The sequence below is a fragment of the Arachis hypogaea genome, chromosome 16 (genome assembly GCF_003086295.3).
Source record: "Arachis hypogaea cultivar Tifrunner chromosome 16, arahy.Tifrunner.gnm2.J5K5, whole genome shotgun sequence".
Taxonomy (NCBI): Eukaryota; Viridiplantae; Streptophyta; class Magnoliopsida; order Fabales; family Fabaceae; genus Arachis; species Arachis hypogaea.
The window spans coordinates 10650530-10793458 of NC_092051.1; the positions used below are offsets into that span (position 1 = coordinate 10650530).

At 30.9% G+C, this 142929-nt stretch overlaps 9 protein-coding genes and 1 non-coding gene across 16 annotated transcripts in view; 2 read left to right on the forward strand and 8 right to left on the reverse strand.

The window, feature by feature from the left end:
- Positions 1–52365: 52365 nt before the first annotated feature.
- On the reverse strand, positions 52366–57158 carry LOC112756350 (RNA-binding protein BRN1-like). Of its 2 annotated transcripts, XM_025804908.3 has the most exons (10): positions 56602–57158; positions 56316–56398; positions 55013–55064; positions 54779–54904; positions 54601–54680; positions 54169–54252; positions 53393–53572; positions 52979–53315; positions 52711–52854; positions 52366–52628 (listed from the first exon to the last, which is right to left on the reverse strand). In XM_025804908.3, exons 1-10 carry the CDS (start codon positions 56768–56770, stop codon positions 52501–52503), a joined length of 1383 nt encoding a protein of 460 aa, XP_025660693.1. In that variant the 5' UTR covers positions 56771–57158; the 3' UTR covers positions 52366–52500. The 2 variants fall into 2 exon arrangements, with proteins under 2 accessions (XP_025660693.1, XP_025660694.1); XM_025804909.3 differs by lacking the exon at positions 54169–54252.
- Positions 57159–67325: 10167 nt separating this feature from the next.
- LOC112756351 (uncharacterized) lies at positions 67326–71913 on the reverse strand. The gene is made up of 8 exons (XM_025804911.3): positions 71664–71913; positions 70913–71290; positions 68997–70777; positions 68648–68917; positions 68479–68559; positions 68217–68328; positions 68063–68129; positions 67326–67870 (listed from the first exon to the last, which is right to left on the reverse strand). Exons 1-8 carry the CDS (start codon positions 71704–71706, stop codon positions 67765–67767), a joined length of 2838 nt encoding a protein of 945 aa, XP_025660696.1. The 5' UTR covers positions 71707–71913; the 3' UTR covers positions 67326–67764.
- A 124-nt stretch (positions 71914–72037) lies between these two features.
- TRNAP-AGG (transfer RNA proline (anticodon AGG)) lies at positions 72038–72109 on the forward strand. The gene has a single exon. It is a non-coding gene; the product is annotated as a tRNA-Pro (tRNA).
- A 62-nt stretch (positions 72110–72171) lies between these two features.
- Positions 72172–74953, forward strand: LOC112756352 (zerumbone synthase). Of its 2 annotated transcripts, XM_025804913.3 has the most exons (4): positions 72172–72283; positions 72382–72532; positions 72877–72948; positions 74052–74953. In XM_025804913.3, exons 2-4 carry the CDS (start codon positions 72513–72515, stop codon positions 74854–74856), a joined length of 897 nt encoding a protein of 298 aa, XP_025660698.1. In that variant the 5' UTR covers positions 72172–72283; positions 72382–72512; the 3' UTR covers positions 74857–74953. The 2 variants fall into 2 exon arrangements, with proteins under 2 accessions (XP_025660698.1, XP_025660699.1); XM_025804914.3 differs by lacking the exon at positions 72172–72283 and having other exon boundaries at positions 72333–72532.
- Positions 74954–76207: 1254 nt separating this feature from the next.
- LOC112756353 (uncharacterized) lies at positions 76208–77137 on the reverse strand. The gene is made up of 2 exons (XM_025804915.3): positions 76730–77137; positions 76208–76647 (listed from the first exon to the last, which is right to left on the reverse strand). Exons 1-2 carry the CDS (start codon positions 76991–76993, stop codon positions 76387–76389), a joined length of 525 nt encoding a protein of 174 aa, XP_025660700.1. The 5' UTR covers positions 76994–77137; the 3' UTR covers positions 76208–76386.
- Positions 77138–77835: 698 nt separating this feature from the next.
- On the reverse strand, positions 77836–85054 carry LOC112756354 (auxin response factor 11). The gene is made up of 14 exons (XM_025804916.3): positions 84629–85054; positions 84363–84493; positions 82654–82755; positions 82518–82574; positions 82089–82244; positions 81579–81663; positions 81141–81231; positions 80650–80820; positions 80416–80532; positions 80258–80333; positions 79976–80147; positions 79268–79830; positions 78597–78787; positions 77836–78260 (listed from the first exon to the last, which is right to left on the reverse strand). Exons 1-14 carry the CDS (start codon positions 84678–84680, stop codon positions 78164–78166), a joined length of 2061 nt encoding a protein of 686 aa, XP_025660701.1. The 5' UTR covers positions 84681–85054; the 3' UTR covers positions 77836–78163.
- Positions 85055–87097: 2043 nt separating this feature from the next.
- Positions 87098–104128, reverse strand: LOC112756355 (probable indole-3-pyruvate monooxygenase YUCCA10). 2 transcript variants are annotated; one of them, XM_025804917.3, is made up of 4 exons: positions 103453–104128; positions 101858–102091; positions 88806–88931; positions 87098–87681 (listed from the first exon to the last, which is right to left on the reverse strand). In XM_025804917.3, exons 1-4 carry the CDS (start codon positions 104068–104070, stop codon positions 87508–87510), a joined length of 1152 nt encoding a protein of 383 aa, XP_025660702.1. In that variant the 5' UTR covers positions 104071–104128; the 3' UTR covers positions 87098–87507. The 2 variants fall into 2 exon arrangements, with proteins under 2 accessions (XP_025660702.1, XP_072075919.1); XM_072219818.1 differs by lacking the exon at positions 88806–88931 and having other exon boundaries at positions 103453–104119.
- A 9866-nt stretch (positions 104129–113994) lies between these two features.
- LOC112758300 (probable indole-3-pyruvate monooxygenase YUCCA10) lies at positions 113995–116499 on the reverse strand. Its single transcript, XM_025806926.2, has 4 exons — positions 115564–116499; positions 114816–115049; positions 114392–114517; positions 113995–114300 (listed from the first exon to the last, which is right to left on the reverse strand). The coding sequence occupies exons 1-4, from the start codon at positions 116176–116178 to the stop codon at positions 114130–114132; spliced, it is 1146 nt and encodes a 381-aa protein (XP_025662711.1). The 5' UTR covers positions 116179–116499; the 3' UTR covers positions 113995–114129.
- A 17219-nt stretch (positions 116500–133718) lies between these two features.
- LOC112756622 (uncharacterized) lies at positions 133719–134195 on the reverse strand. The gene has a single exon (XM_025805246.1). The coding sequence runs from the start codon at positions 134193–134195 to the stop codon at positions 133719–133721; it is 477 nt and encodes a 158-aa protein (XP_025661031.1).
- Positions 134196–138585: 4390 nt separating this feature from the next.
- The window catches only part of LOC112758160 (uncharacterized), a 4552-nt gene continuing 208 nt past the window's right edge, over positions 138586–142929 (reverse strand). Inside the window, exons 1-3 of one of the 4 annotated variants that reach the window (XM_025806758.3) lie at positions 141134–142929; positions 140462–140598; positions 138586–139610 (exon numbers count right to left, since the gene is read on the reverse strand). The exon at positions 141134–142929 is cut by the window's right edge and continues 208 nt beyond it. In XM_025806758.3, the coding sequence (XP_025662543.1) occupies positions 138781–139610; positions 140462–140558 (927 nt within the window). In that variant the 5' untranslated portion in view covers positions 140559–140598; positions 141134–142929 and the 3' untranslated portion in view covers positions 138586–138780. Of the gene's footprint in view, positions 139611–140461; positions 140861–141015 lie in introns of those variants that run through there. The other 3 variants (XM_025806757.3, XM_072219817.1, XM_025806756.3) reach the window with 3 other exon arrangements.

Here is a 142929-nt window from a genome sequence, read left to right on the forward strand (position 1 = left end):
TGCAAACACATCTACAAATCAGAACAGACTTTATGGGAAGTCTAACAAAAATATCGGTAATTATATCGGCTGGAAGACCGGCAAAATAAGACTTTCGTAGTTGGAGTTTCCTGACAATTAAGTACAGAATAATTTAGAAGAAGAGAAATAAAAAATTCACAGTGTTGTTTTGTGTTACTCCATGAAAAAATAAAATATGACTTACCTCATCCACTGCACAAAGAAGGATTGGAAGAGGAATTTGATCATTTTACCCGTACTCTCGCGGCAATGATTGTTGGGAGAAGTTAGGCACCCAAGTGAAATTGATGCTTTCAAAGGGAAGTTTACTGATTTTTATAACCTAAATGAATGTGAAAATCAGCTACTACTTTTAGAGAAAGTACGTGGAGCTAATGATTTTAATCGGCTTAAAAAGGAATGTATTTCAAAAATTAAAAAAGAGATTTTTAATTAATTATTCAATAATTACTTAAATTCAGATTTTGAAATTTAAAAAATTAAAATTAGTAGTTAAACTCATTCACACTACATATAATTTCTATACTCAAATCTTAACAGAGACGTCATCCTCCGTCTGCTATTTATACTTGCTCTGCATCTCATAGTCCCCCTCAAGATTGCAAAAACCGAACCATTCAATGAACTGATAGAGTAACTGGTTCAATAATTTAAAGGTTTAATCGAGATTTAACTGAAATTTAATTAGTTTAATTAAATATATAATAAAATTATTAAAAATTTAATATATAATTTTAAATATTTAAATTTAATAAATTTTAAGTTAATAAAATTTAAAACTATAATTAAAAATTAACAAATTACTTCGGCCATCAAATTTTATAACTAACAAAAATTAAAATAAACAAAAATGACAAATCAAAATTTAGAAAAATAAACATATTTATCTCAGAATTTTCAAAAATTTCATACTCCACCACAGCACATTAATTCAGAAATGATAAATAGATAAAATATATATTATAGATATTGTGAACTAATATAATATAAAATATTAATTCAATTCTTGTGAAAAAAAATTTCTTAAAATATGAATTGGATAACAAACTAATATTTTTATTAGTTTTGTTATTTTTATTAGTTTTTATTTTGTTATAAAGTGAACAATAAATAAATTTCGAATTCTTTAATCTCTCTTGTACTTTTTTATTTCTAATATGTAATTATATTTTTATCTTTATAGTAATAATAATAATAATAGTAATACAAATACAAATAGAATTATGTTCTGTGAGAATTTTGTACGAGAGTGTGTGTGAAACTGTGAATCCGAGTGCATGAAAAGTCAACTTTGTGAGTGATTACACAATGTCTACGTGAGAAAGAAAGGAAGAGAGAGATTTGAATCCACCTATTAATGTGGAGGAGGACTTGGTGATATTAGAGGAAGAGGATGTTAAAGAAGGGTTTTGGCATTGGAATATTAGAAGGAGTGTTTATCGCAATTTGAAATCATCCTGAAACTTTTCGGATCAAGTCACATGAGGACAAGGTTTTTCAGTTTTTCTTTGTAAAGAGGCTGATCTCAAATAATTAATTTTAAATTTTATTACCTAAAAAATAATTTTAAATTATGAATTTAATTGTGTAAATTTTTTTATATTGCATCAAAATTAAACTCTTATATCTATTGTTTTTAAAATTATTTATATTATGAATGTGTAAAATAATTTTTTCTGATTTAATAATATATAATTAAATGCATATGCATGCAAAATAACTTTAGACTAATAATTTGTGAAAATTAAATACATATTAAAAAATCAAAATAAAATTTAGAATAATGATGATAACTTAAATCTATTATAATGCTTCTAATTTTTTTTTATAACGGCTGCAATATCCCTTTGTTTATGTCCAACACTAATTAGACTTTGTATAATGTTCATTGTATGTATGAATCATCATCTCAAATATTGATGATGATGATGATAACGATAGATGAACTATGTATGAAGGTTATTTTGAAACAATGACATGGATAACATTGGTTCTAGTAGCAAATTAAATTAAAGTAATTACCCTCAAAGCGCAATATCAACAATTTCCTACCAAATTCAGTTGAAATCACCCTCTGTTGAGCTTTATTCTCATCCTCCTCCACCTACAAATTAAACCAACACAAGATAATTTAATCGTAACCAAAAATGTTATTTATCTACTAAAATCAGCTACTAATGTATTGGTATATAAATATATATATTATTTAATTTATTTTTAATATATATTTATATTTTATCATATATTTTATATTAGTAGCTAATTTTAGTGACTAATTTTAATATACACCTAATATAATTCAATAATAACAATATATATACACTAAGAACTAGAAAGTTACATTGTGTGATCCATGCTACAATACTAGCATATAAAATATCCTAAATACTTCAATAAAATTTTATCATTCTTTTTTATATGAAAGTGTTTTTTTTTAATTATTAGATGATAAATTATAGAATTTAATTTTAATATATTATAAAAATATTATTTTTATTTAAAAATATTACTATTTTTTTAAATTGTTACATTTTTTCTTGTAAATCACGTTTTTAAAATGAGGCTAAATAAATATTATCATAAAAAAATATTTTAGATATTTTTATTAGATTAGACACCATAAAATAAATCCTAAATTAATTAAACAGCAATTAATCAACTTTTTTATGCCAACAACCAGCCTTTTTTCTTGCTACCTACATCAAGATTATTAAAACAAAAAAAATTGACTCTAAGCCATATCTTATTTTTTTTTTTGGTTTTCCACGGTATCCCCCAACCCGAAAGGTCAAGGACTAATCCGTCGCAGTACTGAGCTCCATTTAAGGGTTTGCCGCTGGCCAAAGGGTTGCTGCATGCACAAAGCGGGATTCGAACCCCCGACACTTGCTTAAGCGGACTAGTGAGCTAACCACTAGACCAACCCAACTTGGTTCTAAGCCATATCTTATTAGCACTAGTACAATACTAATATTCAATTATCAAGATACATCTTTATTAATTTTCTTTAATTATTTTGAAGCTTGCCGCCACGTTCAGTTCAACCATTATTATTGTTAACTATAATCTTTTTGAAATTGAAGATTTTTTCTTTCTTTCTTTCTTTGACTTAATTAAATTAAGAAACTACATGTAAGACTCGATTTAGCTAACGATTAAGATCAATTTGAACATAATATAATTATATGATTAGTAGTATTAACTTCATCTTTTAGGAATGAAGTAATTACTGCAAATGATATATAACTAGAATGCAAATGCTAATAATATTGATGAATTATTAATTAAGCATACACGATTATATTAAATACAATTATATCTATCTATTCTATTATATAAAAATCGAATTTCTATATTTGATAATGGAACTGATGTGGCATATTTTTTATAGTATTTTTTAATTTATTTTTTTTAACTCATTAAATACAATTTATTACGATAAATTAATTATATCAACTAATTAATTTGATTAGATATTAAAGTATTATACAATTTAAAATTAGGAAAATTTACCAAAATAAAATATTTAGCTTCCAAAATTACGGAAATGCAACTTTTGCAGTTTGGATACGAAAATGCAACTTTATATAAATTTATGTAAACAGTGAAAAAAGTGCTACGGATTTAAAATACACGTAAACCGCTGGAGAGGTTTACAGTAGCATTTGGGAAGAAATCGTGGCAGGAATTTCACGGTTTCTGTAAAGATGCAAAAAAGTAAGTGAGTGGTGTGATAGTAGAATGTCATTTTTATTTTAGTAACAAGTGTAATTATCCGTGCCATGCACGTGATAAGATTGAAATTATAATTTTAAATTATTTTTTTTAAATTAATTTAAATTATAATAATTTTATTAATAAAAAAATAATATGTTATGCATTGTTTGATTTTTTAATCTAGTGTTAATTGGATTAACTCTAAAATAGTTATTAATCGGTTTTAGTAATCAACTTTCTTCAATAAATCAGACATATATACTGAATGTGATCATAAATAATATAGTAATAGTCAAATCCACCAACAAATATATTGGCTATTATCACACTATAAAATAAATTAAATATAAAGGCTATTAACACTTATAAATCTATAAAATTGCACTGTTTTTCATTCGTAGAAGGGTTTACTTATCAAATAAACTAATTAAATAGATGGTATTGAAAAAATAAACTAATTAAATTAATTCATATATTTTGTTATCATATTTATTATTTATTAAATAATTTGATATTTACTCTAATCAAATCAAATAACTAATATAATTAACTAAATTAATTAATTGATATAATTAATTATAATTAATCAATTCATATAAATTATAATAAATGGTAAGATTTGAATGTGTAATCAAACTAATTAATTGATATAATTAATTAATTATAATTAATTTGCTTTAACGAATTAAATGAAATAAATAAGGAAACACCTCAAAAGCATGCCATATCAGTTCCATCATTAAGTGTAAAAATTCGATTTTTATATAATAGAATAAATAGAATAGATAGATAATAAATATATTTTCTTAAATTAGTATAATTATGTATTATTCATTAAATATTAATTGTAATATTGTAATATAATTCTAATAAAGATATTTTTTTAAAATAAATTTATTTAGAAAAATATAAATTAGTTATTAATAATCGGTGCCATTATCATATAATTATCATATTATTATTATTATTATTATTATTATTATTATTATTATTATTAAAATGATTAAAAATATTTTCGATTGATAATTGATAAGTAGTTTAATAATGCATTAAATATTAATTTTATATAACTATAATAAAGATATTTTTTTTAAATTAGTATAATTATGCATTATTACTTAAATGCTAATTATAGTATAATTATAATAAAGATATTTTTATAAAATAAACTTAAAAAAGAAAATAGTGTATTTATTTTGGTGGGAGAATGAATTCATGAGGAATTGACACCTCACTTCCAGTAGTTGGGGGAAAACACAGTTTTAGTATATTAAGTAGATTTGTCCTTTTATTTGTTTTACGCTTAAAAAATTGAAAAGATTCTAAAATAATAGTCCAAAATAGGGAGTACATTTGAACTTAGTTAAAAGAAAAAATTGAGTACACTAGGTGCATGTTTGGGCGCCATTATTTTGTTGAAAAAAAAATCTTTTTTTTTATTTTTTAACGTGTTTGGCAAATTTCTAGTAGTAAAAATAAAAGCACTAGTAAAATAAAAAAAAAAAAAGATCTTTTTTGAGAAGGTGTAATTTACATTTTTTTTAAAATATCTTTTTTCCTTAAAAAAAAAAGATGTTTTTCATGTAATAAATAAACAAAAAAGTACTTTTATATTGTTATACCGAAACATAATTGATAAAAAGACCTTTTTACATAAGATATCCAAAAATAAAATTACTTTTACTCTCTATAAGATCTTTTAAAAAAAGATAACTCAAAAAAAGATTTTTTTTAAAAGCTCGTCCAAACAAGTCCTAAGTGCACGTTTGGCACCATTATTTTGATAAAAAAAAGATATTTTTTCAATAAAAAAAAATCTTTTTATTTTCTAATGTGTTTGGCAAATTTCTAATTGTAAAAGTAAAAGCACTAGAAAAATTAAAAAAAAAAAACATCTTTTTTGAGAAGTTGTAATTTACATTTTTTTAAAAAAAAAATTCCTTAAAAAAAATATTTTTCATGCAATAAATAAATAAAAAATTACTTTTATATTGTTATACCCAAACATAATTGATAAATAAAAAGATCTTTTTCCATGAGATACTAAAACATAAAATTACTTTTACTTTCCCATAAAATCTTTTAAAAAAAAAATAACTCAAAAAAATATTTTTTTTTAGAAATTCACCCAAACAAACCCTAAATAGTTATTAACATGGCCAAACCTTCGAAATGCTCGTCCCTAGTGATGTTGTTCTCTTGAGGCTTATTTTTTTTTTTTTAAATTTATCCTTATGAAGTCACCAAAAAAATTATTAGCAAATATATGAAATTATATATCATCCAAATTATAAGATTTAAAATTTTAAAAATTTAAATTATATTTATTTAAATTTTAAATATTTTAGAGTAAAATATGTTATTATTAATAAAAATTTGAGAATATTATTTAAATAAATATATAAATATACGTATTAAAAATTTAAAATATTATTTAAATATATATACTAAAAATTTGAATGAGTTACTTAAATTAAAAAATTTAAATTTAAATAGAATATAATTCTATTTAATTCAAATGATATTAAATTAAATCAAAATAGTTTGAAAAATAAATTTAAATTAGCACGGTACAAATCAATTATTTGTATAAAATTGAATTAGATTGAAAAGTATAAATCAAATCAATATTATCCAAATCGTTTAAAATTATATCATTTTTACAATTGGAATAAATTTAAAATGTACTACAAAATATAGTCTTATTTCATTGACAATACAAATGATAGATGTAAATATATCCCACTCACTCTAGGTTGGCATATATAGTGAAACTCGTGTATAAACTGTTGGACTCTTTCAACGGTTTATACATGTTTTGCATCCTCACAGAAATCATGGAATCTCTACCACGGTTTCTTCCCAAATGCTTCATTAACATAAACTGTGGAATTCTCCACCGATTTACGTGTATTTCAAATCCGTGACACCCCATAGATTTGTAGAAAGTTGTATTTTCGTATCCAAATTGTAAAAATGGCATTTCTGTAATTTTAAAAGCTAAATATTTTATTTTCGTAAATTGTCCTTAAAATTATGTATATCAATTAATTAATTTGATTTTTATGATATGTAAATTTATGAACTAAATAAAATAAGATAATTTATTACTTATTTAAATTGAATACAATAAATATAAATTAATTTAGTTAAAAATTTATTATTTTTCAGTTTTTTTATATATATAAATGACAGAACAAAATTGTAAACATCATTTTTTTTGTTATTTCAATCTTTTTATATTTTTTTCTCACTTTGTTTATATATTAGTCTATTTTTTTCTATGTATTTTAATTTGTATAATTATTACTTATCTCGTTATTTTTATTTTTTTAATTATTTTTTATTTGTTTATAATTTGACAATTTAAAAAAAAAAGCAAAAAAAAAATATATATGATCGCCATAGGCAGAGGCTAAAGCAATAACGTTATTCTTCACTATTATTATTATTCCTTTAATTTCTTCGTTTGATATATTTTATATTATAATTCGGTTTTACATTTTTATATACTTTTGATTCAGTAGTTTATGCACAAAATTGTCATGTTAATGAATAAATATTAAATTTACATGTTCCCTTACTCTCTTATAGACTTATGGCTATGACGAAAATAATTAGAGTATGAGATATGCTATGGTGCTGAATAAAAAATTTTTTGTGATATATTTTAATATTTATTTATAAATACAAATTTAAAATATAAATTAATTTTAACAAAATACTTGAATATAGGTTGAATATAATTATTTTTATTTAAATATAAAATTTTACATACAAATTATTAAAATAATCTAATCAAATTTAATATTAAACAAAAAAAATTAAAATAAAATTCATGAATTTTTCTATATTTATTAAAATATAGGAAAAATTATACAATCATGCTATAAATATACTAAAAATCAATCCTTAATTAACTATCTTATATAGAAATACAAATTTTATATTTTATAAAATAAATTTATTATAATGTCCGTAAATAAATTTGATTATTTGGATAACTGATTATTTAATAAAAAAAAATACATCTACATATACAAATATATAAGAATTAATTTTTAGTGTAGAGAGTACACTGTTATAAAAAATATTTTGTAAAAACATTAAACTGCTTTTTCAAAAAAAATTAGTTTGTGAATTTAAATTAGTTCTTTATTTTTTAATATTCAAAATTTAAAATTTTGTTTCGTCAAAGGTGATTAAACCAATAAAATTACAACAGGGATTATAAATTGAATTAATTTAAATTATATTTCAAATTATAATAGTTTAAAAAAAGAAATTTTGCAAACACAATTGAATAACTAGAAACAATAATTAAACAATCAAATAAGATGTGAGCATTATAATGTGAATCTAAAACAATTAAGTAGAAATTTGCTATTAATAAAAAATATCAAATGAAATGATTTCCTAAAACTAATAGAACCTCAATTTTGGATAATTCAGTGAGTAAATATTATGCACCTCCATATTATCTCCAATAATAATATCCTTTAGTGGGATAAGAGTAGGAACAAGACGAAGAATGTGAATGTTGTCATTATAGTGAATCCGAAAAATGCTATATTCTTTGTTTTCACGATCATGGAAGGCAAGGTAATCATGAGACGTGGTTATGGAAGAATTAATATTTCTGTCAGAACTTACGAAAATGGGAGTCCAAGATTCTCCAACTCCATATCTTTTCATCATCCATATTGTGATCGGCTCATTAAAATATATCATGCAAAGAAAACCCCTGAATTCATATATGCCGACTCTTGGACCCTCATTGCTCGGTATAGAAAAGGATTGGAACCTCTCCGTGTCGAAATTAAAAGCCCATATAGACACATTGCCATCAACATCCTTACCAATCCAATGAAGTGTCCCATTTAAATAAACAGAAAATCTCGATATAGATATCAAATTCTTGGGATAATCCACCTCAATATTTATCCATGTTGTCGATATTCCAACTCTGAGCATTTCAACAACCATAGGATGATCATATTTAAAGATAAGGATTCTCATTACCTTGTATTGGTTTGTTTTTGGGTGAAAACCAAAACCTCGAGATATTTCGCACTCGCAGGAATTTAGGATTGGAGGGTGTTCTGGAAGTCTTATGAACTCACCTGTTATTGGGTTACAAACAAGTGAAATGCCTCTATCATTTGACCAACTCAAGTAAAAAAGGCCATTACAAACACGCACATGCACATTAGCATGAACTTTTGTACCAAGGAGAGGAATTTTAAATTTAGGATCAAGTTTTATACTGCTATTATTGGGTTTTAGGACCTCAAACACACCGCTGAAGAATGGATTGTTTTTCCTTTCATGCCATTCAATTCGGTCATATTCAACAAGGTGAAAGAATCTTGAATGCTTGCGTCGGATTATCACGGCAGGAAGTGTATAAGTAAGGAGTAACTTGCCAAAGTTTGGATTAGAAATCAATGTGTTCCAATGCTTGCAAACACATCTACAAATCAGAACAGATTTTATGGGAAGTCTAACAAAAATATCAGTAATTATATCAGCTGGAAGACCGGCAAAATAAGACTTTCGTATTTGGAGTTTCCTAACAATTAAGTACAGAATAATTTAGAAGAAGAGAAATAAAAAATTCACGGTGTTGTTTTATGTTACTCCATGAAAAAATAAAATATGACTTACCTCATCCACCGCACAAAGAAGGATTGGAAGAGGAATTTGATCATTTTACCCGTACTCGCGCGTGGCAATGATTGTTGGGAGAAGTTAGGCATCCAAGTGAAATTGATGCTTTCAAAGGGAAGTTTACTGATTTTTATAACCTAGATGAATGTAAAAATCAGCTACTACTTTAAGAGAAAGTATGTGGAACTAATGATTTTAATCGGCTTAAAAAGGAATGTATTTCAAAAATTAAAAAAGAGATTTTTAATTAATTATTCAATAATTACTTAAATTCAGAATTTTAAATTTAAAAAATTAAGATTAGTTAAATTCATTCACACTACATATAATCTCTATACCTAAATCTTAACAGAGTCGTTATCCTCCATGTGCTACTTATACTTGCTCAGTGCCTCATAGTCCCCCTCAAAATTATAAAAATCGAACCGTTTAATGAACTGACAGAATAACTAGTTCAATAATTTAAAGGTTTAATCGAGATTTAACTGAAATTTAATTAGTTTAATTAAATATATAATTTTAAATATTTAAATTTAATAAATTTTAGGTTAATAAAATTTAAAACTATAGTTAAAAATTAACAAATTATTTCAGCCATCAAATTTTATAATTAACAAAAATTAAAATAAACAAAAATGACAAATCAAAATTTAAAAAAATAAACATATTTATCTCAGAATTTTCAAAAGTTTCATACTCCATATATTATAGATATTGTGAACTAATATAATATAAAATATTAATTCAATTCTTGTGAAAAAAATTCTTAAAATATGAATTGGATAACAAACTAATATTTTTATTAGTTTTGTTATTTTTATTAGTTTTTATTTTGTTATAAAGTGAACAATAAATAAATTTAGAATTCTTTAATCTCTCTTGTACTTTTTTATTTCTAATATTTAATTATATTTTTATCTTTATAGTAATAATAATAATAATAGTAATACAAATACAAATAGAATTATGTTTTGTGAGAATTTTGTACGAGAGTGTGTGTGAAACTGTGAATCCGAGTGCATGAAAAGTCAACTTTGTGAGTGATTACACAATGTCTACGTGAGAAAGAAAGGAAGAGAGAGATTTGAATCCACCTATTAATGTGGAGGAGGACTTGGTGATATTAGAGGAAGAGGATGTTAAAGAAGGGTTTTGGCATTGGAATATTAGAAGGAGTGTTTATCGCAATTTGAAATCATCTTGAAACTTTTCGGATCAAGTCACATGAGGACAAGGTTTTTTAGTTGAGCAATGCTAGGGGACAGCAACTTTTATTATTGGTAGCCATCAATGATGATCTAATGGTGTGAGATTGGTGTGAGATTTCATCCAATGACTCATATTTCTCTGCTGGTTACATGCTGGCCAAAATTCAATCAAATTGCTAGCCCCCTAGACTTTTCCTTTTTAGTTTTTCTTTGTAAAGAGACTGATCTCAAATAATTAATTTTAAATTTTATTATCTAAAACATAATCTTAAATTATGAATTTAATTGTGTAAATTTTTTTATATTGTATCAAAATTAAACTCTTATATCTATTGTTTTTAAAATTATTTATATTATGAATGTGTAAAATAATTTTTTCTGATTTAATAATATATAATTAAATGCATATGCATGCAAAATAACTTTAGACTAATAATTTGTGAAAATTAAATACATATTAAAAAATCAAAATAAAATTTAGAATAATGATGATAACTTAAATCTATTATAATGCTTCTAATTTTTTTTATAACGGCTGCAATATCCCTTTGTTTATGTCCAACACTAATTAGACTTTGTATAATGTTCATTGTATGTATGAATCATCATCTCAAATATTGATGATGATGATGATAATGATAGATGAACTATGTATGAAGGTTATTTTGAAACAATGACATGGATAACATTAGTTCTAGTAGCAAATGAAATTAAAGTAATTACCCTCAAAGCGCAATATCAACAATTTCCTACCAAATTCAGTTGGAATCACCCTCTGTTGAGCTTTATGTTGGAATAAATTAATTTTAATATCCCAGATCATCCATATTAAATTATAAAAAATATCTCATAATGCGGAAGCGTACCTTTACTCATAAGAGTTAGAAATTAATAGAAGAATTTGGATCTTATGGTTCTTTCGATCTTCCTCAATCAAAGCCTTCTGTATTCCTAGGAGGCTGAATTGCAACTCTTTTGATGGGGAAAGAGTAACAAAGGCGGCTTTGGCATATTGGAGACCGAAATCCTGTAGGCCTATTTATATTTGAGCATGGCACCCATTAAACCCTTAAGCCCAAATAAAATAGTATCTAAAACCTAAAAGATAATATATCTAAAATCTAAAAAGATAATTATCTAAGGAACAAAAGATAATATCCAGTTTTATTCTCATTTAATTCCAAATCAAAAGTAATAATGACCTATTCATTAGTAATAAATGAGATCATCATTATATAAGTCATTTAATTTGAAATAGGGGAGTGCTAGGGGAACAATGAAATTTTTGAACAACATGAACAACCACCAATCAAATGAAAATACATTACACCTTAATTTAATGCTAATAATCAAATTTACTCTTTTAACCTTATTAATTCACATTATTTACACATTGTTCAAAAATCTTGTTAGTTACCTATACTTTTCCTTTGAAATAACATAATTTGTGATTATAATTAATATATGTATTGCCCACAAATAAGTTAGAAAATTAAATAATTTCCTAACAATCTCCCACTTGGGCTATACATATATTCTTTCTTGACATAATCACATCTTATAAACTTTATGCGCGCATCTGAATGCTATTTCTCTCATTACTTTAACAATTTGGTCCGTCTCATACATTAGATATGGAACTACCGCAGCTTTTATCACATTAATTGCCGTGACTAAACCACGTCAATCACCATCCTAATATACTTAACGACATAGATCAAATTTGGATGAGTAATATGAAAATTACATGCCAAGTGATCTCATGCATGTCTATTTCCAGCTGGTCCAACTTTATTGAGATCAAACACAATACAAATATTGCAAAATGAACATTTCACATAACATGAAATAAACCATCAACTTAATTCTGCAGAAAAATAACTCAATATCTGTCATAGGACATATAGCATAAAATAAACTCCCACTAAACCAAGGCATCACAAATATTGACACCCATCCGAGCAGTGTGCTCATGAAAAACTTTAGGGATCAATCCCTTGGTTAATGAGTCTGCTAGCATATACTCTGTTCCTATATATTCTATGGAAATCTGTTTTTCTTAACCTTTCTCCTTGACAACTAAGAGCTTGATGTCTATATGCTTCGATTCTGTCAAGCTCTTATTGTTATTGGAGTATAGTACTGCTGACTTATTGTCACAAAATATCTTTAATGGCCTTTCAATGTCATCTACTATATGAAGCTCAGTGACAAAGTTTCGCAACCATATGCCATGAAATCGGAATCAGAGTACCTAATGATCTCCAAATTTTCTGATCTCCGATAAACAAGCATGTAATCCTTTGTTCTCTTTAAACAACGCATTACGCGTTTAACAGCTATCCAATGATCCATATCCGGATTGTTCAAGTATCTACCCAACACTCCCACTATAAATGATATATCGAGATGTATGTAGACTTGAGCATACATTAAATTCCCTAGTGCTGATGCATAAGGTTTATCATGCATTGTTGTCTTCTTAAGATCATTTTGGGGCATTACTTGAGACTAAACTTGTCTCCTTTAACTACGGGTGTGTCCATTGGTCTATAACTTTCTATGACATATCTACTTAAAATCTTTTCGATATAGTTCTTTTGTGACAATCTAAGAATACCTTGAGAGTAATCTCTTAGTATCTCAATTCCTAATACAAAAGAGGCATCACCAAGATCTTTCATTTCGAATTTGTTCGATAGAAATTTCTTAGTTTCATGCAACAAGCCTATATCGTTGCTGGCAAGTAGAATGTCATCAACATATAAGACCCAAAAAAAGTATTTACTCCCACTGAACTTGCGGTATACACATTCATCTATAATATTTACCTCAAAACCATGAGGTAATGACTTGATGAAACTTGTGATACCATTGACGGAAAGCTTGTTTGAGATCATAGATGAATTTTCTCCTTTCTCTATTGGATCTCCTTAATGACACTTCTTGAGGTTGTTGAGCTTGCTGTATGGGTTGGGGTTGAGGAGGATTCTCATTATTTTCCTGTACTGTAGCAGTATCTTGAGCAACAACAATATTCTCATTATTCTCTTGTACTATAGCTGGATTTACAGCAGGATTCTCATTGTGCTCTTGTACTATAACTGTATCTTAAACAATAATAGGCACAAGGTCCTAATCATTGTCAGTTATAGAATCCTCATCAAAAGCAACATTCCTAATATTTTCTTCCCCCCAAACTCAACATCCTCAAGAAATCTCGCATTTTCTGTCTCAAAATAGACCTTGATGCAGGATTGTAAAACTTGTACCCCCATGAACACTCAGCGTAACCAACAAAGTAGCAACTAATTGTCCTTGAGTCCAATTTTCTTTCATGCGGCCTATAAGGTTGCGCCTCAGCTGGACATCCCCAAATATGCAGATGCTTTATACTGGGCCTTTTTTCAGTCCAAATTTCATATGGGATTTTGTTAACTGCTTTGCTTGGCACCCTATTAAGGATGTACACTGCGGTCTTTAAGGCTTCTCCCCAGAGTGATTCAGGCAAGGAAGAATGACTAATCATACTTCTCACCATGTCCTTAAGAGTTCAGTTCCTTCGCTCTGCAACACCATTCATGCTAGGTTTGCCTGACATGGTGTATTGCGGAACAATACCACAGTCCTCTAGGAAAAGAGCAAAAGGCCAGGACGTTGCTCACCTGAACCGTCATATCTTCCGTAGTATTCACCACCACGATCAGATTTGACAGTTTTAATTTTCTTTTTAAGTTGAAGTTCAACTTCAGCTTTGAAAGACTTGAAAACATCCAAGACTTGACACTTTTCATGAATTAAATATAGATATCCATAACGAGAGTAATCATCTATGAACGTAATAAAGTACCGTTGTCCATTCCAAGAGACAGTAGGGAATGGACCACATATATCGGTATGTATCGGTTCTAAGACATCTTTAGCTCTCTCGGCACCTAATTTCCTTTCGTTTGTCCTTTTTTCCTTTATGCACTCAATGCAGACTTCAAAGTCCGCCAAATTTAGGTGTCCAAGAATTCTATCCGACACGAGCCTCTGAATTCTCTGTTTAGAGATGTGACCTAGGCGTTTGTGCCATAATGATGCCGAATTCTCATTTAGTTTTCGTTTTGTACCTATTTGTAGTATTTCATTATTATAGGAATTTAAGTCAAGCCTATATAGATTATCCACCAAATGACCAGAGCAAATATTATTCGAATTATAGAAGAGATTGACTTTATTTTCTCCGAACGAACAAAAATAACCTGATTTGTCCAAACGAGAAATAGAAACCAAATTCCGTCTAAATGACGGTACATAAAATGTCTCTAATAAATCCAAGTAAAATCCACTCGTGGAACATAATCTAAAGATTCCTATAGCTTCGACTGCAACTATATTGCCGTCTGCCACATAGATGTATCTTTCAGCATCACTTGGCGGTCGGCTTCACAGGCAACCCTGCATAATAACACTTACATGAGTAGTAGTAACAGAATCTACCCACCAAGTATCAACAGGTGCATAACTTAAACTAGCCTCAGAACAAACGAAAGTAAGAATTATACCTTTCTTTACACGCCATGTGGCATATTTGGTACAATCCTTCTTCATGTGTCCCACCTTCTTACAGAAGAAACAGGTTGAAACTTGATCTTATTTCTTAGCCTTTTTCTGCTGAGAAGGCACATCCGCAGTGGTATTACGCTTTCTTTTATACTGAGAAGATGAAGCTATGTGAGCACTTTCAGTCTTATCTTGCTGTAGCATCTCTTCTTCTTGCACACAGTGAGATATAAGCTCATTTAAGGACCAAATGTCTTTTAGAGTGTTATAACTCACTTTAAATTGCCCAAAGTGTGCAGGAAAGGAAATCAAAATGAAATGCACGAGTAAATCTTCAGATAACTCTAACTTTAGTGCTTTCAATTTTGAAGCAAGATGAGACATTTCCATAATGTACTCCCTTATGTTCCCTTTATCTTTATACCTCATGGAGACAAGTTTGCTCAAAAGGCTACTTGCCTCCGCCTTTTTATTCTTAGTAAAGAATTTTTCAACATCTTTCAGGAACTGTTTGGCATCTTTATCCTCAGTAATTGAGCCCCGAAACGCCTCAGGAATTGAGCGTTTCATGATCATAATGCTCATTCGATTAGATCTCTCCCACTTCTCTATTTTAACCTCATTGAGGTTTTCCGGAGTGGAAGTTTCTGGATTAGAACAAAAGGAACATGCAGTAAATATTAGTTATTAATGGGTAAAAATCCATATTGAGATATCTAGCACAACATTAATTTTCAATCTTTGGATAGAAAAATTAACTGTAAGTGATACTCTCATTGCAGTAATCAAATATTGTCAAAATTCCTGTCACACATTAAGCCTTTCTTTGGACCGACTTAATGCGCACATGGAAACTTAAACTTCGCAACCTATTTATTACCGCATATATTTTCTATTAATTGGCCAAACAATAACCTTCCTTTGGGCCGATTATTGATCGCATAATTAATAGAAAATAAACAGAAGTATGCAATACTTATTATTTGGCCAAACAATAAACTTCCTTTGGGCCGATTATTGTTTGCATAAAAAATAAACATTACTTTATTCTTAATTAGTTACCTAAATATTTATTTACCATCAATATGTGTATGTAATTCGGCCAAATATAGGCCTTCCTTTGGGCCGACTAATATTCGCATGAATTACATATCACCATATTCCTAATATTTTAAATAAATCAATTTTCACAAAAGAGGCTACTTTGGCAGCATAATGTTCAATCAATTTATTTCAAAACCAAATCTTTATAAAATAGATGGGTATACTGATCCAAATTGTTACTAGTTTATTTATGTAACAATAAAAAAATACTTTATGTAACAAAATTAAAATGCTTAAATAGCATAAAATTAATAGACACAATATAAAATAATCATATAATATTGTGTGACCTCCTTAGTTATACACATATTTAAATACAAAAATTGTTAATATTATTGTGAAACAAAATTAAATTCACAATATATCATAAAAAAATTAAATTTTTTATAAAATAAATATGTATAACACCAAAACAATAACAATAATAAAAAAAAAAGTTAATCCTTAATGTTCTTTAATTTTATACTTAGGCGTACCGAAATTATATATGTATAAAAGTTAAATCCACATTAAATTCAAAGAGGTTAGTTTTCGATCCAAAACCAAATTCCATATATTTAACAATTTATTATCAATTGTTTTTTTTGTTTCTTTATTAAAAAAAAACCGAATCCATGAACAAACAATAAAAAAATATCTATATCTGCATGATTATTATCCATATATATATATATATATTACTTGATCATGTGTTAGGACGCAGTGCATTCATATATATAAACACATTACTTTAATGAACAAATAAACCAATGTAAAATGAAAACACTCAGAGTCCATGTATGCACATAAAAAATAAATAATAAACTCATCAGATCCATAAAATTAAGTTGATCCAAAAAAAAAGCAACGACGCAAATATATATTGATCCAATGAGATTAAAATTTAATATTTTTAATGATTCAATTATAAATGGCTCTGATACCACTTGTTGGAATAAATTAATTTTAATATCCCAGATCATCCATATTGAATCACTAAAAATATCTCATAATGCGGAAGCGTACCTTTACTCATAAGAGTTAGAAATTGATGGAAGAATTTGGATCTTGTGGTTCTTTCGATCTTCCTCAACCAAAGCCTTCTGTATTCCTAGGAGGCTGAACTGCAACTCTTTTGATGGGGAAAGAGTAACAAAGGCGGCTTTGGCATATTGGGGACCGAAACCCTGTAGGCCTATTTATATTTGAGCATGGCACCCATTAAATCCTTAAGCCCAAATAAAATAGTATCTAAAACCCAAAAGATAATATATTTAAAATCCAAAAAGATAATTATCTAAGGAACAAAAGATAATATCCGGTTTTATTCTCATTTAATTCCAAATCAAAAGTAATAATGACCTATTCATTAGTAATAAATGAGATCATCATTATATAAGTCATTTAATTTGAAATAGCATAATTTGTGATTATAATTAATATATGTATTGCCCACAAATAAGTTAGGAAATTAAATAATTTCCTAACAATCTCCCACTTGGGCTATACATATATTCTTTCTTGACATAATCACATCTTATAAACTTTATGCGCACATCTGAATGCTATTTCTCTCATTACTTTAACAATCTGGTCCGTCTCATACATTAGATATGGAACTACCGCAGCTTTTATCACATTAATTGCCGTGACTAAACCACGCCAATCACCATCCTAATATACTTAACGACATAGATCAAATTAAGAAACTATCTTTCTTTCTTTGACTTAATTAAATTAAGAAACTACACGTCAGACTCGACTTAGCTAACGATTAGGATCAATTTGAAGATGATATGATTATATGATTAGTAGTATTAGCTTCATCTTTTAGGAATGAAGTAATTAATGCAAATGATATATTACTAATGATTATATCTCTAATACTCTCTAAACTAGCATTGTACACATTGTATAAATATTTCATTGGCTCCTCATTGTTTCCCTAAAACAAATTATAAATAACGAGATTAACTTATATGAATGGCTGCATTGTGCACTCACAAACTAATTTTTAGTGTATTATTATTTATTTATTTATTTTCAGAGAAAGAGATAGATTGAGGATGGCTCTGTGCATATTGTCAATTGATATGATGGGGGTTCTAATGGCGTTGGTTATTGCTCTAACTCTCATGCTCATATGTTCCTCTCCTCCTAGCAGGGTTGTCGTTCATCATTACCCTTATTACTAATAATTAATTAGCTTCACTTACAATTAATTGAGTCTATGTACATCAGCTAAGACCTAAGATCATGTAATTGTTTTCGGTATGTTAACTTATATTCCAAATTATGTTAGATTATGTATGTATTTTAAACTTGTCTCCTCTGTATATCTCTTTCATGCTGATAACTAATGATTGGTGATGAGTAATTCATTCACGTTACCACTGAAATTTGTCTTGGTCAGGTCAACTTTACGTGACACATATGTTCAAGCTATAGTCCATAATTCCATATATTATGGTGTTAACTCCTCAAATGAGGTGAAATTTTCTATGGATGCATTTGATTATTTGATTGGGTTATAAGCTAAAGTAATATATCTTCAATAAATTGTGAGTGAGGAGTGTTGTTAACAAGAAATGTATTATGTATGTATCGTATAACAAATTAACAAGGTTCAAGACTCTTTTATAGTCCTTAATTACCGGTTGGCAAGAGATGAAGGTATCATTTAAACTTAATGGGATCTTTAGCAATAAATAGAGATGTGAAGGAAAACCTATATAAACAATTAAGCTAATTAAATGAGTTTGATTTAAAATAGCCAATAATTGAACCCTTAGTTACATTACTGTAGTCTTGTACTATTTTTTCTTATACTTTACTTTAGTCTTATGTTATGTTATTTTTTTAATTAAGGCAAGAGACTAGGTTGTTAATATGACAAGAAGTATATATGTATTTTATATTAGTGTCTAATTTTAGTATATATCTATCATAATTGTTTTTATTTTGTGTATTGCTTTTGGATCAAAGGTCACTAGATATTATTTTAGATGATATTTAATAATCCTAACTTAATCTATTAATTATTTAGTTATCTTTTGCTTTTTAACCTAAAATTATTTTATGATGTTCTTTTTTTATAATTGAACTAAATGGCATATTCACTATTACTGAAGAGATAAAACTTAGTTATATTTCAGTTCGATAAAAATATAGGGGTTCAGATAAGTAGAATCTTGTTATAAATCTTTTTAAGCTTTTGTTTGAGAAATAAGCTTGCCAATAGTAATTACGTTTGAAAACAAATTAATTTAAAAGATTTCAAGCTCATAAGCCACTCAAACTATCAATTAAGTAAAAAAAGAAACAATTTTGCTGGTATATATCTTTTATAATAAACATCATGTTGATATTAATATTTTTTTAATAGTTATATATGTATTTTTTATTTTATTAATTAAAAATTAATTTACATAAATATATAATTAATTGATAATTATTATATTTTTATACAAATATCAATAATATTTGGTGTATGAATAATATTTTTTTTAAAAAAAAAATTAGCTATAATTATTTAAAGTCAACTCGAACCACTTACTTAGTTCAGTTAGTTAGCAAACATGACAGTTTATTTCAGATAAGAAGGACAAATTATTTCTTTTATAAGTGTAGTTTTTTGTTGTTTTTATTGGTGTAATTTTTATTTGAATATTTGTCTATTATTATACGAGGAGAGGGACTATTATCACACCTTAATTAATAAAATATTGCTTAATTATCTTAAATTACCTTTCTTTCTTTACACCTAAATTAACAATTTATTAAGTATAAATTTAATATTATTCAAATTTATTATCACTAATACTGTTAAATTAAATAAATATTATTTTCTTTTTTTTTTCTTTTAAGAGTACAATAGTAAAAATCGGTAATAGATAACATAAGTATATGGTACGTCATAATAAAAAAAATGGGTTAAATATGGTTTTGATCTTATGGTTTAGTTTGAAAATGGAAATCGTTTTTAATCTTTTTTTATTTAAAATGAGCCCCAACGTGGAATTTAATATTAAAATCACCTTTTTGAAAACAATAATTTTTAAATGACAAAAATATATTCGCCACTATACTGTCTTTTTCTCTATGGGCAGCACCACCACCACCACCTCAGAATTGCTTCTTTTTTTCTTTCTTTCAAGTTCAACAACATCAAATTCTAACAACAACAATAACAATAAAAAAGCATTCGGATTCTTTTGAAAAAAAAAAAAGAAAAAAATCCATCAATTAGGGAGAGAGAGAGACGAGCAATATACAGAGAGTAGTCACCAATCTGCTCCATCACTAGTTCACTACTGTCTGCACTGCTGTTTCGGAGAAGGCAACAGTGGCACCCACATCTTGTTCTTGGTGTTTTGGATTGGCACTTGGAACATCAAATTCAGCACTCTAAAGACCCAAAACCAAATTCCTCGCAAAGCTTCCAACTACCACCGAAGCGAAACCGGTTCCATCCTTAGAGAAAAACTTCTCCAACATTCTATTGGTGACGCAATTAGGGTTTATGATGGATTTGAAAATTTTATTGGTAGAGGTCCCGAGACATGGTGGCAAAGCATGAGGAAGAAGGAGACGACAGAGACTGGCTAAGGTGGATCTCGTAGAGAGCTAGTAGTGACAGATCTTGCAGAGAGTAGCACAACAACAGCGAAGGACGAAGGGGAAGAACGACGACAATGGAAGATTGCGAAGTATGTGATACACGGTGGAGAGCAACACAACTTAGAGTAGACAGAGGCATTGTGACATGGCAACATGCTAAATGGCATAAATCGAACAGCGCACTGCAACTCGACGGACAATGGCATTTATGAGAGATTGTGGCTACTAATTGCTAAAGGAGGCAGAGACCAGAGGAAGTGAGTGGCGGGGTGAAGGCTGTGTTAAGTGTGAAGCACTGAATGGGGGTGATGAGAGCAATTAAGATTGTTGGAGAAGGGTTATTAGAGAAGGTTGGTATTTTGGTTCAAAGTAGGGGTGTGCATGGCCCAGTCCGGCCCGAAGACCCGAACACTTTAGAGTCTATTTTGGTGTGATTTCACCAGGTCTAAGGCCGGGTAAGGGTCTTAAAAATAGACTCGGTCATTATTTCGGGTCGGATCCGGGTCATGGCTCGGGTCAGGTGGCCCGGTCATCGTACACAATTAATATTTTGTGTTATTAGTGATGGATGATGGCTATTCTTATGTGGAATTTAAGTATTATAAACCTTAATATTTTGTGTTATTAGTTATTATAAGACTATAAGTTAATGTTTTATGTTTAAAATACATAAGATTTTAGACTAATGCATAATATTGTGTTATTTGTATTGATTTAAATATTTGGTGTTATTAAACAATATTAGTATTGATTATGGTTATGCTTTAATTTTAGAGAAGAGTTGGTTCTTATTATATTTTTCTAAGTGAATTTTACCATGTCAAATAATGGTTGGAGCCTTGAAAATTTTGATATTTTCATATGCTAACTTATAAGAAGGTATCAAGGTAATATAATGTTAACGGCCCGATTTTCACCCGGTTTTTACCCGGTATAATCGTGGTCCGAAAGTGTATAAGTTTCATCGGGTTTAGGGTTGGATTCGGATCTAATAAATAGGCCCGGTATATATTTCGGATCAGGTCTGGATCACATCAAACCCGATTTCACCCGACTCATGCACACCCCTAGTTCAAAGAATGTTTTTAAGACTTAATTGAACATTTGGAGATGAATTTAAATACAAAAAAATCTTGGGAACGATTTTAGTTTTCAAACTAATCCATAGAAACTTGTGAATTAATTCACAAAAACGCAGCACCTAGGACCTAGGAACCTCCTGTAAAAGCCTCTGTACCCATGCCACTAAGCCAGACAGTCTTCTTTGAAAACTATAGGCTAATAATAAAATATATAATAACAAAGTTCACATGAGAATGCTTAAATTTACAATCATACACTAGTTCATATGTGTAAGATTAATTTTATTTATATGTAATTTTTTTTTAGATTAAACTCATTAAATTAAAGGCTAATAATTTATATATATATATATATTAAAGTATTAAGTTAATGAAATTTATATATAATTTATTTAAATTTAAATAATATTTTATTTTTTAATAAATATTGTATTATAATTTTATATATTTATTTAATTATTACCGAGTTAAACGGTTCGACCACTGATCCATCGGTTGAACCACTAGCCCAGTGACACAATAACTTTATCGGGTCAATTATCGGTTCGATTTTGATAACTATACCTAAAAATAACAGTTAACAAAAGAATTATAATATACAATATATATCTTCATCTAGCATTTTTTATTGTGCTTATGTAATTTAAACTAGTAGCCAGTTAGTCAAAATTATAAGAATTTTGCATGCTAATTTCACAAATTTTATGCAAAATTAATTATTTTATTTTATAATTATATACTTTTTAGGAAAGATTTTATTCTAGCACTTAAATAAAAAAATTAACTATGATGTACGAACACAGGACACGACATGACACGAGACACGCTGACATACCATATTAAAAATCTTATGTGACGTGGGAATACGACATATATATAAAATATAAAGTATTTTTTAGATAAATTATAATGATATTTTGATATTTTATTGATATCAAAATATATATAAATTAATTTTTTAACTATTTTTAATATGTTTTTTCAATTGTATAAAGTATTTAAATAATTTTGTTTTAATAAATAATAATATATAATGTTTTTAAACTCATTTCAAGAATACATATTAAAAATAAGGCTGGACACGCTGACATGTGATAATATTTAGGTGTGTTCAAATATGTTTGGAAAATATTTTTTTATTTTTTATTAATACATGGTTGGACACGACAGACACGTATGTCGGACGAGTATCGATGAGTGTCGTGTTCGAAATGTGTCTGACACGAGAACTCAGCAACTCAACGAAATGTCTGCTTCGTAAATTTTTAAATAAAGAAAAAATATATTTACATTGACTTTAATTTAAAATTAAAAATTATTATTAAAAGATTTTCTATTTAACTCAAATTTTGAGTAAACACCAAACCCAATCCCTGTCCATTTCTAATTAGGACAACGCGATCCCTCACCAAAAAACTAACCCACGCCGGTCCCTGTCTATGCAAAAAATCACTCATCGCGCCTCCCCCCGTTTATCCCCCGTCCATAGTTGACGGAAAAAGCTGATGTGTTACTTACTGGCGCTGATCTGGCAGTTAGGCCAAAGTTAAGTGCCAAGGTGGATAAGTGGAAATGGACAGGGGTCGATTTGTCCCCCTGTCACATTAAAAAATGATGTCGTTGCTAGGTTAATAAGAAGCAAACGTTTCATTCATCATTTCATTCCCCAACCTTTGCACAAAGTATTCATAGTCTAAACAAGAAACCCTAGGGGACCATGGTTGGAAGTGGAGAACGTTGTGCATCCTCCAACCTGCGAGCTGGTGATAGTTGGAGTTATAGCATGAACTCTAATGAAAGTATTGTAGGTAGAAGGAAGAAGAGATGGGTCTTCCCAAAATACTGTTGCGGGTCTGATGCTGTTCTGTTCATGTCTGGGACCAAAAGTAATCCGAATAAGTTATTCTTACGGTGCCCTAAATTCAAGGTATGTTTATGTAAAATTTTGTGTTGAATGTACAAAAATTCTATATTTAGTTCCAGGTCTGTTCATGGTTTTAACCTTTTTGTATCTGTCTATATGTAGGCTGCAGAAGGATGTTGCTCATTTTTTGTATGGCTAGATGATTATGTCTCTTCCTTTAATGAGCATTTTTCGAAGACAACATCAAAAGGGGTATTGCAAAAGAACCAGCAGCGATTTGAAGGCCTTAGTGATGCGGTGGATGACAAAGTGGAAGAGTTAGAAATGAGGTTGATTGGATTAGAAAATCAATTGAAAAAGAGCAGGAAAAAATGGGTGAAAGTAGATGCTTGGGGTTAAGTTGTAGTATTTTTGCAATTTTGATTGGGGTTATGGTTGCCTGTTTATTTAGGACAACTATGTATGCAACCTAATGAATAACTTTAGGGTATCTAAGAACTGTGTGGCAAGATGAGATTGGAAATGTAAACATTTTGGATGTAAGTTATATGAAGATGAATTATTATGATGAGTGTTTAAAGTTTGTTACCTGAACTTAATGCAAATTAGAGCAGCAAATATTTGTGCATGTAACATAGATTGAAGTAAACCTTGTAAAGCATAGAAAAAAGTACTATTATATTCATATTGTCAAGAAAGATGTAACTCATATGTTCACAGTGATAATATCATTGCAGAGGCAACATGGCCCTAATCAAAACTTAGACATTTGTAAATACCAAAATACCAAAATAACAGCAAAATATTTGCTGACATAATTGTATCCTTCAAACTAAAGTCTCAAAATACCAAAATAACAGTATCACATATCTCAGTATCACATATCTAAATTCCTATTATAAGTGTCACCCCCTGCTTAGGAGGCCTAAGTCCTGGAGGCCGGTAGCCGGGTGTTGGCACAAATTTCAAAAGTCGTGATGCTGTAGTTGAATTTGCAGCTGCTATCGTCTCTTCAGAAATCACATCATGACTGGTTCCTGGAGTAGTATTCCCAGCTATTGAGTCATTTGATTGGAGCTGTGAGCTGCGAGGCATCAGGTTTAGGGCTTGGGAAGGTTGAGATTTGACCATAAGGTTGGCCCCGGTGCTGGTATGGGTGGAGGCACAAAAGATGGAGCTAGAGGCCTAACAATCTGCTGCTTCTCCCTAACTGTTAGAGGGTTGTCATTGGAATTTTTTCCTGCAGCCTGTAACAATGTAGGTTTAGCAGCTATATGAATGAAAACTTTAAGGGATTGAGATGTAATAATTTTTTGGATGAAACAGGCTTTGTTTTTTTAAATAATAGAAAAAAAAGTACCTCCTCAGCTGGTGGTGCAGATTGCGAAACTAAAATTTCTTCTCTCTGATTTTTGGGTAGTTTCTTCTTAGCTTTTCTGGCTTTGCTCTGTGACAAAATTCAATATATTATAGAAAGCAAGCAACAAAAGACAATTCTCAAACATAGCCATTATACATAACACAGCCATTCTCAATCAAGCAACATATAAACCTAATCAGTACATAACACAGCCTTTCTCAAGCAAGCAACATATAAACCTAATCAGTACATAACATAGCCATACTCAACCAAGCAACATATAAACCTAATCAATACATAACACAGCCATTGTACCTCAATTCTCAAACATAGAGTAAAGAAGTTATTGTTTAGGACAAGTCAATTCTTAAAGCTAACACATTATACCTGATCAGTGTTTGGGGCTGGAGCAGTGTTTGAAGCTGGATCAGTGCTTGTTGCTAGATCAGTTGATGATTTGTGGGTTGTTGTCTTCTTCTGTGCTCGTCTCTCCTTTTTAGTCATAGGCTTCCAGTTGGGATCTTGTGCTGCATTCGGACATGTCTTGTAGTAATGGCCCTTTTGGCCACACTTAGAGCAAGTAACAACGAATATCTTCTTCGCCTTGGTGGTGCTCATCTCTCTCTCAACTGGATCGGCTCTTCTCTTCATCTTAGGTCTATGAGCAGCTCTCTTGATAGTGGGAGGCAGTGGCCTTGGTGCATTAGTAGGTGTCCAGTACTCTTCACTGTTGACTGGTTTAATGCAATGTGAATAAGTTGCTCTGATGGCTTCCATAGTTAGCCACTTATGCACGAAATCCTCAGCTTTAAAACCCATTTTAGCTAGTGCTGCAACGGCATGTCTACAAGGCATTCCTATGTACAATAACAAATTGATGTAGAATAAAAAAAAGACAATGGACATATAGTGATAAACCAAAAATTATAACAACTAAATAATTATCAATAACTATATAGCCAGACTTACCAGGCAACTGCCATACATTGCATGTACATGTCCTCTTGTGTAGATTCACACCCACTTTATGGTTTTGAGAATGAACCTCAAAGAGGACTCTTTCCGAATCACCAGCCCATATAGCTCTCCATTTATGACTCTTAGGCTTGATAAATTGATCCAACTTCTTATGTTGGACTGGTGCAAGTGGTCCAATGTGAGCCTCCAACTTCTTCTTGTGCGTTGCCATTTTTCTCATTATGTAGCACCACAGCCCTTCACACATGGTTAGAATAGGCTTTTTCCTATGCTCCACAATCTTTGCATTCCATACTTCACACATATTATTAGTTATGTTGTCCACTTTCGGTCCATGACTAAAGTACGCCTTACACCACACAGCCAGATCAAATTTTTGCATATACTCCCATGCTGGTGCACTTACTCGCTTTAACTTCTCCATCGCAGTAGCTAATTCAGTGTGTGTGGTGTACCTTGCACATTCCCAAACCAATTGCTTCGTCTCTTCATCTTTGAAGTACTTGATGAAGTTCTTCCAGATATATAGTACACAATTTCTGTGGTGAGCTCTCGAAAATATCTCCTTCAAGGCCAATGTCAACCCCTGTATCAGTCCAAGGACATGATATGATTAGAAAATTCTAATTAGCAATGATGGAAAATATTAAATGCTGTGATTCAAATTAAAGTAACTCAAATTATATACAATATCTAATTAAGGAGCTGCAATACAACATATTTAATTAAAACTCCTATGGTAACTCCTATTTTTTTTAATGCTATGAAAAAACATAAGAAAGACTTAAAAAAATTGTAACTCTTTTTTGGCATAGTCACTAATGCTTCATTCATTTCATAAGAAATCTAAAAATTATCATATCAATCTGTTTCATAAAATGATATATATATATATATATATATATATATATATATATATATATATATATATATATATATATATATCACTTTGGACTATTGTATTGCTTAAGCGCTAAAAACGCAGATCATTTTTTCTTTTACTTATTTGAAGTCACTCAAAAGGCAATGGTATATGCTACTTAATGAGTCATGACTCTACTTTGAAAGAGACCAACTAAAGTAGCTTCAAAGTACATAAGAATCAATTCATCAACTAATCAATTAAAATGGCTTCAAATGCTAAGACTCAAGTTAAAGTAACTCAAATTAAATACAATATATAATCAGGGAGCTGCAATACAACAAATTTAATTATCAATTGATGGTGAATGAACCAAATTCTTCTCCCTAACATAAGAATTAATTCATCAACTAATAAACTAAAAAATAAAAAAGTTTTATGTCAATGGAACAGAGATTATCAACCAAATCAGAGCGTAGAATTATATATATTTATGATCAAATCCATAGCAGAGTAGTACAAGTCTATGATCAAATCCAAAACAGAGTATATCATACACAAGTTGTCAACACAAGTAACTAAGTACCAGGGTTTAGAGTTGACCTTTTGTTGATCGGAAATAAAATTCAGCCCCAACTCAGTGCAATCCCCCAGATCCTGCTTTAGTACTGACAAAAACCAGCCCCAAGTGTCTTTACATTCGTTCGAAACCACAGCATACGCAATGACAAAAAAATGGTTGTTAGAATCTTGCCCACTGTAGATAATAGCTGTCCACCATAGTAACCTTTGAGGAAGCACCCGTCCAACCCGATTAGAGGCCTGCACCCATCTCTAAAACCCCTTTTACATGCATCCAAACTTATATACAACTTATCGAACAGTGGCAGCGACTCTGTCTGAGGTATGACATCAATCATAGCTGTGCTCCCTGGATTACTCCTGTGAAGTTCCATCAGATAGTCACGGAGCTTTCCATACTGAGCTTGTTCGTTGCCTATGACTATTTCTCTGGCAACCTTCAGTCCTCTGCTTATCATTTTCTCACTAAGATGTACATTGTACTCCTCAATCATATACTCCTTTGCCTGTTTAGGCTTTAACTCAGGCTGAGTCAGTAGCCTCTTGACCAACTTTGATGTCACACATTCTCTGCTAGCTAGATTACTGCCAAAATCTCTAGCACAGTTGTGCTCATTAACCAGTGTCTTTACCTGATAACACCCTCCAGCACTGTTCCAAGAGGTCAGAATCAACCAAGGACAGTTCTCTCCTGCACATGCAGCCCTCACCCTCTTCTTTTCATTCTTTAGATACATCACATCCTTTCCTTCATACACAAAGTAATCCTTTAGTGCATTCTTAAAACTTTCCATTGTGATTAATGTTTGCCCCACCTTAAATTCAACTTTCCCATATTCTGTCTCCTCATTGAAAGCATCAAATGCAGTCCTGTTTTCATCATCATTAGACACCAGACTGTTAAATGCTTTACTCTCATATTCATAAGGCTTGTCATAATCTGAGTCTAGTTCTTCCCCAACAATATCAGAACTTGATGCCATTGTATTCCCAGCCAATCCATGTCTAGCATCTACACCACCACCTACTTCAGGCCCATCAACTACTGCACCTTCTGCCACAATTTTTCCATCCCTCAGAATATGTTTTCTCCTCCTACCTGAATACCTCTTGGAAGCCCATTTTTTGGCTATCTTTGGAGAATAAGATGGACCACCTTTACTTGGTCCAGGCTTATCCCCTATTTTTTGGGCCATCCTTGCTTAAATCCCTATTTGGGCCAAACTTCACCCCACCATCTGGTCCATCCTTCACCTCACCAGCTGGACCACTCTTCCCCTCCCCAGCTGGACCCTGACTAGCTCTCTTCCTTGGTGACACCATTTTCTTCTTCTTTTTCTTCAATCTCTCCTTCTTTTTCTGTACCTCACTATCATCACTGTTATGAGTCTCTTCATATTCCGGAGGAGGTGGCTTATATGGCTCGTCCTTAGTTGTTTCATACCCATCACCTGAGGAAGATGAGGCACTCATAATAACCTCCTCAACTTGCATCTCCCCATCCACAACTTTTGGCACACTAACCGGGTGATCAAAGTAGACATAAATATCGTTTGTCCCCTTGTTTTTTTTAATCTTGTTATTCCTCATGTCATTTATCTCAGTATCACCCATCATTACATGTAAGCCAGATTCCAAGTCAGGTGTCATGCTATCAAACCAAAACATCGTCTTGTACTCCCTATAACCTAGCTCCTTCAACAACGTTTCAAAATCAAAGAAGTTCACCAAATCAATGTCTAAAGCTGGCCACTTCTTGACTTTTCCATCAACATATTCTAATTTGTCCTGTGCATTCCTCTTAAAATTCCTCCATGATGGAAAATAGGAACTACTTCAAACTCATCCATCTGAAAATTATTTTTACTAATCAAAATCCATTTCATGAGAGTTTAACATCACTGTGCTAATCATCTAAACTACTGAAATTAACATGAATAATTTAACAAATTAACTAAAAAACTTCAAAATCCATTCAGTATCACAACATTTATAATAATAAACAACCAGGCAACCCATTTCAACCTACTGAACATTAAGACACCAACATGCAATTTAGGAACAAATATTGGATTAGAATGATGTTTTTGATGCCCAGATTCATTACTAACCTGAATGCCGACTCAAGCTGCCTCCACTGCACGATGTCAATCACTCCGTCAACTGCGGCGTTAGAGGAGTCCTCCGAGTCCTTCCTGGCGGACTTGTCAGCACCCTTGTCAGCACCAACAATTGCCACTTCCACCACTCTCTGTCCTATCACGCAAAGAAGGTTGAGGGATTTTGGTTATTCTGTAAATTTGAGTTAGGGCTTGGGGGTTATGAAATGATGAAGAAAACGTTTGCTTCTTATTAACTTAGCAACGACGTCATTTTTTTATGTGACAAGCAACAAATCGACCCCTGTCCATTTCCACTTATCCACCTTGGCACTAAACTTTGGCCTAACTGCCAGATCAGCGGCAGTAAGTGACACATCAGCTTTTTCTGTCTTTGGACGTGGGATAAACGGGAGGGGGCGCGATGAGTAATTTTTTGCATAGACAGAGATCGGCGTGGATTAGTTTTTTTGTGAGGGATCGCGTTGTCCTAATTAGAAATGGACAGGGACCAGGTTGGGTGTTTACTCCTCAAATTTTTATGTGTAGAACAGTAGAAGGAATTTATATAATTTTTATTTTATTTTTGTCTTTGAAGGATTGTATTCATCCTTTTATTGGTGGCTACAAGATAAAAAGTAATAGTACATATAAAATATTAGAATTCCATAAACGTAGAACGTGCCCTTGCTTCCTCATTCTCCCTCCCCTTTTTCTCCCCTTTTGTACGTCTATTTTGTTATTTCAGAATTTTAAATGGCACGACATAAAGTTTGCTATGTTATAAAGTAACAAGAATAACATAAATTATAAGAATTTTGCATGCATTGAAGATTATCCTTACAACCGTGGTACGTCATTACCACTTCCTACAACACCACCACTATCTCAATTCTCAAATACAGTCACACTCACACTCACTACTCGTACAATATATCCCCAAAAATTCTCCTATAAAATTTTGATCCCTTCTGTTTTTTACTTATTTTCTCAGCTACTCTCTTCTTTATTTTTCTCATCACTAGTGACTGAACTTTGCCACTAAGCCAGACAGTCTTCCTTGTAAATTATAGGCTAATAATTAAATATATAATAACAAAGTTCACATGAGAATGCTTAAACCTACAACCATACACTAGTCCATATGTGTAAGATTAATTTTATTTATATGTAACTTTTTTTTATATTAAACCCATTAAATTAAAGGCTAATAATTTATATATATATATATATATATATATATATATATATATATATCATATTAAAGTAATAAGCTAATGAAATTTATATATAATTTATTTAAATTTAAATAATATTTTATTTTTTAATAAATATTGTATTATAATTTTATATATTTATTTAATTATTATCGAGTTAAACGGTTTGACTACTGACTCATCGGTTGAACCACTAACCCAGTGACTCAATAACTTCACCGGGTCGATTACCGATTCGATTTTGATAACTATGCCTAAAAATAACAGTTAACAAAAGAATTATAATATACAATATATATGTTCATCTAGCATTTTTTATTGTGCTTATGTAATTTAAACTAGTAGCCAGTAAGTCAAAATTATAAGAATTTTGCATGCTAATTTCACAAATTTTATGCAAAATTAATTATTTTAATTATATAGTCTTTTAGGAAAGATTTTATTCTAGCACTTAAATAAAAAAATTAACTATAATGCATGAACACAGGACACGACATGACACGAGGCACGCTGACATACCATATTAAAAATCTTATGTGACATGGGGATACGACATATAAATAAAATATAAAGTATTTTTTAGATAAATTATAATGATATTTTGATATTTTATTGATATCAATATATATATAAATTAATTTTTTTAACTATTTTTAATATGTTTTTTCAATTGTATAAAGTATTTAAATAATTTTGTTTTAATAAATAATAATATATAATATTTTTAAACTCATTTCAAGAATACATATTAAAAATAAAGCTGGACACGCTGACATGTGATAATATTTAGCTGTGTTCAAGTATGTTTGGAGAATATTTTTTATATTTTATTAATATATGGTTGGACACGACAAACACGTGTGTCGGATGAGTATCGATGAGTGTCGTGTTTGAAATGTGTCTGACACGAGAACTCAGGAACTCAATGAAATGTCTGCTTCATAAATTTTTAAATAAAGAAAAAATATATTTACATTGACTTTAATTTAAAATTAAAAATTATTATTAAAAGATTTTCTATTTAACTCAAATTTTTATGTGTAGAACAGTAGAAGGAATTTATATAATTTTTATTTTATTTTTGTCTTTGAAGGATTGTATTCATCCTTTTATTGGCGGCTACAAGATAAAAAGTAATAGTACATATAAAACATTGGAATTCCATAAACATAGAACGTGCCCTTGCTTCCTCATTCCCCACCTCCCCCCCCCCCCCTTTTCTCCCATTTTGTACGTCTATTCTGTTATTTCAGGATTTTAAATGGCACGACATAAAGTTTGCTATGTTATAAAGTAATAAGAATAACAGAAATTATAAGAATTTTGCATGCATTGAGGATTGTCCTTACCATCATGGTACGTCATTACCATTGAGAATTGTCCTTATCACCGTGGTACGTCATTACCACTTCTTACAACACCACCACTATCTCAAATACTACTCACACTCACTACTCGTACAATACATCCCCAAAAATTCTCGTATAAAATTTTGATTCCTTCTGTTTTTTACTTATTTCCTCAGCTACTCTCTTCTTTATTTTTCTCACCACTGTGTTACTACATATTGAATACAAAAACCTACAAAAATCTTGGGAACGATTTTGGTTTTCACAAAAATTAATTTAAAATTAAAAATTATTATTAAAAAATTTTCTATTTAACTCAAATTTTTAGTAGAAGGAATTTATATAATTTTTATTTTATTTTTGTCTTTGAAGGATTGTATTCATCCTTTTATTGGCGGCTACAAGATAAAAAGTAATAGTACATATAAAACATTGAAATTCCATAAACGTAGAACATGCCCTTGCTTCCTCATTCCCTCCTTCTCTTTTTCTCCACTTTTGTACGTCTATTCTGTTATTTCAGGATTTTAAATGGCACGACATAAAGTTTGCTATGTTATAAAGTAATAAGAATAACAGAAATTATAAGAATTTTGCATGTATTGAAGATTGTCCTTACCACCGTGGTACGTCGTTACCATTGAGGATTGTCCTTACCACCGTGGTACGTCATTACCACTTCCTACAACACTACCACTATCTCAAATACAGCCACACTAACATACTCGTACAATTCATCCCCAAAAATTCCCTGATAAAATTTTGATCCCTTCTGTACGTATAAAACATTAGAATTTCATAAACGTAGAACGTGCCCTTGCTTCCTCATTCCCCCTCCCCTTTTTCTCCCCTTTTATACGTCTATTCTATTATTTCAGAATTTTAAATGGCACGATATAAAGTTTGCTATGTTATAAATTAATAAGACTAACAGAAATTATAAGAATTTTGCATGCATTGAGGATTGTCCATACCATCGTGGTACGTCATTACCATTGAGAATTGTCCTTACCACCGTGGTACATCATTATCACTTCCTACAACACCACCACTATCTCAAATACAGCCACTCTCACACTCACTACTCGTACAATACATCTCCAAAAATTCCCCTACAAAATTTTGATCCCTTCTATTTTTTATTTATTTTCTCAGCTACTCTCTTCTTTATTTTTCTCATCACTGTGTTACTACATATTGAATACAAAAACCTACAAAAAAATCTTGGGAATGATTTTGATTTTCACAAAAATTAATTTAAAATTTAAAATTATTATTAAAAGATTTTCTATTTAACTCAAATTTTTATGTGTAGAACAGTAGAAGGAATTTATATAATTTTTATATTATTTTTGTCTTTGAAGGATTGTATTTATCCTTTTATTGGCGGCTACAAGATAAAAAGTAATAGTACATATAAAACATTGAAATTTTATAAACGTAGAACGTGGCCTTGCTTCCTCATTCCCCCTCCCCTTTTTCTCCCCTTTTGTTCGTCTATTCTGTTATTTCAGGATTTTAAATGACACGACATAAAGTTTGCTATGTTATAAAGTAATAAGAATAACAGAAATTAGAAGAATTTTGCATGCCTTGAGGATTGTCCTTACCACCGTGGTACGTTATTACCACTTCCTACAACACCACCACTATCTCAAATATAGTCACACTCACACTCACTACTCGTACAATACATCCCCAAAAATTTTCCGATAAAATTTTGATCCCTTTTGCACATAAAAAATATTGGAATTCTATAAACGTAGAACGTGCCCTTGCTTCCTCATTTCCCCTCCCCTTTTTCTCTCCTTTTGTATGTCTATTCTGTTATTTCAAGATTTTAAAAAGCACGACATAAAGTTTGCTATGTTATAAAGTAATAAGAATAACAAAAATTATAAGAATTTTACATGCATTGAGGATTGTCCTTACCACCATGGTACGTCATTACCATTGAGGATTGGCCTTACCACCGTGGTACGTCATTACCACTTCCTACAACACCACCACTATCTCAAATACAGCCACACTCACATACTCGTACAATACATCCCCAAAAATTCTTCTATAAAATTTTGATCCCTTCTGAACATATAAAATATTGGAATTCTGTAAACGTAGAACGTGCCCTTGCTTCCTCATTAGCCCTCCCCTTTTTCTCCCCTTTTGTACATCTATTCTGTTATTTCAGGATTTTAAATGGCACGACATAAAGTTTGCTATGTTATAAAGTAATAAGAATAACAGAAATTATAAGAATTTTGCATGTATTGAGAATTGTCCTTATCACCGTGGTACGTCATTACCACTTCCTAAAACACCACCACTATCTCAAATACAACCACTCTCACACTTACTAATCGTACAATACATTCCCAAAAATTTCCCTATAAAATTTTGATCCTTTCTATTTTTTACTTATTTCCTCAGCTACTCTCTTCTTTATTTTTCTCTTCACTGTGTTACTACATATTGAATACAAAAACCTACAAAAAAATCTTGGGAATGATTTTGATTTTCACAAAAATTAATTTAAAATTAAAAATTACTATTAAAAGATTTTCTACTTAACTCAAATTTTTATGTGTAGAACAGTATAAGAAATTTATATAATTTTTATTTTATTTTTATCTTTGAAGGATTGTATTTATCCTTTTATTGGCGGCTACAAGATAAAAATTATTAGTACATATAAAAGATTGGAATTCCATAAACGTAGAACGTGCCCTTACTTCCTCATTCCCCCTCCCCTTTTTCTCCCCTTTTGTACGTCTATTCTGTTATTTCAGGATTTTAAATGGCACGACATAAAGTTTGTTATGTTATAAAGCAATAAGAATAACAGAAATTATAAGAATTTTGCATGCATTGAAGATTGTCCTTACCACCGTGGTACGTCATTACCATTGAGGATTGTCCTTACCACCGTAGTACGTTATTACCACTTCCTACAACACCACCACTATCTCAAATACAGCCACACTCACATACTCGTACAATACATTCCCAAAAATTCCCCTATAAAAATTTGATCCCTTTTGTACATATAAAACATTGGAATTCCATAAACGTAGAACGTGCCCTTGCTTCCTCATTAGCCCTCCCATTTTTCTCCCCTTTTGTACGTCTATTCTGTTATTTCAGGATTTTAAATGGCACGACATAAAGTTTGCTATGTTATAAAGTAATAAGAATAACAGAAATTATAAGAATTTTGCATGCATTGAAGATTGTCCTTACCATCGTGGTACGTCATTACCATTCAGAATTGTCCTTATCACCGTGGTACGTCATTACCACTTCCTACAACACCACCACTATCTCAAATACAACCACTCTCACATTCACTAATCGTACAATACATTCCCAAAAATTTCCCTATAAAATTTTGATCCTTTCTGTTTTTTACTTATTTCCTCAGCTACTCTCTTCTTTATTTTTCTCTTCACCGTGTTACTACATATTAATTACAAAAACCTACAAAAAATCTTGGGAATGATTTTGATTTTCACAAAAATTAATTTAAAATTAAAAATTACTATTAAAAGATTTTCTACTTAACTCAAATTTTTATGTGTAGAACAACAGTATAAGAAATTTATATAATTTTTATTTTATTTTTATCTTTGAAGGATTGTATTTATCCTTTTATTGGCGGCTACAAGATAAAAAGTAATAGTACATATAAAAAATTGGAATTCCATAAACATAAAACGTGCCCTTACTTCCTCATTTCCCCTCCCCTTTTTCTCCCCTTTTGTACGTCTATTCTGTTATTTCAAGATTTTAAATGGCACGACATAAAGCTTGTTATGTTATAAAGCAATAAGAATAACAGAAATTATAAGAATTTTGCATGCATTGAAGATTGTCTTTACCACTGTGGTACGTCATCACCATTGAGGATTGTCTATACCACTGTAGTACGTCATTACCACTTCCTACAACACAACCACCATCTCAAATACAGCCACACTCACATACTCGTACAATACATCCCCAAAAATTCTCCTATAAAATTTTGATCCCTTCTGTACATATAAAATATTGAAATTCCATAAACGTAGAACGTGCCCTAACTTCCTCATTTTCCCTCCACTTTTTCTCCCCTTTTTTACGTCTATTCTATTATTTCAGGATTTTAAATGGCATGACATAAAGTTTGCTATGTTATAAATTAATAAGAATAACAGAAATTATAAGAATTTTGCATGCATTGAGGATTGTCCTTACCATCGTGGTACGTCATTACCATTGAGAACTGTCCTTAATATCATGGTACGTCATTACCACTTCCTACAACACCACCACTATCTCAAATACAGCCACTCTCACACTCACTACTCGTACAATACATCCCCAAAAATTCCCCTATAAAGTTTTGATCCCTTCTATTTTTTACTTATTTCCTCAGCTACTCTCTTCTTTATTTTTCTCATCACTGTGTTACTACATATTGAATATAAAAACCTACAAAAAAATCTTGGGAACAATTTTGATTTTCAGAAAAATTAATTTAAAATTAAAAATTATTATTAAAAGATTTTCTATTTAACTCAAATTTTTATGTGTTGAACATTAGAAGGAATTTATATAATTTTTATTTTATTATTGTCTTTGAAGGATTGTATTTATCCTTTTATTGGCGGCTACAAGATAAAAAGTAATAATACATATAAAAGATTAGAATTCCATAAACGTAGAACGTGCCCTTACTTCCTCGTTCCCCCTCCACTTTTTCTCCCCTTTTGTACGTCTATTCTGTTATTTCAGGATTTTAAATAGTACGACATAAAGTTTGCTATGTTATAAAGTAATAAGAATAATAAAAATTATAAGAATTTTGTATGTATTGAAGATTGTCCTTACCACCGTGGTACGTCATTACCATTGAGGATTGTCCTTACCATCGTAGTACATCATTACCACTTTCTACAACACCACCACTATCTCAAATACAGCCACACTCACATACTCGTACAATACATCCCCAAAAATTCTCCTATAAAATTTTGATCCCTTCTGTACATATAAAATATTTGAATTCCATAAACGTAGAACGTGCCTTTGCTTCCTCATTTTCCCTCCCCTTTTTTACGTCCATTCTGTTATTTCATGATTTTAAATGGCACGACATAAAGTTTGCTATGTTATAAATTAATAAGAATAACAGAAATTATAAGAATTTTGCATGCATTTAGGATTGTCCTTACTCTCGTGATACGTCGTTACCATTGAGAATTGTCCTTACCATCATGGTACGTTATTACCACATCCTACAACACCTCCACTATCTCAAATACAGCCACTCTCACACTCACTACTCGTACAATACATCCCCAAAATTTTTCCTATAAAATTTTGATCCCTTCTGTCTTTTACTTATTTCCTCAGCTTCTCTCTTCTTTATTTTTTTCATCACTGTATTACTACATATTGAATACAAAAACCTACAAAAAAATCTTGGGAACGTTTTTTATTTTCATAAAATTAATTTAAAATTTAAAATTATTAATAAAAGATTTTTATTTAACTCAAATTTTTATGTGTAGAACAGTAGAAGGAATTTATATAATTTTTATTTTATTATTGTCTTTGAAGGATTGTATTTATCCTTTTATTGGCAGCTACAAGATAAAAAGTAATAGTAAATATAAAAGATTGGAATTCCATAAACGTAGAGCATGCCCTTACTTCCTCATCCACCCTCGCCTTTTTCTCCCGTTTTGTACGTCTATTCTGTTATTTCAGGATTTTAAATGGCACGACATAAAGTTTGCTATATTATAAAGTAATAAGAATAACAGAAATTATAAGAATTTTGCATGCATTGAAGATTGTCCTTACCACCGTGGTACGTCATTACCATTGAGGATTGTCCTTACCACCGTAATACGTCATTACCACTTCCTACAACACCACCACTATCTCAAATACAGCCACACTCATATACTCGTACAATACATCCCCAAAAATTCTCCTATAAAATTTTGATCCCTTCTGTACATATAAAATATTTGAATTCCATAAACGTAGAACGTGCCTTTGCTTCCTCGTTTTCCCTCCCCTTTTTTACGTCTATTCTGTTATTTCAGGATTTTAAATGGCACGACATAAAGTTTGCTATGTTATAAATTAATAAGAATAACAGAAATTATAAGAATTTTGCATGCATTGAGGATTGTCCTTACCATCGTGGTACGTCATTACAATTGAGAATTGTCCTTATCACCGTGGTACGTCATTACCACTTCCTACAACACCACCACTATCTCAAATACAACCACTTTCACACTCACTACTCGTACAATACATTCCAAAAAATTCCCCTATAAAATTTTGATCCCTTCTATTTTTTACTTATTTCCTCAGCTACTCTCTTCTTTATTTTTCTCATCATTGTGTTACTACATATTGAATACAAAAACCTACAAAAAAATCTTGGGAACGATTTTGATTTTCATAAAATTAATTTAAAATTAAAAATTATTATTAACAGATTTTTATTTAATTCAAATTTTTATGTGTAAAACAGTAGAAGGAATTTATATAATTTTTATTTTATTATTTTCTTTGATGGATTGTATTTATCCTTTTATTGGCGGCTACAAGATAAAAAGTAATAGTACATATAAAAGATTGGAATTTCATAAACGTAGAGCGTGCCCTTACTTCCTCATTCCTCCTCCCCTTTTTCTCCCGTTTTGTACGTCTATTCTGTTATTTCAGGATTTTAAATGGCACGACATAAAGTTTGCTATGTTATAAAGTAATAAGAATAACAGAAATTATAAGAATTTTGCATGCATTGAAGATTGTCCTTACCACCGTGGTACGTCATTACCATTGAGGATTGTCCTTACCACCGTAGTACGTCATTACCACTTCCTACAAAACCACCACTATCTCAAATACAGCCACACTCGCATACTCGTACAATACATTCCCAAAAATTCTCCTATAAAATTTTGATCCCTTCTGTACATATAAAACATTGGAATTCCATAAACGTAGAACGTGCCCTTGCTTTCTCATTCTCCCTCCCCTTTTTCTCTCATTTTGTACGTCTATTTTGTTATTTCAAGATTTTAAATGGCACGACATAAAGTTTGCATTGTTATAAAGTAATAAGAATAACAGAAATTATAAGAATTTTGCATGCATTTAGGATTGTGCTTACCATCGTGGTATGTCATTACCATTGAGAATTGTCCTTATCACCGTGGTACGTCATTACCACTTCCTACAACACCACCACTATCTCAAATACAACCACTCTCACACTCACTACTCGTACAATACATTTCCAAAAATTCTCCTATAAAATTTTGATCCTTTCTGTTTTTTACTTATTTCCTCAGCTACTATCTTCTTTATTTTTCTCTTAACTGTGTTACTACATATTGAATACAAAAACCTACAAAAAAAATCTTGGGAAGGATTTTGATTTTCACAAAATTTAATTTAAAATTAAAAACTATTATTAAAAGATTTTCTATTTAACTCAATTTTTGATGTGTAGAACAGTAGAAGGAATTTATATAATTTTTAATTTATTATTGTCTTCGAAGGATTGTATTTATCCTTTTATTGGGGGTTACAAGATAAAAAGTAATAGTACATATAAAAGATTGGATTTCCATAAACGTAGAACGTGCCCTTACTTCCTCATTCTCCCTCCGCTTTTTCACCCATTTTGTACGTCTATTCTGTTATTTCAGGATTTTAAATGGCACAATATAAAGTTTGCTATGTTATAAAGTAATAAGAATAACAGAAATTATAAGAATTTTGCATGCATTGAAGATTGTCCTTATCACCGTGGTACGTCATTACTATTGAGGATTGTCCTTACCACCGTAGTACGTCATTACCACTTCCTACAACACCACCACTATCTCAAATACAGCCACACTCACATACTCGTACAATACATTCCCAAAAATTTTCCTATAAAATTTTGATCCCGTCTGTACATATAAAATATTGGAATTCCATAAACGTAGAACGTGCCCTTGCTTCCTCATTACCCCTCCCCTTTTTCTCCCCTTTTGTACGTCTATTCTGTTATTTCAGGATTTTAAATGGCACGACATAAAGTTTGCTATGTTATAACGTAATAAGAATAACAGAAATTATAAGAATTTTGCATGCATTGAGGATTGTCCTTACCATCGTGGTACGTCATTACCATTGAGAATTGTCCTTATCACCGTGGTACGTCATTACCACTTCCTACAACACCACCACTATCTCAAATACAACCACTCTCACACTCACTAATCGTACAATACATTTCCAAAAATTCCCCTATAAAATTTTGATCATTTCTGTTTTTTACTTATTTCCTCAGCTACTCTATCTTTATTTTTCTCTTCACTGTGTTACTACATATTGAATACAAAAACCTACAAAAAAAAATTTTGGGAATGATTTTGATTTTCACAAAAATTAATTTAAAATTAAAAATTATTATTAAAAGATTTTCTATTTAACTCAAATTTTTGTGTAGAACAGTATAAGGAATTTATATAATTTTTATTTTATTTTTATCTTTGAAGGATTGTATTTATCCTTTTATTAGCGGTTACAAGATAAAAATTATTAGTACATATAAAAGATTGAAATTCCATAAACGTAGAACGTGCCCTTACTTCCTCATTCTCCCTCCCCTTTTTCTCCCTTTTTGTACGTCTATTCTGTTATTTCAGGATTTTAAATGGCACGACATAAAGTTTGTTATGTTATAAAGCAATAAGAATAACAGAAATTATAAGAATTTTGTATGCATTGAAGATTGTTCTTACCACCGTGGTACGTCATTACCATTGAGGATTGTCCTTACCACCGTAGTACGTCATTACCACTTCCTACAACACCACCACTGTCTCAAATACAGCCACACTCACATACTCGTACAATACATTCCTAAAAATTTTCCTATAAAATTTTGATCTCTTCTGTACATATAAAACATTGGAATTCCATAAACGTAGAACGTGCCCTTGCTTCCTCATTTCCCCTCCCCTTTTTCTCCCATTTTGTACGTCTATTCTGTTATTTCAGGATTTTAAATGGCACGACATAAAGTTTGCTATGTTATAAAATAATAAGAATAACAGAAATTATAAGAATTTTGCATGCATTTAGGATTGTGCTTACCATCGTGGTACGTCATTATCATTGAGAATTGTCCTTATCACCGTGGTACGTCATTACCACTTCCTACAACACCACCACTATCTCAAATACAACCACTCTCACACTCACTACTCGTACAATACATTTCTAAAAATTCTCCTATAAAATTTTGATCCTTTCTTTTTTTACTTATTTCCTCAACTTCTCTCTTCTTTATTTTTCTCTTCACTATGTTACTACATATTGAATACAAAAACCTACAAAAAAATCTTGGAAAGGATTTTGATTTTCACAAAATTTAATTTAAAATTAAAAACTATTATTAAAAGATTTTCTATTTGACTCAATTTTTTATGTGTAGAACAGTAGAAGGAATTTATATAATTTTTAATTTATTATTGTCTTTGAAGGATTGTATTTATCCTTTTATTGGCGGCTACAAGATAAAAATTAATAGTACATATAAAAGATTGGAATTCCATAAACGTAGAACGTGCCCTTACTTCCTCATTCCCCTCCACTTTTTCTCCCGTTTTGTACGTCTATTCTATTATTTCAGGATTTTAAATGGCACGACATAAAGTTTGCTATGTTATAAAGTAATAAGAATAACAGAAATTATAAGAATTTTGCATGCATTGAAGATTGTCCTTACCACCGTGGTACGTCATTACCATTGAGGATTGTCCTTACCACCGTAGTACGTCATTACCACTTCCTATAACACCACCACTATCTCAAATACAGCCACACTCACATACTCGTACAATACATTCCCAAAAATTTTCCTATAAAATTTTGATCCCTTCTGTACATATAAAATATTGGAATTCCATAAACGTAGAACGTGCCCTTGCTTCCTCATTACCCCTCCCCTTTTTCTCCCCTTTTGTACGTCTATTCTGTTATTTCAGAATTTTAAATGGCACGACATAAAGTTTGCTATGTTATAAAGTAATAAGAATAACAGAAATTATAAGAATTTTGCATGCATTGAGGATGGTCCTTACCATCGTGGTACGTCATTACCATTGAGAATTTTCCTTATCACCGTGGTACGTCATTACCACTTCCTACAACACCACCACTATCTCAAATACAACCACTCTCACATTCACTAATCGTACAATACATTCCCAAAAATTCCCCTATAAAATTTTGATCCTTTCTGTTTTTTACTTATTTCCTCAGCTACTCTCTTCTTTATTTTTCTCTTCACTGTGTTACTACATATTGAATACAAAAACCTACAAAAAAATCTTGGGAATGATTTTGATTTTCACAAAAATTAATTTAAAATTAAAAATTATTATTAAAAGATTTTCTATTTAACTCAAATTTTTATGTGTAGAACAGTATAAGAAATTTATATAATTTTTATTTTATTTTTATCTTTGAAGGATTGTATTTATCCTTTTATTGGCGGCTACAAGATAAAAATTATTAGAACATATAAAAGATTGGAATTCCATAAACGTAGAACGTGCCCTTACTTCCTCATTCTCCTTCCCTTTTTTCTCCCCTTTTGTACGTCTATTCTGTTATTTCAGGATTTTAAATGGCACAACATAAAGTTTGTTATGTTATAAAGCAATAAGAATAACAGAAATTATAAGAATTTTGCATGCATTGAAGATTGTACTTACCACCGTGGTACGTCATTACCATTGAGGATTGTCCTTACCACTGTAGTACGTCATTACCACTTCCTACAACACCACCACTATCTCAAATACAGCCACACTCACATACTTGTACAATACATTCCCAAAAATTTTCGTATAAAATTTTGATCCCTTCTATACATATAAAACATTGGAATTCCATGAACGTAGAACGTGTCCTTACTTCCTCATTTTTCCTCCTCTTTTTCTCCTTTTTTTTATGTCTCTTCTGTTATTTCAGGATTTTAAATGGCATGACATAAAGTTTGCTATGTTATAAATTAATAAGAATAACAGAAATTATAAGAATTTTGCATGCATTGAGGATTGTCCTTACCATCGTGGTACGTCATTACCATTGAGAATTGTCCTTACCATCATGGTACGTCATTACCACTTCCTACAACACCACCACTATCTCAAATACAGCCACTCTCACACTCACTACTCGTACAATACATCCCCAAAAATTCCCCTATAAAATTTTGATCCCTTCTATTTTTTACTTATTTACTCAGCTACTATCTTCTTTATTTTTCTCATCTCTGTGTTACTACATATTGAATACAAAAACCTACAAAAAAATCTTGGAAACAACTTTGATTTTCAGAAAAATTAATTTAAAATTAAAAATTATTATTAAAAGATTTTTTATTTAACTCAAATTTTTATGTGTAGAACAGTAGAAGGAATTTATATAATTTTTATTTTATTTTTGCCTTTGAAGGATTGTATTTATCCTTTTATTGGCGGCTACAATATAAAAAGTAATAGTACAAATAAAATATTGAAATTCCATAAACGTAGAACGTGCCCTTACTTCCTCATTCTCCCTCCCCTTTTTCTCCCCTTTTGTACGTCTATTCTGTTATTTCATGATTTTAAATGGCACGACATAAAGTTTGCTATGTTATAAAGTAATAAGAATAATAGAAATTATAAGAATTTTACATGCATTGAAAATTGTCCTTACCACTGTGGTACGTCATTAACATTGAGGATTGTCTTTACCACCGTAGTACGTCATTACCACTTCTTACAACACCACCACTATCTCAAATACAGCCACACTCACATACTCGTACAATACATCGCCAAAAATTCTCCTATAAAATTTTGATCCGTTCTTTACATATAAAATATTGGAATTCTATAAACGTAGAACGTTCTCTTGCTTTCTCATTTTCTCTCGCCTTTTTCTCCCATTTTTTACGTCTATTCTGTTATTTCAGGATTTTAAATGGCACGACATAAAGTTTTCTATGTTATAAATTAATGAGAATAAATGAAATTATAAGAATTTTGCATGCATTGAGGATTGTCCTTACCATTGTGGTACGTCATTACCATTGAGAATTGTCCTTACCATCATGGTACGTCATTACCACTTCCTACAACACCACCACTATCTCAAATACAGCCATTCTCACACTCACTACTCGTATAATACATCCCCAAAAATTCTCCTATAAAATTTTGATCCCTTCTGTTTTTTACTTATTTCCTCAGCTACTCTCTTCTTCTTTTTTTCATCACTGTGTTACTATATATTGAATACAAAAACCTACAAAAAATATTGGGAACGATTTTGATTTTCACAAAAGTTAATTTAAAATTAAAAATTATTATTAAAAAATTTTCTATTTAACTCAAATTTTTATGTGTAGAACAGCAGAAGAAATTTATATAATTTTTATTTTATTTTTGTCTTTGAAGGATTGTATTTATCCTTTTATTGGCGGCTACAAGATAAAAAGTGATAATACATATAAAAGATTGGAATTGCATAAACGTAGAACGTGCCCTTACTTCCTCGTTCCCCCTCCACTTTTTCTCCCCTTTTGTACGTCTATTCTGTTATTTCAGGATTTTAAATGGTACGACATAAAGTTTGCTATGTTATAAAGTAATAAGAATAATAAAAATTATAAGAATTTTGCATGTATTGAAGATTGTCCTTACCACCGTAGTACGTCATTACCATTGAGGATTGTCCTTACCACCGTAGTATGTCATTACCACTTCCTACAACAGCACCACTATCTCAAATACAGCCACACTCACATACTCATACAATACATCCCCAAAAATTTTCCTATAAAATTTTGATCCCTTCTATATATTTAAAACGTTGGAATTCCATAAACGTAGAACGTGCCCTTGCTTCCTCATTTCCTTCCCCTTTTTCTCCCCTTTTTTACGTCTATTCTGTTTTTTCAGGATTTTAAATGGCACGACATAAAGTTTGCTATGTTATAAATTAATAAGAATAAATGTAATTATAAGAATTTTGCATGCATTAAGGATTGTCCTTACCATCGTGGTACGTCATTACCATTGAGAATTGTCCTTACAATCATGGTACGTCATTATCACTTCCTACAACACCACCACTATCTCAAATACAGCCACTCTCACACTCACTACTCGTACAATACATCCCCAAAAATTCCCCTATAAAATTTTGATCCCTTCTATTTTTTACTTATTTCCTCAGCTACTCTCTTCTTTATTTTTCTCATCACTGTGTTACTACATATTGAATATAAAAACCTACAAAAAATCTTGGGAACAATTTTGATTTTTAGAAAAATCAATTTAAAATTAAAAATTAATATTAATAGATTTTCTATTTAACTCAAATTTTTATGTGTTGAACAGTAGAAAGAATTTATATAATTTTTATTTTATTTTTGTCTTTGAAGGATTGTATTTATCCTTTTATTGGCGGCTACAAGATAAAAAGTAATAGTACATCTAAAACATTAGAATTCCATAAACGTGGAACGTGCCCTTACTTCCTCATTCTCTCTCCCCTTTTTATTCCCTTTTGTACGTCTATTCTGTTATTTCAGAATTTTAAATGGCACGACATAAAGTTTGCTATGTTATAAAGTAATAAGAATAACAGAAATTATAAGAATTTTGCATGCGTTGAGGATTGTCCTTACCACCGTGGTACGACACTACCATTGAGAATTATCCTTACCACTGTGGTACGTCATTACCACTTCCTACAACACCACCACTATCTCAAATACAGCCACTCTCACACTCACTACTCGTACAATACATCCCCAAAAATTCCCCTATAAAATTTTGATCTCTTTTATTTTTTACTTATTTCCTCAGCTACTCTCTTCTTTATTTTTCTCATCACTGTGTTACTATATATTGAATACAAAAACCTACAAAAAAAATCTTGGAAACGATTTTGATTTTCACAAAAATTCATTTAAAATTAAAAATTATTATTAAAAGATTTTCTTTTTAACTCAAATTTTTATGTGTAGAACAGTAGAAGGAATTTATATAATTTTTATTTTATTTTTGTCTTTCAGAGATTGTATTTATCCTTTTATTGGCGGCTACAAGATAAAAAGTAATAGTACATATAAAACATTGGAATTCCATAAACGTTGAACATGGCCTTGCTTCCTCATTCCCCCTCCTCTTTTTCTCCCCTTTTGTACGTCTATTCTGTTATTTCAGGATTTTAAATGGCAATACATAAAGTTTGCTATGTTATAAAGTAATAAGAATAACAGAAATTATAAGAATTCTGCATGCATTGAGGATTGTCCTTACCACCGTGGTACGTCATTACCACTTCCTACAACACCACCACTATCTCAAATACAGCCACACTCACATACTCGTATAATATATCCCCAAAAATTCTTCTATAAAATTTTGATCCCTTCTGTACATATAAAACATTGGAATTCTGTAAACGTAGAGCGTGCCCTTGCTTTCTCATTCTCCCTCCCCTTTTTCTCCCCCTTTGTACGTCTATTCTGTTATTTCAGGATTTTAAATGGCACGACATAAAGTTTGCTATGTTATAAAGTAATAAGAATAACAGAAATTATAACAATTTTGCATGCATTGAGGATTGTCCTTACCATCGTGGTACGTCATTACCATTGAGAATTGTCCTTATCACCGTGGTACGTCATTACCACTTCCTACAACACCACCATTATTTCAAATACAGTCACTCTCACACTCACTACTAGGGGTGTAAGTTACCGAATCAAACCGAAATTTATCGCAAAACCGAACCGAAATTTACAACAACCGAATAAAAACCGAAAAAAATCGGTTTTTTTGGTTTTTTTCGATGTAAACCGATCGGTTCGGTTCGGTTTTCGGTTGGCTCGGCAAAAACCGAACCGAACCGCATAAGTGGTTTAGTAATACATTGAATGGAAATTTTAGACTTAATAAATGTGTTTGTTTTATGTTTAGTTGTTGGAATGAGTTGAAATTGTGTTGAATTTGAATGTAATATAATATTATTTCAGTTTATTGATTGTTTTGAACATCATTTTACTAAAATTAATTTTTTATTAGTTAGAATTTAAAAACCGAAAAAACCGACCGAACCAAACTGCTTTTGGTTCGGTTCGGTTCGGTTCGGTTGTTGCGCAGATAGCAAACCGATTGGTTGGTATTATGTAAAAACCGAACAGATCGGTTCGGTTGGTTTTTGGTCCAAAACCGAACAAAACCGAACCGATAACACCCCTACTCACTACTCGTACAATATATCCTCAAAAATTCCCCTATAAAATTTTGATCCCTTCTGTTTTTTACTTATTTCCTCAGCTACTCTCTTCTTTATTTTTCTCATCACTGTGTTACTACATATTGAATACAAAAATCTACAAAAAAAATCTTGGGAACAATTTTGATTTTCACAAAAATTAATTTAAAATTAAAAATTATTATTAAAAGATTTTCTATTTAACTCAAATTTTTATGTGTAGAACAGTAGAAGGAATTTATATAATTTTTATTTTAATTTTGTCTTAGAAAGATTGTATTTATCCTTTTATTGGCGGCTACAAGATAAAAAGTAATAGTACATATAAAACATTAGAATTCTATAAACGTAGAACGTGCCCTTACTTTCTCAATCCCCCTTCCCCTTTTTCTCCCTTTTGTACGTCTATTCTGTTATTTCATGATTTTAAATGGCACGACATAAAGTTTGCTATGTTATAAAGTAATAAGAATAACAGAAATTATAAGAATTTTGCTTGTATTGAGAATTATCCTTACCATCGTGGTAAGTCATTACCACTTCCTACAACACCGTCACTATCTCAAATACAGCCACACTCACATACTCGTACAATACATCCCTAAAAATTTTTCGATAAAATTTTGATCCCTTCTGTACGTATAAAACATTGAAATTCCATAAATGTAGAACGTGCCCTTGCTTCCTCGTTTCCCCTTCCCTTTTTCTCCCCTTTTATACGTCTATTCTGTTATTTCAGGATTTTAAATGGCACGACCTAAAGTTTGCTATGTTATAAAGTAATAAGAATAACAGAAGTTATAAGAATTTTGCATGCATTGAGGATTGTCCTTACCATCGTGGTACGTCATTACCATTGAGAATTGTCCTTACCACCGTGGTACGTCATTACCACTTCCTACAACACCACCACTATCTCAAATACAGCCACTCTCACACTCACTACTCGTACAATACATCTCCAAAAATTTTCCTATAAAATTTTGATCCCTTCTGTTTTTTACTTATTTCCTCAGCTACTCTCTTCTTTATTTTTCTCATCATTGTGTTACTACATATTGAATACAAAAATTTACAAAAAAATCTTGGGAACGATTTTGATTTTCACAAAAATTAATTTAAAATTAAAAATTATTATTAAAAATTTTTTTATTTAACTCAAATTTTTATGTGTAGAACAGTAGAAGGAATTTATATAATTTTTATTTTATTTTTGTCTATGAATGATTGTATTTATCCTTTTATTGGCGACTACAAGATAAAAAATAATAGTACATATAAAACATTGGAATTCCATAAACGTAGAACGTATCCTTGCTTCTTCCTTTTTCCTCCCCTTTTTCTCCCCTTTTGTACGTCTATTCTGTTATTTCAGGATTTTAAATGGCACGACATAAAGTTTGCTATATTATAAAGTAATAAGAATAGCAGAAATTATAAGAATTTTGCATGCATTGAGGATTGTCCTTACCACCGTGGTACGTCATTACCACTTCCTACAACACCACCATTATCTCAAATACAGCCACACTCACACTCACTACTCGTACAATACATCCCCAAAAATTTCTCTATAAAATTTTGATCCCTTCTATACATATAAAATATTGGAATTTCATAAACGTAGAACGTGCCCTTGCTTCCTCATTCCTCCCTTTTTTTTCTCCCCTTTTGTACGTCTATTCTGTTATTTCAGGATTTTAAATGGCACGACATAAAATTTGCTATGTTATAAAGTAATAAGAATAACAGAAATTATAAGAATTTTGCATGCATTGAGGATTGTCCTTACCACCGTGGTACGTTATTACCATTGAGGATTGTCCTTACTACCGTGGTACATCATTACCACTTCCTACAACACCACCACTATCTCAAATACAGCCACACTCACACTCACTACTCGTACAATACATTTCCAAAAATTCTCCTATCAAATGCGTCTGAAACTTTGCCACTGAGATAAACAATCTTCTTTGTAAATTATAGGCTAATAATAAAATATATAATAACAAAGTTCACATGAGAATGCTTAAACCTACGACCATACACTAGTTCATATGTGTAAGATTAATTTTATTTATATGTAACTTTTTTTTAGATTAAACCCATTAAATTAAAGACTAATAATTTATATGATATATATATATATATATATATATATATATATATATAAATTTATATATAATTTATTTAAATTTAAATAATATTTTATTTTTTAAAAATATTGTATTATAATTTTATATATTTATTTAATTATTACCGAGTTAAACGGTTTGATCACTGACCTATCGGTTGAACCACTAATCCAGTGACCCAGTAACTTCACCGGGTCAATTACCGATTCGGTTTTGATAACTATGCCTAAAAATAACAATTAACAAAAGAATTATAATATACAATATATATGTTCATCTAGCATTTTTTATTGTGTTTATGTAATTTAAACTAGTAGCCAATAAGTCAAAATTATAAGAATTTTGCATGCTAATTTCACAAATTTTATGCAAAATTAATTATTTTATTTTATAATTATATACTTTTTTAGGAAGGATTTTATTCTAGCACTAAAAAAAATTAACTATGATCCACGAACACAGGACACGACATGACACGAGACACGCTGACACACCATATTAAAAATCTTATGTGACATGGGGATACGATATATATATAAAATATAAAGTATTTTTTAGATAAATTATAATGATATTTTGATATTTTATTGATATTAACATATATATAAATTAATTTTTTAACTATTTTTAATATGTTTTTTCAATTGTATAAAGTATTTAAATAATTTTGTTTTAATAAATAATAATAGATAATATTTTTAAACTCATTTCAAGAAAACATATTAAAAATAAGACTGGATACGCTGACATGTGATAATATTTAGGTGTGTTCAAGTATGTTTGAAAAATATTTTTTTATTTTTTATTAATACATGTTGGACATAACAAACACGTGTGTTGAACGAGTATCGATAAGTGTCGTGTTCGAAATGTGTCTGACACGAGAACTCAGCAACTCAACGAAATGTCTGTTTCATAAATAGGATGTACATAGAATCATAGATAACAAATAAAAAAATGAGACAATTGAATACATAAAAAATACATGTAGAAACGAAAATAATACACAACATACTAGAGTCTAAGAATAGTAACGGTAAAAATAAACAAAAATGTTTGGGAGCATATATTGAAAAATATAAAAAGTTATAACTTGTCTTTTTTAATCTTTTTTTTAATATATTTGATTTTTTATTTTTGTATTACTTAAATATTATTGAAATAAATAGATTATTTTAAATATAATAAATATATAATTATAAATATTAAATATATAAAATTACACATATTAAATTAAATAAGATAATTTTATCCTATTATCTCTCTAGTATTATTCTAAATAAAATCTCTCTTAATCCAACTAAGAATCAAGGTTACGAGAACTGGACCCGTCAATGAACTGATAAGATAATTGGTTTATTGGTTTAATAGTTCGATCGGAGTTTAACCGGTTCAATGGTAAAGGTACCAGACATGTGAAGATACCATACTCAAGATAATGGTGAACAAGGAGCTCAGTGATCAGTGAACAAGAAGGTCAGTGACTACAATAGATTAGGCTAAGCTAATTGAGCAAGGGATAACTAATATCTTAAAATTCAGTTTTGTAGTGCAGGGTATTCACATCATTTATAATTTTACTTAAAGAAACTTAGGTGAATGTTCACCTCATTGATTATTTTGTTATGGTATTGGTGTAGTTTATATGGATTTTTTTTATTTTTGTTCTCTTCGAGTTTGACATAATACCTGAAAATTTTGAGGCCATCTCTAAAGTTGAGAGTCTTGCTTCTAACGGTGTTAATCTCTATTTAGTTTTTATGTTATCTCTTAATGTGATTGCTTCATATATAAGATAGAATTCGAACTTTCTACAGTTATTTAAGTAGATGAGTGATTTAACCATTCGATCAATCTGAGTTGGTTAATTTGTTTCTTTGAAAATTATAATGAGATGAATTTGTTATGGAAAGAATAAATTTAAATATAGTTTTTAATTTGTTAATCATGAGAGAAATATTGGTCAAATTTCAAATTTATCCTATAAAGATGTAGTCATGTAGATGCTGACTTTAAAATTACCTCTTTAGAGTAATTTGTTCTGAATATTATACATATGGTTCAAAATCTATTTATAATTCTTAAGTTTGATATTTGCAATTATTCAATCTGCTTAATTAAGCGATTTGACCCGTAATTTACCGATTGAACCAATGATCCAGTAGATTAACCGATTCAATCACTGATTCAGCTTGTGCCATCCATTACGAATCCTAATTAAAAAATCCGGCGTCCACTTTCCCGCTGCCCACTTTCCAGGAAAGTTAGTGATCTAGCAGTAATAATCCGAACAAAAATACAATCAACCATCTATATGTTATGCTTTGTCACAGTATTATTTTATATTAATTGCTGTGTGTAAAGGGCCATTTTTTAGGTGCCACATAATTTCCATGGTGCTGCTGACAATTGGCCAAAAGGCTAAACAATAGATAGCGGCTGGTGCAAACAATATTCGCCTCACTACCTCAACCTGTGAGAAACAAGAAAAGTAAACGAAAACAGAGGAAAAAAAGAAAACGTTGTTGTTGCCGCAGGACGCAGAGAGCCAAAGGAAAAGAGTCCTCTTATCCTGGATGAAACTACAGAAGACAATACAATCAATAGCCATTCTTGGGGGGAAAAATCAATAAATTAATAATCAATGTCTAAATGAAATTTCATGTTACAGAAATTACAAATTGTATAAACATCAGATGGGTCATGAATTACAACGTGAATTATACAAAATTCCATTGTTAAGCTTCATCAGTAAGGCTTACTCTGCTTGTTGTCCCTCTTAAGCTGGACCTTTAATTTCTTACCTCCTAATTGGCACCCATTCATCATACTAATGGCTGATTGAGCAGCTTCTGGGGAATCATAACTAACAAACCCTGCAGGAAATGGAGCTCATCAGGCACAAGCTCCATAGGAAACTACCTATCAAATTCATCAGTAAATGGGGCAAGGGCTTACCAAAACATTTGCTAACACCGGTTGCTTTATCGACAAAAACTTTAGCACTCAAAACTCTACCAAATGGTTGAAAAGCAGTGGCAAGCTCTTGATCTCCAAATTCTTGAGGTATGTGATAAATAAACAGGTTGGCACCGGGTGGTCCTAATACATTAATTAAAACGATACCAAAATAGTCACCACCTAAACTCTCTATAATGAAGAGACGTAAGAAACCAGCAACATAAATATGCATGTACCAACATTTATAAGATATAGATATAACAACCTTCAACTTGACCCCCAGAACTCTTGCTAGCACTTGAAGATGATGTACCAGAGTTGCCATTACCACCTGCAGGTGAAATAGAACCAGGAGAACTACTCATAGGCCTTGGACTAATCATGCCTCCTGCGTATGCGATTGGATGTTGTAGGCCTGGAACAGCAGGATAAGAGCCAACATAACTTGCAGGAGGCACATGATAATTCCTTGGGTTCATATTGGGGCCAAGTTCGGGCCGTAGTGCATTTGCTTGATTCATGTGCGGCATCATGTTATGGTAACCAGGTTGATTCTGCATCGGTGGCATCCGGTATGGCATGATCCCATAACCTCCAGGAGCCTAAGAAGAAACAGAATTATCATCAAATATATCAAAATGCTATTAAATATTAGTATACGGTATAAAGAAATATTAACCTGGTAACCGTATCCATTATACGGAGGAACATAACCCATTGGCAAGGCTCCAAACAATGATGGGTGCTGAGAATCAGCATGTGGCGCATTGGAAGCTTGGGACTGTGCTCTCTGAGCTCGTCGGGCTTGTCTTTCCTTTTCAGTATCAGCCCATTTGACTACCAAAGGAACACTCGAACCCTATAGAAAGCAAAACAAATCAGGTCGTGGATGTCCAAACTAGTGTAGTTCTCAAATTTGCAATATCACCAACAGTTTTTATCATGAGTTGACAACATATCAGCCAAACAAAAGTTGAGGTATGCAAACATATCAATATGTTTAGATTAGCTGCCACTGGTATTTGATGAGTCATACTCATCCCACTGGTAGATTAGCTGCCAAAAGAAAATGTAATATTTTGGTGAATGCCAATCTAATTGGACAATTGGTTATGAATGTATGACATGGAATAGTAAGGCACCATTTTTAATCTGCTTTCATTTATAGTTATTATATAATAATTATGATGACTAATACAGTGCATGAGCAACAATCCCAAGCACGAACTGTTCAACTTTCTTTTGGCACAACATAAGATAAGCCTCACAGGCCAGAGACAGAGTTTCCGTTTGAAAGCATGGATCCAATTTGATCCTGTCAAAACTGATAGATTCTGAGCCTGTAATATTATCTTATGCCATCCAGTGTAGGAATTAGGAAACAAAAAGCTAATCTTAGATTTCTAAAGCATCACATGAATAGGAAGTCAGAATAACAAGTATTTGTGCATCTACATTGAATCCAAGGCACATGGTTAAATGTTCATGTCTCTCACCACCTGGATTTTGTGGCTGAATGCCGCTTGAAGGTCCAAAATACTGCAAACACCATTTACAACTAAAATTGTAATTGAGTTTAAAAGCATTCACTTTTCATTCTACCACAGACTAGGAACCAAAAACATTTTATACAATTTAAAACAGTCCATATGTGCTTGAATGACTAATCATGCCATCTAAATCGGTCTGGGTTTCAGTCTGCATCAGAAAAAATATCACATCACAACTGAATTGGCAAATAGTATCAATCAGCTAACCACATGTTATTTGTATCCTTCCTCCATCAATAACATACGAAAAAAATTGATTATATCACACATCCAGATCCATTACTAGCAGATTTAAATTAGTGGGATAAAATGAGGTGCAATTTTAATAACCACCAACCTCCATTTTATGCTTTCCATTGATTGCCTCTAAAGCAGCAAGGGCTTGTTCTTTGGTTTCATACTTCAAAAATGCACAGCCTACCACGAAAGAGAACTATGAATAATGTTTTGCGGTTAAAAAATCCAAAGCCCTACTAAAAGAATAAAGGATGCAGTAAGCTGTAAAAAAAAAGTACCTTTACTTGTTTGCTGAGAACCTCTTAAAATTTGTAAATCTTTTATAGTTCCGAACTTGGAGAAAAGTGCAGAGACCTCAACTTCAGAAACATTCTTTGGAAGCATTCCGATGAAGAGTTTGTGTTCTGGAATCATGGGGGGGAAATTTGTCAATACAACAAAGTAACCCTGCTACATGAATGAAAATCAACCAGAACCGCAGATATATTTAACTAAATTAAACATATGCACACCTAATCTTTCCAACTCGCCATCAGCATACTTTACTTGCAATGGACTAGAAGCCTGGATTGGATACAGAAAACACATGATGCTTTCCAATTAAAATGAGAAAAAATTATCAAATTGTACAGCTATTAAAACAATAATATTCATACAATAATCACTTCAGTGCTCTGTGAAAAGCTCTGGATTATCAAGAAATCCAAATTTTCAACAAACCACGTGTATAGTGTGTTTGATTACAGGGCAAAACTAATGGTATGTCTGGTTGAAGGTTTATGGGGAATAAATTCTCATAAATGAGCTCTATGCACAAAATTTCATGAATGATCTCCCATGAAAATTGATCTCCTAGCCAAACACATCACAACGTTGAAAAAAAGATGATAATACACAAACAAAAAGGGCCCCCCGCAGAGAGAGAGGGGGGGGGGGGGATCACACGATGCATGAGTATTCAAGCTGTCTGTGAAATTATAGCCACAGAAACAATTAGATATATCAGAATTATAAAAAATTAAAGAATAAAACCTATACTATACTTGTCCTTTAACTTACATTTCTGCTATATTTCTTAATGCTAATAAAGGTTCAGGGATAATAATTAAATTTTAAAGAGATATTAGAGATTAAGATTTGGAATTAACTAAAAATCAAATCATATTATATATCTTAAAATATATTATCCCAAACCCGTGATGCCTAAGAAGCTGGGCATCTAACAGAATTTTTAAGCATGGTCGTACTTATAATATGCTATTAGCCACAAACTCCGTCTTAGAGGAAATGATAGCAAGAAAATTCTGTCCAGCTTGAACAAGAAATAGAAACCCATTATACATAATATTTCCCACCCAGCATATTGGTGCTAATATCATGAAGCTGATCGCATTCATGCATACTAAAATTACTAAGTTCATTAGACACTTCCCAATGACCAACATTAATAGTTTAAGATAAAGACCGAACAAAACACAACACAGTATGGAACACGACGTAGTGGGACAAAAGACACACTCGAAGAGAGTTGCGTCCGTTACCTAAATATGGTAAACACCATCACATAAATTCCTAAAATTAGACACATGTTCTTGCCCAATTAAGACCCTCATCATCATTACTACTAGGTAGTCGTCAGCATCCCCAAACTATATATTAGCCCCCATTTATAGCGTTATACGCCTATCATATCATTCAATCAAGACGGATCACCTTTAACGGTATCATGTACAGTAGAAAACAATAAATCAACCACCAAAAAAAAAAAAAAAATACAGCGCAGTGCATAGTGTAGCATTAAAAAATTTGACCAACCCCTGGCAGCGTTTTCTTATTGTGACACGCATTGACGGCCTTATCAGCCTCTTCCCTCGACGGACAAATCACGAAGCAACAACCTGTGGCGAAAAAAAAAACGGTAAAAAAAAGCCGCGAAATTAGGGTTGGAAGTTACTGCAACGTGACTGAAAACGAATCTGAGGAATCTTGGAAACGAAGTGAAGAGAGAAAGCGGGGAATGCGAGATTCGGAATCGGAGGGAGTGAAGGAGCGTAGGAAGCGCGTAAGAGAGAGAAAGAGAAATGAGAAGTTAGGCACTGACCTCGAGAGGAGCGCGTGGCTTTGTCCTTGATGATGTTGACCTCGTCGACCAACGCGAACTCCTTGAACATTGCCAGCAGTTCCGATTCCGTCATGTGCTTCGGAACTTGACCTACGAACAGCTTCACACTCTCCTCGCTAGATTTGCTCTCTTCCTTCGCTTCCGCCATTAATGCCTCAGATTAAGCGCTCTCTCTCTCTCTCTCTAAAATCTCGCGCTGTTTCTTCTTCTGTTATGTCTGCGTGTTCTTCTCTCTCCTTCTTCTTGTTGTTGTTCTTCTTCTGCTGCTGCTTCTGCTTCTGTTTCTGTGAGATTTGGATTTGGAGTCGTCGGAGTGGGAAATTGGGGATGGCGAAAACTTTTGGATCTTCAATTCAATGCCTAAATATAAAATTTGGCAGATAATTTTTTAATTATTAAAGTGTTAGAAATAGGGAAGGGTTTTGGGGTTTAATTACGAGAGGGCCACTGCGGTACAGCTGGTAGTGGCGCCCTCCGTGTGCTGGCTGGATTTGCACTTTCGTCTTCTCACTCACTGCGCTAACTACTCATTAGCCAGTTTGGCAGTTATGTTTTCTTTTTCTTTTAATAATTCTCTAATTTTTTTTAAAGAATAATTTCTATTTCTACTAATCATTGGGATGGATAATCATACAGCATAATTGGATTGGATATTTTATTATTTTCTGAATCTTTATTGGCTGCTACAATATTAACTTTTTTTTAATTCTTGGTGTTTAAAAACTAATTAATAGTCCTATGACCTATCATCAATGACAATCAATATTTGACACTATATTTAACATTTATTATCAAAGTATATCAAATCTTAAGATCAAAGTTTATACGTTACCACCAATATATCAAAAGAAAACCATTAAAATAAGATAGTAAGGATAAATTAACTAGAACGTTGACAAAATTCATAGAAATAGTTGGATAATACGAACTGATGGTTTAGGCTTTTTTTTTTTTTTTTTAAAGAAAAGAAATTAGTGGGGATGATTGGTTAGCGAGGAATTTATAATGTAACGCTGACTCTTTAAATGGTATGATGGTATCCCTAAGATGCTACTTTTTACTGCTTGTTGTAATGTGTTGTGGTTTAAAAAAAATAAGGTGACATTTGAATATGAGATAAGTCATGATAATTTGTTTCAAAAATTTGTTGGAAGTTTGTAACTTGGAGATCCTGTGATATGAATTTGTATCAACTCAATATAACCTAATTCAGGATAGGAGAGAGAGCTCATAAAAATAATTACGTTTAATTTTTTTTTTATCATATGAATTTTTTTCTTAAAAATTTACGTTAATTGAAAAAAACATATAGATTATTATATTTCTAGGCCAGTTTAGATAAATAATGTAATTAAGCTCTTTTAATAAAAAAATTTAAAATATAAGGACCTATATTAAAAAAAGAGAAAGTCTATGGGCCAGCAATTTTTGTGTTTTGCGGTCAGTACTTAACCATCAAAAGAAGAGTGAGTGATCTCCCACCAAATCTCACACAATTAAAAACACTATTGATAGTATGGTTACAAAACACAAAAGTTGCTAGCCACTAGCACTCTTCTTAAAAATAACATACAAATAAATTATTTTGTATTTGATTTTTTAATTTTAAAAGTATTTATTTTAAAAGAAAAATAATAAAAAATTTATTATAAAAAAAGTTTTTTTTATTTTCTATAAATACTTAAATAATTTTTTAAAAGGTTATAAGTTGGTCTTAAAATTTGCACCAAATATTAGTACTATAACATTTTATAAATTAAAAGTGTAAAAAAAATAACTTACAAACAGGGACGGACCCAAGTATTAGATGAGGGGGGCACTTGCCCCCACTAGGTTTAAGAAAAAAAAATAATTTTATATAAATTAATATATTTGTTTCAATATATTTTATTTTGTCCCACAAAAATTTATAAAATTTTATTTTGAGATTCATGTTAAAAATAATTTTTTATTAAATTTAACGTATAATAATATTTATTTTGTTAAATTTAATTTAATATCAAAATTAAAAATAAGTAAATAAATTAACTTAAAAAAATTAATAAACAGTGATAATATAATTTTTTAAATTCAATCAACTCGTTAATTACCAAACTAAATCTTTGTTTTTTAAATATAAGTAAAATTATCAGTAATTTTTTTTGTCTTAAAAAATTAGTTGAGATAAAATAAATAATATTTATCTATTAATTAATATCCTTTATTTTAAAATGATATAATATTTTTTAATTTTATCTTTTAAATAATCTTGCTTGTAATAACTATTTTAGATTAAAAAGTATCTTATGTCATAAGTATTATAAAAAATAAACTTCCTAATTCAATGTGAGGTCATTAATATTTAAAAATTATAATGAGTAGTAGAACAATTATTTAAAAGTATGAAAGTTAATTTTGATATATTAAAATATGTATATTTTTTTACATAGTTATTTGATTATATTTATTCTTTTAGATAATTATTTACGTGATAAATGTAAAAAATATTTTTAAATTACAATACATAATTAAATATATAATTAAATATATGTATAAATGTTTTAATCTAACAGTATATCAAAATTAAATTAAAAAATATATAAAAAATAATTATTTCAAAAAGAAAAAAAATAATTGTAAATTAAGTTTTTATTATTTGATATAAACATATTTTTCATATATAGTTTTATTTTTTTATGGTATTTATATACAATTATAGTTTCAAATTATAAATGCTAGTGTATTAATAGGCGCTAACGTGGCAATTGATTCAGTCTTTTATTAGTAAATATATATAAAAATACATAAGAATAAAATTAGTTATGATGAAAAATTATTTATAATTTAATTAAAATATTTTAAGTTTAAATTTTAGAAATAAAAACATATTTTTTATAAATTATATATAATAAATAGTATTTTAAGAATAAAAGTGTTCATTAAGTCTTTTTAAATTTTATATCTCTATTATATTTTTAATATAATTAACAATGTTCAACGAAATTTATTTTAAGATACATTTTTGCCCCCACTTTTAAAATTTTCTGGGTCCGTCACTGCTTACAAACCTATTAAATTGATTATTTTTTGTTTACCAAACTCTTTTAAGTTAAAGGTAAATGATTCTGTGCTTGATTATTCTAATTAGAAGCGATAATGTCAGATTTCTCAACATGAATATCAAAACTACTAATAATACCGAATTGTAGATTATTATTGTAGGTCTAAAGGTGACTTTGAAAATATTAGATATTTTTGGGTAGAAACTAATTCTACATGTTTGCGAGGAGAATTATTTTTTATTTGGAGAAGCTTTTTTTAGTATGAAATTTAGGACAAAAATATATTATATGTGAGATAAATAGTGTAGAGATTTTTATTATTGTCAATAATTTATAGAATTGTTCTGATTTTATTGATTGTTTGATGTTAAAAATTTGAGATATAATGTCTTAAAAATGGTGTGTTGATCTTCAGTTGATCTTAAAAAAAATAAGTATAGTAACAGACATCATAACAAAGACTACAATAAAAACTCTTTCTCCTCAAATGGAACTTTCTTTGCCCTTAAAAGAAGTTTGAAAATAATATTCAAAGAAACTACTTTTTTTTAAGCAATTTTTTATTTATTTTTATTTCTTTTTTTGTTGTTTGTTTTTTTTTTTAAATTGCCAAAAAAATTCTACATGTACTTTTACTACCATCATCTACTAGAGTGCTCCTAGAAGTCATGTCTCATTTTTTTTTGGTGGACTAGACTCTTTAGGAGGATGCATAACTTTGATTTTATAAATTTCTCTCACATTTACGGGAGCAGATCCGCTGGCTAAGCTAGGTCACTTTGCCTTACTTAATTAGCATCTTTGTGCTAATTCTCGAGGTATTACTGATCCTAGATTTCTGTCATTTTTTCCTTTCACTCTAAGACTTAGTTTAGACGGAAGAAAATAATAGTAGAGAAGTACATGAAAATAAGAAAGAGAAAATAAACGAAGTGAAATTTTAATTCTTTATAGTTATTTAGATGAAAAAAAAATATATACAACCAAAAAAATATATACGTGGAAAAGAAATTCTTATTTAGGTGGGTCTCCTTATTTTTTTTTTCTTCTATACTTCTCTTCTATTTTTCCTCTTTAGCTAATTTTCTTCCTACTTCACCTCAAATAAACAAAGTTTAAGACCCATTGCTTATTAAAAAAGAAAAACAAAAAACGAAGTGATGATCCCATTTATTCATCTAAGAATCAATAATATTATCATATCATTCTAACAAGCAAAGTCTTGCAAAAATTTTAATCGATAATAATTTTCTTCAAAATAATTTGTTTCATTAGTGAGAAAATGTGATAGCAGACAATACTTAACTTTCTTTCAAGACCACGAGATTCCAATAAAATACTTATTTGGGGGTTATTAAATCAATAAAATATATTTTTTTTAGTGTGTTTGACAAATTTTTAATAGTAAAAATAAAAACATTAGAAAAAAATATCTTTTTTAAAAAACTATAATTTATATCTTTTTTTTAAAAGATTTTTTTTTCTAAAAAGAAAAAGATGTTTTTCACCTAATAAATGAATAAAAAAATATTTTTATCTTATTTTACCAAAACATAATTGATAGATAAAAAAAATTCTTTTTAAATGAGTTATCCAAACATAAAATCACCTTTACTTTTATAAAAGATCTTTTAAAAAATTATCATTAAAATTTTTTTTTCGAAAATGGCGCCCAAACAAGCAAAAAAAAAAAATATTTTGGATCTTTGATATTTAACTCCATAAAATTGATTAGTCTATTTATTAATGATCTCTCTTGAATTAAAGGAATATGTCTATGTAGCATGTTAATAAGAATAACTGTTCCTTAAGTATCATTTAGATTTGACAGATTTTGTTATTAGGAGATTTCGTTGTCTTTTAGAATAATTGTTAGGAGTCATTTAAATTTTTCTATTTTTTGTTTTTTTTTTTATATACATTGACTAAATTTATTACGTAAAAATTGAAAAATATTAGTAATTTTAATTTTTTTTTTGCATTCAATAGAGGTTATACATATTAATAAAAATAATATTGTTAATTATTATTATCATTCTTATCTATTTGTTAATTGTTACTAATTATTTTAAAATATTAAAATTTAAATCTTTGATGTTATATCTATGTAAATAGTTGACATAAACATTCTTATTTCTTATATTTATTTTAGATAAAATATTGTGTTAATTTTTTATTATTTATTATAAAATAGAATATACACTTCTTCTGATAATAATGAATTTATGTGAATTATGATGATTAATTTAAATTGAGTACACCCCAAACTTAATATAATTATAATAATATAATATCTTAATAATTTTTTCAAACAACAATGAAAATATTAAAAAAATTATATGATCTATTAATTTTTATAAGTTAAAAAATTAAAAATTATTAATATTTTTTAGTTCTTTTATAATAAATTTAACAAATATATATGAAAAAGGTAACCAAAAAAAAAACTCTCAATAATTTAGACAATTATCTCTAGAAAACAACAAGATCTCCACTAAAAAAATTTATTAATCCTAGTTGGTACTTAACGAACAAATCATTAGTTTAATGCGTCATATAAAATTTTTTGATAATCCAAAAAAAATATTGATAAATTATCAGTCTCATAAAAATAAAAATTAATAATAAAAAAATTATTAAAATAATTATCAAAGACTATTTAAGTATTTATGATTTTTTCTTCTTAATTTTTAGATATGGAAGTTTTTGCAATTTTGTAATTTGCTGAATTTCTAAAAGGCAGAAAAGTAAATAATTAAATGTTTACGTTAAATACGAAATAAAATAGCAATTAAATAAGAAAAAGTCTAGGGAGTCAACAAATTTGTTAAAATTTGGCCAGTACTTAGCCAGCAAAATAAAAATGAGTAATTTTTTACTATTAGATAAAATTTCACACCATTAAATACACTATTAATAACTAATTAATGACTACAACTCATAAAATTTGCTGCCCCTAACTCTCACCATAACCAGAAAATGTAACTTGCAGAACGTAGCTTGTTATTTGACCTTTGCTATTCAGACATTATTGTTTGACCATAATTAAAAAAAATTGTGCTATTAATTTAATGTAGCTTGAAAAAAAAAAATATTCAAAACCAGTTATGATGTCTGTCCAGTGTCCAATCTGATCTTTCATATGAGCATACACGAAGCTCCACAAATCACTATTTTATTTTATTTTAGCATTTGCCAACCACGGTGATCGATTTTCACCAATTTTCACGAGCAGTTGTTTTCTATATTCCAAGTCTAAGTTTCTAACCATGAAAGTGAAAATAAACATTTGTATTTGTTCAGTAAGGATGAGTTAGGCACCTTAGCAATAGCTACTGCCGCGTTTTTTTCCATTTTTTTAAAGAAGAAAATTAATTCAAGTTCAGCTGCTTAAGGATAACTGTGAATTTCTGATACCTTAAATAGTTAAATTCAAATTTGGTCGCACTTTCTTTTTCCTTCCTATTATAATATTGATTAAAATAAAAATATTAAAAAATTACTATTTTTTATCAATATTAATTAATATTTTATTTTTAAACTATTAAGATTTAAAATTTATAATTTAATACTTAAAAAAATATTAACAAAATATTGGCTAAAATTGTTGGTCATATTCTTTAAATTTTTTTATATTCGCTTGAATTTTTTCAAAAGGGTATTTTGACCCGATTATAATATATTATTGTTTATGTTTAAACTTTAAAGATTAATCTCTCTTTTTGTCTTGTAGTTTGGTTTACACTTAGTATAGTTTACAAAAATTAAAATTCTATATCTTCACTAAAATTTAAGGATCAAGATTCTTTAAAAATGAGAAGTTTGATAAAATAGTAAAATAAAAAAAAATTGAACACTTTTAAATTAAGATAATAAAATACACATTTCATAAAAAATATAAAATTAATGATAATTAATATTTTATTTTATTATTTTATCAACTTTCTCATTTTAAAGATCTAAATTTAAAATTTAACTACTAAAAATTATTATATATATTTATATATTATTTTATATATTTTTAATATACAATTTATATTACTAATTTTTAATGTACATATTATATGTTAATTTGTTTATTATATATATTACATATATATAAAAAATAATTACTGAATTAATCATATATATAAAATATATATTAAAATGTAAAATAAATATTAAAAATATAAAATAACATATATATTTATATATAACTAATAAATAATTTGTTTTTACTATATATAAAATATTTTTTTATTATTTATTCTTTACACAACTCCTTCTACTTATGAAAACGGAACTGGTGTCAATTCAGCCGTTATTATCTGACATTCTTAAATTCTCTTCAATCTAAAAAAAAAAAATAAAAATAGATTTTCTGAGAAAGGTGAAGAAAAGACCAAACAGAATCGGTGAAAAATTAAAGAATGTCCATTGTCCCATCATTGCCTTGCTGATCATAGTTAGCTTCTTCAGCTATTACAATTTATTAGTAGTTGAATTCAACACTTCTAATATTCACTTAAATATTTAAGCTGAGTTTTATGGTATTTTTGTTATGGTATTTAAATTATTTTTTTTAAAATAAAAAATAAAATATTTAAAATAAAAAATAAATTATATAAAATTTATTAAATATTATTTATTTTTTTTTTAAATAACTTAAATATAAAGTGATAAGCACCATAACATCTACCAATATTTAAATAATAGAGGACTATATAAGAAAACTTTAAAAATGAAAACATAAAATAAACTATACCTTACCAATCAAAACACATGGCTTTGCGTGCATGTTACCTTATTATGAAAGTAAACAATGCAGTGCTAGTACATACTCCACAATGTGATAAAAATGGTGTTCTAGTAACTTATAGCTACAAGCAATGTGAATGAAATTATAAATGTGTGAATGTGGTTGCTTATTGTATTTAAAATTTTAAATAAACTAAAATAAAATTGGAGAAAAATTAAGGAGGAGGGTAGGGAAGTAAATAAACAGAAAAGGGTAGAATGGTAGTAAGCGAGAAAAACGAGGTACAAAGATAAGTACGCCAGACTGTCCCGCCAAGACAGCGCAAATGGTTGATGGATGTTGCCATCTTCCTCTCTCTACCAAGTGCCAAATCAAGACAACGAACACACCATTCAAATTTCTTTTACCCTAGTTTATTTATTTACTCTCTTTTTTTCCTCTGATTAATCATAGTGCTTTTTGAGTTGGTTCATTGTAAGATAATAAAGCTTTTAGCATTATTTTGTATTTTCAAATTGAACTTTATATTTATTAAATATCTCCAATCTCCAAATCGAATACTATCAAATTGATATTTATCTATTCAAAAATATTACTTGTAAATAAAAATTAATTATCACTAAATTAATTATTATATACTTGTATATGAATATAAAATTAAATTTTGATATATTATTAGTATAAAATAATTTTATACATATATCTAATTATGTAATATCATATTAATATAAATAATTATATTTTATATTTATTATGTAATTGATCATCTAAAAAAAAATATGATTGGATAATTGTGTAAAATATTTTAATCAATGTATTAAAACTAAATTTTTTCTAATTCATATTCAATGTATATATTTTGATATATATTCTATAGTTTTAAACGATTTAGTAATTAATTTTTAAGGTAATTGTTATCCATTTTACTGTTCCCATAACAACGGCACCAATCCAGGCCACTTATTTTATTTTATTTTATTCTCTCCACAATCTAGTTTTGCTTTTGACAATTATACGACACAACTTCATGCAATGACTAATGGCTTTAATAGTCATTGGCCTCAATTTGGTTTCTTATTAATGTTGTTTTTGGGTCGTAATCTTTCTTGCATGTTAGTTAATTTTCATTTGTAGTAATCTTTTATTAAAATACCACAAGCGACAATATTATATTATTTTTATATACAAAAAGTAAATTACTTCCACTAACACGAATGTTTTTTTCCCGCTTTATCTTTTTAGATTTTGGAATCTACACTGCTCATAGGCTCATTAGGTGTGTGAATATATAGTATGAATAGTAAATTTCCTAACATGTGAGATTTGTATTAATTGTCTACATATGTCGAAAGTAAATTCCTCGTATGGTCAAAGATGCATGCATTCTAGATTTAAATTAGAAATGTCATTGTGTCACGAATTGATTAATTGAACAATCAAACAAAGAACATTCGTTATCCGTTAAGTTTAATTGTATATTTCTTTAGTCAATAATATTAATAATTTGTCTATAAGATGAATAAGTGGAAGAAGACCCTAATCAAAATCAATCACACTAAAACTAAAGATAGGTGACAGCTCCTTTTCACTTTATTTTAATTTCACTATCAAGTCAAATATAAAGATTGTCAAATGGTTGTGTAAAGGACGCTTACCTTTTTGGTGGTGAGGGATGGAAGAATGAGATTGGATATTTATCGAGTCTCGTGGCCGCATGATAACAAGGGATATATATAAATGATATTAAAAACTAAAAAGGACAGTGAGTGAGTGAGTATTGAGTAAACTGCAAATTAAAAGGGCCATTGCTTTCAACTTTGAAGCAAAAAGAGCAACTACAGCCATCGACCCAATATTGCAATATGGAAGCTGCATTCATCATTCACCAAAAGGTAAATAAAATTGCTACCAAGTCCAATTGGACCAACCAAGCTAGCTCAAATCAACATCTAGTAGGCACCTTTTTTCATTCATTTATTTTTAGCTCACAAGCACACATATTATACATATATATAAGTGCATGCTATGTGTATAATACAAAAAAGTGCATGCTATGTTATCTATATATATATATATATATCTTCGTGGGGAATGAAATCTCATGGAGTTTATAAACGATAGTGACGGTTGAGATACATGCAAAGAGATGAGTGTGATGGAACATCATTCTTGGGTTGGGCCACTTCCTAAACAAGAAACAACAAAAATAAAATTCAGATTTTTCGTGCGCCTCTCTTTTGGGATCTTGCTGTATGATGCAGTTTGATACTTGAATAATATTGTTGGACCGAAAAAAGTACTTCAACATATTTATGAAAATTGAAAAAATAAAGCTTAAATATTCAATTGTTTTTCAAACTTGTTTCTTGTCCTTTTTTTTTTTTTCCCATGGACGGCTGGAAAGTGGAAACCCCAATCACTACAATGAAATATTACAATTACATAATTAACTGATAGCTAGTAGCTACTTAGCTCTAAAATTTGTCATATCCAAAAATAATAATAATAATAAAAAAGCAATGTTTCATGATGTGTAACTTTACACAAATGTTTACCTATTTTTTACACCTATCAAACATATACTCAGCTATTTTTACACCAAACAAACATTTCACCCTATATCCTATACAACCAAACATAGCCTTGGTATAGTCTATTTAGACATAGAAAAGAAATTAAATCTCATTGATATATATCAATGAATTTTACTTACGAAGAAAAAGATCAAACAAAATAAAAAACGAGTCAAGCAAAGTTTTTGAATTGCCAATATATTCAAAGTTGAGGAAGAAAAAAACTTTTCACCATTAAAAATCTTAAGTATTATGCAGAGTATCGGTTAGCACAAACCCAAAACTAAATCTTTCTCATTTCCAGATTAATTATACCTCCTTTATAAAAATTAAAAAAAAAAGAGTTACGAATTGAAGAAAGTCCGCAGCTTGGTTGAGGCATTAATGACAAAAGCCATAGCAGGAAGCAAGCAACTTCTAATATTTGTTCTGTGGTGAATGAATCCCCTACGGTTTGTTTTAACTCTCTTTTTCACCTCTTCAACGACATCGACACATAACCACCAAAAGAAAATACATATACTTTATTTACATAGGAATAGGATAGGCCAATTTGTTAGAATCATTGTACACTATTGCCTCAGCAAACTTACATTGTCCCTCCCCTACACTAACCTTAACCTATGCATGCAGGATGCAGCTATGCTTTGTCTGTCATCAGTTGGATTCTCTAAGTAGAACATGCCCAAAATGGAGAGACAGAATAAGCGTTAGTACCCAACAAAAGAACATGTCCATTGGTTAATGTGAGTCTTACTTTGGAACATAATAGCACTATCTCAATTATCAACTATGATGCAGATATGGGTCTCGAATGCCTTCTGTAATATACCTTCCCAAATCGATTAGACATACCTGGCCTTTTTCCTGTAGCTTGATTCACAAAGAGTTGATGTCTGTCAAAGTTCAAAAATTAATGTTAGAATGTTGCAGGAGCTATTGAGATGATGCATCATCACTAAATATTGGGAAGGAAATTGTTTTCCCCCTTAAGTATATGCTTGAGGTTATGTAAAATAAGAAAACCAGGGGAAAAAGAGGGAATAAGGTTGAAGTTGAGGAAGAATGACTTCCAAATTTTATCATACCTCTCAGGTTCCAATTTCTGGATAATAATGCCATTCAGAAGAAGCTCTGAACTGTAGACAGCAGTTCCTGCAAGTTGAAGTAATTCCATAGGACGAATGAATGAAAATTCGATAAATAATAACTGCCTCATCAAGGAACGGAAGGAGCCAATACCTCTACTAAGGAAATGGTGGCATATTGCATAGTCCTCTTCACAAGAAAGAATCAACAGATCATCTAAGAATTTATCATCCTTCTCTGCACATACCTGACTTTCATCAACTACCTAAAGAGTTGAGACATTTTACAAGTGAACCAATTTATCAAATTATACTCAGAAAGAAGCATAACCCATTAAATTAGTAGAAAACACCAAATATTGGAACCACAAGTGTGCTGCAGTTCTAGAGCATTAAACAAAGGTGAATATGCATACCTGGCCTTGAACAGCTTTGACCAAGGTTGCAACCACTTTCTTATCAGGTTTAACTTGAGGTGTGATGTAGACTCTTTTACCCTGTGGAGGCATGCAACATTACAACCACATTTTAAGGCAGAAAGTGATGAGTACACAAATTTGAGCACAGGAACATTTGCATCAATACCTTCAGGAGTGGTGTTTGTCTTGCTTGAGCCAGAGACACAGGCATGCTAAAGCCTATCTCCTTTTCTTTTTTCACATCCCTCAGAATGTAATTTTTCTCATCAATAAAACAGTTTGCTTGCCCACAACTCTCAAGCCATAAGTGTGTCACCACTAATTTACCAAGAGCCATAATTTCCAACATATTCTTTGTGCGTATAAATTTGTCTGCTATGAAATGTGTGGCATCCATTGAGCTTGATGCAGTAGATATATTGAGCCTTGCCACGACCTGTCAGAGAAAGATGAAACAATCACCACTAGGAACTGGTTATATTTCACATCCGTGACAAGCATAAATCAACAGCTACCTTTTTTTGCCTCTTGACAACATTGTTATCCAAATGCTGGCTAAACAGAACTCGAACAAATGTCATATCTCTTCGCTGTCTTGGATCTTTCCCTATTGAAGCTGATGTGGGCTCAGAAACTCCTAATCTAATAAGCTCCTTCAGAAGGGGAGACTTTCGAAGGCATTTGTTGCATGGCTTGTTGTGCTGCTCATCGCATGTGCGTTTGTTATTTGACATTATTAAGTCTTTACTGGAGGAGACTGTTGTTGGAATTTCTGGACTGGATTGTGCACTGCTCTTATTAGCTGATATTTCAACACGTGCCAACGAGGATCGCTTATCAAGTGAGCTTTCAAATTTCATCGTATCGTCAGCTGAACCAGGTTGAACAGAATTCCCCTGTGACAAGCATCTGCTATTGTCAACGCATGACTTATCCTCATCATTTTGGCGTTCTATACTGTTAATGGACCAGACATTGCTTTCATTTCCATCAATGCACAAAATAGTAGGTGCATCAAGATTGTCTTGCACATTAGCCTTCTTTCTTTTCCCCCTTGCTCTTTTAGGATAAAGCCAAGAAGGAGAATCATTTATTAAAAAACTGCTGGATCCAGATAGCTGTGGACTAACTTCAACCTGGTGATTCAGGCTGTTTTTCACAGTCTTTCGAGACAAATTGGTAGGTAAATTGAGACGTTTTGTCCTAATTCCCAACTTCAATGGATCAGCCTCTATATCAGCCCCCTTCCTCTTGCACCTAATAGTGTCATCCGCCTTGACATTATTGTTCCTCTCTGTATGATGGATTGATTGATTTTTCTTTCTTGGCCTTCTGCTCTTGTTCTTATTTTTGGATTCTGTGGTGGCTGGTTGAAAACTAGTATACTCTCCTGTTGAGCAAACCTCTTCAATTGAGACAAGTTCACTGTGTATTGGTGAAGTGGTATTATTTTCAGACTGTCCCTTAATAGTTGACTTGCTTTTCATCATTTTTCGTGTTTCCACCAACACAGTATTTGGCTCCTGATTCTCAGTGTGCTTTCTCTTCTTTGATTTCTTTGTTATGGACTGTAAACCAGAATTCTGTTTATGCAACAAGTTTTTCAAGTGACCTTTATTCTCTATCAAATCACTCAAAGAGCCATCAGGTGCTTTCTCAGGTTGGTGAGCATCATGGAAATGGCAGCCAGTTGTGGGCATAAATGCTAATGCCTCCATAGCTTCAGCAGCTATTTGAGTATCTAAACCAATACCAAACATGTCTTCTGTATGTATCACACTGGAATAAGGAGTCTCGTTCTCTCTCATTAAACTTGACTGAACATCCAACTCCTTGAGAGAGTTACTTTCATTTTTTGTTTCAATTCCATGTCTTTGGACCATGTTCTCAATCTCATCATCACATCTAACACCTGCACACCGTATTCCTTGGCTCTGAAGATGTCCACCTTCTTTCTGGTTTTCACTTCCAATATTTGAAGCTGTGTTAACCTTTCTACACCAGATACCAGCTCCTTTGTCATCTTGATCACCGCCATCCCATCTGAAGGGTTCTTTTTCTCTATTCTGGGTTTGAGTTTTAATTTTTCTAGCCAAACTTAGTGATCCTCTTGCACTCAGGACATGAAGTGATTTCTCTCTAGTGGGTTTTATGTGATAAATTCCTTGAAGCAAGTCCATATCACTAGATGACAAGTACTCATCCACAAACCCAAGAGCAGCTTGGGTTGAATCCCCAGGCTCTGGTGAGTGAATGTTATTTAACATCTTGGTATCAACTGAAATTCCTTTCTCCCCTGCAAGCATGTGGTGTTTGTTCTTTACTTCAGTATACCATTATCAACAATAACTTTGACATTTAATAGGAAGAACTATACATATAAAAAAGAAACGTTGAACTCATTCTTATATTGTTCATAACAAAAACATACCAATAGCAGCTTTACTAAAAGCAGTGCCATTTGAATCTGCTTGTTTGAAAGGTGGCTTTACAGGTCTCTTCTGGAAGTGCATTGAAGGAATTCTTGCAGCTGGACTGGTTCCATCATCAGCCAACCCTCTCACAGCAGATGCTGCCCTTCCATTGTCCATTTCATCATCTTCGCTATCAAGCACAACTTCTTGTCCATTCTCGCATGTTGGACCACTTTCCACATTCTCCGAAGGGTCAGAATCCTCCACAAGCTCAGTGTTCAGATTGAGATTTTCCAGTTGGGGTTCAGTGAAGGGGCTATTGAGCACTAAGGTGTCATTGACGAGTTCAGTTTCTTGAAACTGAGCATCTTCATCAGCATCTTTGAATTTACCTCCTAATTATAAACATAACAACACAATCATCAGGCTAAGATACTTTTATCTATAATATTCTTTACACTTACAATCAGAAGTGACAACTTCCACAAATGCTTTTTAATTCCTACAAGAACACTCATAAGCAGTCCCACTATCGAAGATCACGAATGAGATTTGTTTGCGTTATTTTCACTACAATCAGCTTTAATCCGTACACAGCTTGCATAGTTTGGTATAAAATTTCATGTGCATGGAAAACTCATTATGATCAGTGAATTTCTTTTGTTATTTTTCCATTTCAACGAGAAGCGGAATGATCAACGTAAATGACAAACAAGTTAACAACAAAATCAGAACAAAAATAAGCACTAATGAGGAATGAAAAGGTACCAGGTGGTGACGAAGAACAAATGACGTAGGAGGCATCAGCCATTGGAGTATTTTGAACAGTGTTAGCGTTGATCAAGGGTTAGGCACATGTAAATGAGAAATTTGATTAGCGTCAAACTGAACTGAAACCCTAAAACAATGATCATAGAAGAATGTAGCTGAAGAAGAAGAAGAAGAACATGATGATGATGATGATGATGAGTTTCGGAAATCAGCGCAACGAGTTCATGAAGGAACCCCTTAATCTGTGGATTTTGGAGCGGAAATGAGAGAGAAACAAAAATGAAGCATAAATTTTTCATTTCAATCTTTTGGAGGGAAACAACTACAATTTTCTTTTTTATATAAATTAATTTTGACAGTAAGTGACAAATGGGCATTTGGTCTAGTGGTATGATTCTCGCTTAGGGTGCGAGAGGTCCCGAGTTCAATTCTCGGAATGCCCCTAAATTTTCTTTGGATTTAGCATAATGCACATATTTTTCTGTGTGTTTTTTATTATGAGTCCATGTGATTTGACCTTTTTATATCAATAGATCTTACATGTACCAATGATATATTCAGATTCATGTTATTTATGTCAGAGTCTTGGAGCTGATTCCGCCATGCATTTAGAAAAGGTAATTCAACCTTCAATCATATGCATATTATAAGATATAGATAGATTCGTTATCCACATTTACCATATTACCCTTGACTCGGTTTGTATGATGCTTAGAAAGTTCCACATATCATAATCTCTCTCTAGCTGGAAACAAAGCAAGGTTCTCCTACAAAGCTAAAGGTCAAACTAGAACACTAGCCTTTCTGTGAATTGCATCACAGCCATCTATTTTTAGCAAAAAAATCATGCTGAGAATTGGTTTAAGGTTTGTTTTATTTCAAACTTCACCTTACTGCCTTCACTTGCCTTTGTGTTTTTATTCATAGAAATTTTATCTGTTTTTGCCGTTTGATGATTTGAAAACATAAAGCATCTCTCTTGACTTGCCACTTTCATCTACTATTGAATCTCTTTAATTACTCAGCTTAATTTCTGTTACTAGAAGCATCTTGAACTACGAAAATGGCTATGAGACACATATTTTCTTTATTTAATTGTTTACCTTTGATCTTACATGTGGATTTTCCTTTCAGTTCTTTCTTTGATTAAAGTAACCTTAAACCATAGCTTACTGTGTTTATTAATAATTTGTGGTGATTATTGAAACAGTGAAAACGGTTCCTATTCAAGGGCTTTGTTTGGAGAGAGTTTCCACAGGTTGTTGTCTACTCACACTGGAAGGTACTAAGGCAACTTACCTTTCAGCTAATTTTCTCTCTGTTTTACTTTTCTTTGCCATAGTTAGGGATGGAAGGTAGAGAAGAAGCAAAGGGAATAAATAAATGAAGAAATGAATGTTCATAATGTATCAATATCTAGACACAATACAACTATTCAACTAGGCATGCTTCATGAATTCCATATCTTTAGTTCATTTCATTTCCACCTTTGTCCTTCCAATTTCACTGTAAATAATTAGACACTGAATTTTGATCTATATTTTAATAACATAGGTTGTTGAGATATCAAGTATGAGAGATGATACATCGGTAGACTGGCTGTATACTTTTTTTTTTTCCTTGAAGATTTGGATTAGGATGTGACATTTAACCTCTTATTATGGTTTGTCACTTAGTTTGGATTCCTCTCCAAAAGTTGTTTACTTCTAAACAGAATATATATTTGGAAGCCTTTTAAATATTTCAAAAATATTGGTGTTTCAATGGTTTTAGCCTATATATATTTTATGATTGAGATCAATGGCTAAAACTAGTATTTTTGAAAATTTTCCTATTTTTTTTGCTTTGTGTTAGAGTAAGATTAGGATAAATTAGATCAATTAGTATTATTTAGCATATTTGAATATTTATGATAGGATATTACGTCTTTATTATGTCAAAAAAAAATATATATTGTGGTTAACCTTATGTACTCTTAATTATCATCAACATTAAACTAATAAAAAATAATCTAAGTAAATTCAAATGAATGAAAACAGAAAACTTAAAAAAATGTTTTGTAGTTAACTTTATGTACTCCTTATCATAATTAATTACTATCAATATTAAACTAATAAAAAGTAATTTAAGTAACACTTTGAGTTGGTGCACTTGCTTTCTTAATGAGAAGTGGATTTGCTTCTTTACAGCACTTTCAGACTTTCTCCTTGAAATGAACGATAAAAAGTCACATAAGCCGACGTACACTCTACAATAAACTTTAATATCATTTAATAAGCGCCTAAATAGACGCCAAAATTTTGTTGGCAAATAATGTTATTGTACAGAAGATGCCATGTAACTTTTACTGGTTGCTTTCAATTCAAATTTGTTGTGGTGGTCCAGGAAACTACAAGATAAGGTAGCACTGATAACTGGGGCAGCTAGTGGAATAGGAAAAGCTACAGCAACCAAATTTATCAATAATGGTGCCAGAGTTATTATTGCAGATATCCAACAAAAACTTGGTCAAGAAACCGCAAATAAACTAGGGCCTAATGCCAGTTTTATAACATGTGATGTCACAAAAGAATCAGACATATCCAATGCTGTTGATTTTGCAATTTCTGAACACAAACAGCTTGATATCATGTTCAACAATGCAGGGATAGCATGTAGAACTCCTCCAAGTATTGTGGACTTAGACATGACAGTGTTTGACAAAGTCATGAAGATAAATGTTGGCGGGCTTGTGGCTGGTATCAAGCATGCAGCACGAGTTATGATCCCGCATGGAACGGGATCGATTCTCTGCACAGCAAGTATCACTGGTGTGATGGGAGGGATGTCACAACACACATATTCAATATCGAAGTGTGCTGTTATAGGCACTGTTAAATCCATGGCTTCAGAACTATGCAGGCATGGAATAAGAGTGAACTGCATATCACCTTTTGCAATTCCTACTACTTTTGTTATGGAAGAGATGAGTCTGTTGTATCCAAATGTTGATGCTCAGAGACATATGAAAATTGTTCATAATGCTGGTGTTCTGAAGGGAGCAAATTGTGAACCAAATGATATTGCTAATGCTGCCCTTTTTCTTGTATCTGATGATGCTAAGTATGTTAGTGGTCATAATTTGGTTGTGGATGGAGGTTTTACATCCTTCAAGAATTTGGATTTTCCTGCACCAGATCAAGTGCAGTAGAAGTTTGTGCAATTTATATTTATAGAGAAAAAAGTCATCACAATGATGAAAAGAACCTGCCAATTTCAAATTTTAGATTATTTTTCAGAAAGCCAAATTCACTTTCTCATTACTTATCTCACTATGATTACAGAGAGAATGACTTTTCAAAAAGCATGTATAGAAACTAGGCAGTGATAGTACTATCATAGAATATGATCAGAAAACAAGATCATAGACTTTCCATAACCTAAACTTTTAGCCCACATATGATGAATTTTACGGGATAATCTACTTTATTTGGAGAATGCATACAACATTTACGGGAGTAATGCACTTTTTGTTGGATCAAATATCATTGTGAGCAACTCATCAAGTCATTCCTTTCCGTCCATTCTCTCCAATACCACAATTCACAAACTCAACCTTAGAATTTTGAATATATAGCTGCAGTTAAAAACAACAACTCAACTTGCTTTTTGCATGGAAGGGAAGTTCTCCCTTCTGACATCTTTTGCTTCAACAAACAGAACTATTCACCCTGCAACTTATCTCCCTATTTAGTTCAGCCAAACAGATGTTACTTTTTCACTATCAAGAACATTGAAGTTCAAGATATTTTTTTCTAATTACTTTTCCTACGGTTCTGTTTGAACAATTTCATAGAATGAGAAATCAGCAATCACTTTTCAATTGGAATGAGCCAGAAAAGTTTCCCCACTTTCTGAATAGACATTTGATAATCTTCTCTAGACCACAGTCATTTCGTGTCATTCATTACCTTCTCTTTGATACAATAATTGGATCCTCTTGTTTACTTTATAATGTATAGAAAAAATACTTATATGCTTAGAGTCTACTCACCCATGAAAAGATGTAAAATAACTTTGACAGAAATCTCACTATCAATAATGAAACCAATCAACTTTTCATCAGTAGGCCTCCTCATGATAACACTTACAGCTGCCTCCCATAAATTACTTGACGAAGGGAACCACACTTAAAAAAGATTCATATACAAATATAGCTTACATTACCCCGAACTTTGTCTAATGATTGGAAGTTAAAACTTGAAACTTGAACCTAATTGTTTGTTTATGAAGTGTTGTTCTTGAGGGGAAAGGGAGGGAGAAAAGAATTTTGAAGAGTAAAAAATAAACTTTAAGGCCCCATTTGGTAACTATTGTAGGATAAAATTTGCACAATTTTCGGTCCATCCAAAATATATTTGATTTATATACATCATGAACTTAATTCACTTGAGCTTGTAAGGAAAATCTATGCAACAACTTTGGCTTCAATGGATTTTGTCATATTAGTCTTTTTTTTTTTTTTTTTTCTCAACTAACCTAGCTGAGTATGCAGACAAAGATTTCTTTGCATAATTTTGGTTCATTTATTGGCTGCTATAAGAAATAAGCATCATAATATTCCTAAAACAGTAGTCTAAGATCACAAGATCACATATAGAAATTAGCAAGACCAGATTTATATCATCATTTAACTACAAATTAACAAAAACAAGTTGAGCAAAAACAAATTCAAGTAATTTCAAAGTTGCTCTATTCTTTCTGCAATCAAGTTAACAGCAGCATTAGCTGAAGAGAAAGCCCCATGAAAACTTTCTTTATAAGAGATAGATTCTAATTGAAGAGCCATCTTCAATAAAATCTCACCAAGATCTGTTTGTTTTTGTAGTAAAGAGTTGTAGTATGATTGTGCAGCAACCCGGCTAATCTCAACATTTGTTTCCTCTGGACAGTACTCATCATCCAACCATTTATGCAAAGTAATCCTAAGCCATTCTGATTCCTAACCAAATTCAAAGAAAAAAAAGGTAAAAATCTCAACTAACTTTTCGGTCCATTAGCCATAATTATTTAAAAAAGAGTACCTGCAAGGCCATGGTTGGCTCTAACCAATGATCTGGAATACATAGGTCTTCAACTTGGTCATCAGATTCAGGTATTGGATGAGAATAGGACTTCACAAGTGTTGAGGAATGAATATGAGTACGATGAAACGCTGCTAAAAAAGGTAGAGGATGTTGGTGACTGACGGTAAGATAGGAGGGCGAGAATGAGATGAACCGGGTGACATTGGAAAACAGAATCATGAACTGACCGGAATTTGGTTTCAAAGTTGTCATGGTTTTCATCGTAGAATGGTGGTTGTGCTGTATTGTCTAGTTTTTACCGAGTCCCTGACTGCACATGCAACGGCTACCAATATGGACCACACAGAATGCAAGCTTTTAGGATAAGGTCGGCACCATAGAGCTAGGGGCAGTGCAACTATCCTCGTTAACTATATCTTTTTGGGGTTTAAAAGTCCCTTCTTAGGCTTTGGATCTTTATAAAATTACCAAAGAATCAATTGTTATACACTTTGATGATTTTTTACATTAAAATAGTTACGATGGATCACTGATTAAATCCATAAAAATTACTTAGTTAATTAGATTATAAATAAAAACTATTACTATTGGCCAATGAGTTATAACTCAAATGGCATGGTCTTCCCATACTCACCTAAGAGACTGCAAATTCAAGTCTTCCTATCTTTAGTAAAAAAAAAAACTATTACTATTGAAAAAAATTAATAAATTAAATATTAAATTTGGTTCAATTTAGAGTTTTTTTAGGGAGTACTCCTTCTTCAAGTCAAGAAAAAAAATAAATTAAATATAAAATTGAGTTTAATTTAAAGGTTTTTTTTAACTTGAAGAGGAATGCTTGCACTTATTTAGGGAGTGCTCTCTCTTCAAGTCAAGAAGAAAAATTTTAAATTAAACCAAGTTTAATATTCAATTAATTAATTTCTTTTCCAATGCAATAATAATAATTTCTATTTATAATTCTAACTAATTTTCATTGGTTTAAGGTTTAACCAACGGGGTCGTAACAAAATCACTGTATCACCAAGAAATTTGCTTTGATTTTTAAAGCACTGGAAAATCTGGCCATTGCTATGACTATATCACCAAAAAATTTGCTTTGATTTTTAAAGCACTGGAAATTCTGGCCATTGCTATGACTATAAATAGAAAGGCCATAGAGATATATGGTCATACATTCAATATTATAACAACACAACCATGATTTCTAACAAGTTTCCACAAGTATCTGGAAAATTTTATTTCTTAAAATACAAGCAAAATTTTCAGCTTTTAACACTGAATTTTGCTATTATTGCAAAGTTTTTGCTATATATCAATAAAGCCAGCATTCACATAATTTTGAGAGAGAACAAGCATAGATGCACAACTACCGCAGCATAGGACTTTCCTGGTGCCCGCAAAGTCAGGGAATGAGAGATCAGACACCCACTAAATGCTTGCAGGATATGCAGAGGAGCTTGGACTAGGATTGTTAATTGCATCCTTTGGACGTATTATCATCTTTTGCACCATGGATCGAAAGTCCCTACACATGTTAAGATTAAGATTAAAACACAATAGTTAGGGGCAAACCAAATTACTTTACCAAACCAAGACATTTAATTTTTCCAAGACTTGCTGAACTAGCTAATAAGTAAATTAAAATTCGAAGAGAGTTTATTTTTGCCTTTTGGTAATTTTCAAATATATTTGTCTCGGAAAGAAAGAAAACAGTGGTTTCTTTCCAGGTTCATAGTTTAGTGATGACAATATATATTTGTTATTCATAATGTGTAGAAACATCTGCAAAGAAATAACATTGAACTGCATAATATTTGTTGTTTTCATATGATATATTACTTTTGATAAATTATTACTTAACTGCCATGGGAAATCTCCCAGGAGCATAATATCTCCATCCTCGTCTATGCAGGTCACATGCCATCCACTGCTTCCATTAATTAAGCCTCCGCCAAAATCAAACATCCAGTCAAGTTCAGAAATGAGTTCGTCATATCCAGCAAAACGAGTGAGATCAATTGCTCTGCCAAGAGCAGTTCCTTGCTTAAGAACCTGAAATAAATGAATGGTCGCCTTAGCTCAGATTTCCAAAAGCCTATAGATTGTTCCAGCTTCAGCTAAGCATTACATTATTTCAGTCACAATGTAGTAAAACAGGTTGAATGAATCAGTCCGTCAAACTAACAAAATGCTTTGACAGTTAGGCATGAAGGTCCCCCTTTGGAGAGATTTAGATCCTGCCATGCAGTTTTTTCACATGACAGGGTCATCTGGAAAGTATACAATGAAACAAAGACCATGCACAGTGCTGTACGTATTTTTTCACATGGCCTTGCCAAGTGGAAAAAAGTTTCACATGAAAGTTATCCCATCCTTTTCCAAGCACCCAAGGAAAAAGGGGATCCTACCCATATTTTAGTTAGAAGCCTAGAAACAATAAATAAGTGCACTTCAATGAGTAAAATTCTATAATATTCATTATAAACAAATCATTCATGGAATCATGGTTAGATCATAAATGTGACTCTCTACCTTTGTGCAACTTCTACTATTATCAGAGCGACACTTCTTGCATCTTTTCTCTGAGGAAACACCTTGAATATTTCCGCACTGTTTTGCTGCCTGGATTGTTGCATAAATACTTGAGTGAGACATTGGAGGAATAGAAATGGTACTTGGAATCTTGCTGTAAGCAGAAAATTGTGGTGAAGGGAGCTCCGATTGGCAATCAGTTAAGTAAATCCCAAAAAGCTTGTATGTAGTACAACTGCTATGTGGGCCAAAAGGAACATCATTTTCATCTTTAGATTCAGAAGAAGGCCATCCTTGGGATTCAGATCCCGGACAGTACGCATTTGAACTGGAAGTTGACAAGTCTTCATGTGGAAACGACATTGAGCTTCCAGTACACTGGTGAACAGGGTCTTGAATCGGAATTAGAAGCTGATTCTCAATCCCAAGGTTTGAGTTACAAATAACCTTTGATGATGGTTGTTTTAGCACAGCCTGTGGAGAAGCTACATCATTGTAGTCTTGACCTTGCAAGTCCCTTTCCAGTCTCTGAGCTGCAGGCTTAGCGGAATACCGAATTATCTCTGATGACAAGAAGAGGATTTAATTAGTCACATTCTCATTGGGAAAGCTACACATTGTAACAAAAACATGAAAATTTAGAGAATTTTATAGCTTCATTGAAAAATTGCATTTGAGGGGGAGAAAAAAAAATGGTTAAGAGCTGACCATCCTTGACAAAGCCACTTGATTCAGGCAACGGCAGGTTATTTGGACGGGCTTTCTTTGGTGCGGGGAGAATAGGAATGTGTTTCTGCTTGGCACAGTCCAAGGCCTCAATCCACCAAGGACAAACTCTTTCTGGATGCATATCTGCATGCGGTGTAGCATCCCATTGGACCTAACAGGAGAAACAAAATAAATTGAATCAGGGTAAAATAAAACAAAATATGTATTATAATCTCTCAAGGAAATAAATTTATAGATTCGGAAAGGATCTGATCTGATTACCTTGAGGCTTCTCCATTCAGAACCAGGCCACCTAATGCCATCAAAATCTTCAATACTGATTACTGTACCTGCATATCTGGATAATCAAACAAACAAAAGGACATGTTTATACATCGTTTTCTCGTAGATACCATTATTACAAACTTTGAGACCAGCACCTTTTTCTAGGTTCTTCAACATCAAGCAGCAATTGTACTCTCATACCAGTTGCATAGCTCATTTGAGTTGACTTCATGTAGCGTTGCAAAGGAACGATAAATTCAAAGGGATTCGTCCTGCAAGAGATGTGTATATCAGGCTAACGGCTCTTTCTAGGAATTCATAGAAAAACTTTATACAAGAAAAGTAGGCAGTATGTGCATTTGAGTTTCAATGAAATCCAAAGCACTCACCGAGGGTAGTGGTATACAGTAAACATGGATCCTGTGGCAACAGCATGGGAAGCACTAGTCAGTATTCCTAGTTGCATGCTCTGAGCTGATATCAGAGAAGCAGATGGGGATGCAATATTTTGCCGTTTCATAGCTCGACGAACCCCAATTCGGAGTTCTCCATTTTCTCCCCTGCAATGGCATAAATATTGCCCTGGTTACTCACACTTTCATTATCACTGGTCTAATACTATCATGGTTGACTTAACAACCCCAATTGTTTAGATTTTACAGGGTTCCTCGTATAAAAATTTGTATCTTAAAATCAAAATAGCATGAATCTTATGAATTTTGAGCCCCTCTCCTCCATGAAATCAAATGAGTGACATCTATTTTTTAGAGTTCAGACCCCGTGAATCATGGATACAGCAATTGTCAATTGAAAAAGATATTGGAGGTGTCCAAACAATTCAACAAGTTGTTTGCAAATGCAACAAAAAGTTTTAGAATACCTGAAGAATATGCATGTATCTCCAGCAGCAAGTTTTTTGGAGTTTAAAAATGTGCTCCAACCGCTAGTAAGTAAGTTTCGTCTTGGCTGACCTGCATTGCAGTTTACATTATTATGTTAATCCAACTCTAAATTAACTAATCATTTTAAACGAGCATTTCATTTCTTACTAAACAGAAAGATGCTACATGCCCATATATATTACTTTTGATTTCAAAACGTTCAATCAAACAAATATTTTACCAAAATGATGCATAAGACTGCTGCCATTGAATGTGGATGATTTGTAGCTAAAGAACAAAGTATAATTCCCAAAGCAGTTGCAAAATTTCGGTGTCATGGACTGATCAAAATCACAAGGATCCAAAATTTTGTTACAGTTATGGCTACATTATTGCAACTGGCTCAGGAATGTTTGACATAAAATAAAATAACTTACCACGAAATATATGTCGGAAGCGCCAGTCGTACCCATGCAAGTCCCTTGCAACAAGCTCTTGTGCTGGGGGTTTAAGAGTCATGTCCTGCAATATCGAAGGCATAAAATAAGGCAAATTCTTTCCAAAACCATAGTTATTGTGAAACAGATAGAATAATAAACATAGGTTCCTAGTGCAGATGCCTATTGGCATCAAGGAAAAAAAATTAAACGTGCTAAAATAGTGCTCGAGAATTTTGAGAGGGAAGCACATAACAAAAGTATCGTGTGGCTCAAGATAAAATGAGTAAACTACACAACAAGAAATAATTTAGTGCTTCCATGAATTCCGGCTACCTGTTCTCTGTATGAAATTGATATTGGAAAAACATTATGACTTGGTAAAAAAGTCACGACTAAAAACTTAAATCAACCAAAATATTCCTTTGTTATACACAAAAATACACAATGCATTCTGTAAATTAGAAAGGTTGTTTAAGTTGATATATAACTCAAGATAAGGATTACAACCAGAGGGGGGAAGCATTCATAAGCATGCTTCTTGGGAATAGAGAATCCGCCATGAGCACCAGAGTCTGATGAAGTAAGTATCTTGCTAAAGGAGTATACAGAAGATCTGCTGGGTATCTGAGCTGTGTCTGTGTCCTTCGAACTAAGTTCATCTTGCTGCAAATAAGCCAGAGCAAAAACCAGTTCCGTTAAAAGTTAAAACATCAACATGTCTGAATATAAACACTGGCAACTGCATTTCGTTGTTCATGATCAAACTCAAAATAGACAAAGCATATAGAAATAGCAACATAAAATTACATCAACAGTGAAAGTTCAAACCAATGAGCAGAAGTAATAAGCAATTATGGGCCCAGTACCATAAACCAGGAGAAAACGAAATATGAAGAATATAAATATTAGAAGAGAATTAAGTATTAACTAACTGACCTTGGACTCTGGAAGTAGAGTAACTTGAGCAAAAACCTCGTCTGTGGAAGCTTCAGTCTGTAAATCAAGTTAATAATAATATATAATTTCTAAGGGGTATTAAACATGTTTAACTTGTGTAAAAAGATGATAATACCTTTAACTGAACAGACACAACCCGGCACAGGATCTTAGAAGGTTGATTATGCACGGGAATATCCACGTGACCATCTTGCTGATGCTGAGTGAATGAAGCAACCTATTCCATATTTCAATAACAAACCATGAAACACTGGTTAGAGAAATATGGATCTACTACCATGTAAAAAAATTTTTTACAACTATGGAATCACACCATAAACAATAATGCGTATCAACAATCAACAACCTAATTAGGTAACTACTTAAAAACTACACACACATACACGCAAAGGAATTAAAAGAGGTGTATCTGTACAGGAAAGGGTGTATTAAAGTTGATGGAATAGTTAGTGCCTGCTACCTGTGATGAAAAGTAATTGTTTAATTGTATTGTTGGTGTAACGGCAAATCATAAATCACATATTATCATAATTACAAGTGTTTGGTTCTTGCATTAACTGCCTTAAAAGTCATGTATAATGCTATCTAATTTATTAAAGTCATATCAAGCAAAGAGCTGGTTTTCCGCCTCCCCCCCTTTTTTCTTTTTTTTTTCCCCTCTTTTCTGATTAACACAAATTTGTCTGATATAAGTATACACCACTCTGGATTCCATAACATTAAATTTGGAGGATCAAAAACTGCTTAAGAAATCATAGGTCAATGATCATAAAATAATTTATAGATCAGTAAATTTTAGACTCAATATACGTTGATATTTTTTAGCAGCCTCTAGTTTAATATTTGATTCTTTAAAAAGAAAAACATAATATTATTTTATTTTCTGTAAATTCGTAGATTTATTTAATAAATCATATACATTTTTAAGAATCAAAATGATGTCATATATATATATATATATATATATATATATATATATATATATATATATATATATATTAAAAACTTTGTTAGAACTTAGAACCAAACTAATGTATGTCACACATTTTAAAAAAACAAATTAACACCATGGACGAATAATCTTTAAGTTATATTTGTCTGCCAGTAACCTTATTAGCGAAGAAGGTATATTATTTTTCATTTGTTCATAACGCGTGTTATATATCAAAAAGGCAATTTGCGAGAGGCGATCGGAAAAATATAAAATCATCTTCAAATATTCTCCGGTACTTCAGCAATACATGTAATAATAATAAATAAAACGGATAACAAACAACATATATGTATATTTGTATTGAGGAGTCTTAACTCTTAAATGATTAAAAAAATATTACACATATAAAAATATTATATTTGCATCACCTCACCTATATAACATGTATAACATATGGTCAAAATCACTTACAATTATGTTTATGTAAAATTAATAATTAAAAATTATTTGACAATAATTAAATTAAGCTTATTAAATTATTTAATTAATCTCAAATAAATATTAACTTTAAAAATAATATTTGCATATACATTTTACGGTAACATATATATCACTATAAATTCGAAATAAATAAATATAATCAGTAAGGATGAAGACCCCCGCTCTATGTTATGCCAAGCGCCATGGTAACAATTTTGATTGAATTTAGTGATAAACTCCTTCAAATATCATTTTACTAATTATGAATCAGATAAAAAAAACATTAAAACTTAAAAAGAAAAAGAAAATTGTAATAACAGTACCTTAGTAATATTAAATTTATAGAAGTAGTTACAAAAGATAGAAATAGAACAGAGAGTGTGAAGAAGAAGGAAGAAACGTGAAGGAACCTGTTCTAAGTAGCCCTGAGGGAAGTACAGCACCTTATCTCCGGCACGGGGGATATATACACATTCTCCCGCGCATGCTCGCCACACTCTCTCATACAACTCATCACCATCTTTTTTATAATTATTCACACCTATAAGATCGATAGATAGATGAACATCATTCAGCATGGATAGAATGATAGATTAATCATTTCCATAAGCAGTTATATAATCAGATCGAAATTGTTGGAATACTCGGAAAGATTAGACGGCGTCGTACTGTATACCTTCGTCAGCAGCGTTTGGAGAGGAAGAGGCGGTGACTCCATCAGCGTCCATCGATCTTCTCCGTCTAACAAACTTTTAAATGGTAGAGTGTTCTTTTGTGGAGATGGAGCAGATCGGAATACGAATTAGGAAGCAGCTGAAACGTTTCTTCACCACGACAAGTAGTAGTAGTATCTCTTTAAGGTAGCTTGTGTTTCGTCAGGTTTCTCTCTCTCTCTCTCTCGGTTACCGATGAAGGATGCAGTGCATTCGAGTACACGCACGCGGGTGGAGCAGTTGTAACAGAACACGTATAAAGTGAGAGAGAGAGAGAGAGATGGGGTTTAGCTAGCAGTAGTAGCTAGGAAGAGAGAGAGAGAGAGAGAGAGAGTACGACGACTGCAACTGAAAAATGCAAAGCGAGGGGCGCGTTTCTCTTTCCTTTTTATTTTCATTATTTATTCTCATATGTTGTTGGTGTTGGTGTTAAGACGAATTCCGTTTTCGCATCGCAGCTTCTCAATACCTCATTCTTATATTCTCTCCGGTATCACCATCCCTTTATCCCCGTAGCTTCACAAAGGAAAATAACGTAAAATAAAATAAATATTACTACTGAACTACTGTATGCTTAGTTAAATATAATTTCAACCCCATTTAAATCATATCCGATCACACTGTATGTTTAAAAAGAGATACATATCATATCATGACTCTTGATCACGTACTCCTCCGATTCACTCTTCTCTCGTATTATATATATTCTTAATTAATTAGTGAAGATTTTTGTTCACAAGTTATTGTTCTTATTATTATTACTGTTATTATATTATCAAGAAAACGTATAGTAGAAAAAGGAACTGAACAATGGTGGCGATGTTTTCTAATTTGCGACGATACGAACGAAGCTGCACTGCATGCCAAGAAAATCCGTCATGAATCGCATCGCCATTTTGCCGTCTCCTTCTCCTTTTCCCTTTCCTTTTCCCTTCCCCTTATTATTAGTATTATCATTCTTATCTAATCCAGGCCATTCACTCAAATTAGTATTACAAAAGATAAAAAAAAAACTATAAAAAAATTGTAATAATTTGAATAATAATTAATAATAATGTTAATTGTTAATGGTAAGGTAATGACTAATGAGAGAGATTATGTTGGAGAGAGAGAGAGAAAGAGAGAATTAATGGGGATGCATGCATGCAGTATATATATGGATGCAGGTGTAGAGGGGGGGTGGGGGGATGGTCAGTGATTGCAGAAACAGAAAGCTAAGGCTGGCACTCTGGTACGGCGCTCTTCGCTTTCACCCGATGCAATCATTCATCATACCATTACCATACACCATCCCTTTTCACTTCATATTATTTGCTACTATATCTATATCCCCCCTTTTAATCCAATCACACTAGTTAAATTCCAAAAACATCCTTTAAAACAAAGAAATATAAACTATAAATTGATAAAATAAAAATTAATTATTATTAAATTTATAATGTCTATCATGTGTGAGTTCTGCTGTCTTAATTTAAAATAATTAGACTTTATTTTTTTATTTTATCAACTTTTTTATTTTAGATAATTTTGATCTATTAAATTCAAACACTAATTTTTTTTCCAAAGCAAATAATAAAATCATTTACTAACATATTTTTATGTATGAAAGAATTGATAAAGTAAAAAATTAATCATATTATAATTGTTTTCAAATTACAATAATAAAATTCACACCTAATAAAAATTATAAATTTAATAGTGATTTAGTTTTCACTTTTTTACTTTAGTCATTTTCTTACTTTAAGAGTTTTTTTTTTTTTAACATCATATTATATTTTTCCTTCACAAGATGAAATACGAACCCTCGACACTTGTTTAAGCGGACGAGTGAGTCGAGCACTCGAGCAACCAAATTGATTTTTTCCTTCACAAAGTTGTATAAAAGAGTTGCTTGTTTGGATTTGGTCCCTTTATTATTTTGTTTTTTGTTAACTTGTAGTGTGTTGTTTGGTAGTGTCAATGGAGCTGCTGTATGTTCAACTAGGTAGGCCCAAATTAAATTTTATAAGCCCATTTAGGTTGTTACCCCATTTAACCCCAATTCACTTGCATGACAAAAACACAAAGTCAATTCACTTGCGGTTTTTGGTATATCAGTATTGTGAACTGTGAAGTCCAAATGTCCAATTACTGTAGGGTCTGGAGTTTTTACTTATTATATAATTTTTGTTGGTAAAATAAAATTGTAAGTTTAATTTTACAATTTTTAATTTTTATGTATCAATTAAATGACAGTTGTATATACAAGACTAACCTGCTTTAGATTTCAAATTTAAGAATAATGATTAGAAATATAATCATTCATGGTACCTCTTTTTTATTAATTTAAATTATTAGAAAAAATGATATTATAATATAGTATTAAACTCTTATGATTAAAAGATCTAGAGTTTGATTATTTGATCTTTGTTGAATCCAAAAAAATAATAGCATAGCATAAATAATATTATTATATCTAACTTAAAGAAAAAGTAGAACATATTATTACATTGAAAAAGTTTACGGGCCAGCAATTTTTGTGTTTTTTTGCCAGCACTTAACTATCAAAACAAAAGTGGATGATCTCCCACCATTAGATGTAATCTCACACCATTAAAAACACTATTGATGGCCAATTGATGATTACAAAACACCAAAATTGCTGGCCCTAGCATTCCTCTTATTACATTAGCTTACAATTTCTTGTGAATTCAACATCATACTAGTAATATGATTTATTCACAACTAAACTATAAACACCCCATTATTTTTCCTATCTTATTTATTTGGAGAATTATAAGCATAGTACGTACTAGTGCCAGTTCACAATGTGTCTGTGTTGTGTTGTAATAATTATACATAATTAAAGTTGGATGAGGAGCGAGCTTATATCATTTGCTATATTCTCAGCATCATACCTAGCTCCATAGAAGCCTTTCCTGGAAAGCCCAACGCAATACAAACCATTCTTTCCCTTCCAATGGTCCGGGTAACTGGGCTTTGGAATCCCGTCCTCGTTCAGAAGATAATCATCCCCCTACGCCCATAAACTTAATTGTTACATGGATTTAATTATCTAATACAAAATAGAAGAATATTTCTAAGTATTTTATATTTATTAGTTAAACTTTGACTGATACCCAGGTATATTCTTTAGCCTTTTAGTAAAAGAAAATACTCACATACATATCGAAGTTATACATAAAATATAAAGACACGCACTCATTGTCAAAATAAAAAAGAAAAAAAAGGGATCCATGTGATTTTTTTTTTCTTTTTCTGTATCTTTGTATTGTTCCGCTACGTATAAGAGAAGAGAGCATCTTTAGCAAAATCTTATTTTATATAATAATACTATAAAAAGTTGTCAGGTGTTCTAAGAATATTAATATTTTAATAATTTTAATCATTAATTTTTATTATAAAAAAATATAATTATAGTAAGTGTATACTAAAATCTATTATTAATATAAAATATATATTAAATAATATATATATTTATATATAAATATTATAGTGTCTGATTTATTTTAATATTTAATTTTAATATATAAATAATATTTTTATAAAAATATATAATTAAAATCAACTACTAAAACTAATTGAATTATTAATATTTTTGGAATAATTGATAATTTCCAATACTGTATACATGTTATTGAAGTTTGATAGCTATCTAGCTGGTTTATGTATTTTTTTTATTTGACTTAATTGGTTATTTACATGAAAACGTGTAAAGTAGATTTTATAGGAAAAAGATAAACAAAATGTAAAAGTATGATATGTTAAATAATTTAATCAATATAATAAATGAAAAATGTTTGAAAGATATTAAAATTTATTATTTTTAATTATTATTTTTAATTATTAATTTAATTATTTAGTTTAATAATCTAATAATATAATTTATCTATATTTTTAAATATTAATAATTAATTAATAATTAAAAATAATAAATTATGATGATTGTTTAAAATTTTTTATAGTAAAATATCTGATGATGTGTCATGTTGAACTATCATGTCATATTTACGTAAAAACTACTCTAGCTATCTTTGTTTTTGTGTTTCCGTGACTAATTAATACCTTTGACTTGTTAACGCGGATGGGATAAAAGTAATAGAGAGACAATAAGTCAATTAACTTTTAGTATTTACAAACCTTAAGCCACTTGTGCGTTGATCTTTTGAAACCAGTGCAGAAAATAATGGAGTCAAAGGGGTGCGATTGGCCATCCTTGAACATAACGTCCTTGCCTCTTACGCTTTCAATTTCCGCTGGCAACACCTAAGTAAACACCAATAGAATCATTCCTTCTTCGTCATCACGTTAACACTTTAACATAACGAAACATAAGGTAATATGCTAATATTTCAATTAGGTGTCAACTGCACACTCCTAGCTTATGACATCGGCGCATTGCTATTTGCTGGGTATCCAACTAAAGAGTGTTGTTTAAGGAGATCCGGGCCGAAAGATGCACGAATTTCAGACCAAAAATCTGAGAATGGATAGTTTCTAAAGGCAATTCTTAAGTTTTTGGATAGAAAACGTAAAAGATCTAGGATTTGAAATCGAAAAGAGTACTAACGTTTGAAATAATAAGTATTTTTCTATCTTTGTCGATAATTTTCTTAAAGATATTTCGAAAAATGAATTATTCTATCTTGTTCAAATGGACTGGACACATTAATAACATTTATCTATCATAAAAACAAAAAGATGATAATATGTATGTTTCTGCGTTCATCTGTTACACAACGAAAGGTGAGACTCTGAAGACTATAATTGAAAAAAATCGTATGAGATTGAGAGTGTAGATTGTGTATGCGAAAAAAGCAAAGTATAGAAGGATAACTGAGACAAAGGTCCGAAAGACAGTTCAGGAAGAAGGTGATAATCGGAACAAGACAAATTTTCAGTCTCAAAGAGGAGATAACCAAAGACAGGCAGAAAAACTAACGAGGCACCAAAAAGAACCAGACCCACATGGAAATAGGTGGACGAAGAAAGTGGAAGTATCGGCGGTGAAAGAGAATTTGGACTGGCTACAGAGAAGTTTGGTCGGCGGTACGACGAAACCAATTGATTTTAGTTCCTTGAAGGAGATGATTGGAAAAAACTTGCCTCAAGTTGTTCAAGTACGGGAACTAGAAGCGTATAAAGTTCTTTTGACTTTTGATTCTGTATTGAATGCAGAAGAAGCATATACGTTTACAATGAATAGTCTCTTACATTTCTTCCATAGTGTATGGAGATGGGATGAGACGAAGCGATGTGAAATTCGAAGAGTGTGGTTAAAATGCTACAGAGTTTCGTTACATGCGTGGTCAGCGGATACCTTTAGTATGTTAGGAGGCCAATGGAAAAAGTAATCGGTTATGACAAAGTGACAGAATTGCGCATGTCTTTTAGTGTTGGACGAATGCAAATTCGATGTGCTAGTGAAAGAAGTGGGACGGAAGGCTTTTGGATTAAATTGTTATGAAGAAGCTAATGAAAAAAGGTACTATAGTTGTGAACAACGAAGAACAATTAAGGAAAAGAAGTGTGCGGGTACGAGCTTAAGGAGTGCACGGATTACAAAACCGGCGATTTTCAACGACCAGACAGCCGATGTGGTGATGAGAGAGCTAAGAAAAGACGGAAAAGATAAAGGTAGGTTGGTAATTCCTGAAATTATTTTGAATGAATGGATTAATGATCATTCAAAATAAAATCAGGTAAAAACGATAACATATCAACCAATTTATAAGGAATTGAAGAAAAAACAGATTGTGTGGGATGTGGTTACATTAATTGTGAAGCTAACTCTGAAAATACAATTACATGGGTTTATGAAGGTAACTTTAATGGGTTGGAAAGAAGGGACAAAATGAATTAAAAAAAAAAAGAAGGTTCTTTGTAGGCTTGGTGTTAGGCCCAACAACTCAAGGATATCCAACAAAGGTAGGGAGAGATCCTTAGGCCTGGTTTTCTCAATCAACCGGTTCGGTGATGTTGGGTTGGGTCTAGAATCCGGGTCAGGCTTGATGGAAATGGAGCATAGTTTTCACGATAGGGATGGGCACGTTAGAGAAGGGTCTACGGCAAGTGTGTAGGATGCTGCATCTGTAACACTTGCGCTGGAGACCGGCGCGGAGGTGATCGAAGGAGGCCAAATCGATGTTGAAGGAGGGAAGCTAAAGGCTGGCCGCGGCAGAGGAGGCTCAACGTGGCAAGGAAGATACGCAACCCTGACGCCGCCTATGTTGGGTCGTAAGATCGAGGAGGAGTTGGTGGCGGAGAACCAAGCCGCTACTCTCTCGGCGGTGACATTGAATGGAGGGACAGGTGGGCTGGGTGTGTATGTTAATGATGATGGTGCGAAAAATGTTGATGAAGGAATGAGTGATAGGGATGACATTTTGAATGATAGTGGCATGGGTTCTGGCACAAAGGGAACAACTTTGACAAAGGGAGAGGGGGAGCTGTCAGAACACAATGAAGAAGTAGCTAGGAAGAGAGTTGTTGATGATGGTGGTTCGGACAAGAATAAAGAAATCAAGAAAAACAAAGATAGTATTTTGGAGGAGCAGATGCTTGAAAATAGAAAAATTTGGGACTTCGCATTGGAATCAGGTACAATTTTATACAATAAAGAAGATGACATCATGACTATTCTTCAAGCGCAGAATGAAAAAATTGTTCAGAAAAGAATATTGGAAAAATAGAAAAAAAAAAAGCAAGTAGTGACGAAGAGGGTTGAGGGATGATGGAAATTTGAGCATAGTAAAAAACTTGAAGAAAAAATTAATTTGAATATGTTAGGTTTGTTTGAGACTAAGAGGCAGGTAGTGACAAAATTTGATGTAATAAGAATTTGAAAGAGTGTTGCTGTGGGTTGAAAATTTGTTAGGTCAGGGCTGTTTCGGGTAGTTTGCTGTTAATTTGGGATGAAATAATATTTAAAATGAGTCGCTGTCATAAAGGAGAGCATTAGTTATGTGTTGAAGGGGTCTTATTAAAAATAATTTCAATTGTGCTTTTTTTAGTGTACAAGACTCATATAAGAGAAGAGAAACTTGCTGTATGAAAGGAATCGAGTTGTATAGCAGAATTATGTCCGTTTCTATTTTATTATATGGGAGGCTTCAACGAAATTGTGCAGGTGGAGGAGAGAAAGGATGCCGCCAGATTAACAACGACTACGATGATTCTAAGAATTGGATACAAGATATGCAATCAGTAGACTTCCGCTTCAAAAGTTTACATCGTTTACAGGTCGATCTTGCAGTCAGATTGATAGAGTTTTAGTACACTATAAAAAGGAGAAACACAAAAAATAATTGATGAATTTCTTTGTTATTTTTTTTGTTTTTTTTTTGTTTTGTTTTTAAATTTTCTGTTGGTTTATTATTATTTTTACTCTATTTATTGTATTGATCTCTCTTATTAAAAAAAAAAAATACACGGCACATGCAAGAAAGTTGAAATTCTCTTGCACTTTCTTTTAGATAGTTTATAACAATTTGACCCACACAACAAAAGAGAGAAAGACAACAAAGCAACTCTCAAAAATAATTAGCTATCTCCTTTAACATTATCATTAAAGATTATTAAATACTCATGAGAATTACGGTCAAGAAAGAAGAAAGCAAATTAACCAAGAAAACAACTATCATCCTTATTACATATGTTAGAAAGGATTATCTATTAATTTGATATTTAAAAAATTAAATTGTTAATAATTTTTTTTTTTAAAAGATATTATCGATACAACAATCTCCAAATGATTTGAAAATACGACAAAAATAATTAATAAATATGAATTTGGATTCTCTAAAGTTTGAATTTCACTTTAGAGAGTAAAGTGTGATCTTCCACCCTTGAATAGTTTCTCTTTCATATTTATTATTGGTCCCACCAATGAAATCAATGGTGAGAGATCACACTTTACTCTCTAAAGTGAAATTCAAACTTTAGAGGATCCAAATCCAATAAATATTATATTTTTTATAAATAATAAAAAATTTTATATTTAACAAACAATTTATTCATTAGATCTAAATTTTTGTGATAACATTTAAACAAATATTTAGAATGTATAAAAAAAGTTTAAAACAAAATTTAATCTTTAAATTTTTTATCTTTCAAAATATGTGATAATTCACAATAATTTTTTTAAAATTTTATCTGACAAAAAATTATCAAATTTTAAGAATAAAAATATTTTATTTTTTAACTCGTGATTATAAAAATTTGCATTAAAATTTAATTTTTAAAATTATTTTTTAGAATATATTTAATATATAATTCTTTTATCACTTTTTTAAATATTTCAAAAATTTATTTGTTAGTTAGTATTTTTTAGAATTTGTTTTGTCAGTAATGCAAATTTTTGGATATTATTTTATTAGTTTACTCTATAAACTAGCACCATTCCTCTACTATTATAATTCTCCATTCTTTAATTATTGTGGCTTCGGTTGTTAGCTCCCCCATTGAACCCATTTGCTCCCTTACACTTTTGTGTTACGTTGAATGATCAAATAAATATATAGGTCAACAATACCGTAATACATATGATGAGAAACAATATACTTATTTTTGTTACTCCGATCCTTAATATTCCGATTCTTTAAGCCAGTGACTTCCTAGTATGGCCAAAATAATTAAATACTAATTGACCCAGTTGTTATAACTAATAATAATATATAACATACATACCAGGATTATGTAAACAAAAAATATATTAACAAATACTACTGATTATTGTTTTCACGTTGGAATCAAATATTTATTTTAAATTTTCTAATATTAGGTACCTAGCTCTCATGATGATACGACATATTATAGAAATTAACAATATAATGCTATCTTTCATAAAATGAAGCATGATTAGCATGTTATGATAATGAGGCGACGGACGGAGAAGGCCTAACAGATAGTTGAGGATTAATTAAATTATTGGTAATATTAGAGAAAAAAAAACTAAAATTTATTTTATTTAATATTTATTAATAATCATAATTAATAAATATTAAATAAGATAAATTTTAATTATTTTTTATTAATTTTTTTGTTATTAAATATTTTTGTTAAATTATAATGGTAGATGATAGGATTAATTATGTGGAAATTGTCCGAATTACCGTGAGCAAGAAATATAAGAAGGGAGAAGACCGAGGATCACAGTGAGTTTATTCATGCATTGATCAAATGTGTGAATCAATTTTCTCAACCTTCTTTTGGGAGGAGGAGAAAACTTATATTCCAGTGGTGATCTTAGATAAACCAGAATTAGATGGAAAACGATGAATTAGTTGTATTGGTTTTGCTGAAAGGAGATTTATATACGAGTTACATTAGTGAGGTAATTAATTATTTAATTTAGAAAAAATTATAAAAGTATACATGAATTTTTATACGTGAATAGATGTATATTCTAATTTTTTAATGAGTTATTTGTATACATCAATATGATATTTCATTGTCATTTCTAATTTTTTATCGTCGTCCGAGTAATTTTTTTGATGATGATAAAAGCTAGGTGGCACGTTATTATGTGATGTGGTTGTTTTAGATGACATAGTAAAAAATAAATTTATTAAATTTATTAAAATAAAATTATTCTCAATGTTACTCTTCCATTTTCAGTTTCATCCTTATCTTTTCATGTTGCCATTGTCGCCACCAGCACGACATCATTCTCGAGCAAACACCCAACATCATGGCATCAACACTACCTTTCACGGGTACCACCTCAAAACTCAATTCCAACTTTTTCACTATCACTCCAGCCATGTCACCCTCCCAAACTTTCAACCTCTCATTGTTGCCACCTACCCTCCCAAATTCCTAATTTATCAATTCCATCCTATCCCATCTTTATATCATCTCCAATTTCTGCCACCACAATTCTATTAGTACCATCACATTTTTTAATTCCAACAATAACAACTTTTCATTTTTTTAATAATAAAAAGAAGTTTGAGAGAAGAAAGATATCAAAATTCAGAAAAATAGAAAAATGAAGCAACAAATCCAGAGACAATGATGTGGAGAGAGGGGTATGAAGTCAAGGTCGTGGAGTTTGGATGGAGGTGTGAGGGTGGTGGTTGCGGTGATGGAGGTGAGGAATGAAAATGGAGGAGTGGCAGTGAGAATAATTTTATTTTAACAAATTTAATAATTTTATTTTTACTGTGTCATCCAAAATGGTCACATCACACAATAACGTGCCATCTGGCTTCCATTACTGTCAAAAAAATTATTCAGGCGACAGAAGGTTAGAAATGACAACGAAATTTTATATTGGTGTGTACAAATGACTCATTAAAAATTGGGGTGTACATCTGTCTATCGTATAAAAATTCATGTGTACTTTTGTCTATTTTTCTTTGATTTAACTAATTATTTACTAACTGATTAATTCAGTGACTTAATTAATTACAATTAACTAATTTAATATAGTAGTGGCAAATATTTCCATTCAAGTTGGAGCATATAAATTATATGTGCCTAACTTAGACATGAAAAACTGAAATTGAGGATCTGGAAGAGCTTTCGTGAAGATGTCTGCTAATTGACATCGACTCAAAACATGCATCAGTTTAACAATTCTAGCTTCCACCTTTTTTCCTAATAAAATGACAATTAATTTCAACATGTTTGGAGCGTTCATGCATGGCTGGGTTTCTAGCCATATGAATGGCAGACAAATTATCACATAACACACATGATTAAGTTGATGTTGGCATTCATGAACTTCAATAAAGTCATGATGGACACAATTTCACATGCTGCATTGGCTAGAACCATGTATTCCGCTTGGGTCGAACTTCGCAAAACCACATCTTGCTTCTTACTTTTCCAGGATACCAAGGAGTTCCCAAGAAAGGTGCAATAGCCAGTGATTGAACGACGTGACGAGAAGAACAGACCCTGACCAGGTGAGGCTTTGATATATCTAAACACATGCACAACATTCAATGTGGGATTCGAGGGTCAGACATGTATTGTGCGAGTTTCACAATCGCAAATATGATGTCTAGACACAAGATTGTCAAATACATTAAGCGCCTAATGAGTCGTCAATAGCATTTAGGATCTAAGACAGGTTTAGCTTCACTAGCCTTGAGTTTATAATTGGCCTCCATGGGGTGTTGGCAGGCTTGCAATCTAAGTAACCAGTGTCCTCCAAGAGAGAGAAAGCATACTTACGTTGTGAGAGAATAATGCCTTTCTTGGATTTTGCTAACTTCAGGCTAAGAAAAAATTTGAGATTCCCCAATATTTTTAACTTGAAAATTGACTAAAGTCTTTGGTTAATATGGTCCACCATTTCATCTTTGGATCTAGCAATGATGATATCGTCTACATATAGAATAAAGAATGTACTAGACTCACCTTCACCCAACAAAAAAAAAGTTGTCTTGCTTGCACTGTTTGAAACCATGTACAGTGAGAGTTAAGCAGAACTTAGTGAACCTTTGGCAAGAGGCTTGACATAGGCCATAGAGTGAACGAGTTATAAGTTTACACACGAGACTTTGGTTTCGTTGTGGATGGCCAAGAGGTAAGTTCAAATAGACTTTCTCATTGAGCTCACCATTGAAGAACGCATTACTGATATCTAACTAGAGTAAACTCCAATTCTTCACTGTATCTATTGTTAAGAGAGCTCTCATTGTTGTAATTTTGGCAATAGGGCTAAAAGTGTCACGAAAATCCACACCTGCTTGTTGTGTGTAGCCTTTGGCGACAAAGCGTGCTTTGTACCATTCGAGACTGCCATCTATGTTCATTTTAGCTTTATAAACCCAACGACATCCAATTACATGCTTGTTTGTGGGATAAAGGAACTAATTGCCAAGTCTGAATGGCCTCAAGTGCATCGAGCTCCTCCTTCATGGCATCCCTCCATTTTTAAAATTTAACAACTTGGTGGTAGAATTGAGGTTTGGGTATGGCATTGGCGTTGGGGATGGTGTGATAGTAGGTAAGGATTTACTGATGGTGACTAATGTAGTTATAGAAGAGATAGGAAGATGTAGTGTGGTGAACATAATCATGTAGATAAGCAGGGATTTGAATTTGCCTAAAAGATCTCCTAAGTTGGTTTGGGGGATGTATGGTTGTGGTGTTGGGCAGGAAAGGTTCATATTGAGAGGAATGAGTGGTCGGAGAGGATATAGAGTGTGGCACTTGTGGAGTGAGGTCCTAAGCAGGTTTGAGGAGGACAAAATCTACAAATAGATCTTCACTAGTCTCTAGATGAGGTGATGAAGCAAATGGCACAATGTTTTAATGAAAAATGACATTTCTCGAGATAAAAATATGCTTGCTTTACAGGTTGTATAGTTTGTATCTCTTATATCTAGTTGAATATCCAATGAAGACAGAAGGATCAGGTTGTATAGTGGCTGCATAGAGAAGGCATCCAAAACTTCTCAAATTTATATAGAAGGGTGCTTTCTTGAAGAGCAATTCAAATTGTGTCTTGAATTTCAGGACTGAACTTTGAGTTTTATTGATTAGAAACATAGCAGTAGCTACACACTCACCCCAGTAATTAATGAGCGCCTTAGACTAAAAGTACAAGGCTCTTGCAACATTCAATAAATGCCAGTGCTTCCTTTTGACAACAACATTTTGTTGAGGTTGATATGGGTAAGAAGATTGATACAGAGTTTCCTTTTATTATAGAAAATCAGCCAGAGCAAGCTCCTTAGCATTATCATATCTGAAGCATTTTATCTAGTGCCAAATTGAGTCTCAATTAGAGAGTAAATTCTTTAAGCAAATAGTAGCATCAGATATGTTAGTAAACAAATAGATCCAACAAAAACGAGTAACATCATCAACAATTATAAAGAAAAATATCTTTCTATTGTAAGTTGGGACATGGTAAGATCCTCATATATCACAACAAGATCAAAAATCTGTGAAGACATATTATTGTGTGACTCAAATGGAAGTTTTCTGAATTTAGCTAGTGAATAAACTTCACAGTTACTATAATTTAATTTATTTGTCAAATGCAAAGTGTCATCTAAGTGATGCAAAAGCCTAGAAGGAATATGACCTAAACGAGTGTGCCACAATTGTGAATTAACATGTTTATTGAAGAAGAAAAAATAGGTAATAGAGGATATTGATTAGACACTAAACGAGCTTATGTATTTGGTAACAAAACATTGATTTGGGATTCTACTTTCAGGATATATAGTCCTTGTTGTAAATTATCCATCCGAATCTTTTTCAATGAGTTTCTGTCCCAAATAGTGAAATAATCAGAACCAACTATGACTGTGAATGTAAAATTCGATAAAAAAAGTTGATACCGAAAGAAAATTTACATGAAAATCAGGGACAAAAAGAACATGTGTAAGAGTGATATGTTTATTGATTAAGACTGTGCCTATAAAATTGGCATGAAAGGTGTCACCATTAGGCAAAGCAACTGAATAATTTTGTGAAGTGTGAATTGAATTGAACAAAAACAAGTCACATGTGACGTGGATGGTGGTTCCATTGTCTAAAATCCAAGAAGTATTTGGTAATTTTGATCTTATCACTGATGTATTGAGGACAATACCTATTGGAGGTGCAACTTCTATCAACTTATTGGAGATAACTTCATGAATTTGGTGATTGTTTAGCAAATTCAGCAATTGTTGAATTTGTGTTTGAGTCAAACTCTGAGTTGAAAGTGCTTTTTGATCTTGATTCAATTGAGAAGCAACAACATTATGAGCAGATGTCTTTATCCTTCAACTTCTATCATACTTGGGTTGAAACCCATGAATCTTGTAGCATTTGTCAATCGAATGGCCAAGAATTCCACAATGAATCCGACATTGCACTCAGCGCTCATCGCTTTCCTCATGGCTCGAATCCAGGAGTTATAGTTGTCTTCAGTGAACTGCTGAGTGATGAGCACAAGTCCTAGTTGATTGGCCAAGGATAGAGAATAAGGATCAATCGCCATTGAAGAAGCAGAAGAGGAAGTAGAGTTCTACATGAATTAAAAGAAAATGAGGCAGCACAGAGATAAATAAGAAGTGGATGAATCTTCTTCTCAAAACTCATTGATCGGAACTGCAACTTCTACAGATGAGGAATTTGTGAAATTGATATATTCTCGTCAAACTCTATCGTGTGAGTTGACAGAAGAAAAAGAAGAATGGGGTAGAAGATGAAAGACGAAGATGGGGAAGAAAAGATGAAGGAGCAGAAGGTTCATGAAAGAGAGCAGAAGGTTCAAGAAAGAAGAATATCTTCAGATACCATCTTAGATAAATCAAAATTAGATGAAAAATGATAAATTAGTTGCATTTATCTTGCGTGCTGAAAGGGAGTTTATATACAAGCTACATTAGTGCGGTAACAAACTACTTAGTGTAACTAACTATTTACTATCTGACTAGTTTAGTGGCTTAAATAACAATTAACTAATCTAATAATATAGTAGTGGATAACAGATACCTCTTCACATCACATGCAGCTAACTATTTTCATAAGTGTCTAACTAATTTAGTGCTGCTGTAACTAACTATATCAGTAACAAATTAAGTTAGAGTAAAGTATCATTTTTGTTCCCAACATTTGGGGTAAGTCTCAAATTTGTCCTTAACATTTTAATCATCTTATTTAATCCCTAACGTTTTAAAATCGTATCAATGTTATCCTTCCGTCAATTTTGTGAAAATCCTTTAACCTCTTTTTTTTTTTTTGGACATTGTCCGGGTCGGACCGGACCAATCCGACTCAGACCCCAAAGAACCCAACCTAATCTGAGACTAGAACCTATTCACTACATAATGCCAAGTTTGAAACTTCCATCTTCTTCCCTTGTTCAGCTGCATATGAGCATCGTCAACATCAATTGTCCGTGACCGTCCCGCCAAGCCCATGGTGCCCAAGACAATTATCACTTATCGTTGCTAAGGTAGCTGCGATACCCAATCCTCAAGTCAATTCCAACGCCATACTCCCATTGCCCAAAAACGTGATCCTGAGAGACGCTTCCACAGCAGAGCTCCCCAGACCCAACCCCAGCAATTCTCACAAGCACAAATCCTCAAAATTAAAGATTCCTCGCTGGCCAAATTGAAGAGTCGCCTGCCCAGTGACCTCCTTCTTCCAATCCGCTGAAGAGGAAACTCAGTCCCCACTGGATCTTCTGATTCCGGTGTTAGGGTACTTCACTGTTTGGATTTTTAGGTTTTAACTGCAGCAAGTAGTGCTTCAGAGGCTTTTTTTTGTTTTTCTTATTCTTGTTCTTATTCTCCTTGATGATGAGCTTCGCGGCCTCTGCCGCATGGTGGTGTTCGAGGAACCTCTTTCCCAATGAGGGAGTGGCGTCGCCAGTTCTATATGGTTTCGCGGACAAACACACTTTTAGAAACGCAATTTAGGAATCGGAAGAGGATGAGGGTTCGTGATTTGGGATTTTGGAGAGGGAGCCTCATGCAGTTCTAAAGGAAGACGAGTATGAGACAGAGATTGGAGCGAAGCATGGTCACCTTCTTTCGCTTCCGCGAGCTCAACCACGCATGCACCATCGTCTCCCATGCATTTTTGTTGCCACTGGTCGCTATTCTGCTATTGCCGCTGCGGCGGCGCTGCTTCACTGGTGGGATTGTACATTTTGTATGGTGATGATGTGACGGTGGAGTGCAAGTGATGAAGAAAGAATTTTTCATTTTTTTTTTGTATTTTCTCTTTTGAGAGAGGTTTCGTTATTATTAATTTATTTTTAAAATTTTTAACAGAATTAACGGTAGCATAAGATTGATACGATTTTAAAATATTAGAAATATAAATATGATATTAAAACATGAAGAATAAATTTGGAATTTAATCCAAACGTTAGAAAAAAAATATTTTACTCATTAAATTATAATAGTGTTCGTGTATTTTCTATTTTGACATGCATGCAGCTAGCAGAGAGATAATATCTTCATCATTGTTTTGAGTTTTGAATGTGATAAAAGAAAGATATTTTCGTAAAGAATATCTGTAACCAAGTATTAGTAGAGTAGTAGTATTAATTTAATTGTACATTAAAATTAATTATTAGTATAAAATATATATTAAAATATAAATATATTGTAAATAAATTAAATCACATATATTTATGCACAAATATATTGGTGGCTAATTTTATTATACGAATAGTATTTTTATTAATTTAATATTTACACATATATGTTAAAGTGACGAGAAAGAAAAAAATATGCAATCTGTAGCTTTAAATTGAAGTTGCAATTATGAAAGGAAGGAATTAAAAGTGTCCCAAGCATAGCACACAACCCAACACCCCCAGAGAGAGAGAGAGAGAGAGAGAGAGAGAGAGAGAGAGAGAGAGAGAGAGAGAGAGAGAGAGAGAGAGAGAGAGAGAGAGAGAGAGAGAGAGAGAGAGAGAGAGAGAGAGAGAGAGAGAGAGAGAGAGGGGCAATGTATTTGATCTAACTATAACGTAAACAATGTTAATAGACTTGGATGAGTGATATTCTTATACACGTGCATGAGCATCTGATATCTACCTATAGTTTTAGAGAAAAGATATATGTACTATTTTATATATAAATTTTGTATATTTTTTTAGTATTAAACATAATTAATATAAAATGAAAAAATCAAAAATATTTTTTATACCATAAGAAAATTAAATAATATAAATATAATTAATTATCTAGAAGTGCATGTAACATAGGTATAAAGAAAAAATATAAAAAATTAACTTTTAATTAATCTTAGTTTATCTTTTAATTTTAAATTTTTTAAAATTAAAATTTATTTATAATTAAAAATGTTTAAAATAAATAAAATTATTTTTTTTTTAAATTAAATAGTATTAATAAAAGATGTTTGTTATAATATCTAGAAATTAATGTCTAGTTAAAAAAAAGTTAAATAATTAATATTTAATTCAAAAATATAGAAATTAATAAATTTAAATTTTATTATAAAAAATAAGTTAAATAAAAATTAGACGATAAATAAAAAACAGCATAAAATTGGCCTATCACTCTCTCTAGTCTCTACCATATTTAGTTACAAAATTTAGGCACACGGAGTCATTGATAATATTAGAGAAATTAAAAAAATCTAACTTTATTTTATTTAACATTTATTATAAAATACATTAAATAAAGTCAAAAGTGATAAATTTTGGCTAAAAATGTTTATTTTCAGAAACTTTTTGTAGAGCATAGACATACCTTGAGCTCTCCAGACTTGATCTTTTGAGAGGTTCCAACATCAATGATGGGATACTTGCCGTACTTGACCTTCATATAAAAGGGACCCTCATTAGGCCTGGCTATCCCATACTTGCTCATGTCTCCGTACATCAACCTGCTCAACATCACCACCAACTTGTCTACCTTGTTTACTCCCACATAATTCAACAGAAACAGCCCCATATTCGCTATCTCCCGGGACACAATATGAACCTAACCATAATTAATAATCATTAACAACAAGCATTAATTACTATTCATATATTGCGTTGTGCAATGCAACTATAATAATAATAATAATAATAATAATAATAATAATAATAATAATAATAATAATAATCGCTACTTGCTAATGAGTTATAACTCAAATAACATAGTCTCTTATACTCATTTAAAGATTATGGGTTGGAATATCTTTATCTTTGGTAAAAAAATAAAAAATAAAAAATCGCCACTTATCATTAATTGATTGAACGTAACATGCAAAACGTTCAACGATTTCAAGATCGAATCAATCATTGCAATATACTACAACTAACCAATAATGGAGTAATGTTAGGTAGACAAAAAAAAGTGGAAACTTAAGTGCAGACGACTTCATGTGAAGTTGATTTGACTGATTTGATTAAATTTTTATCTAACAGCTCTGAGATATCAACTTCACATAAAGTCGACTTCACCTGAATTTTTACCTAAAAAAAATAGTCAGAACTTATCTTATTTAACATTAATTAATTATTACGATAATTATTTAATGCTAAATAAGACAAGTTCGGACTGTTTTTGGTTGATTTTATTTAGTTACCAAACATTTTCGTAATGAAAATCTATCCTAGATATATACACGCTCTTATAAGTAAAATGCAAGCTATCATTGTATAATAAGTAAGTAATACGCTTCTAGTTTATTAAGATGTTCCTTCGTACAAAAAAAAAAGTGTCTTTAATAAGTTTCTCTCCAATTAAATAGCTCTACAATTTTTACTTTAATATTTGTTAACAACAGTAACATTAAATGATCTAAAACAAAAATGGCAGATGATTATTATTATTAGCCACCCAACGCCATCAATATAAAAAAAAATTTAAGTTAATAATTTAAAAATATTATTCATACGCTAAAAAATAATTACTAAATTAACTATTATTATATCTTTGTATTATAAATTTCATGTATTATTTTGAATTATTTCATGTATTATTTTATAAATACCCTTTTTATAAAAGACAACGACTGAATTTTAGTACACACCTGAAAATTTTGACTGCTCACAATAACATACAATTTTAAATTAAAAAATATTAAAAAAATTTTATAATTTATTATTTTTTGTCATTATAATTGACTATTAACTTATTTTTTTAATTTGATAATTTAATCATATATTTTAGTCTACAATTATATTAATAGTTAATTTTTTTTATCAAAGATAGGAGACTCGAACTCACAACCTCTTAATTGAGTATAGAGAGAATGACATTTAAACTATAACTCATTGGCAATATTAATAGTTAATTAATAATAAAAAATAATAAATTTTAATAATTCTCTTATATATTTTTTTTTAAATTACCGGGCTTCGAACAACAATGGAAGTTATGGCACCGTGGTTGATAAGGTCAAGTGAGATCTCCATGCCGGAATTGCCAGAACCCACAACAAGAACATGCTGAGCCTCAAATCCCTTACCAGATTTATACTCAGTGGAATGAATAACCTTCCCAGGAAAACTACCCATCCCTTCAATTTGAGGGACAAAAGGGTCAGTTGTCTCCCCCGTAGCCACCACCAAGAACCCCCCTAGATACTCCTCAACCTCACCGGAATCCTCGTTCCTGGCCTTCACCCTCCAGCTCTTGGCTTCCTGATCGTATGCCGCAAACTCCACGGTCCTCCGGTACAACGGAGAGATCGCGAAGTGAGCGGCGTAGTGGTCGAGGTAAGCCAAGAACTGGTTGCGGGGAACGTAGGAAGGGGAAGAAGGGGGGAATGGCATGTGAGGGAGGTGGCAGAGGTGCTTCTTGAGATGGAGATGGAGACGGTCGTAGGTGTGTTTCTTCCAAAGAGAAGCTGAACAGTCTTCTCTCTCGAGGAGTATGTACGGAATTGATTTCTTGGTTAAGCATGCAGCCATGGAGAGACCCGAAGGCCCTGCTCCAACCACTATCACTCTTCTTCTCTCATCCTCCATTCTTGTGTGTGTTTCTTTGTGTACTGTGGCAATGGAAGAAAGGTAGCTAACAGGTATAGTAACTATTAATAAGGGAAATGCTTAGGGTAATAATATTTTCAAAAAATTTAGAAAATTAAGTTGTATTAATCTAAATATAAAATAAAAATATTAATTATCAAACTTTTTTCATTAATATATGCTACATTAACATATGGTAGTCAGTTTGGATCACAACATAACTTATTCATTTTGTTTAAAAAATACAAAGAATCGACTAATAATTAAATAAATAATTTTTTATAATAACATAATAAAAAATTGTAAATACATATAGTTAATTTTTTTTTTTTACACACATAATTTGATATTCTAATAAATGAAAACGAGTTGATTGGAATCTTATATTATACTCATTAAATAAATAAATAAATAAATAAAAGATGAGCTGAAATCCTGGCCAGTAGGGTGGGACAGGATATACATACAGATTCCTATAGACGCTTCCCTGTGCATGTAAAAACTCTGGTATTTAAAGTCTTAAATTTGTACACGTATTAATTAAATTTAAAAATGAAAAGAAAAATATAAAAAGTAAAACTATATAGGAAATATTTAATGAAAATAAAATACTTATCGGATATACAAATATAATTTCTCTAATTAAGACTATATATCGGTGAATACTCTCTATATAATATTTATTTAATAAAAAAAATTGACAAGAGATATGAATACTTTACTAAATTAATGTGCCATGTTTGGTACGACGGTATTAAATCCAATGATGCTATGACGTAATCTGTATTATTTTGTAATTTTGTACATATATATCTTCTAGTAGGAGGATTGCTTCCTCGCCTAGTCGTTAGTATGTATGAAAATAGAACGAGTCGAATTGAACCTTGATTTTGACGAGTGTGATTTATATTATAGATGGATGTTTAAATTTAAATTTGTTATTTTTTATAAGTTTTTTTTAAATTTGAGTCTAATCTATTTAAAATTCGATAAATTTATGAGCTTTTAAAAAGTCTATTTTATAAATTAGAATTTAAAATAATAAATTTAAAATATATAAATTAATACTAAATATATTTTAAAATTTATAATTCAAAATTATAAAGCATAATTATTTATATATCATACTATACTTATAATTATTCATAAAAAAATTTTAACTAAAAAATTACAATTTTAAGTAATTTTTAGTATCTATTTTTTTTTGTTTTATTTTATATTTAATATATAAGTAAATAGTTAAAATTTAAACTAAGAATAACATTTTTATAAAAACATTATTTTAACGAATTGGTCCAACAAATTTTATAGGCTTTTTAAAGTTTATGTTCTAACCTTTTTAACTAATAAACATTTTAAAAAGTCTAAACATGATTTATTTAATAAAACAAATCAAATTGAGTCGAGTCTAAAACGAATTAAGCCACGAATTTTTATCAGATAGTCCGATCCACTTCCACTTCTACTTATTTATATATAATTACATCTATGTTAGATATATATTAAAATTATCCACTAAAATAAGTTATTAATATAAAATATATATTAAAATAAAAATATATATTAAAAATAAATTAAATAATATATATATATTAATAACTGATTTTAATATATAAATAATATTTTTTATTTAATTATGTATTTGTATTTTTTTTTCTCTTTTTATTTATGTATAACTACTAAGATTCGTATATAATTTGGTTGGTGTGACTCAGCATTACAGTATTAAATAAATAAAATATCTCTACGGGACCATTTGATACCTAACTTATTATTAAGGTATATCTATTTCTTTTCTCCAGATCCTTTTACGTAGCAATGAATATAATGGAAACTAACAAGTTTTCGAAATAATGATGATAATAACATCAAAATGTTAATGTATATCTATCCATATACTATATATGTATGTCCTTTTTAATTTAATGGTGTTCTATCGGATGATGATGAGTTTTTCAGCGATGATCAGGAGAACTACGATTTACGCGTTCTTATTGGTTAATGCATTCACATTGAGAAAGCGAATTCAAGTGTTTGTGATGAAAACATAAAATTATTTGAAGAATTTTGGTCACCTAAGCATCTCTATAGTGGCTGTCTTTCAACTGGGAAAGCAAAAAATCATGAGAGATATGACCAATAATATATTTTTTTATTAATTTAAATTTTAAAAATAATAATTTTATAATATAATATTAAAATTTTTATAATTAAAATATTTAAAATTTAATTTTTATTATTTGTAAAAGACATAAAACAAATAAAAAAATTTAAAAGAAATTTTTATTTGAAGAAATATATTATAAAGATACAGTATTAGTTTTGATTGATTTAAGAAATTTTTATTTGAAATATATTATTTTTATTAAATTTTAAATGCGTTTGGATACATATTTTAAGAAAAATATTTTTATTAAAAAATAAATTACTTCAATTTTTTAAAATAAAGCCAACACTATCTTATTTTTTTAAGAAGATAAAAATAAAATATTTTTAATATTTAAATTTTCTTTTAAAAATATATTCAAATATAAAATAATTTTTATCTATTAATTCCTCTTATTTTTTGGATAATGGCAGTTTATTTAGTGTCAGTTTAAATTGGTTTATTTGAATAAAAAAATATTTTTTATAAAAAATAAAATATTTTTTTTAAGTTTTATATATATTTAGATATATTTTTTAGAAAAAATATTTTTAATAAAAAATAAATTATTTATTTTTTTAAAAGCCAATAATATCTTACTTTTCAAAAAAGTAGAAATAAAAAATGTTTTTAATATTTTTTTAAAATTTATCTACATATAAAATAATTTTTTTCTATTAAAAAGGTCTTGTAAAAAATAAATAATTTTTTAAAAAATCAATTCAAACATAGCCTTTATTAAGATTTCTTTAGTTACTAATATACTTGGAATTTCCTTATCGATGGAGATACGGGTGCATGGGATCTAGCATATAATTAGTAGGTTGATAAAGAAGTTATACACTTATGCGTGCTTGGAGTAAATAATATCGGCGGCTAGAATTAGATTATTACGATTTCTTTATTTTAAAAAAAGAAGCCCTGCACTCTTTTACGTTTATTCATAAATTGGGGCTTTTTTGGACATGTTGCGTTTTAATATAAAATTAATTAATAAAAAAATGAACAGCATATTATACCATATTAATTTCACAGTAAACTACACCGTACCAATCGAGTTAGCTTACGTGTGGTTAAAAATTAAGTGGACCTAATTCATTTTAAAACTAATTTTAAAGGCGAGAGTTATTTTGTATTTATAAATATTATCAGAATATTAAAATTTTAAATAATGTGAGATTTGATAACAAGTTTGTGGAGTTGAAACTCATTTTGGCCCTTGAAATTTTTGACCGGCCTCAATTTCGATCTCCAAATTTATAGTTACTTAATTAACACCTTCAAATATTATATTATGACCCATGTTTGCTCTTGTAGTTATCTTTATTAACGGAGATCTGATATGGCATGTTAAGTTGACAGAATGTGTATCCACGTAGTACCCAACTTGCTAGAATAGATGTATGATGAATGAATGACGTGACAAAAGTTGAATGAACTCAATTTCTCTGGCAAAGTCTCAAACATATTGGAAAAAGAGGGTTGTAAATTAAGTTCATTCAACTTTTGCCACGTCATTCACTCATTACACATCCATTCTAGCAAGTTGGGTGCCACGTGGATACATATTCTGTCAACTTAACGTGTCATATCAGATCTCCGTTAATGAAGATAGCTACGGGACAAACGTGGATTGGAGAATGTTAATTGGATAACTATAAATTTAGGGGTCGAAATTGAGACCGATAAAAAATTTTAGAGGCCAAAATAGATTTCAACTCCAAGTTTGTGATATACATAATACATTATTAAAGTCAATTGCAACTTTACATTTTATTTTGGTTTACTTTTTTCTTTAATTTAGTGTCATTTTTTTACTTTATAAATAAAGTTAGACAATCATTTATTTGCAATCAGAATGAGTTGACTTACATTTTAAGCTTTGAATAAATAACTTGGCAGTTCTTATTAATTATTATCACTATTCAATAATAGATACAGCTAGCTACAATTAATCTAAATAAATCTGTATTTAAATTAATTTAAATTGGTCAATAATTAACTCACTAAATTAAATTAGTATTAGAGTTTGAATCTTGTCTTATGTATATATTAATTTATTAATCAATAATAAATTTTTAAATAAAATTTTGATCCATAATAAATTAATTTTTAACCATTTAAATTTCAAACTAAAAATACCATTAAAAAAACGCCTGTGATTTCAAAATCCTAGGTAAATTAATAATTATTTAACATAATGCTAGTCTTTCTTAATTTATTTCCTCATATGTATAACGCTACTCTTATTATAAGTCTGTGGAATGAATAAGGAGATAGAATGAATATATAAAACTAAGCACAATGAAATAAATAAATCAAGTAAAAGAGGAGGTTCGGATTTTGGGTTTCTTACCTACTAACTTATTTTTGGTCTTCGTCAACAACAACAATAATAACACTACAAAAAAAAATTTGATTTTCGATCTATGCATGATATAAGAAATAATAGCAAATTTATGAAAACTAAATCAGTTATTGAATAGTAGAGGTAAAAGTTTAAAAATTTAACTGGAATTAAATCAAATATAATAAAATAATATTGTGCATAAAATATATAATTTAAAAAAATATGATTTATTATTTAAATTAATTAGCCACTAAAAAAATTATATTTATTCGATTTTTTGACTGATTTTTTTATTTTTTATTTATCTAATAATTCATTGCTAAATAAATTTTTACTTTAAATTGAATCTATTTGGTAGTTGGTTTTGATTAATTAATTGAATCCAATCGGCCGATTCAGTTTAATTGTCAAAACCATGAAAGATAACAATCTAAGAAAAACAAACAAATTAAACCGGTCAATACTGCATGCATTGATTTGATAATTGGTCTTTTTTTTTTCCTTTTACACATTCATTTTCATTCCATCCATCAATAATTGGAAGAGAATAGAAAAAGATTTGTGTGAGTACGACGTGGTGACTCCTTACCCACTCAACATATATATGAACCCAATTGAGGAATCTTCAATTTGGTAGCCATACAGCAACAGTTAATATTTAATTTGTTTGCACACAGATTTATGAATTCAAACCCTTTTAATAATTAGAAAAGATAGCATGAAAGCAAGTATATATATAGTAGTGTGTCTCCTAATAATAATGTAAAGGAAGGTGATATTGCTGGCTAGCTCCTTTATGGCATTGAGGTAATAATAATCTAAGTAAAAAAGTGAATTGAAGCACAGTTGTAATCTTGCATGTGAAGCATTTCTTTCTGTGATCTATGTATGTTAGTAGTAGTTGTTGTCCCGGGTGCATGCAACAACATCAAAGCCCTTAGCTTTCAATTCATTGCAAAGCTGTTCCTCTTTTCATAAATATCAATCATAATCACACTGAAAAAGCCTATTCTTCAGTTTCAATACATTTTTTAAAATTTGGATCTTATAAGTAAAGTGATAAAGTGAAAGATTGATATCACTATTGATTTTGTAAATTTTATAAAATATATGTTCTATTATTTTAATTTAAGAATGATTAATTTTTTACTTTATTATTGTTTTATTTTTTTTTGTCAACTTTGATAAATGGTACCAAAATAAATTTGTATTAAGATATCAAATATCGGAGAACAGATATAATTTTTCTGAAAAAAGAGTCAATTCGATTCAAAAATTGCTTAATTAGTGTCGAAACGATTTATATTTAGATTGCTAATGGTAAACTGACGGTAAACAATAAAGGAATAAATAATTAAATAGAAAAGATGATGAAAGTGTAAAATATTGATTAAACAAAACAATAACAAAATATAAAGGAAATAAATGACAATGAATCAAATAAGCAAAAGAAAATAAGTTAAAAATTGATTTCTGACACTCACATGCACTTGCACTCCATGTTCTTCCGTTACGTCGCGGAGACTGAAAATTTTATGAATTTATATGATAATCTAGTATTTTTCAGTGAAGTCCTGAACTCTTCCAAGTTTCTACTATTTATAAACTATAAGATTGATCGATTATGGAACATGTTGTCCACAATCCTATTTTATCCTTTTTTTTTTTTTTCAACCACGACCTTGCCTTGACCATGAAAAATCTTTATTCTCAAGTGTAGTAAGCCTTTAGTCTTCAAGTCCTAACTTGTTCCTCAAATTTTGCTCCCATATTCTCTTCTTTGATTTGAAGGTGGTGTAGTAAGTCTTGGTGTTCAAGAAAAACCACTAACTACTTTTCAACTTCGATATTTTTTGTTCCTTTTTTCGTCGACTTTGACTTGTAATCGAAATACTATTTTATGGTCGAAATCACTGAGTCGAAAAATCTATTTTTTTTTACCAACCACTTTTTTACCAATTTTTTCACTTTAATTCCATTTTTTAAAAACTTCCATCTTAAAAAGAAAATAATTATATTCTAATTTAAATTCATTGCTATTGTATAATTGGTGTTTTGAATTCCACGACATATAATAACCAGTAAGTGACAGATAAAACAGATAGTAAAATTTTAAAATATAGTCTATAATAAAAACGTAGATTCAAAATTTTAAATCTTTCAACATAATTTTATTATTTTGAGGACTTCTTTGAACATTACTCATGAAAATTGAAAGTATGTTCTTATTTTAGTGGACTATATATCCATAATATAATACTCCAATGAAACCTTTTAATAATATACCATTACTTACAGGACTCTTTATTAAAGATAAAGATTATCTGAAGTGAGGATGATGTCAGTCAAAACAAATAAAAGCTTAATTATCATTAAATGAATATAATGAAACTCACACGTAATTATAATACAAGTTACAAAATTAATGATATATATATATTTTTTAATTTTATCAAAATTTTCACCTAAAAAATATCATTTTCCATTTATTAAAAACAAACATCACTAATTAATAGTAAGTAGGTAGGTACATGTATTGCCATAATAACACTAAACGTCTAAACCCATCATGTGGCTTATGTTAATAATGTACTATTCATAATTTAAAATGGTAAAACTAAAACAAATAAGTTTTTGCTAAATTTTACTACTCAGTACACAAGCAGTTATTAAGGCGCTAGCAGAAAGGAAAAGCAACCATTTTAATGTTGCATTTGATATGATGAAATGGTTGAGCTATATTTTCAACTCATTAGTTCTCTCCTTTAATTGGTTACCTTGGTTGGTTTGCCTTCTGTTACGTTTAATCCAACTAAGAAATCAATTAATGCGAATTCAATAATGGAGTTGAATTTGTTTAGACTTTTTTTTTGCTTTCGTAATTTTGTATATCTACACATTCATTTTGCAAATTGTAGCACACTTTTTAGACAACAGTATAAAGAGTCTTGACTAAAATGATGATTTTTTATTCAATACATATTAATTGGTTTAATTTGCATTCATTTAATACATGATATAACTATAGTTCAACTCACTTAAACCATAGATAAATTAAATTAAAGCAAAATATTTTACTATTAATTTCCATATTTATTGCAGTAATTCCTTTCTTTACAATTTCTTAGAGAGCTTAGGAAAGAAGAAAAGCATATAGGAGAATTAAAAAAAGGGTTTTGCTATTTTGTGTGTGTTGAGAACATTGGTTAACCATACTATAAAAGAAAATATTTTAATATTATTTATGACAATTTTTTTTATGTTTTTAATGCATTAAATATATCAAAAATATTAAAATATTTATTTTTATGGTATGCTTAATTAATATCTTTAGGATATATAGGATAAAAAAATATTTAATAAAATAAAAATATTTGATAACAAAAAAATAAATTTAATTTTGATGCATTATTAGTGTAAAATCGTTTTATACATATATTTAATCATATAAGCCACATCATTGACCAATAGTTATTAAAAAAACAATTGTGATTATACGATTTTATATTATCAGTGTATTAAAATTAAACTAAAAAATTATTAATTAAAAATTATCAAAATCTATTATTGTTGATTTTATTTAATATATTTTATAATAAATAAATACTAAATAAAATAATTTTAAATTATTTAAATTAATTATTTTTTTCTCTATTATTACCGTAAAAAAAACACATTAGAGACTGATCTAGATACACATGTTTTACAGAACAAATAAATGTTTTTTAAAGGCTTTAATTTGTCTTAGGTGGGAAAAAAAATATATTGGGATCTTAGTGATCCAAAAAATAAAAAATAAAATAATAAATAACATCATTTACTGCATATATACTTGACTACCTGTCTTTTTTCATAACAATAGCAATCACTACATCATATATTAATTATTATTGTGAAGCCAACATTATTAATAATAGAGTTTAGCGAGTACGTACTTTTAGGTAGCGTTTGGTGGAAAATTGAGAGACAGAGATTAAGAGACAGGGATTGAAATAAATTTCGATATTCTGTTTGGTGCAAAATGGGAGACAGGAATTGAAACAAGAATAAAACTCTAATTTAATTTGCACAAAGGGTAAAATTGAAATTAATTAATTAAAATGAAAGTATTTTAGGTATAAAATGTTATTAAAGTTTCAATTTCTATCTCTAAAAATTTCAGTTCCCTGTGTCCCTACTTTTTGGAGGTACTGAAATACTGAAATTTTAGAGACAGAGACAGAAATTTTAGTACCCGTCTCTAAACTAACAAACACGATACTTAGTCTCTCAATCTCTAGTCTCAGTATCTCAAAATAAACGCTATTAAGGTACATAATAAAATTATTATTGCTAAAAAAATTTAAATTTTTATTTTAATAAATATAAAATAAATAAATTAAAATTTTAAATTTTTTAATAAATATTTTTAATTTATAATTTTAACATATATTCTCAAGTCACAAAATATTAAAATTCTTAATAATATTGTTATTAATTATTAATTCTTATTTTAGTACAAGATTGAAAAACAGTTTTTCAACAAAACTGAAAAAATTGCTGTTTCAGACGCAAGGAATAATCTCCAATTCACTGGAATTGAATTCGAAATTGAAATCAATCTAACAATCAAGAAAGTGCTGAAGTACTCTCTTACCTGCCCATCCGTGAGACCGTGACTGTCCAAGCATAGAAGGAACAAACTCGAAGGAACCAGCTATGGAGCAATAGAAGAAAACGATCATAGTTGATAAGTCTTGTAGATATTTTTTAAATTTCTGTAAAACTTTAAGCCTTATGGAGTAATTATATAGAAGAGAAGAGAGTGAAAATGGATGATGAGATTAGAGGAAACGTATTCAGAAAAAAAAAAATCAAAATTTATAAAACTTAAATAATTAATTTATATTATTATAGTTTTTAATATATAAAATAATTATTTAATCTAGACTATACATCACTATTTTTAATAATTAAAATAAAAGATTCTATTTGAATTATCAAGATCCTAGATCCCAAATATACCTTCTAAGAATTCTCCATTTAAGCGTGCACCTCTCAATTGCATATATCATGCGACATGCGTTAACGTGTCCGAAAGAATAATATACCCTAAATTTTGGAGTTCATCATTTCCGTCATTTCCAAGTAGGTTTTTTTTTTTTTTTTGGTATTAAAAATATATTTTCAATATACATTTGGTGAGAAGAGAATAATGTCATTTGAGTCATTTAACATTTTTTGGGTCTGGACCCCGGCCACATCTAGTTCAGACCCAAAAGCAGAAAACTTGTTTATTACCCGACCCGATATTCAATTCAACGCTCCCCCTCCACAGGTGTTAGCCTTTTTTTTTGGTCTACTGAAGTTCATTGATGGGCCAATCCAAGAAAACAGTTCATATGATGGGCTTCTATACGTTTTTGTTTAAGTAATAACATGCTTCGTATAGTGACAAAAATATTGCTTCATAGCTTTGACCAAAAACATATTCTTCATAGTTTGACACTAACATGTAAAATTTGAATAAAAGTTCAAACTTCAAAGTAACCATACAGGCCAAGAAAACATTAAGAATTACAAGTTAATTGAGAAGTGAGGCAATATCATTTGCTACATTTTGGGCATCACTGCTAGCTCCAAAGAATCCTCTTTGTGCAAGCCCAACGCAGTACAAATTGCTCTTACCCTTCCAGTAATTTGGAAAATTACTTGCCTTGACTAAACCATTCTCATTCAGAAGATCATCACCCCCCTGTAGGTAGTTCATATAACCATGTGATGATTTATATATATATATATAAGTTTAGATATGTTCAATGTGAAGTATTTAATTTGTCCTGTACCTTGAGCCACTTTTGTGTTGATGTATTGAAGCCAGTGCAGAATATGATCGAATCAAATGAGTGGCACTTGCCATCTCTAAACAACACTTCGTTACCTCTAACTTTCTCTATTTCTGCCGATAACACCTGAACGGCAACGTTATATGTCATACAATACAATACACCAAACTAATATAACATACGATGATAATTGATAGATAAAGACAACACACTACTAAATATTGTTATTTAATATAGTATGCCTGGACATTTTGAGTCGTAAGGACCAGACAAAGACCTATACATGTACTTAGATAAATGTGACTAAAAATATGATTTTTAAATAATGTGACTAAAAATATTATTAAAATATAAAAAATATTATTTTAATTTTAACAACACTTATTAATAGGGACCGAAATTACCATAGAAAATATGAATATACCTGAATCTCTCCATGCTTGATTTTCTTGATAGTTCCCAAGTCAATGATAGGAAACTTGCCATACTTGATTTTCATGGTGAAAGGTCCTTCACTTGGCCAAGGTAACCCATACTTGCTCAGATCCCCATACACTATCTTACTCACTATAACAAGCAGCTTCTCCACCGTGCTTAGGGACAAATACTTTAACAACATCCCTGAATAATACATCATATTCCTTGATAGAATATGAACCTACATAATAATACAAACAAGAAACAATAACATTAATCTGCAAAACAGAGCTAGAAATCACAAAATACATCAGAAACTATACAAATATTTCTAAACACATTAATGGCGTAAAAATTAGGTGAAAACAAGTGTTTTTATATGTAGTTAATAGTTAAAAAGATGCAGTAATCTAAAAATTCTTAATTATTAACTTTACAAAGAAATAATTATACTTAAATTTTTATTAAAATAATACTTCATAAATATTAAATATTAGCTATCAAATTATTGAAAAATTATAAAGTATATTAATACACGATATTTTAATAATTTTTAATCATTAATTTTTATTATAATATATATATATATATATATATATATATATATATATATATATATATAATCAAACGATTAAAAATTACTTAAATACTAATATAATACCGGTATACTTAAAAACTTTCCCAAATTATTATGTGCGAGAAGGATCGTAGTTAGAGTAATCACACTTGTGGAGATAGTACCAGAAACTACCTACCGGGCTTCGAACAATGATGGAAGGTTTGGCACCGAAATTGGACAAGTCCAAAGCGATCTCCATGCCAGAATTACCAGCACCAACAACAAGAACATGTTCATCTTTGAACTCCTTCCCATTCTTGTATCCTGTGGAGTGCATCACTCTCCCTTTGAAACTCTCCAAACCTTCAACCCGAGGGACACGTGGCTCGGCAGTCTCCCCAGTAGCCACCACCAAGAACCTTCCAGAGTACTCTTCAACCTCACCGGAGCTTCTATTCTTAGCCTTCACCTTCCACTTCCGATCCACCTCATCAAACTCCGCAAGCTCCACAGATCTGTGGTACAAAGGGTTGATGTTGAAGTGCTTCACATATGAGTCTAAATACTCAATGAAGAGCTTCTTAGGAACATAGCGAGGGTAGGAATCAGGGAATGGAAGAAAGGGAAGCTCACACACTTTTTTTCCAAGGTGAAGGTGAAGACGGTCATAGGTGTATTTTTGCCATAAGGAAGCAAAACAATCTTCTCTTTCGAGAAGAGTGAATGGTACTGATTTTTGTGTTAAGCATGCTGCAGCAGCTAAACCTGAAGTTCCAGCACCTACGATTATCACTTCTGCTTTTTCCACCATTCTTCTTTTTCTTCAATTTCTCTATATTCTAACAAGGTGGTTATTTGCTGACTTCGAAAAACCAAGAATTCCACAATTGTGGTTGAAACGGTTGCCAAATGCCAGACCAACATATAAGACATTTAAAAGTTTCGGATGGAAAGTCTACGTCAAACTATTTTAAATGAATAAATCTTTTTAAGTAAAAAACTAAATAAAAAACAAACTATACTTTCTGGATCAGAAAATGAGGAGAGATGATGAATGAGGTGTGGATTTGGAAGAAGCTCACATCTTGAGTTTGTCAATCTCAACCACACACACTGAAGTGCACGTGTTTGTAACTAACAATTCCACGCAAACACTTTGCTTGTCTAGTAACATTGTTTCCCCTTTCCAGTAACAGCATCTTGTTTTTTCTCTCAATTATTGTACTGACACAGTTACACGCACTGAATAACGTACCGTTATAATTTGTTTGGTTTGTTCTATTCGCTTTCACAAAGAAAAACCCATCATTAAATTTGAATTATGAATAGGTTGTACATAGAATCATAGATAACAAATAAAAAAAAATGAGACAGTTGAATACATAAAAAATACATGTAGAAATAAAAATAATACACAACATACTAGAGTCTAAGAATAGTCACATATATTGTATAAATAAACAAACAAAAATATCTGGAAGCCATAATTTGAGAAATATAGAAAGTCATAATTGGCTTTATTTTTATTTTATTTAATGTATTTTTTATTTCTATTGCTTAAGTATTACTGAAATAAATAAATAATTTTAAATATAATAAATATATAATTATAAATATTATATATATAACATTATGAATATTAAATTAAATAAAATAAAGTTATGTTATTGCCAATCTAACATTATTCTAAATAAAATATCTCTTAATCCAACTAAGAATTCAATTAATACAAATTCAATAATGGAGTTGAATTTGTTTCGACTTATTTTGGCATATATATTTCAACTTGTTTCACACTTTTTAGCCGACAATCTTGACTTAAATATGATTTTTATTATTCAAATCTTTAACTAGCTTCCTGTTTCTTTTGAAAGGACAGGGAAAATGGATTCTTTATGAGAGATGACACTTATCAAATAATAATTTTAAAAAATTAATATTATATATTTAATATCAAACATATTTTTATTATTTAATAGTCTCATCTTGTCAGATCACAAGACCCTCAACATTTGTTTTTTTTACCCGCACACTTCTCATAAAATGCCATGTGATTAAGGTTCATTGGCAGTTAATTTTTTTTTTATCTACTAAAGTTCATTAGATGGGCCATTACCAAAACGCAGATTCATAAGATGGGCTTTGAAAAATTTTTGCTTGAAGTCCAGGGTCATGATCCAATGAATATCAGCATAATTGACAATAAGTAGTGCATATAAGTTCACCCAAAACAATGATTATGAAGAGGTCTGAAGACGATGAATGGGGTTGGGATGGATATTTGTCCGAGTCGGGTACTAGTTGGGTGTTTTGGTCCGGTTTATTTGGGCTTCGGTCTAACTGCGTTGGATTCTCACCAAAAATAAAAAGAAGGCAATAACATAATTCAGGGTTGACACTAAAATTTCAATCTAAGTTCCTGACCAAAAAAAAAAAAAATCTAAGTTCAAAGTTCAAACCATATAGGACTAGGAATCACGGACGTCTGCAAGATAAAATAGTTACTAACCATGAAAAAGAAAGAAGAGAAAAACGAAAATACATCTACTACTATAAATTTAATGTACTAAAAAAACTGAAAAAACTTACACCATAAAAAGACATAATAAAATACTAAGAAAATCACAATAATCGTATACTAATGGGTTGTTTGGGCGAGTTTCTAAAAAAATATATTTTTTCGAGTTATCTTTTTTTTAAAAGATCTCATGGAAAAGTAAAAGTAATTTTATGTTTGGGTATCTCATGCAAAAAAATCTTTTTATCTATTAATTACATGAAAAAACATCTTCTTTTTATCTTTTTATGTTTGGATATAACAATATAAAAGTACTTTTTTATTTATTTATTACATGAAAAACATCTTCTTTTAAGGAAAAAAGATCTTTTAAAAAAATATAAATCACAGCTTCTAAAAAAAAGATATTTTTTTATTTTTCTAGTGCTTTTACTTTTACTACTCAAAATTTGTCAAACACGCTAAAAAATAAAAAAAAGATGAAAAAAGATATTTTTTATCAAAATAATGGCGCTCAAACAAGCACTAAAGAGTGGTTGGAGTAAGCTATAAACAAGTTTTAGTACTTGTTTGAGCGTAATTATTTTGATAAAAAAAGATATTTTTTTTTTATTTTTTAGTGTGTTTGACAAATTTCTAATAATAAAAATAAAAGCACTAGAAAAATTAAAAAAAAAGATTTTTTTGAGAAGTCGTAATTTACATTTTTTTTAGAAGATCTTTTTTCCTTAAAAAAAAGAGATGTTTTTCATGTAATAAATAAACAAAAAAGTACTTTTATATTGTTATACCCAAACATAATTGATAAATAAAAAGATGGGTAAAGTATATTTTTTGTCCCTGAAGTTTAGTAAAAATTTTAAAAATACCCTTAAGTTTTATTTTGTTTCAATTTTGTCCTAGAAGTTTTCGATTTGCATCAAATATATCCTTAACGGCTAAATTTTTAAAAAAATTAAGACCAATCTAACAATAATGCATGAAAACTATGCTTGATTTGCTTGTATTGAGGGTTGTTCTTATGAAATTGTTGTTGAATTGGTCTTAAATTTTTTGAAAAATTAGCCGTTCAGGGTATATTTGTAGCAAATCGAAAACTTTTAGGACAAAATTGAAACAAAATAAAACTTAGGGGTATTTTTGAAACTTTTGTCAAATTTCAGGGATAAAAAATATACTTTACCCTAAAAAGATCTTTTTGCATGAGATACCAAACATAAAATTACTTTTACTTTTCTATAAGATCTTTTTAAAAAAGATAACTCAAAAAAAGATCTTTTCTTAGAAACTCACCCAAACAAGGTTTTAGAATATAATCAAAATGAAAAGTGTTACTTAAATTAATTTTTTTATTAGTTCAATGATGATGGTAATTAATTATAGTAAGAGTAGATAACGTTAATCACTAAACATTTTTTTTTTCAATTTTTTGTTTTGATTCATTTAAAAAATTTTAAAATGAGAAGAACTTGTTTTGAGAATAAGTAAGTAGTGAATGAATTAATTGGTGAAATAAGAAAAATATCAGAATATTAACAAAAGAGAAAGAAAAAAATTGCATCCAAAAAAATATGAAAAAATACTGAATAATTATGGTATAAATATGAAAAAATATGAAAGAATACCCATCTATCCTCATTCTTATTATTCTAGTTAGCTACATTTTGGTTTTTCAATGACACTCCTATTCATAGTTTGTTCCAACCACTTTTCACTCTAAGTATCTCACTTTGTCTTTTCATGGAACAAGATTTATCAACATGTTTGATTCCAAAGTGAAATTTTTTTGACATACCTAATATCTTGCCTCTACCATACGAATGTCTACTCAAAACCTTCTACTCTCTTTTAAAAAAAAGTCTCATATTCTAAACTATTCAAACGGTGATATTAATAATTTGATGAACTATAAGAGAGAAAAAAAAATGAATTCTTCTCGTTTAAAATTTATTAAATAAATGAAAACAGGTAATTAATTATAATAAGAGTGCATAAAGAGTACATCAGATTAAGTACAAAAATCTTTTTTCAATAATCTATTTTTATTCATTTAAAAATTTTTAAAATGACTCATTTTTCTTCCAAAAAAATGTTACTTAGATTTTTTTATTAGTTTAACTAAGAGAAAACTTACGTTCTTGACGAACTATAAAAAGATGGCTAATAAAAAAAATTGAAGGAGGGTTAGAGAAGGAAAAAAACAAAAACATATTTACTACTATAAGTTTACTAAACTAAGAAAAAGAGTAAAAAACTTACACCATGAAAAAATAGTGAGATATTAAAAAAATAATAATAATTGCATACTAAGTTATAAATAAGTTTTATTAGTTTAATGTTGATGATAATTAATTATAGTTAGAGTACATAAAATTAATTACCAAATTTTTTTTAGTTTTCGATTTTCATTCGTTTAAAAAATTTTAAAATGAAAAGAATTCATTTTTCTTTCAAAAAAAAGTGTTATTTAAATTATTTTTTTATGAGAAATGTTAGGGAGACAATGACTTTGTTGAACAATATGAACAACGGCTCCGAAACTAGCCCAATTAGTTTACTAACCTAGGTATACTCGTAAACACTCACCTTCCATAATTACTTCTATCGTAATCACCCCATCCACTCTTCCATTCTGACTCAACGGTAAAAACCTTTCCCCTTCCCTACCTTTTGAACACCATTCAGGAAAGAAAACATTAGCCTTCTCTCACAGCCATTTGAAATGGCATTGACGAAGGGAGACCTTCCCACGTTAGCCGCTTCTTTTTCGCTGCAACCCGTCGTCCATCCTGCCATCCGCCGAACCGACCATCCATCGGCGCCTCCATTGTGAAGACGTGAAGCAGCAGGCGAGCATCGGGGCCCGTCGCGTGGAAGTTGCCCAGAAAACCACCGGCGTTGTCCTTTACCCGCAATCTCCGTAGGTTATAGCCCTTGCATGTTCGCGTCGCTTGGAGTCATCCTCGGATACAACAAGAGAAGCCGTGGGCTGTTTTTCCCTTCCCAGATTGAAGGTCGGTAACCCGATAACCATTAATTGAATGTTTAGATGTTCATAGTTACTTTTATGTTCTGGGTGCATAGAATGGTTTTGCTGGTTGCGCAAATTTCTGGCCCTGTTTGAGTTCTCCAAGTGTTTGTGAACATATGGAAGTTGAAAAGAATAATGACATGTACATGTTTTTGAGCATCCGGGTTTTTGCGTCTTGTTTTTTAATGATTTACTGTATTTGGGTTTGTTTTGCCTCCGGGTATTAGTAAGTCAGCAATTCGTGTGAAGCACGTGCTATGAATATATTTATTTGTGAGTTTTTTAACGAATCTAAATCGGATGGTCATTTTTATACATGAACGGATGGTTGAATATTTTTTACAGGTGTTTGAAATTAGGTTGAGGATGTTAAATATTTTTATTCATTACAAAATCTAACCTAAAAGCTTGTCACAATTGAAAAACTGTTAAATTATCTGATTATGTATGTTTTATATTGAAAAGATAGGTGTGAATTGGAATCATGTTTGTTTATTTTAGAAAAAAATTGTAAGTATAATTTCAAATCAATTTACATTTTTTCTAGTCTTAGCTGAAAGTGTATTTTACTTCTTCCTCACATGTCCACTTGCATTTGATCCATTTGATTAGAAAGGATATAAGTCAAAGTAGTTTTGGGATTGAGTCTAACCGTGCAAAGACTGAATTTACATGTTGATCAGCATATTTGATAACAATCGCAATCAATATTTGGGAACATTATAAATAAACTAGCTTTAGACTTTTAAAGCAGTAAATAAGTCTATATGATTAGTCCCTTTGACACACCAAATCGAAATAAATAATGCGTTGCCTTGAATTTTTTCAAGTTATTTTGTCTATTTGATTTTTTTAATACTTGCGGTGGGAAAATTATACTGGATGAATGACTAAAGTTGAGTGTTGTGACATGATCTACATGTTTTAGGTAGCAATTTCTGATGTTGAAAATCTATGGAGCCTAGCAAGCTGGTTATATTAGGACTTGTTTTGGTGACTTATGTAATAAGAAACTCAATTTTTAACAGCTATGCTTCCAAGGTCCTTGTTTAACTGGAATTTTGTTTAACTGCCTATATACTCTTACTGTACATGACTGTGGGTTTTATGCTGTTGATTTTCATATATTTTTTTTAATTACAGCATGGATAGTAATATCACGTTATTCATGGATACTTGGATTAAAGCAAACATGTTTGAAATTTGATGGAGCCTGGGCTTGATATTTTAGTAGTGAATTCTTTATCTGTTTCTGGTTCATTTGATTGACCTTTAATTTCTATAAATGACGGATGTTCAATTTTGTAAGAAAAGATGGATGAAAAAATGTTACATTTTCTACATCATTTGGGTAGCAATTTCTGATGTTGCAAATCTATGGAGCCTAGCAAGCTGGTTATATTAGGACTTGTTTTCGTTACTTACGTAATTAGAAATTCAATTTGTAACAGCTATGCTTCTTAGTACCTTGTTTAGCTTGATTTTTTTTAACTGCCTTTGTACTCTTACTCTACACGACTATCGGTGTTATGCTGTTGATTTTCAATTTTTTTTTAAAATTAAAGCATGGATAGTAATATCTCATGGTTCATGGATCCTTGGATTAAAGCAAACATGTTTAAAATTTGATGGAGCCTAGGCTTGATATTTTAGTAGTTAATTCTTTATCTGCTTTTTGTTCATTTGATTGACCTTTAATTTCTATAAATGATGGATGTTCAATATTGTAAGAAAAGATGGATGAAAAAATGTTACATGATCCACATCATTTAGATAGCAATTTCTGATGTTGCAAATCTATGGAGCCTACCAAGCTGGTTATATTTGTACTTGTTTTGGTGACTTACGTAATTAGAAGTTTAATTTTTAACAGCTATTCTTCCAAAGACCTTGTTTAACTTGTTTTTTTTTAATTGCCTATGTACTCTTACTACACAGGACTGTGGGTGTTATGCTGTTCATTTTGATATGATTTTTTTTTTAAATTAAAGCATGGATAGTAATATCACATGGTTCATGGAACCTTGGATTAAAGCAAACATGTTTGAAATTTGATGGAGCCTCGGCTTGATATTTTAGTATTCTTTTCTTTATCTGTATCAGGTTCATTTGATTGACCTTTAATTTCTATAAATGACGGATGTTCAATTTTGTAAGAAAAGATGGATGAGAAAAATGTGACATGATCTACATCATTTATGTAGCAATTTCTGATGTTGCAAATCTCTGGAACCTAGCAAGCTGGTTATATTAGGACTTGTTTTAGTTACTTAGGTAATTAGAAGTTCAATTTTTTACAGGTATGCTTCCAAGGACCTTATTTAACTTGATTTTTTTAACTGCCTATGTACTCTTACTGCACATAACTGTGGGTGTTATGCTGTTGATTTTCATATATTTTTTTAAATTACAGCATGGATAGTAATATCACATGGTTCATGGATACTTGGATTAAAGCAAAACATGTTTGAAATTTGATGGAGTCTGGGCTTGATATTTTAGTAGTGAATTCTTTATCTGTTTCTGGTTCATTTGATTGACCTTTAATTTCTATAAATGATGGATGTTCAATTTTATAAGAAAAGATGGATGCAATAATGTCATGGCTTTTAGCGGTGGCTTATGTAGATATGAGTAAAATTGGTTGTAAATACTATAGTTGCATCATGTTTCGTGTGTACGTATATATGAATATATTATTATCGCTATTGGATGTTGTAGAGACTCGTTTTAAAATTTAAACAATAATTCATAGTTATACAGAAACAAATTTTGTTTCCGCGTGAAATTTTGCTAAATAATGCAACAGGACTATTATACTATATGAAGGTAAAAAATTTTACGTTTTTGAGCTGAGCTACATCATTTATGAACGATTTTTTTCTGTTAATAATTTTTAGTGCTAATAATAATAAGCAATTTTGACCAGGAATTGCATTGGTTCATTTCGTAATCGGAAGGCCAATTTTTTAACTCATTCCTATTTATGGAGCCTTTTATGACTGATGTCATGTTATTTGCTGTTTACTTGAATTGCAGAGGATATTTTGTTGTTCTGCAATTGATTTCCATTTTTTTTCCTTAAATTACAACATGGTTAGTAATAGCACATTGTGCACGGATGGTTGGATTATAGCGAATCATATCAAATTTGTTGCATTTGCTGATTAATTTTTTTCATTTATGCTATTTTTTTTTTTTGTGGTTCATGTGATTGAATTTATACTCTAGACACTATGCATGTTCAATTTTGTAAGAAAATTTCATACCTAACTGAAGTAGGCTTTTTTCTAGTGGATAATAGAAAACTTTATTAATATGGGAGTCATTGCAACGGCAGCTTGATTGTTCATGGCAACGTTTTTATTTTTTAATCCATCTTGGTAAATGATGTTGTGTGTGTCCAGAGCTTCGGATTGTTGGCTGTGTTTGCAATTATAGTCAGATGATACTGTGTGTTTTGTATCAAGACTTATTGTTGAATGTTTCCTGACAGGCAAGAACTTCCTCCGACTTTAACTTGCTCAACAGCATTTTAATGGGGAAAAAGGTAAGCAGTGTTTTGTATTTACAAAGTTTTGATTATTTTTTATTTCTCATAATTTGTATTGTGTTTATTAATAGAAATTAGTGGAGACGCGATGTTCTCCATGCTACATCAATGGGATGATAACTCATTTGCAAGAAATTAATGCTGATGCGAAGCTAGCAGAGATCGATGCTATTGGGTTTGGCTTTGTGAAGCAGATTCCCCACTGGGCAGTCAAGCAGACGATAATGATTCAACTAGCCAGGGCTTATGATGTGGAGACAGAGACACTTATAGTTGACGTCGGGAACATCCCAGTTAGTGCTGAGTTAATAGGAAGGGCGTTAGGGATACCCTCCAATGGTCAGCTCCTTATCTTTAATTGTGAATTTATTGTCATTTATTTTGCTGTGGGTTTTGCTCTTAGGTATGGTTAAAATTATTCTATTTGCTTGTTTCAATCTGAAATGTAGGGCTTGACATTCCGAAAATAGAAAAAAAGAATCCGGCTCACACGGAAATCAAAGAGCAATTTTAAAAGAAGAAAACAACTCAGCTGCGCGACTTCGTTTATGCCTACCCTATGGACACAGAAGCGGATAGGATAAATTTTAGAAGGCACTTCATATTAGTGGTCTTAAAGATGTTCCTCTGTCCAACCAGCCAACAAACAATTTCTCCATGGCACATTCCTCCAATTTTGGATGTCTTAGATCCAAGCAAATTTAACTGAGCACAGAAACATTCAAGTGGCTCGGGAAGGCGATTGAAACACACCAAAACAAGAAGCTTGAAACTTGTGGTGGCTGCATGTTTGCCCTAATGGTAAGTTTAAGTGTTCGTTTGCTTATTTAGCCCACTTGCGGTAATGCTGAACTAAGAAACCGTACAATCTTTCCATCCAGCTATTGTACTTTCAGCGGCTAAGGCATGGTGACCTAGAGCGCTGTCGAGAACCAGAGCCATGGTTGACTGCATGGACTGCATCAGAACTTGAAAAGAAGGCAAGTAATGTGATTGATGAGGTACTAGGATGGATGATACATTCTCTATTATAATATAATCCAACTAAGACATTTATAATTTTCTACCTCGGGATTTCGGATGAATGTTTCGTAAGCTCAGTTGACCCTTTGATGTTAGGGTCCCATCGGAAGGAAGGCAAAATTTCAAGAGAAGCCAAAATTGCGAACCAGGAAGAAAGGGGGAGAACATGCAACTAAAATTTCTCTCTTTCCGCTCTTTTTTTTTAGTTGCGTGTTCTCCCCCCTTCTTCCTGGTTCGCAATTTTGGCTTCTCTCGAAATTTTGCCCTCCTTCCGATGGGACCCTAACATCAAAGGGTCAACTGAGCTTACGAAACACTCATCCGAAATCCCGAGGTAGAAAATTATAAATGTCTTAGTTGGATTATATTATAATAGAGAATGTACCATCCATCCTAGTACCTCATCAATCACATTGCTTGCCTTCTTTTCAAGTTCTGATGCAGTCCATGCAGTCAACCATGGCTCTGGTTCTCGACAGCGCTCTAGGTCACCATGCCTTAGCCGCTGAAAGTACAATAGCTGGATGGAAAGATTGTACGGTTTCTTAGTTCAGCATTACCGCAAGTAGGCTAAATAAGCAAACGAACACTTAAACTTACCATTAGGGAAAACATGCAGCCACCACAAGTTTCAAGCTTCTTGTTTTGGTGTATTTCAATCGCCTTCCCGAGCCACTTGAATGTTTTCTGTGCCCAGTTAACTTTGCTTGGATCTGGGACATCCAAAATTGGAGGAATGTGCCATGGAGAAATTGTTTGTTGGCTGGTTGGACAGAGGAACATCTTTAGACCACCAATATGAAGTGTCATCTAAAATTTATCCTATCTGCTTCTGTGTCCATAGGGCAGGCATAAACGAAGTCGCGCAGCTGAGTTGTTTTCTTCTTTTAAAATTGCTCTTTGATTTCCCTGTGAGCCGGATTCTTTTTTTCTATTTTCAGAATGTCAACCCCTACATTTCAGATTGAAACAAGTAAATAGAATAATTTTAACCATACCTAAGAGCAAAACCCATAGCAAAATAAATGACAATAAATTCACAATTAAAGATAAGGAGCTGACCATTGGAGGGTATCCCTAACGCCTTTCCTATTAACTCAGCACTAACTGGGATGTTCCCGACGTCAACTATAAGTGTCTCTGTCTCCACATCATAAGCCTTGGTTAGTTGAATCATTATCGTCTGCTTGACTGCCCAGCGAGAAATCTGCTTCACAAAGCCAAACCCAATAGCATCGATCTCTGCTAGCTTCGCATCGGCATTAATTTCTTGCAAGTGGGTTATCATCCCGTTGATGTAGCATGGAGAAAATCGCGTCTCCACTAATTTCTATTAATAAACACAATACAAATTATGAGAAATAAAAAAGAATAAAAACTTTGTAAATACAAAACACTGCTTACCTTTTTTCCCCATTAAAATGCTGTTGAGCAAGTTAAAGTCAGAGCAAGTTCTTGCCTGTCAGGAAACATTCAACCAAAAGTCTTGATACAAAATACACAGTATCATCTGACTATAATTGCAAACACAGCCAACAATCCGAAGCTCTGGACACACACAACATCATTTACCAAGACGGATTAAAAAATAAAAACGTTGCCATGAACAATCAAGCTGCCGTTGCAATGACTCCCATATTAATAAAGTTTTCTATTATCCACTAGAAAAAAGCCTACTTCAGTTAGGTATAAAGTTTTCTTACAAAATTGAACATGCATAGTGTCTAGAGTACAAATTCAATCACATGAACCACAAAAAAAAAAAAACAGCATAAATGAAAAAAATTAATCAGCAAATGCAACAAATTTGATATGATTCGCTATAATCCAACCATCCGTGCACAGTGTGCTATTACTAACTATGTTGTAATTTAAGAAAAAAAATGGAAATCAATTGCAGGACAACAAAATGTCCTCCGCAATTCAACTAAACAGCAAATAACATGACATCGGTCATAAAAGGCTCCATAGATAGGAATGAGTTAAAAAATTGGTTCATTCCGTATTCATTCCGATTACGGAATGAACCAATGCAATTCTTGGTCACAATTGCTTATTATTATTAGCACTAGAAATTATTAACAGAAAAAAAATTGTTCATAAATGATGTAGGTCAGCTCAAAAACGTAAAATTTTTTACCTTCATATAGTATAATAGTCCTGTCGCATTATTTAGCAAAATTTCACGTGGAAACAAAATTTGTTTCTGTATAACTATGAATTATTATTTAAATTTTAAAACGAGTCTCTACAACATCCAATAGCGATAATAATATATTCATAGATACGTACACACGAAACATGATGCAACTATAGTATTTACAACCAATTTTACTCATATCTACATAAGCCACCGCTAAAAGCCATGACATTATTGCATCCATCTTTTCTTATAAAATTGAACATCCATCATTTATAGAAATTAAAGGTCAATCAAATGAACAAGAAACAAATAAAGAATTCACTACTAAAATATCAAGCCCAGGCTCCATCAAATTTCAAACATGTTTTGTTTTAATCCAAGTATCCATGAACCATGTGATATTACTATCCATGATGTAATTTAAAAAAAAATGTGAAAATCAACAGCATAACACCCACAGTCATGTGCAGTAAGAGTACATAGGCAGTTAAAAAAAATCAAGTTAAACAAGGTCCTTGGAAGCATACCTGTAAAAAATTGAACTTCTAATTACCTAAGTCACTAAAACAAGTCCTAATATTACCAGCTTGCTAGGCTCCAGAGATTTGCAACATCAGAAATTGCTACATAAATGATGTAGATCATGTCACATTTTTCTCATCAATCTTTTCTTACAAAATTGAACATCCGTCATTTATAGAAATTAAAGGTCAATCAAATGAACCTGATACAGATAAAGAAAAGAATACTAAAATATCAAGCCGAGGCTCCATCAAATTTTAAACATGTTTGCTTTAATCCAAGGTTCCATGAACCATGTGATATTACTATCCATGCTTTAATTTAAAAAAAAATATATATCAAAATGAACAACATAACACCTGTAGGATTACAAGTGTTCATAACACGCAGCGGAAGTAATAAAGTAATCCTATTGATCTATTTTGTGCTTAAAACTTTATTGAAATAAGATGGGTTAGATGCCAATACCTGAGTACCCTAGTGAATGAAAACTTTCTCCTTCGATAGTACGAAGGTACTATGTGTATCCACACCGAGACTGATCCTTGTTGTCAACTCCTTGACCAATGGATTTAACTGAGAAATTTCTTGCAACTCCTTGCACCAGCAATTCTTCACTAAGAATTGGAATATTTGTGTATGTGGAGGTAAAAGAAAAACTTGTGTGTCCTTTCTTTTATCATATACACATATATATAGTATGAGATTGGTGACTGATTTGTGAATCAAATTACAATTTAATTTGAAACAGAATCAGTTGGGATCTTATCCATATTTAAAACTCATCATAGAATAAATAATTAATTATTTAATATTCTCAATTATCATATTATTATATTCATGGTGCTAGCAAAGAATATAATAATATTCCATTTGAATTAATATAATTATTTATTTGATCTAATCAAAATAATAATTAAATGATTATTTACCAAGGATTAGAACACTCGTTAGTGTGTGACCCCATAGGTTCAATACTAAGCGGGTAGTAAATTAGTCATACTAAATTTACTAATCAAGGTTGGCGTCTAGCAACGCTCCTTGACGACTCGATAGTATGAAGTAATAATATTTTTATTAAGAACCCAAGATGAACAAAAAATACAACTCCTTCCATCTTTTCAGCTCTTGGCTAACTTTTAGAGTACGGTTTAATTGTCAAACTCTAACTTGTTACCATTATTATAATGAATTATGAATGACTTAAGAAACTCATTTCTTAATTCATTCAAACCCCTTGACCAAGGCATTGTTTATTCCATTCATTATAATCGTAAAGCTCAAACTCATTACCATAGTTGATGGATTCCATTTTGACTAATCATTAATTCTACAAGTATTTAAATCATACCCAATGTCCATTCAACTAACACCGTAGGGTGTTAGGTGTCCGGAATCAAAGTATAACAAATACATTGTCCATTACTATGATAGTCGCAGGTCAAAGGAAAATTCTAATATTATGTTCATCATAAGAATATCCTATTGACAAATATACGGTAACTATAACCATTAGGAATTCTTAGAGTGAGTCAGTTCAATGGTTATATCTCTATATATACCATTTATATATATAATTTAATAAATGAGATCTATTAATCTTCATCCAATGAAGACTATTATATATATATATATATATATTAATCTATCCGAATCACTAATGTCCCATTTTTAGTGATTCTACGATTAAGAACAATTTAAATTAAAAGTACTAAAAAAAAACGTATATCTCATTATTACGATCCCTATCGTAATTATTCGTTTCTAATTTTAATTAAGGACACTATCATAAATTATAAAAGTTTATTCTTATAAAAAGAAATAATAATAATAATAATTCACAATAGTATTTTGTTGGACATACACACTTATCTCCAACAATCTCCCACTTGCACTAGAGCCAATGACAGATTGGATCTAGGGCATACATGTATTTCCAACAAAATCTCCCACTTGCACTAGAGCCAATCAGTCATATATTTCAATCCCAATTCCCACATGTGCTTATCAAACTCTTTTGATCCAAGTGCCTTAGTGAATGGGTCTGTTGCATTATCCTTCCCAGCAACCTTTTGAATTTTAACGTCTCCACGTTCAACGATCTCTCTTATCAAATGATACCTTCTCAAGATATGCTTAGATTTTTGATGTGATCTTGGCTCTTTTGCTTGTGCAATGGCTCCATTATTGTCGCACAGTAATGGAAGTGGTTCTTTAATTGAAGGCACCACATCAAGCTCGTTTATGAACTTCTTCATCCACATAGCTTCTTTAGCTGCCTCACTTGCTGCTATGTACTTAGCTTCAGTTGTTGAATCAGCTACAGTAGCTTGTTTGGAACTTTTTCAACTCACTGCACCACCGTTTAAGGTGAAAACATAACCTGAAGTAGATTTGCTATCATCTTTGTCTGAGGCAAAACTTGCGTCAGTGAACCCTTTTGGTATAAGTTCAGAATCTCCATAGATGAGGAATTGGTCTTTGGTTCTTCTTAAATATTTAAGAATGGATTTAACCACCTTCCAGTGTTCCTCACCTGGATTTGCCTGATATCGACTGGCTACTCCTAGCGCATATGCGACATCAGGACGTGTACATGTCATGGTATACATGATAGCTCCCACTGCACTAGCATATGGTATTCTACTCATGCGTACTCTCTCTTCAGAAGTTTTAGGACAATCCTTTCTACTGAGAGTAATTCCAGTGCCTATTGGTAAATAGCCCTTTTTGGAGTTTTCCATGTTATACCTTTTCAATATGGTATCAATGTATATAGATTGTGAGAGTCCGAGCAACCTTTTAGATCTATCTCTATAGATCTTTATTCCTAGAATATAGACTGCTTCTCCCAAATCTTTCATGGAGAATTGTTGAGATAGCCAAATTTTGGTATTTTGCAATGCTGGTACATCATTTCCTATTAGTAATATGTCATCAACATAGAGTACTAAGAAAATGACTGTACTCCCACTAAATTTTTTGTATATGCAAGGATCCTCTTCACACCGGATAAAATCGAACTTTTCGATTGTCTTATTAAAGCAAATGTTCCAACTTCTAGAAGCTTGCTTTAGCCCATAAATGGCGCGTTGCAGCTTACAAATTTTACTATGATCAGACTGAAATGTGAAACCTTCAGGTTGTGTCATGTACACTTCCTCTTTGAGTTCTCCATTGAGAAAAGCTGTGTTCACATCTATTTGCCATATTTCATAATCATAGTAAGCTGCTATAGCAAGTAGAATCCGAATAGATTTGAGCATTGCCACAGGAGAAAATGTTTCTTCATAATCTATTCCCTCCTTTTGACGGTATCCCTTGGCAACTAGACGGGCTTTATAGGTCTCTACCTTACCATCTGCTCCAATCTTTTTCTTGTAAACCCATTTACAACCAATAGGTTTTATGTCTTTTGAGGGTTCAACCAAAGTCCAAACATTGTTGATCCTCATAGACTCTATTTCGGATTCCATGGCACTCTGCTATTTTAGACTTTCGGAACTTTGCATTGCCTCTTCATAAGTCTTAGGATCATTATCATCATAATCGATCCCATTTTCTACATCATCTTGCACTATTAGGTTTAGCCTTAGTGGTGGACGATGTTCTCTTGTGGACCGTCGAAGAGGTAGTTCTTGTACCAAAGGTAGTTCAAGGATTGGTTCATTAATCTCTCTTTGAACTACTATTGGTTCGTTATCCTCAACTCTTGAAGATGATAAATTTGGTGTTAGTTTGAGTACATCCAAAGTTGGTTGCTCAACTTGAATTTCATGTTCTTGAGCTTGTACTATTTCATTGGTTTCTTGAACTTCATCAAGTTCTATTTCTTCACCTTGTCTTCCTTCGGAAAGAAATTCCTTTTCTAAAAAGGTTCCACCTCTTGCCACAAACACTTTGTGATCAGAAGGGTGATAGAAATAATAACCCATTGTTTCTTTAGGGTAACCAATGAATCTACATTTATCGGACCTAGCATCAAGTTTATTACTTTGCAATTTCTTAACATATGCTGGACATCCCCAAACTCTAATGTGCTTGAGATTTGGTTTTCGTCCTTTCCATATCTCATATGGTGTTGAAGAAACTGCTTTAGTGGGTACTTTATTTAGCAGATATGCTGCTGTTTCTAAAGCATAGCCCCATAAATTCAATGGAAGATCAGTAAAACCCATCATGGATCGAACCATATCTAATAAAGTTCGATTCCTCCTCTCTGAAACACCATTGTGTTGTGGAGTACCAGGAGGTGTCCATTGAGAAAGAATCCCATTTTTCTTTAAGTACTCAAGAAAATTATCATTTAGATATTCTCTTCCTCTATCAGATCTAAGCACCTTAATGCTTTTACCTGTTTGATTTTCAACTTCACTGCGAAAAATTTTGAACATTTCAAATGACTCAGATTTGTGTTTCATAAGATACACAAAGCCATATCTAGACATATCATCAGTGAAAGTGATAAAATAGGAATATCCTCCTTTGGCTTGAATTTTCATTGGTCCACAAACATCTGTATGTATTAGTACCAATAATTCTGTAGCCCTTTCTCCATGTCCCATAAATGGAGTTTTGGTCATTTTTCCTTTGAGACAGGATTCACAAGTTACATATGATTCATAATCATATTTGTTAAGGTAACCTTCTTTATGTAACTTAGAAATCCTTTTTTCCCCTATATGACCAAGTCTACAATGCCAAAGATATGATTCATTTACTTGATTATTCCTCTCTCTTTTGAGAGTAGAAACATGCATGACAGAATTACCATTTAAATCGGGAAGAATATAAATGCCATATTGGAGATAGCCATTTACGTATAAGTCATCACCATAATAAGTAGAACAAATGCCATTTTTAATATTAAAATAAAAACCACGTTTGTCCAACATAGAAACAGAAATAACATTTGTAACAAAATTATGAACATAATGACAATTCTCCAATATTAATGTCTTGCCCGTAGGCATTGCTAAAGAAATAGATCCTATAGCTACAGCAGCAACATTTGCTCTGTTCCCGACTTGAAGGTAAGTTTCTCCCTTCTTCAGCCATCTACTTACTCGTAGTCCCTGCAACGAATTGCAAATATTATGAGCACTTCCGGTATCTAATACCCATATAGAAGAATTAATAGTAGCTAAAGAAATCATGAAAACTGTTTTCAAGCGTGTCTTACCTTCCTCTTTGGTTTTCAAAGAAGCAAGGTACTCCTTGCAGTTTCTTTTCCAATGACCTTTGCCTTTACAATAAAAGCATTCAGCATCATTTTTGTCAGCCTTTTCTTGTTTGCCCTTGGGTTTGGTCACACCACCTTTAGGTGCCATGGGTTCTCTTTTAAAATTATTCTTTCCATTTCCTCTTGCTTTCCACTTTCCTTTTTTCTTAGAAGAGTTGCCAACTACCATAGCAACTCCTTTCTTTTTCTCAGATGCAATTTGATTCTCATAATCAATTAGCATGTTGAGCATTTCATGAAGATCACAGCTTACTTTAATCATATTAAAGCTAACAATGAATTGTGAAAAGGTTTCTGGAAGAGATTGCAAGATCCAATCTTATGAAAGTTCTTTGCCCAATTTGCATCCCAACTTCTCAAGTTGTTCAATAAGATCAATCATCTTAGGAACATGGGGTCCAACAGGAGAGTCCACATCAAGTGTAGATCTAAACAAAATTTTGGACAATTGATATCGGGCCGTCTTACTTTGTGCACCATACATCTTCTTAAGATGTTCAATAATAGTTGGTGGATCCATATCCTGATGTTGCCTTTGAATATCAGAACCCATGGATGCCAGAATGATGCATTTGGCAGTAAGACAATTTTTCAAGTACTTCTCATAAGCCTTGGTTGCCTCATTATCAATACTTCCATCCTCTTTAGGAACTGGGGCCGTTACAGCAGGCTTATCGATTATATCAATTAGCCTTTCATGCATGAGAACAATTCTCAAATTGCGATACCAATCATCATAATTGGCTCCAGCCAATTTGTTATTTTCAAGTATGCCACGCAGTGATAGAGTAGACATATTATTCATGAATCTAAAAGGAAAAAACAAATATAAGTACGTATTCACACATACAAATAACACTTTCTACAATAATTATTATTATAGAAAATTAAGAAATCTTTATTTCTTAAATTAAGTGTTAAAAAAAATATTTAAAATCATGAATGAGTATCTTGGTTGTCAAGTCATTACTCATACATTTTTAAACAGATGATTAAATGTATCACATACAATTTTAATCCCAAATAATTACCTAGTTGTCAGGTTATTATTTAATTGAATTATATTTTATACCCCTAGGTTGTCTAGGTTCAAGTAAAAATTAATTCATTCCATGTATCAAATACATATATATAAATTTTATCATTGAGTACGAATTTCCTGGTTGTCAGGTAACTCCTCGTAAACAAAATATAAAATTTATTTATCTTTTTTTTCCTTTCAGTTTTATTTCATAAATAAATAAAAAATAATAATAACAGTATGTTCCTAACATACATATAATTTTATCCCATATAAATTTATAATTTTAATAATAGCATCCCATGCCATTATTAGGAATCACATTCACTATAATAACAAAATTTAAATTAATCCTATTAATTCTGTAAATTTTTGCAATAAAATTTTAAACACAAAAGGGCCATGGCTCTGATACCACTGTAGGATTACAAGTGTTCATAACACGCAGCGGAAGTAATAAAGTAATCCTATTGGTCTATTTTGTGCTTAAAACTTTATTGAAATAAGATGGGTTAGATGCCAATACCTGAGTACCCTAGTGAATGAAAACTTTCTCCTTCGATAGTACGAAGGTACTATGTGTATCCACACCGAGACTGATCCTTGTTGTCAACTCCTTGACCAATGGATTTAACTGAGAAATTTCTTGCAACTCCTTGCACCAGCAATTCTTCACTAAGAATTGGAATATTTGTGTATGTGGAGGTAAAAGAAAAACTTGTGTGTCCTTTCTTTTATCATATACACATATATATAGTATGAGATTGGTGACTGATTTGTGAATCAAATTACAATTTAATTTGAAACAGAATCAGTTGGGATCTTATCCATATTTAAAACTCATCATAGAATAAATAATTAATTATTTAATATTCTCAATTATCATATTATTATATTCATGGTGCTAGCAAAGAATATAATAATATTCCATTTGAATTAATAATATTCCATTTGAATTAACCAGCTTGGTAGGCTCCATAGATTTGCAACATCAGAAATTGCTACCTAAATGATGTAGATCATGTAACATTTTTTCATCCATATTTTCTTACAACATTGAACATCCGTCATTTATAGAAATTAAAGGTCAATCAAATGAACCAGAAACAGATAAAGAATTAACTACTAAAATATCAAGCCCAGGCTCCATCAAATTTTAAACATGTTTGTTTTAATCGAATGATCCATGAACCATGTGATATTACTATCCATGCTTTAATTTAAAACAAAAATTGAAAATCAACAGTATAACACTGACAGTCGTGTAGAGTAAGAGTACAAAGGCAGTTAAAAAAATCAAGCTAAACAAGGTACTAGGAAGCATAGCTGTTACAAATTGAATTTCTAATTACGTAAGTAACGAAAACAAGTCCTAATATAACCAGCTTGCTAGGCTCCATAGATTTACAACATCAGAAATTGCTACCTAAATGATGTAGAGAATGTAACATTTTTTCATTCATCTTTTCTTACAAAATTGAACATCCGTCATTTATAGAAATTAAAGGTTAATCAAATGAACCAGAAACAGATAAAGAATTCACTACTAAAATATCAAGCCCAGGCTCCATCAAATTTCAAACATGTTTGCTTTAATCAAAGTATCCATGAATCATGTGATATTACTATCCATGCTGTAATTAAAAAAAAAACATGAAAATCAACAGCATAAAACCCACAGTCGTGTGCAGTAAGAGTACATAGGCAGTTAAAAAAAAATCCAGTTAAACAAGGACCTTGGAAGCATAGCTGTTAAAAATTGAGCTTCTTATTACATAAGTCACCTAAACAAGTCCTAATATAACCAACTTTTGAGGCTCCATAGATTTCCAACATCAGAAATTGCTACCTAAAACATATAGATCATGTCACAACGCTCAACTTTATCCATTCATCCAGTATAATTTTTCCACCGCAAGTATTAAAAAAATCAAACAGACAAACTAACTTGGAAAAAATTCAAGGCAACGCATTATTTATTTCGATTTGGTGTGTCAAAGGGACTAATCATATAGACTTACTCACTGTTTTAAAAGTCTAAAGCTGGTTTATTTATAATGTTCCCAAATATTGATTGCGATTGTTATCAAATATGCTGATCAACATGTAAATTCAGTCTTTGCACGGTTAGACTCAATCCCAAAACTACTTTGACTTATATCTTTCCAATCAAATGGATCAAATGCAAGTGGACATGTGAGGAAGAAGTAAAATACACTTTCAGCTAAGACTAGAAAAAATGTAAATTGATTCGAAATTATACTTACAATTTTTTCCTAAAATAAACAAACATGATTCCAATTCACACCTATCTCTTCAATATAAAACATACATAATCAGATAATTTAACAGTTTTTCAATTGTGACAACCTTTTAGGTTAGGTTTTGTAATGAACAAAAATATTTAACATCCTCAACCTAATTTCAAACACTTGTAAAAAATATTCAACCATCCGTTCATGTATAAAAATGACCATCCGATTTAGATTCGTTAAACAACTCACAAATAAACATATTCATAGCACGTGCTTCACACGAATTGCTGACTTACTAATATCCGGAGGCAAAACAAACCCAAATACAGTAAATCATTAAAAAACAAGACGCGAAAACCCGGATGCTCAAAAACATGTACGTGTCATTATTCCTTGCAACTTCCATATGTTCACAAACACTTGGAGAACTCAAGCAGGGCCAGAAATTTGCACAACCAGCAAAACCATTCTATGCAACCAGAACATAAAAGTAACTATGAACATCTAAACATTCAATTAACGGTTATCGGGTTACTGACCTTCAATCTAGGAAGGGAAAAACAGCCCACGGCTTCTCTTGTTGTATCTGAGGATGACTCCAAGCGACGCGAACATGCAAGGGCTATAACCTACGGAGATTGCGGGTAAAGAACAATGCCGGTGGTTTTCTGGGCAACTTCCACGCGACGGGGCCCCGGATGCTCGCCTGCTGCTTCATGTCTTCACAATGGAGGCGCCGGTGGATGGTCGATTCGGCGGGTGGCAGGATGGACGATGAGTTTTAGCGAAAAAGAAGCGGCTAACGTGGGAAGATCTCCCTTCATCAATGCCGTTTCAAATGGCGAAGGCTAATGTTTCCTTTCCTGAATGGTGTTCAAAAGGTAGGGAAGGGGAAATGTTTTTACCATTGGGTCAAAGAAGGGGGGAGTGGATGGGGTGATTACGATGGAAGTAATTAAGATAATTAAAATTAGGATTTATGGAAGGTGGGTGTTTACGAGTATACCTAGGTTAGTAAATTAATTGGGCTAGTTTCGTGCCCATTGTTCATATTGTTCAATAAAGTCATTGTCCCCCTATCATTCTCCTATTCTTTTTTATTAGAATATATTAGATTTTATTAGAATTATTTATTATAAGTTATTACGTTTTTATGAATTATGATTTTAATTCTCTGAACATTTATAAATATATTTTTATGAATTATGATTTTGATTCTCTAAATATTTATAAATATATTTTTATATTGTATCATTCGATATAATTCAAATAGACACAAATCTTTTCTCTATTAAACTCTCTTTTACCGTCTTACCTTTCTAACAGTTTTGACTAACATCATCTTGTTTTTTTTCCCTCTCAATTATTGTGCTTTGTGCTTAGTGCTTACACAGTTACACTGAATCCATTATAATTTGTTGGTTTGTTCTATTGGCTTTCACAAAGAAAAGTCCATCATTAAATTTGAATCATGAATAGCCAAATAGATTGTACATAGAATCATAGGTAGCGTTTGTTTTAAAGTACTAAGACAGAGACTGAGAGACTGAGACCTAATATTATGTTTGTTGGTTCAGAGACTGTTACTAAAATTTTTGTCTCTGTCCCTAAAATTTCAGTATTTCAGTACCTCCAAAACGTAAGGACACAGGGGACTGAAATTTTTAGAGACAGAGATTGAAACTTTAATAACATTTTATACCTAAAATACTCTCATTTCAATTAATTAATTTCAATTTTATCTTTTGTACAAATTAAATTAGAGTTTCATTATTGTTTTAATTTTTGTCTCCCACTTTGCACCAAACAAAATACTGAGATTTATTTCTGTCTCTGTCTCTTAGTCCTTATCTCTCAGTCTCAGTCTTTCAGTTTTTGTCTCTCCAACAAACGCTACCATAGATAACAAATAAAGAAAAATGAAACAATTGAATACATAAACAATAAATAGTACAATACACGTAGAAATAAAACTAATACACAACATACTAGAGTCTAAGAATAGTAACATACATCGTATTAAAAAAATATTTCTTAACCTAGGCTTCTTGCTTAATTACCTAACATACATATAGACACCCTTTTATAACACAGTTCTTGTAGAATTAAGATATTTGCAAACTAGTTAAACCACGTCTAGAGAGCTCCACACTAGGCTCATTCTTTGGAATCACATTGAAATTGAAATTGAAAAATTTCTCAGACAATTCACCCACAAATTTGTTGAACTCAAATGGTTTCTTGTTCCATTTCTTGGTGGATTCCTTGGCAACAATGAAGTTTCTCATCTTCACATTCTCCTCCTTCATCACATCAATTGCCATACTCAGCTGCCTTATCACCTCTATCTTCTCCTCATCCTTCTGCTTGAGTTGTTCCCTCTGTGCCTCATTCTCTTCTTTAAGCCTCTCTATTTCTTCCCTCAGCATTATTACTTCATCACAAGCAGAATCTTTCATCTTGAGTTGATCCTTCTGTGCCTTGTTCTCTTCATTGAGTCTCTTCATCTCATCCCTCAATCTTATCACTTCATCATTCACAGCAACATATGAAACTTCCACCTCTTCTTTGTGATTAGACTTGCTCTCTTCTTCTTCTTCTTCTACTTCTTGCTCAGGATCATCAACTTCAGATTCCACATCATAACTCTCTGAATAGGTATCATAACCACGATGATCATCTGCAAAAGTCAGCAACTTCTCGAACCGATGCTTGGCGGATGCAAACGGGGATCCTCCTGAATTGAGTAGGCCGATTCCAGTTTCGGGTCTGACTTGATCATAGCGCTCGGCTAGCGAGCGATGCGTCCTATAGAAATCTTCAACCATTCTCAAAAGCTCTGGCCTCTTCTTGTAGTACATCTCTGCACGCTTGGCAAAGGAATCTGCATCTTCTTCAATTACCTTTAACATAGCTTTTGTCTTCTCATTTAGTTCTGCAATAAGCCTCAATAGACATTCACATATCAGTGCTAAATCACTTTTTACTTTTTTACCCTTTTCCCTCTCAACAATATAATCCTCTGCCACAAATGCAGAGTAGCAGCATATACAAGTCACAGTCAAACTAAACAAAGGTTGCTCCAACGGCTAAATACACAAGGCAAAAAGTAGAAAAAGAACTTGAAAGGCAACACTCAGATAACGGTGGCCTAAAAACTTTTTATGATGCTACAGCTACACTAGTGACATCATTTTTTTAATTGACAAATGCTACCAGTTAAGAAAAATTGGAAGTTTTGGTGATTGGTAGTTGATAAAGTTTTATACCCCAATTCTATTGATCTAATAATCAAGTAGCATAATACAAGATTCTGGCAAATAAATTCCTGCAAAAATTCTAACTCCAATATTCTCTTTTACTTGTAAAACACTATATGTCTATACCTATACGAAGATATCTAAGACTAATTGCGGGAAACGGTTGTGAACATGTAGATAAAGGGGAGATTAGGTTGGGCCTGAATCATCATGTGTTATGCCACAGTTACAGGGATAAGCTCAATCTTTCTTAACTCAATCAAAGCATGATTCAATGCACAGCAGATTATTATTAGTCATTACTCATTAGAACCAGGGCTAGTTTTTGACAAGAAGATGCTCCTAATTTCAAATCACTGATGAGGCTAAACAAGATGGGCAAAGGACTTTCTATGCATATAATAAGTTACAAGACAATCTAATAATCACAAATTATCAGTTACAACTGACGAATTTGTCCAAAATTGCAACCGTTTTTGACTATGTAAATTAATAAGGATGGATACAGAGGAATGAAGATTGGAACCTGAAAGAGTGGATTGAAGCCACGGGGAACGGTTGGTGGTGGTGGTGTCAAGCCACCACCAGTGTGAAGGTTGATTCTTGGTCATTTCATCCATCATCTTCTTCTTCTTCCTCTTCTGCTTCACTCTTCTCCTGTTGCTTATCATCAACAAAAACAAACATAAATATGATGGCAAAACAACAAAGAAGAACCTCGGTTTCCCCAAACAAGAAGTGATACGCAAGCATAACCATATATATACTAGGATTAACAAGTCTCCATCACATTCACATACTCCAAACAATCACAAACACATATAGCTAAAAGATAAAAACGGAAATCACTAAAAGATAAAAATGAGAAATTGCGTGGAGTAACTAACTGCACCGACTCAACAGTGGCACTGCCTCTTCGTTGTTTACAAGAACACGGTTCCACACAAATCCATATAAGGTCAAAAATATAAGGATGTTATCGTCATTTCAAACACTGCTATTACTACCAGTACCGAAACCAAAGGTGAACCTTCAAAAACACACAAACATAAAAGCGAGAAAAATTGCAGAAAAAGTTACATCTAACTGAGGTGCATGTACATGGGGGAATACGTTGAGCGATGGGGATAGAAAGGACAAAAGACAATGCCCATCTCGTAAATCAATAAGAACGGAAAGGAAAGGGCGCAAGACCAACCTGGTTCTTGAATGCTTCCGAGTCGACTCACCGAGTCACAGTGGTGGTCTTCTGCTGCAAGCAGAGACAAGAGAGGGAGACCGGTATCTTAAAATGTTGTTCACTTCTTCTTTCTCGATTTTGAATTCTTTTGTCTCTATTCTCACCTCTTCACTCAATCATATTCACACACGTGTACCAATCTCATGGTCCCCAATCTCCTACTCCTACCCTTGTTACTATTTGCCAATTTCTAGATTTTTTTTTTCCTTGTGACAGAGACAGTAGTAATAACATAAAATAAGAATATGGTGTGAGTATATGATTATAACATAATTAACTTTTTAATCATCATGTCACACCTAGTACATTAAATAAATCACATCGTAGTTTAAGAATATGATTTTATATTATACGATAATAATAAATATATTGGAAAACACATGGTGACTGCGGGATCATGCATGGATTAGTATTTAGTAACGTGATGGAGCGAGCACACATGGTGTAACGGTCGGAAAACGTAATTGAATATGGAGCTTTGGTAAATTAATATGATGGGTGTCCAATTACTTTTCTTTCAATGTTCATTTATTATTATTCTGATTAAAGGAAGCCCACATGAATTGAAAGAAAGTTGTAACGGGCAAGTGATAACAAACAAAGCATTGTGGTGGATTAGGGTAGTAAGTACAGCCTGGGCCCAGAGCCTATTTTCATTCATGTTCACATGACAACGTTTGTGATTTTGGTTTTGGGATATAGAATGTGTTTCTCTACTTTTTTCTCTCGTGCACTGTCCTATTACCCGTCTTATATCCATTTCCTCAAATTCCTTCAAGTTTGTTCTTCAGTTGCCTTAAAAATGAACCACGGTTTATTATCGTTTCCTTTTCTATTTAGGTAGGGGTGGCATCGGGGCGGGTCTTCCCCGCCAACAATAACTCGCATAAAATTTGTTTCACTCTTATCTGTGGGTAGCAAAAGGGTTGAATCCTAATTTGTCTCTATGGGTATTCATTCCGTTTCTATTCGCCCCTATAATTATTAAAATCTAATAAATAAAATTAAATTTTAAAATTTATATAATTATCATCACATACATAATATAAATTAAAGTAAAATTTTAAATATGATATAATATTATTTATCATTTTAGATTTTTAGTAATTATTTTACATATATTATATATATATCGGAGCGGATAGGAACAGGTAGTATCTAAATTCGATCTCGCCCAACTAAAAACCTGTCCTGATACAGGACGGATCAAAGTGAATACCTGCGAATTCAGGTAGTGTTGCCATCCTATATTTAGGCTAAGTATTCTATGGAACTTTTAAAAAAAATTCCGTTAGATAGAATTGTCAAAATATAAAATTGACCCATCTTTAGATTTCCTTTTTATATTGACAACTTGACTCTTCAAATTTTCTTCTTCTATATACAAATGTAACCCTTAGTTTTTCTAATCAACTCCCACAAATTAAATCTCTGCAACCACTAATTTCATTTTCATCTCACGGACAACGGCTGCATATTCAAATACATGCTCTATTATCTCCTCTGGGAAATATTTGTTTCTTTTATTCTTTAAATTTCTCTAAAAAGGAACTTTGGAAATCCTAGAAAAAAAAATCTCAAAAACTTAGTCTATTTAAAATATGTAACATTGAGATATTCTTTTAAAAATAAGAGAAAAAAAATCATATCTATTAAATAATAATGAAAAATTTAAGACTACTAAGTCTAGAATATAATGAGATTTTTAGAAAAGGAGAAAAAAATATTAACATTAAAAATTTTAAAATTTTTAG

Excerpts from the sequence above, each read along its gene's own strand:
- LOC112756352 (XM_025804913.3), top strand. The coding sequence starts at position 72,513 with ATGCTGAGAATTGGTTTAAG. Across the intron at positions 72,533-72,876 it reads ATGCTGAGAATTGGTTTAAG|TGAAAACGGTTCCTATTCAA; the intron begins GTTTGTTTTATT and ends TTATTGAAACAG. Across the intron at positions 72,949-74,051 it reads TTGTCTACTCACACTGGAAG|GAAACTACAAGATAAGGTAG; the intron begins GTACTAAGGCAA and ends GTGGTGGTCCAG.
- LOC112756354 (XM_025804916.3), bottom strand. The coding sequence starts at position 84,680 with ATGGACGCTGATGGAGTCACCGCCTCTTCCTCTCCAAACGCTGCTGAC. Across the intron at positions 79,831-79,975 it reads AAGTGGCTTTGTCAAGGATG|AGATAATTCGGTATTCCGCT; the intron begins GTCAGCTCTTAA and ends TCTTGTCATCAG. Across the intron at positions 78,261-78,596 it reads CTGGGAGATTTCCCATGGCA|GGACTTTCGATCCATGGTGC; the intron begins GTTAAGTAATAA and ends TAACATGTGTAG.
- LOC112756351 (XM_025804911.3), bottom strand. The coding sequence starts at position 71,706 with ATGGCTGATGCCTCCTACGTCATTTGTTCTTCGTCACCACCTG. Across the intron at positions 68,918-68,996 it reads TTGTCAAGAGGCAAAAAAAG|GTCGTGGCAAGGCTCAATAT; the intron begins GTAGCTGTTGAT and ends TTTCTCTGACAG. Across the intron at positions 68,329-68,478 it reads TCAAAGCTGTTCAAGGCCAG|GTAGTTGATGAAAGTCAGGT; the intron begins GTATGCATATTC and ends TCAACTCTTTAG.
- LOC112756355 (XM_025804917.3), bottom strand. The coding sequence starts at position 104,070 with ATGGAGGATGAGAGAAGAAGAGTGATAGTGGTTGGAGCAGGGCCTTCG. Across the intron at positions 102,092-103,452 it reads CCATTGTTGTTCGAAGCCCG|GTTCATATTGTGTCCCGGGA; the intron begins GTAATTTAAAAA and ends AATTATGGTTAG. Across the intron at positions 88,932-101,857 it reads TCAAGTCTGGAGAGCTCAAG|GTGTTGCCAGCGGAAATTGA; the intron begins GTATGTCTATGC and ends GTGTTTACTTAG.
- LOC112756353 (XM_025804915.3), bottom strand. The coding sequence starts at position 76,993 with ATGAAAACCATGACAACTTTGAAACCAAATTCCGGTCAGTTCATGATT. Across the intron at positions 76,648-76,729 it reads AGCCAACCATGGCCTTGCAG|GAATCAGAATGGCTTAGGAT; the intron begins GTACTCTTTTTT and ends GAATTTGGTTAG.
- LOC112756350 (XM_025804908.3), bottom strand. The coding sequence starts at position 56,770 with ATGGCGGAAGCGAAGGAAGAGAGCAAATCTAGCGAGGAGAGTGTGAAG. Across the intron at positions 56,399-56,601 it reads AGCCACGCGCTCCTCTCGAG|GTTGTTGCTTCGTGATTTGT; the intron begins GTCAGTGCCTAA and ends TTTTCGCCACAG. Across the intron at positions 52,855-52,978 it reads TTCTGGGGGTCAAGTTGAAG|GACCACCCGGTGCCAACCTG; the intron begins GTTGTTATATCT and ends TTAATGTATTAG.
- LOC112756622 (XM_025805246.1), bottom strand. The coding sequence starts at position 134,195 with ATGTCTACTCTATCACTGCGTGGCATACTTGAAAATAACAAATTGGCT.
- LOC112758300 (XM_025806926.2), bottom strand. The coding sequence starts at position 116,178 with ATGGTGGAAAAAGCAGAAGTGATAATCGTAGGTGCTGGAACTTCAGGT. Across the intron at positions 115,050-115,563 it reads CCATCATTGTTCGAAGCCCG|GTTCATATTCTATCAAGGAA; the intron begins GTAGGTAGTTTC and ends ATTATTATGTAG. Across the intron at positions 114,518-114,815 it reads TCAAGCATGGAGAGATTCAG|GTGTTATCGGCAGAAATAGA; the intron begins GTATATTCATAT and ends GTTGCCGTTCAG.